The sequence below is a fragment of the Somniosus microcephalus genome, chromosome 21 (genome assembly GCF_052327205.1).
Source record: "Somniosus microcephalus isolate GS21.2 chromosome 21, FLI_Smic_1.0, whole genome shotgun sequence".
In the NCBI taxonomy this organism is placed as follows: domain Eukaryota; kingdom Metazoa; phylum Chordata; class Chondrichthyes; order Squaliformes; family Somniosidae; genus Somniosus; species Somniosus microcephalus.
In genome coordinates this window covers 64,297,638-64,441,816 of record NC_141007.1, presented here as the reverse complement: position 1 = coordinate 64,441,816, position 144,179 = coordinate 64,297,638, and the positions used below count along the sequence as shown (strand labels likewise).

Here is a 144,179-nt window from a genome sequence, read left to right as displayed (position 1 = left end):
TTAACATGAATTAAGCTGCCCACGTTCTTGCTTGGTGGAATCACACCATTACCTGCGTTTGTGGGTAAAAAGTTAGGTCATTGTTAAAAGGTAGAGAGACCTTGAGAGTCTTAACACACTGAAATGTCTTAAAGTAATTCACGCAGTAAATTACTTTTGAATTCCAGTGTTATCTGGGCAAACATGGCAACCAATGAATTGGTGAGATTGATTGCGGGTGGCATGCTCAGTGCCTGAATTGGAGGAGGGTCCTGATTTGAAGCTTGCACAATAAATGTTATCTACTGTCCCTCAAGTCTTTTATGACATATTTGATGTCAGGCTCACATTGATTTTAATGTTATCATTGGATTTACCCTGACAACTTTTTAATCTTTGAGCTCAGGCCCGATTTCATCACTGAAAATAGTCGATGTTACTTTGAATTGCTGAAGTAAAAATTCCACTGGCACGAAGCTGAAATTAAACATTTCTTCTTTATAATTATTTTCAAATCAGCAGGCAGAAACCGGGAAATTTGTAAAGTTGGAAACATTCCTTGGGTTTTTAAAAAATGTTCCCAAGGCAATATTACATCAGTAATCTGCAGAAACCCGGTGAGGGGAATTTCAAACAGTCTCTGTTTCGTAACGTAAATGTAAAAAAAGGAAATTCCCAGGGCTAGACCTCAAGTTCCAAATAGCTTTTCAACAAATGTGAAAAGGGAACAGTTGCAGTGATGTAATTAAGCTGGAAGTGCCGTAGCATCTGAAAACGCGGGGAGGAGATGAGGAGATTTTTTTTAACGCAGCGAGCTGTTATGATCTGGAATGCGCTGCCTGAAAGGGTGATGGAAGCAGATTCAATAATAACTTTCAAAAGGGAATTGGATAAATACTTGAAAATTGCTATGTAGTGCAGACATAGTAACCGATATTTCAACTGATCTGTTCTCACTGTACGTGTTCTGCTAGTTCTGAGCACTGCTCAGTAGAAGAACAGATTGTGGGCTCTTGATGGTTCCAGTGGGGCAAAGCATTTTCACTCTAAGAAGGCTCGTGTAGCTTGATCCTTGCTGTGTTAAGCAGTCTCAGCCAGTCCAGTGGTGGTTTTGTCACTGCTAGGGAGACAGAACAATTCACTGTCCAGTCACTCCTGCTAGATAGTGTGTCTGGCCCTTAAGTGCGGATTTGATTGGGAGCAATGATGTCTCAGCAAGGAAGTTATGCTAAACCTTTATAAATCACTGGTTATGCCTCACTTGGAGTATTGTGTCCAATTCTGGGCACCACACTTTAGGAAGAATGTCAAGGAAGGAGAGGCTACAGAGGAAATTTACCAGAATGGTACCAGGGCTGATAGATTTCAGGTATGTGGAGGGACTAGAGAAGCTGGGATTGTTCTCACTCGAGCAGGGAAAGTTAAGGGGAGATTTAATAGAGGTGTTCAAAATTATGAGGAGTTTTGATAGAATAAGTAAGAAGAAATGGTTTCCACTGGCAGGAGTGTTGGTAACCAGGGGATACAGATTTAAGATAACTGGCAAAGAACCATAGGAAAGATGAGGAGAAAATTCTTTATGCAGCAAGTTGTAATGATCTGGAATGCACTGCCTGAGAAGGTGGTGGAGGCAAATTCAATAGTAATTTTTAAAAGGTAACTGGAGATATACTTGAAAAGAAAAAAATTGCAGGGCTATGGGGAAAAGAGCAGGGGACTAATTGGATCGCTAGTTCAAAGAGCCGGCACAGGCACAATAGGCCAAATGGCCTCCTTCTGTGCTGTATCATTCTATGATAATTGAATACCTTGTCAACAATTGGGTGAAGTACTGGAGGGCTGCTGGAATCTATGGATCACCATATTTAGGAGAGAAGAGGGGAGAATCAAACAGAAAATAGGCCATTGTGGAGACGGGGAACAGAGTTAGCTCTGTCTCGTCCAAGTGCGTTCCTAATAGCCATTCACAGATTAGCATTGAGGGCTATAAACAAACTGATGATCCTTATTGACCCCCACCCCCCACCACACCTCCCCAACAACCCCCTTCGCTTTCTGGCTGATGAAGGAAGTGTGCTAACAATGGTGAAATATATATATGAATGAACAAAATCCATGTTGCACAACAAAGCAGTGATATATGTAATAAAGCACATATGGTTTGTTCATTTGTCATTCGGCTGCCTTTAGTATAGATCAACAAAAGAGATAATTGTTCAATTTTATATGACCATTTACCTCTACTTTACAGTGGGTCTAATTGCTTTGTTTTGTTTTGGTACACAGACTGTCCATTTTATATCATTTAACATTGCTACCCCACGTTTGTTCTCATATAAATAGTAAAATGAATATATGGAGGAATTTGTGCCACATTATTGCACCATTGTGCATAGAAAAGTCCAGAGCTATTCCTTCTGCCCCTGTATTTTATATTTGTACTTTGGAAATCACTATAGTGCACAGTACATTGCAACTCAAAGCGCTGCGCTATGGAGTATTCAGACACAGATTCCTCCCTATAATCCTCCGCACACACAGTTACCAGGTGCTATGGGAAGGTGCTGAATGGAGGCCATACACTGCCCCATAGGGAGACTCTTCAAGGTGGCCTAGTTTGAAATGCCCTTGGTAGATGCCTAACAGCAGGCTACCTACCCATCCTCTGGACTTGACAAGGTGTATTGTGCAGGAGATCTAGAAGAAGGAAACGGGAGAAAGTAACTAAAGCAACCCTGCTCTCAAACATCAGCTACAAGACCAACATGACTTCACCTTTGCATATTGGAGCTCTTTCTGAAGTTCGCATACACACAATGTATAGAAACTGTATAAAAGGTAAAATGTAAAAACTCTGCCTCGAGGTCATGCTAAGATGGTCACTGACAGTGCAGACCAGCCATGTAGGTTGTATTACCTTTAATCCTAATGTGCGCTGTATATTCTAGTAGCAGTGTTATAAACTATAGCAATGTGAGGGTAGTAGACTAACTTTAATAGGCCACAGGTTGGATGTGGAAGCCCAGTGTTCATGGAACAAGTGATTGATTCAATGATGTCAGTTAGGTTCTCCTTTTTATTAAGCATTTGTTCTCAGTTTGAATGATTTCCTGTTTTGGTTAATTTCTCGCAAACTGAAACTGAAATGAGTAACATTCTTTTGAAACTAAAGGTTACCAGGGTAGCCCATGCACTTTGTCTAATCTATTACCACAGGAAGTTACAAGGCGAAGAAGGGAACTAGTTGCTTTTGAAACAATTCCAAGTTTTATGTATTCTCTTATTGCATCAGTGAAGATTAATAATGTGAACTTGTCTACTTAACTTTAGAAAGAATATTGCTAAATTGTTTTAAGATAAACTCTTAACTCAGAATCATAAAATGTAATTTTCTATATAACAGTGTCTTGTGGTGTTAACTACACATTTTTAACACCTATCTCCTCCTTACTGTGAAAGGATCAGCAGCAACAACTCGTATGTTTTAAACTGAGGTTGATTAAGCAATCAGAATGGTTGGACTACCTGAATGCCCTCGGTAGATATTCAAAGACAACAAGGCCCCTTACACTGATGAACATGCTATGCCAGTAGGATCTGTGGCTTCTCCTAGATCAAGAGTGAGGCAATATTGACTCAAGTTGCTGATAAACTAGTTATCTTTATGGACTTGAGGATATGCCATTAACTCCATTTGGTGACATTCAAATCAGAAACTGAAGCACAGGCTGTTCAGTGCAAAAAAATTCCCCTTATTCAGCAAAGATACAAGCTCTAAGTATAAGCAGTGCTATCAGATAAGATCAGACTTTTCCTGTAAACAGTACTTTTTCCCTCTTGATCCCTCTAGCGATTGTCTTGAATTGTTCCGTTTGCATCTGCAAGTGTGATATACACCAAGCAAAGTGTAGAAACAATTAAATTCTGCTGATATTTAATTAAATCATGAATATATACCATTATTTCACTCAGTTGGGACCAGTGAGCCTCATCATAGATGATTACATTTGAATAATGCTGGAACAGACAAGTGATCAAGGTGGCTGGAAAACCTGGCAAAAGAGTGGGAACCTTCAAGAAAGCTCAGCCCCATTCACTAGGGTTAACAAGCTGGTGTTCTACAAAGCCTATACCTGCCTAGTGGTAGGAAAGTGGTAATCCCTGTCTGCCAGTCAGGTGTTAAAGGCACTATATAAATGCAAGTTGTTGTTGTTGTTATTGTAATCCTGCATAAAAGCACCACAAGCAATATTTCAATAATGAGCTCGTTTTTATTGAAAATATCTAGTTTGATGATGCCCAGTTAAGTCCCGGGATAATGTTTCTTGCCTGATCTGTTCCCTGCAACCCCTAATATCTCACGTTTAAAATGAACAGAAATCATTAATAGTCTAATAATGAGACCTACTTGCTCGTTTCACACTTCTGTCACCCGTGTGGAACAGGCCAAAAATCTCTAACTTAAATGTCTAATTAACCTGAAAGAAGACCGGTGCCCTCCTGATTCATGCAAGAGCTTTTCTGAAAGTTGCACATTTATAGAGAAAATCCAGTTTCTCTCAGGGACGGGGAGAATTTGGGCAGCGCCTCATCATCTAAATGAAGAGCAGGGTGACCCAGTAGAGATTGTCTGTCTGTTCTGATCAGATTCTCACTAGTATCCTGTTGCTGCCAACTTCCCACAGTTGACTAAAGTTTTAACCATTGACCATCAGGTACCTACTTTAGCAGGGGAATCATAGAATCTTACAGAAGAGAAAGAGGCCATTCAGCCCATCATGCCTGTGCGTGAACTTTGAAAGAGTGATCCAATTAGTACCACGCCCCTAGTCTTTCCCCATAGCCCTGCAAAGGATACAGGTTTCAAATGAAAAGTAATTTTTCAATCTAATTGTTCCTGTCCTTGCAGATTCCATTGTTTATATTTAGGTATTCCATCTATCCAGATACTAATTTGGGAATTGTTTCCCTAACATAACATATTTTTATTCACATAGCTCATTTATAAAGAATTTTGAACAACTAGAATAATTGAAGATAACTTTTAAACTAACATTTAAGATAATTGGCAAAAGAACCAGAGGGGAGATGAAGAGAATTCTTTTACGCAGTGAGTTATGATCTGGAATGCATTGCCTGAAAGGGTGGTGGAAGCAGATTCAATACTAACTTTCAAAAGGGAATTGGATATATAAGAACATAAGAAATAGGAGCAGGAGTCGGCCATTTGCCCTTCGAGCCTGCTCCGCCATTCAATGAGATCATGGCTGATCTTCTACCTCATCTCCACTTTCCTGAACTATCCCCATATCCCTTGATTCCCTTAATATTCAAAAATCTATCGATTTCTGTCTTGAATATACCCAACGACTGAGCCGCCACAGCCCTCTGGGGTAGAGAATTCCAAAGATTCACCACCCTCTGAGTGAAGAAATTTCTCTTCATCTCAGTCCTAAGTGGCCTACCCCTTATTCTGAGGCTGTGACCCCTGGTTCTAGACTCCCCAGCCAGGGGAAACATCCTCCCTGCACCTACCCTGTCAAACCCTGTAAGAATTTTGTATGTTTCAATGAGATCACCTCTCATTCTTCTGAACTCTAGAGAATATAGGCCTAGTCTACTCAATCTCTCCTCATAGGACAATCCCCCCATCCCAGGAACCAGCCTGGTGAACCTTCGTTGCACTCACTTTATGGCAAATATATCCTTCCTTAGGTAAGGAGACCAAAACTGTACACAATACTCCAGGTGTGGTCTCACCAGGGCCCTTTATAATTGCAATTAGACATCTTTACTGTTACACTCAAATCCTCTTGTAATAAAGGCCAACATACCATTTGCTTTCCTAATTGCTTGCCGTACCTGCATCTTAACTTTCAGTGGTTCATGTACAAGGACACCCAGGTCCCCCTGAACACCAACATTTCCCAATCTCTCACCATTTAAAAAATACTCTGATTTTCTATTTTTCCTACCAAAGTGGATTACTTCACATTTCTCCACATTATATTCCATTTGCCATGTTCTTGCCCACTCGCTTAGCCTGTTTATATCCCCTTGAAGCCTCCTTGCATCCTCCTCACAACTTACATTCCCACCCAGCTTTGTATCATCAGAAAACTTGGATATATTACATTTGGTCCCTTCATCCAAATCATTGATGTAGATTGTGAATAGCTGATTCCGAAGCACTGATCCTTGTAGTATCCCACTAGTTACAGCCTGCCAACCTGAAAATGACCCGTTTATTCCTACTCTATGTTTTCTGTCTGTTAACCAATCCTCAATCCATGCTAGTATATTACCCCCAATCCCATGAGCCCTAATTTTGTTTAATAACCTCTTGTGTGGCACCTTATCGAATGCCTTCTGAAAATCCAAATACACCACATCCACTGGTTCCACCTTATCTATTCTGCTAGTTACAACCTTACAAACATGATTTCCCTTTCATAAATCCATGTTGACTCTGCCCAATCCTATTATTATTTTTTAAATGCCCTGTTACCACGTCCTTAATAATAGATTCTAGTATTTTCCCTACTACTGATGTCAGGCTAACTGGTCTGTAGTTCCCTGTTTTCTCTCGTCCTCCTTTCTTAAATAGTGGGGTTACATTTGCCACCTTCCAATCCGCGGGAACCGTTCTAGAATATATGGAATTTTGGAAAATGCCAACCAATGCATCCACTATCTCTATAGCCACCTCTTTCAAAACCCTAGGATTTAGACCATCAGGTCCAGGGGATTTATTGGCTTTCAGTCCCATTAATTTCTCCAGTACTATTTTTTTACTAATACTAATACTATTTCCAGGAAGTTTTTTGCCCCTTATTCCATGAAGACAGACACAAAGGCCATGATTTTCTGCTTGGAGGCGGGTTGGCGTCGGGAATGATAGTCGGCGGATTCCGGTCCCGCTGCCAGCTCCAGCAATTTTCCATTAATTGAACTAGTTAAGCCCGCCGTGTGGGTTACCCGCCCTGATCACAAGGTGTGGGTCTGGTCAGCTGAGATGCTGACGCGTTTGCAGTCGGTGTATTTAAGGGGCCATTTCTCCATTAGATCTCAGGTGGTTTCTGGTGCTTCTGACTGCTGCTTCTCACCACGATGTCTGCAGAGAAACAAAAGGCAGCTGCCCGCTTCAACCAGACTCCCTCCATGTTCTTGTGGTGGGAGTCAGAGGACGTCGGGAGGTCCTATACCCATCTGATGGAAGAAGGAAACCACCTCAGCAAACAAAGGCAGCCTGGCCGCGAATAGCTGAGGAGGTCAGTGTCAGGTCCATGGTAAAACACACCTGGGTCCAATGCAGGAAAAGGTTCAATGATTTCCTGCGCTCTGGAAAAGTGAGTATAAAAACTCACTTACCTTAATTCTGCTGTGCCTGTCATCACATCCCCATCACCTCTGCATTGCCAACCCGACTCCTGCACATCCTAACTCAACCCAGCATCACTTGCACCATCCCCATCCCTCTCTCCCTATCTACAGAATCACTTCCCCATCTTACTATGCACCCCTCACACCCACCCTCAGGGTTATACAATGACAACAACTAACAACTCCAAAGGAGGGAACTTTGTAATGGGAACCCACTTCTTCACAGTCTCCCTCTATACATCTATCCTCTCCATTCTATACACTCATTCCATTACTCTTACTGAAACTCCACTTTCCCTCATTGCAGGAAAAGAGAGGCCACAATAAGAGGGAGAGGGAGAGAACAGGAGGAGGACCACTATCCTTATCACAGCTAACCAAAGCTGAGGAGGCCGCACTGGACATTGTGGGATCAGTGGAACAGCTCAAAGTGGGGGATGGAGAGATGGGCTCAGTTGAACAACCTGGTGACAGAATGCTTCTCCATCCATCATATTTGGCTTTCATGAGTGACACATATGGCATCTGATGTCATTAGAAATTGAATGCTCATCATGTGCACAATGGGAGGTGTCTGCAATCTACATATCACATGTCTAACTCATGTCTTTACTCTCTCACAGGACCATCAAGAGCCCCCCTCCCTACTGTCCAGGAAGAAGAACAGGAGGAGTCCTCAGAGGGAGCAGCATCAGCAGAAATGATCGTACCCAGCACCAGCGCAGAGACGCACACCTCGGTGGGTCATTCGCGAGATAGAGTAGTGTTGTCACCCAGTGTATCACGATGCACGAGTGAGCATGAGCAGATGGTGCAGACAGGGACAGCAGTGGAGAGTCCTCGTCGGAGGCCACAGGATGCTCCTAGCTGTGCTCAGCTGCGTGTAGATGCTGAGCCTCGGGGGGCCATCCAGAAAGAGAGCGGTGCTGGAGCTTCAGGAACAAGAGCAGGAGGCTCCGACTGGGTTTGCAACCACAGTAACTGCGAGTGTGCAGGAAATGGAGGAGTCCATCTCAACATGAGCAATGCCGTGGTGCACGCATTGGCAAATGTAGGTCCTGCCATGGAAAGGATGGCAACCTCCATGGAGGACATAAATCGCCAGACTCAAATCAACATGCTGACTCTTCTAAATAGATGGTCAGTTATGGAAGGTAGATGGGCATCTATTGTGGAGAGGAACCAGAGATCTATGGATGTCCCCGTTATGAGGACTGTCAGTACAGAGACAGGTCCTCATGGCCCCACTGATGTGCAGCAAGGTGCTCTCCAGCTACTTGCTGGCAGAGAAGTGCGGGTGGCCCATGAGAGGGATGATGGTGGGAGGCGACATGCAAGTGGGGGCTCCTCTCCAAGTGCTTCAACTTCCATCCCCTTGCCAACCCCTCGGTCAGAGCCTCAGATGACTGCCGGAGCAGTGATGGCCGAGTCTGCCCCTGTGCAGCCGCAGGAGGAGCAAACTTTGGCGGGGCCTTCACAGGTGCCAAAACCCAGAGGACGACCACCAAAGGCGTCTAAGCAGGCGCAGCAGGGGAGTGAGCAGGCTGTCTCTGCATCTGCTGAAGCCACAGGGGTAGCACAACGTAGAAGCACACATAAGAGAAAGCTGACACATAAATAATCACAAGGGTACTCACTTGGGTGTTCTGATAGAATTCAATGTTAAGTTTCTGTTCTTTTATTATGTTGGAATAAATTAATGTTGCATGAATGTTTGACATCATTGCCATTTGTGTGCTCACAATTTGAGGTGGCACAGTGATGGGTGAGGGCGCCTTTTATGTCCAGCAATGCAGGTGACAGTGGATATAGAGTTAACACCAGACACTTACAGCCTCAAGACAGAATGGGCTCGATTTTCATTGAGCCATGGAGTCGGGTTTGGAAGCGGCGGGGGGTTAAAATCACAAAAACTGGCGGGCCTGGTTCCCGACTCCGAGCAATTTTAACTCAGGCATGTCTGATGGTCCTGACTCCGTCCCGCATCCAACAGGCAGGACTGGTCTTTAAGGCCCTTAATTACCAATAAATGGCCTCTATAATGCTATTTTAACAGGCTCTTGCAACTTTAACCCTTTTCCCACGTAAAACACGCCTGGTGGGAATCACGAATGTGAAACCTGGCGGGAGCACTATTGGATTTTGGATTGCTGACTATCAACTGCAGGTCAACCATTAAAGAGATTTGATCAGCCATCATTTACAGGTGGCAGGACTTAGTGGTCTCAGGTCTGGGGCAACTTTTACAAGGCTTAACCGCACCTGTGGAAGGTTGAAGCCTCACACCCATCTCCAGTGTGGCCCCCTGGGAAACCCCTCTCGCCACCTTCACTCAGCGCTTCCTCAACGGAGGCATATACCAGAAGCATGGCAGCCATTTATTTCCTTCCCATCTGGGCATTAGAGGAGCTCGAGCACCAGCCGCGGCAGCAGCAGAACCAGGAACAACAGCAGCACCAGCAACAGCAGCAGCAGCAGGAGCGCCAGCCTGCTGCTCATCCACCTGAGGCTGCACAGGCCAGAAGGGGCCAGCGCCTGGAAGCCCGTTGGCACGGGAGATACCCCCCAAACAGGGTCTACAGACGCAGGGTCACCTATCTCAACAGTGCCAAAGGCGGCTCCGACTTTCGCAAGAGGTAATGACTGACATCTGCGCAATGCTACAGCAAGACCTGCTGCCCAGAGGACCAGGTGGACAAGCATTACCAGTGGCCGTCAAAGTCACCACCGCACTCAACATTTTTGCCTCAGGCGCATTCCAGGGATCAGCATCAGACATCAGCGGCATCTCCCAGGCGGCCGCACACACTTGCATCACGCAGGTAACCGATGCCCTCTTTGCCCTCGCGCACAATCACATCCATTTCACCAAGGATCGCGCAAGTGTCACGGCATGAGCGGTTGGATTAGCTCATCTGGCAGGCTTTCCAAGGGTGCAGGGTGTCGTTGACTGCACACATGTGGCCCTTAGGGCACCCCATCGCAATCCAGGTATTTTTGTCAACCTCAAGGGCTTCCACTCCCTCAACGTTCAGCTGGTGTGTGACCACAAGAAGGAGATTTTGCATGTTTGTGCCATATACCCTGGCAGTTGTCATGACTCCTTCATACTGCGCCAGTCTAGTGTGCCTCCGCTATTCAGTCTGCCAGACCAACTTAACGGATGGCTACTTGGAGACAAGGGCTATTCCCTGAGGACGTGGCTGATGACACCGTTAAGGAGGCCAGCCAACGAAGCTGAGGAGCGCTACAACTCCAGCCACATTTCCACCAGATCCATTATCGAACAAACCATCGGTTTGCTGAAGATGCACTTCAGATGCCTGGATAGATCAGGTGGAGCCCTGCAGTACTCAGCAGCCAGGGTCTCCAGAATCGTCGTGGTTTGCTGTGCACTTCACAACATGGCACAGTGTCGTGGCTTGCAGATTCCTGAGGCCCAAGTGGCTCCTCACATATCCTCCTCAGATGAGGAGGAGGAGGAGGAGGAGGAGGAGGGCGAAAACGAACATCCTGCAGAGGCCCATCAATCAGCGGCAGCATTACACGAGAACATTGCTGCCCGGGATGCAAGGAACGCACTCATCTTGGCCAGATTTGCCTAGCCTAGTCAATCAAACACTTTTGCCTCACAGCTTCTTACCTGAGCATCGACAATGGCCAAGACCCTGCGGATTCCTAGCTATTTGACCAGCATACTGACAATTGCAAGTAATCCTAAGCCCTCAATGAGAAAGTCCCATTCGCAAAATGACACATGCCACAACTACAGCAGTAGCCATCAGATTTTTTATTAACATTATTAATCTGATGGCTTTTTCTAACACTACATCAAATTTCACCCAAGTGACTACCCTTGTGACTACTTGTGCTTTATCTTCCTCTTACGCGTGCTCCTACGTAGTGGTTCCCCTGTGGTTTCAGCAGATGTGGAGGCCCCTTGCTCACTTTCCTGCTGCTCCTGTCTCGACACCTTTGGCGGGCGTCCTCTGGGGTTGCGAGCCTGTCAACAGTCTGCTGCTCCTGCAGCTGTGCAGGGGTTGAGATGTCTATCTCACTTGGGTGTGGACTCCGGTGGGGCTCTGACCGAGGGCTCTGCAGTGGCATGGAAGTGTGAGCGCTTGGAGAGGAACCCCCACTTCCTTGAGGTCTGCCACCAACCTCCCTCTCATGGGTCAGCTCCCCCTCCGCACCTGCAAATGGCTGGAGAGCACCTTGCTGCACATCAGGGAGGCCATGAGGACCCGTATCTGCAATGGCAGTCCTACTCAGAAGGACTTCCATGAAGGTCTGGTTTCTCTGTTCAATAGATGCCCATCGTTCCTCAAGAGATATCATTCTATTCTGAACAATGACCATATTTTCCATACCCTGGCGACTAAGCTCCTCCATGGCCGTAGCCCTCCTCTCCTCTACCGTAGCCATCCTCTCCTGTACGGTAGCCAGCCTTACCACGGAGGTAGCAATAGTTTCCATGGAGGTAGCCATCCTTTCCGTGTTGATGCATTCATGCACCAATGACTCCACAAAGGTTCTGCTCATGTTCGCTATGGACTCCTCCATTCGCTCCACACTCGCAGCGACCCTAGAGACAAAACCTGCCAGAGACTCCTGCATCTGTGCCTGGAGTTCCATCACCTCTGATCTTATGGATGGACCCAGAGGCAGAGGGTCGACATGCTGCTGAGCCGAGCTGGCAGAGTCCTGCGCCCTCTGACTAGGACTCTCCACTGCTGTCCCTGTCTCCACAATCTGCTGATGCTCACTTGTGAGCTGTGATACACCAGGTGACAACACTACTCTATGTCCCGAAGGTCCCACCGAGGTGTGAGTGTCTGCGCTGGTGCTGGGTGCGCTGAATTCTGCTGATGCTGCGCCCTCAGAGGTTGCAGCTTCCTCTGAGGAGTCTGGCTGCTCAGCCTCTTCTTCCTGGCTAGGGGGGAACGGATGCTTGTGATGGTCCTGTGGGGCAGTAAAGGAAAGAGTCAGAGATGTGATGCATAGGCTACATGCACATAGCTTTTTGCAGATGCTCATAAGTGCATCTGTTACAGCTTCACAATCATTATCAACGACTCATGCAATGTGAAAGAGAGAGATGGGAAACTTTTCTGTCACCAGCTTGCTGTGTTGCACCCGTCTGTCCGTCCCCCACGTGCGAATCATCCTCAATGCCGATGATTTCCAGGGCGGCCCCCTCCCAGGGGGTCAGGTGGGCTATTGAGGGTGGCCCTGCTCCTGTCCTGGCTCGCTCTCTCTTGTTGTGAGCTCTCTTTTCCTGCAATGAGGGAGACAAGTGGAGGTTGAGTGAGAATGAAGGAGTGAGTGTAGAGATTGCATAGCATAGATACTTAGAAGGAGACAAAGATGGAGTGAGGTTGCAAGACCAAGGGCCCTCCCTGTGTGTTGTCAGTTGTGTTCAAAGCATCAGAGTGATAGGGAGTGTGAGGGCTGCATGGTGGAGTAGTTATGTGAATGTGAGCATAGAGAGAGAGGGGATGGGTGAGGGTGCATGGATGTCAGTGTCAAGTGGGATGTGGAGGAAGAGATTGCTAAAGCTGAGTGCTGGTGAGGAAAAGCAATGGGGATCAGATTGAGGGTGATGGGAAATTCATACTCACTTTTCCAGTGCGCTGAAGGTCATGAAATCTTTTCCTGCACTGTATCCAGGATCTGCGGGTGACTCCCAAGGAGTTGACCTCCTCAGCCACCTGCATCCACACTGCCTTGGTCTGAGTGGGAGGCCTCTTCCTCCCTGATGAAGAGAAGAGCACCTCCCTGTTGGCCCTAGCCCCATCCACCAATGCCTGCAGTGCCACCTCGTCAAAGCAAGGAGCTGCTCTTGCCCTCCCGCTTGTCATCTTTTCTGCAGGTCCCTATGACACCAAATGGAGAAAGCTTGGAAGCCTGCAGAAGAAGCAAGGCTTGTTGTGGACCTTAAATGCAGCAGCAATGATGACATAATCGGAGGGGGCTTTCAGTCATGAAAAACCCATTTACAAAGGCTTCCCACATGTTGGAAATCAATTGGCCACTTAAGTTAAAATTGCATCAATCTCCCACATCTATTTAGATTCGTGTGGGAAACACAAAATTCAGATAACACGACACCATCCCGCACCTGAGTTAAAATCCCCCCCATCGTGTCTCCCAAATAGTGAAATCGGCAACCTTTGACATTTGAAATTGAGCAGATGTGATAGTGCAGCTTTTAAACTGCAGTTGCAGCAGTGAAGTTTCCAGCTCGTTGGTCCTCCCGACACATTAACCTGGTGTGACCTCCGAACGTTGTGAAACCCGATTTAAAATGTTGGAAACTAGGAAACATCTGTCAAAATAGCAGTTAACAAGCACGTAACAAGGAGTTAAGTGCCTTAAATCCCTTACCCACCGCTTGGTGTCGGGTCTGTTGTGAAATTGCAGACCCGACACTCTTGAAACTCACACGGAGGCGGGTTCGCGGCGGGTGTCTGACCAACCGTCAATCATTGCAACTCTAACACCTGACCTGCCTCCGAAACTGCCCTCTGAGCGCTGGCAAAATCACGGCCAAAGTATTTGATTAATTTCTCTGCCATTTCCTTATTCCCCATTATAATTTCTCCTGTCTCAGCCTGTAAGGGACCCACGTTTACTTTCACTAATCTTTTCCTTTTTACATACCTATAGAAGCTTTTACAGTCTGTTTTTATGTCTCTCACTAGTTTACTCTCATATTCTATTTTCCCTTTCTTTATCAATTTCTTGGTCCTCCTTTGCTGACTTCTGAAATCCTCCCAATCCTCAGGCTTACTACTCTTTTTGGCAACATTATAAGCCTCTTCCTTTGATCTAATACTATCTTTAATTTCTCTTGTTAGCCAATGTTTTCTGCCTCTTGCTGTTTCTTAGCTCCACCCAAACTGATTCTACTTCTTGATTTTCAGAGCTAAGATCCTTTCTCTCTACTGTCTTTATCCCATCCTTTATTATCAGGGCTACCCCTACCTACTTTTCCATTTTGCCTATCTCTTCTAAAAGTTAAGTATCCTGGAATATTTAGTCCCCAACCTTGGCCACTTTGCAACCATGTCTCCGTTATGACTATTAGATCAAACCTGTTCATTTCTATCTGGGCTATTAATTCATCTATTTTGTTGTGAATGATTCGTGCATTCAGATACAGTGCCTTTAGCTTTGACTTATTTCTATTTTTCCCTGATGTCACCTTAGCCACTAATGCCCTATTACCTTTGTTACTCTCTCTGTCCCTTCCTGACCCACTCTGCTTATTTTTACCCTAAACTCTGCTCTAGAGCCTTGACATTTCTCTCACTGCTTTTAAATTTACTCTTTCCTGAATCCTCCCACGCCCCCTTCATTAGTTTAAAGCCCTGTCGACTGCACTAGTTATTCGGTTCGCCAGGACACTGGTCTCAGCCCAGTTTAAGTGGAGTCCATCCAAATGGAACAGCTCCCTCTTTTCCCAGTACTGGTGCCAGTGCCCCATGAACTGAAACCCCTTCCTCCCACACCACTCTTTGAGCCACGCATTTAAACCTCTAATCTGTTTGTCCCTATGCCAATTTGCGCATGGCTCAGGTAACAATCCAGAGATTATTATCTTTGAGGTTCTGCTTTTTAATTTGGATCCTAGCTCCTCAAACTCCCTCAGCAGAACCTCATTCCTAGTTCTACCTATGTCGTTGGTTCCTACGTGGACCACGACAACTGGATCCTCCCCCTCCCACTCCAAGTTCTTCTCCAGCCGTGAGGAGATGTCTTTAACCCTGGCACCGGGCAGGCAACACAACCTTCGGAACTCTCGGTCGTGGCTGCAGAGAACAGTATCTATCCCTCTGACTATACTGTCCCCTACCACAACTACATTCCCTTTCACTCTCCCCACTTGAATGGCCTCCTGCACCATGGTGCCATGGTCAGATTGCTCATCCAGGCTTTTCCCTCATCCACACAGGCAGCAAGAATCTCATACCTGTTGGACAAGGGCAAAGGCTGAGGCTCCTCCAGAACTGCACCTGGGGTCCCCCTGCCTGCCTGAGTTGCAGTCACACACTCCTGTCCCTGACTACTAACCAGACTTGTACCACTACCTAAGCTAAAGGGTGTGACGGCCTCCTGGATTAAAGTGTCCAGGTAACTCTTCCCCCTCTCTGATGCCCCGCAATGTCTTCACCTCAGACTCCAGCTCAAAAACTCTGAGCTGAAGTTCCTCAAGATGCAGGCACTTACTGCAAACGTGGTCGTCCGGGATCACAATGTTCTCCATAAACTCCCCAATGCTGCAGTTGAGGCGCATCACCATCCCTATATGACCTTGTTTTATTTAATTAAGTTTGTAATTAGGTAACTTAGTTTACAGTGTAGTTTCTTGACTACTTACTTGATCTAGATTAAGTTAAGGGTACTGAAATTAAATATCTACCTGTAACACAAAGCACTACAAGTAGTGTAGGCAAAGAGCAACATCTCCTTCCCCCTCTTCTCCGAATTCCCACTCTTTCAAGACAAACACTTACAGCTGACTGACAGTTAACTGCCACTGGCAGGCAGCTTCTGTTAACTACAGTTTTTAAAGTTGTAGGTTAATATCAAAATCTTAAACTAAATTTCACTTTTTACAGCTTCTACTTATTCAATACTTACCAGAAATTCCCAATCTTTCCAAATTCCCCCTAAAAACGCTCTGTTCAAATCGTCTCCGTTTAATCTGTGCAGACCACACAATATACTGGAACAGGAAAAATTTGCAGGGCTATAAGGAAAGAGTGGTGCAGCGGGACTAATTGGATAGCACTTTCAGAGAGCTGGCACAGGCACCATGGCCAATTTTATTCGTTTATGGGTTGTGGGCGTCGTTGGCACAGCCAGCATTTATTGCCCATCCCTAATTGCTCTTGAGAAGTTGGTGATGAGCCGCCTTCTTGAACCACTGCAGTCCGTGTGGTGAAGGTACTCTCATAGTGCTGTTAGGAAGGGAGTTCCAGGATTTTGATCCAGTGACGATGAAGGATCGGCAATATGCTTCTAAGTCAGGATGGTTTATGACTTGGAGGGGAACTTGGAGGTGGTGGTGTCCCCATGTGCCTGCTGCCCTTGTCCTTCTACGTGGAAGAGGTCGCGGGTTTGGGAATTGCTGCCGAAGAAGCCTTGGCGAGTTGCTGCAGTGAATCTTGTAGATGGTACACACTGCAGCCACGGTGTGCCGGTGGTGGAGGGAGTGAATGTTTAAGGTGGTGGATGGGGTGCCAATCAATCAGGCTGCTTTGTCCTAGATGGTGTCGAGCTTCTTGAGTGTTGTTGGAGCTGCACTCATCCAGGCAAGTGGAGAGTATTCCATCACACTCCTTACTTGTGCCTTGTAGATGGTGGCAAGGCTTTGGGGAGTCAGGAGATGAGACACTCGCCACAGTATACCTAGCCTCTGACCTGCTCTTGTTGCCACAGTATTTATGTGGCTGGTCCAGTTAAGTTTCTGGTCAATGGTGACCCCCAGGATGTTGATGGTGGGGGATTCGGCGATGGTAATGCCGTTGAATGTCAAGGGGAGGTGGTTAGCCTCTCGCTTGTTGGAGATAGTCATTACCTGGCACTTGTGTGGCATGAATGTTACCTGCCACTTATCAGCCCAAGCCTGAACATCGTTCAGGTCTTGTTGCATGCGAGCATGGACTGCTTCATTATCTGAGGAGTTGTGAATGGCACTGAACACTGTGTAGTCATCAGCGAACATCCCCATTTCTGAGCTTATGTTGGAGGAAAGGTCACAAATGAAGCAGCTGAAGATGGTTGGGCCTAGGACACTGCCCTGAGGAACTCCTGCAATGATGTCCTGGGCTGTGATGATTGGCCTTAAACCTGGGCTCCTTTTGTACTGTATGATTCTATGACTATATGATTTTACAAATAATATCCTGCGCCTTGATTGATTGATTGAAATTCAGTCAATCTTTGGCCAAAGCCAAACACTCTGTTCGGTGTGCCAGAACCCCTATCGACAAGAGCTAATAGAGCCACGGAGCAGCTGAAAGATTTCCATGAAGAAGGATTTCATGCTAAGTACAAGCAAAAATAAAAGATGGTGGAAAAGGCCATTTAAAAAATGAACTGAAACCTTGACCTTCATCAATGACATCAACCCAGCTGTAATTATACACAAAATGCCTGAGAATTACAAAAAGAAAACTTTCCCTGTCTCTGCTGAGGTAACAGCTTTCGCCAGCTGTTTTAATGAAACTTTAAGCAGTTAAGCGAAATCAAAACTAGGTTTTGGCCATAGTGCAAGTTTATCCTGTGATGAGCTGAGCCACAAGGAGTAGGAAAGCCCCTGGCTTGATCCCTGGCCTGTGTGAGTTAGCTGATCTCAGGGTGGGCAGCAGGGACTGTACAATTGACCTCATCAGCCCTCGGTGAAGGAGGGGAAAATCGGCCCGGTTTCCCATTTGATTAATATGAATGTTGCTGAGGGCTGCTTGTGCGGACATTGGATGTGGACAAGACTGCTCTGGTGCCCTTCATCCTCTCTGATTGATTAGCCTGTTATCAGTTACTGTCACGATTACACATGAATAATGACCTTGTGAGGTACCAGAGGGAGCCAGGCACGTGCATTGTTTCTTACTAAGAAAAGAGGAGAGAATTCTTACCAAAGCTGAATAATTCTGCTCGCTATCTAGTCTGTGGTGAGTTATTGTCCCAGCTTTAATAATCTGAAAGTTTGGCCAAGCTGCAGGTAATAATATATTTATCGCTTAGAAAACATAGAAAACATAGAAAGATAGGAGCAGGAGTCGGCCATTCGGCCCTTCGAGCCTGCCCCGCCATTCAATATGATCATAGCTGATCCTCTATCTCAATACCATATTCCTGCTCTCTCCCCATACCCCTTGATGCTTGTTTATTTTTTTTCTCTGTTCTCCCTTCTCCTCGAGCTATTGACATAGAATTACATTAACATTGACCTCTTCCTGGAAGATGGTTCCAGGGATGCCAGGCACCTTTTGCAACCTCATCCAAGAGCCATTCTTCCTCCCTGTGATTTAGGCAAGGTGTTTGACTGCGCTGTCATCATGGCTTCTGCCCTCACTTAACATCTACACACCTTCAGCCATTGTTGCTGCACAGTGATCAAGTGTAAGAGCCATGGCTGTTTTTTTCTTTCCTAACCCAAGGGCAATGCTTTGTTTCATACACACAACATGCAATTGCAATGATGCATGTTGCAAAACACTTTGACTCAGGCTTTCCTTTAGAATTGACACTCATTTTGTGTCAGTATCGGAGCAAATGGGAACAGGAATTGTGGTGGGGGTGCTGTTCATCAGGCTCTTCAATGCCTGCCGCCACTTTGGGGATTTTCCTGCAGAAGTGATACTATACGTTGAAGGCGCCCGCCTTAGGATGATGATGATGGGAAAGCATCATTCAATATATTTCCCATCATTAATGCCTGGGGATCAGGAATGATGCTGTGTTCCTGGCATCCAGCATTGTTAAGGAGTTGGGGGATGGGTGTTACAAAATGAAAAAGGCTGTCGAGCAATCAATAGGCAAAGCAAGAGATTTTAAAATCAGGCTTAAAAAAAAGTTCTACCAGCTGTCACTGCCAGTCACGCTATGCTGTGGTGTCACACCAGCGACTGGGGGTCCCGACCTGACACACCTACAGTGGAAATCCCACTCGAGGGAAAGCTGGGCCTTTACCTCACAAGCCAAACTTTCTAAACAAAAATCAGGTCAGATCTTATTTCATTTGACCTGAGATTGCAGGGGTTATGAATAGAGCATAGTAATAATAAACCTGCACGTGTCTTAGTAAACACAGAGAGGTTACAGAGATATTCATGAAAGCTCAGCATTAAATTGTCGGGTGCTATTTTGAGATTGACTCCTAGTTCTGTTGTCCTTCTCAGTGTATACATCTTGTTCAATTTAACCGTTACTGTCATCTCATAATGTTGCAGCATTTCCCAACTGTGCACAATGAGCCATTCTCGGTAAAATTTCTCAAGATTACTGGGAGTATTGTGTAACTTTCATGCCAGCATTGTGTTGTTTTTTTTTACCAAGACACTGAAACTTCATGAATATTGATTAAATATCATGTAATTAACATTTCAGTGAGAGGGATCAATAACAGAATTAAAGTCGAATTGTCCCCTGTGAATTCACGCCACTATTTAAACCCAATAATCTTTCATTTAAAATGCATTTGATCTTCATTGAGATTGTTTGATTCCCGCTGATGTTATTGTGCAGAAATCATCAGTTCCTGATTTTGAGAAACCCACAGATAGTTCAAAAATAAATGATGCATAAAAGAATATTTATACTTTTCAACAGTATTTTCTGTTTTGCACATTTGAGAATGAGATCTGAAAATTTCCAAAATCAAGATGTTGCAGATTATGTGACCATGGGTTTCCATGAAGTGTGAGTGGTCCAGAAACAGGTACAATGAAAAATGATTGATAGTAATTTGATCGAAGGTGAACTTTCAATTCCTGGCAGTCAGTTAGCTTTCCTCTAGTAAGTTGAAACTGCCGTAAGAACATTTAACCTACGCAGGTATAAAGGCATTAAAGATCCAGTTTGCTTTTTTGGAATTTCCATTTCTCTATGCACGTTAAGCTTCAGAGACAATCGAACACAATTGTTTTAGGTATTTTCATTCACAAAAGAATCACACCTGTTGTGCAATTAAAGCATTTGATGTGAGGACAGACCATTGGTATATAATGGGGATATCTTTAATTTTTAGGGCAGGCCTTACAAAGTGCAGTCTCAGAGAACTCCAGAGGACAGAGGCACAGTACGTGAATGACCAGCCACTTGTGGTGGAGCGCAGGAAGCAGAGATGAGAAGTCCAGTGATAGAGGGGCGGAGAGTCCGTGCGAAGAAATAAGGCAGGGGGACATCATTAAGGTACAGCAGGGCAAAGCCAACAAGAGATTTGGAAGTGAGGACAATAATTTTGAAGCCAGCTTGCTGGGACACAAAAGGTCAGTGAAGTTTGGAGAGGACATGAGTGTGGAACTTGGTGCAAATGAGGTTGCGGGCTGCATCCTTATGGAAATACAAATGCTACATATAGCTTTAATGTTTCACACTTTCAGGCCTGTTTTGTCAGCATGTGCTTGGTACATGTGGTTCACTGATGCAGAGCACAGTCTATAATATTTATTTTTCAAAAGTATATGAAATCCTTTTATTTTCCTTCTTTTTCTCTCTGTGGATCTGGCACAGCTTTGTGGTCAAGGAGGGAGCTGGGTAACCTGGTGCTGCCCTTCAGCTACCACTAGGAAGCACACAACAGCTGCCCAGGAATCAGGATTGACCTTTCAACTGTTTCCTCTCCATTCCCGCCCCTCATCATCTGACCTCTTGTCAAAGTATTTGCACAACAAGATGACTGAGATTGGAAATTCAGTGGTGTGGGGATCCTAACACTAGTTATCAGTGTAAGGCTTTCCTTAAAACCCAACTGTTTGAAGTGCCTTGGGACATATTTCTATGTTAATGGTGGTATATAAACCCAAGCTGTTGTATAATTGGAGGTGTTTTTAGGTATGGCCAGGAGTGCTTGGTGCCAATAGTAATCAGTTCACTCACTTCCCCTACTGGCTATTGCTGAAGGGAAAGCTTCTCCACCTTGCCCATAAACCACTTGCTAGCAGGTACTCGCAAGCACAATATTGAGAATTCGAGAACAGCCCAGTCTATGTAAAGCATTGTACTGAAGCTTGGGAAGCCGTTAGATGCTGCAATTGATGGCAATGCACCCAGGAAAGGAAGCAAAAAACGGACTGGATTCACTCTATCCAGTGACCCGTGCTGGATAAGACATGCTGTGGTTAAAATGTAGTAGTTAAAATGCTTGGCATTCCCGAGTTGAATGACTCGCTGGCTCGTAGATGAAGAGTGGTTATATCAAAAGAAAAGAAAACACACAAATGTTAAAAATATTAACTAAAAGCAGAACATCCAGGAAATCTACAGCAAGACTGATAGTATCTCTAAAGGGAAAGTTCAAGTTAAAGTTTTGGCCAGAGCCCCTCTTCTTTGTTCAGATGCTAACAAGCTTGCTGTGTATAGCCAGCATTTCTATTTTTAATCATTAAGAATGGCAACTTGAGCAATGTACTGGAGGGTGCTCAGCACTCATGGAAATAGGATTACATAGGATATACAGCACAGAAACAGGCCATTCAGCCCAACAAGTCCATGCTTGTGTTTATGCTCCACTCGAGCCTCCTCCCACCTTTCCTCATCTAACTCTATCAGCATAACCCTCTATTCCCTTTTCCTTCATATGCTTGTCTAACCGCCCCTTAAATGCATCTATACTATTCGCTTCAACCACTCCCTGTGGTAGCGAGTTCCACATTCTCACCACTCTCTCGGTAAAGAAGATTCTTCTGAATTCCCTATTTGATTTCTTGGTGACTATCTTATATTGATGGCCTCTAGTTTTGCTCTTCCCCACAAGTGGAAACATTCTCTCTGTATCTACTCTATCAAAACCTTTCATAATTTTAAAGACCTTTATTAGGTCACCCCTCAGCCTTCTGTTTTCAAGAGAAGAGAGACCCAGCTTGTTCATCCTCGCATTTCTGGTATCATCCTTGTAAATCTTCTCTGCACCCTCTCCAGTGCCTCTATATCCTTTTTATAATATGGTGACCAGAATTGTACGCAGTACTCCAAGTGCAGTCTAACCAAGGCTCGATACAGGTTTAGCATAACTTCCCTACTTTTCAATTCTATCCCTCTAGAAATAAACCCTAGTGCTTGTTTTGCTTTTTTATGGCCTTGTTAACCTGTGTTGATACTTTTAGTGATTTGTGTATTTTTACTCCCTTTGCTCTTCTACCCCATTTAGATTCTTATTTTCCAAGTAATATGTGACCTCCCTATTTTTCTTACCAAAATGTAATACCTCACATTTATCTGTATTGAATTTCATTTGCCAATTATATGCCCATTCTGCAAGTTTATTAATGTCCTCCTGTAATTTGTTACAGTCCTCCTCAGTATTGACTATCCCCCCCAATTTGGTGTTGTCCCCAAATTTAGAAATTGTGTTTTTGATTCCAGAGTCTAAATCGTTAATATAAATTGTGAACAACAGAAGTCCCAGCACTGATCCTTATGGAACACCACTACCCACCTTCTGCCACTCTGAATAGCTACCCTTTACCCCTACTTTCTGTTTTCTGTCTTGAAGCCAGCCAGCAATCCATTCTGCTACTTGTCCCCTGACTCCGCATCCCCTGACCTTATTCATTAGTCTATTATGTGGTACCTTATCAAAGGCCTTTTGAAAATCTAGATAAATTATATCTACTGCATTACCCTTGTCTACTCTCTCTGTTACCTCTTCAAAAAATTCAATTAGGTTGGTTAAGCAGGACTTTCCCTTTTGAAATCCATGCTGACTATTTATTATTACATTTTTGATTTCTAGGTGTACTTCCATTTTCTCCTTTAGTAGGGATTCCATTATTTTTCCTACCACCGATGTTAAGCTGACTGATCTATAGTTCCCTTGACATGTTCTATCTCCCTTCTTAAATATAGATGTTACGTTAGCTATCCGCCAGTTCTCTAGCACTACACCGTTTTCTAATGAATTACTAAATATGTGTAGTAATGCCTCTGCTATCTCTTCCCTAGATTCTTTTAGTTTCATTAGTTTAGCTAATATATCTCCTTGTTTTATTTTAAATGCACTTATCTCATTACTAATCCCATCATCCAATGTCATGTCCATTTGTTCTATTTCCCTGGTAAACACTGAAGCAAAGTAATTATTTAATATCTCTGCCATCTCTCTATCGTTGCCTGTGGTATTATCCTGTTTATCCCTTAGTGGCCATATTCACATCCCAACCATCCATTTTTTATTTACGTACCTGAAAAATATTTTACTATTTTGTTTTATGTTCCTTTGATCATTTAATTTCACAGTTCCTCTTTGCCTTCCTAATTGTTTTTTTGACTTGTCTCCTAATCTCTTTGTATTCTCTCTTGTCATGCTCTCCTTTGGTGTCCATGTACTTAATGCATGCCTCTTTCCTTTCCCCCAATTTTTCCCTTATGGCTTTATTCATCCACCGTGTCTCATTAGTGTTTCGCTTGTTTTTGCTTTTTAGCGGAATATATTTTTCCTGGACTCTGTTGAACACCGTTTTAAATGTTTCCCATTGCTGTTCTACACCATTGTTTGCCAATATTGTTGCCCAGTTTATTTTCCCAAGTTCTATTCTCAGCTCCTCAATCAGCTTTTCTCCAATCTATTACCCTGGTCTTTGTCATACTTATGTCTTTCTCAGTTATTATCTTAAAGCGTATTATATTATGGTCAACATTGCCTAGATGTTCCCTACTTTTACTTCTCTTATCTGCTCTGGTTCATTCCCCATTACTAGGTCCAATAGCGAATCCTTCCTTGTTGGGTTTTTTACACATTGGATTAGAAAGAAGTCCTGTACACATTGTAGGAACTGCTTTCCCTTATCCCCTTTACCTACCTCTTCTGTCCAATTAATATTGGGGTAGTTGAAATCCCCCATGATTATTATTCTATGTCTTTTACTCATTTCCCTAATTTGTTTGCATATTTCTTCCTCCACCTCCCTTCCACTATTAGGTGGTCTGTAGACATAAGAACATAAGAAATAGGAGCAGGAGTAGGCCATACGGCCCCTCGGGCCTGCTCCGCCATTCAATAGGATCATGGCTGATCTGAACCTAGACTCACGTCCACTTCCCTGCCCTCTCCCCGTAACCCCTAATTCCCTTATCTGCTAGGAAAATGTCTATCTCCATTTTAAATTTATTTAATGTTGCAGCTTCCACAGCTCTCTGGGGTAGCAAATTCCATAGATTTACTACCCTCTGAGTGAAGAAGTTTCTCCTATTAGTGTGATTGATCCTTTATTATCTTTTATCTCTATCCAGATGGATTCTATTTCTGTTTTGCTGATAGCTGATAACTTTTACTCTACTTTTACTCTACTGCCATTGTTATCCCTAATAAGTACAGCTACTCCACCTCCCTGTTTCCCTCTCTATCTTTTCTAAATACTTTATACCTTGCAATGTTTAATTCCCAGTCCTGATTTTTCTGTAGTTCCAAATTACCTCCAAAATGAGGCTACCTTCCTGGGCGATAGGAGAGAGGGGCAAAAACAAGGGGAAAATTGTCTTTTATGTATTTGAAAATTTTGAGGGAATTTTTTGAAATCTGGGGGATTTCGTTCTGTAAATTTGCCGTTATGGTAAACCTCAAATAGTTGAGTTATCATTGCGGGAAAGTACACAAAGGCAGATGGAATGCTGCAAGGAAACCGCTCCTGAGCAAACATCAGCTCAAATGGAGCAATCACTATAACTCCGACAATAACAGTAAAATGAAAAACACTCAAACATTCTTCGCATTTATCATGCGGACAGGAATACACAACTTTAAACCTTGCTGCTCGCTCTCAAACATAATGCTGCGTCACCTAAGAAACTGAGAGATGAGGACCTCGGTTTCCTGAGTACTGTTTATTATTTTTATACAATTGGATCATGTTTTGAAAATTATTGTTGCCTTTGCTGAGATCCATGTTGGAAAGGACAAAGGTTCAGGGAGACGCATGTCAGTGTTTTGTGGGATTTTTTTTCAGGGCCATTCTATACTGTGACTGCTGATTCATTTGTGTTACTGTAGCTGATCTTGCTTAAGAATTTTCTCAAAAGACATAAAATACTTTTCTCAAAACTGATTAGTCATGCATCTCATTTCATTTCTACCCACTGATTTCGCTTTTTTAGATTTTCCTGAATTTTTGGTGGTTTCTTCTAACAGAAGGAAGGTAATTTTATAAATGTAATGGGTGGTTAATCCCATTACTGAGATACTGGTTTCACTCGGAAATTTATCTGAGCAGGTCGTCTTCAGCAACAATGAAGGAAAGTGTATGAACATCAGGTTAGAATTAGTCATAAAATAAACAGTTTAACTCGTGAATCCAGTAATAGACTCAGTCCTGAGTAAGCTTTGCAATGACTTGTTTCCTTAAGAATAGGAAACTAACCAAACAGCAGTTACTTTCTTGGCTGTTCTATGCTTACAAAAAGAAGGCAACAACAGCAACCTGTGTTCATGTAATGCTGTTAATGTAGAAAAACATTCCTGGGTGTTTCACAGAGGCATAAGGGAAAAAGGGAGGCAGAGCCAAAGAAGGAAAGATTAGGAGGGGGGGCGATCCAAAGCTTGGTCAAAGAGGTGGGTTTTAAGGAGGGTCTTAAAGGAGGAGGGGGAGGTGGAGAAGCGATGGGGTATGGGAGAGACAGAGTGGGGCCTAGGCGGCTAGAGATATGGCCACCAAGACATGGGCGGCCCTAAGCTTTAGTTAATCCATACCTAAGTTGACCGGACTTCCGTAAATGATTTGTAAATGAGGATGATGATTTTAAAATCAATCTAGGGGACAAGGAGGGTCAAACCAGACACCAAAGATGTGCATTATCAGCTTTAACATGAGTGAACAGCAGAGAAAGGGGATAGGATCAGGGGCTAATGTTTAAAATTCCTTGAGATGAACAAATGGCTTTGATCTAGCTGATGCTGATCTGTAGCAAATTTCTACAACCCCTTTGTTGCTGGGCTGCTGGGCATTGCACTGTACAGGACAGAGACAAGTACCTGTAGTTTAACAACGCTTAACTGTCTGTAGACTCAAAGTGTGATAAAATTATTACTGTTTAATGCTGCAGTGAACCTTGCACATGGGATATGTTTGGGAAAGTTAATGGAGATAATAGCAAATTTCCATGATTGTTCCAGTTTGATTTGGAGTGCAGCCAGCTGGCCTCATGACACATATTAAAGTCAAAAGTCATCACAGGGACAGAAAAGGAAGTCTTAAGTCACATCCTAAAATATTTCTTCACGTTTTGGCCATCATATTACCAGGTTCTGGAGCACTCTATTTGTGTTGCTGAATTCGTTAAACGGGGAGGCGGGGGTTAATGATATCCTAGCTGTAATGAAGCTGCTTATCTTACTACCAAACTACAGCTGTGTTGTACACTCCTTACTGCGTGCTTATTGGAATTACTCAAATTGGATATGATCTCATATGCTGAAAAATAGCTGGCACCATTTATTTTAGTTTCCTGGTATGCAACGACAGCAGTGAAGAATTCACAGGCCATTGGGCAGCACACATTCTCACAAAGCTGCACTACATTAACCCTTTAAGTACTGAATGCTCTCTGTTGTTCTCAACAGTTTTCTGTTATGTAAGCGAACAAAAACTTGGGGTAAGTGCTATGGGTTTACCACTGAGTTAAACAGCGACAGGAAGAGAAGAGCTGAACAGCAGCTTTTGTAACAAGTACTCCCCATCTGCATTATTATTAAAATAATGGGCTGTATATTCTGATCCCTACGGGTGTGTACGGGCTGTGTACACACCCGTAGGGACATCGGAAATGCCGGTTTCAGGCATGCGAAGCGCCTGCGCTGAAAACTGGTATTTCCGATCTGTCATCCGCCTGCCCTGGAGAAGGGCCTCTGCGGGGGGGAGAGTTCCGCTTTCTGGAGAACCTCCGCCCGCTGAAAACCCTTAGAAATCTTATGCCTGGTAAAAGCAGGTGTAAGGCCTGTTTTTACCAGGATAAGAGTTGAAAAAAGTTTTTTAAAAAATTTCACTCATTTATCATTTAAAAATACTTTTAAAAAAGGTAAGTTTATTTTAGCCCCATAAAAACATTAATTATTTTTTTCAAAAAGTTAAATTTTTGTTTAAAATATTTAATTTATTGTAATTTCAACTAATTTTAAAAAGGTGATGGTTTTAAAAAAAAATTATTTAAAGTTTTACTATATTTTTGGGGTGATCTCCATTTATATATTTGACAGGTCTATCTGTCAAGTGTATGAAGGGAGATTCCCTTCTTCTATTGGCTGGCCTGGCCCACGTGATCCCAGGGACGTTTGCGAACCGCGTGCGCCTCTGGGATACGTGGGCCCTGCGCACTTGGAGTTTGGAGAGGCCCAGGATCGGAGGTATAGGCGCCTCGGGAGCCCTCAGGTAAGTTCGTAGATTTTTCCAGATCCGTACGCAGGAGGCCTCTGATTGGAAAATACGGCCCAATATATCTCTTACTTGTTATATGTCTGTCATGCTAATTTGCGCTTTTGGTCACTTCTGAAGGACTTCAGTAATGCACATTGTGGGCAGTCCAGCTGCATTCTGGAGTGGCTCCATTCATTTGTACAAGGCATTAAATGTACCCAAGACAGGAAAACTAGTACTGCTTGGGGACTGTTGCACACGATGAAGGATGACAGCAAAACATTTAATTCCCAGGTATCTGTAGAGAGTGACACCAGACTCCACCCATTTCCCAGGTACCTGTAGAGAGTGACACCAGACTCCACCCATTTCCCAGGTATCTGTAGAGAGTGACACCAGACTCCACCCATTTCCCAGGTACCTGTAGAGAGTGACACCAGACTCTCCCCATTTCCCAGGTATCTGTAGAGAGTGACACCAGACTCTCCCCATTTCCCAGGAACCTGTAGAGAGTGACACCAGACTCCACCCATTTCCCAGGTACCTGTAGAGAGTGACACCAGACTCTCCCCATTTCCCAGGTATCTGTAGAGAGTGACACCAGACTCTCCCCATTTCCCAGGTACCTGTAGAGAGTGACACCAGACTCTCCCCATTTCCCAGGTATCTGTAGAGAGTGACACCAGACTCCACCCATTTCCCAGGTACCTGTAGAGAGTGACACCAGACTCCACCCATTTCCCAGGTACCTGTAGAGAGTGATACCAGACTCTCCCCATTTCCCAGGTACCTGTAGAGAGTGACACCAGACTCTCCCCATTTCCCAGGTACCTGTAGAGAGTGACACCAGACTCTCCCCATTTCCCAGGTACCTGTAGAGAGTGACACCAGACTCCACCCATTTCCCAGGAACCTGTAGAGAGTGACACCAGACTCCACCCATTTCCCAGGTACCTGTAGAGAGTGACACCAGACTCCACCCATTTCCCAGGTACCTGTAGAGAGTGACACCAGACTCCACCCATTTCCCAGGTACCTGTAGAGAGTGACACCAGACTCCACCCATTTCCCAGGTACCTGTAGAGAGTGATACCAGACTCTCTCCATTTCCCAAGTACCTGTAGAGAGTGACACCAGACTCTCCCCATTTCCCAGGTACCTGTAGAGAGTGACACCAGACTCTCCCCATTTCCCAGGTACCTGTAGAGAGTGACACCAGACTCCACCCATTTCCCAGGAACCTGTAGAGAGTGACACCAGACTCCACCCATTTCCCAGGTACCTGTAGAGAGTGACACCAGACTCCACCCATTTCCCAGGTACCTGTAGAGAGTGACACCAGACTCCACCCATTTCCCAGGTACCTGTAGAGAGTGACACCAGACTCCACCCATTTCCCAGGTACCTGTAGAGAGTGACACCAGACTCTCCCCATTTTCCTGTCTATCCAGAGAAGACAATTTGAGTGATTTGTGTCCTACAGCCTAGGAATATCTTTTATGCCACACAATGGACAGCAATACGGTGAAAGTAAAATGTGGAACCCACTTTCCCTTTCAAAGACTGGGGTTGAATTTTATTGTGACAAAAGCAGCAAGTAAACAAATTACAGTGGCTATGGAAAGCTCAGCTAGTAGCTACACATCATGTTGATTCAGGGCTGAAATCGAGGAAATGCAGATCTTTGGCCACACAGCAATAACAATACAGTGGGAATTGTATGGATGAAAGTGTTATTTGTTAAAACCTTCACTCGATTTAGATCTCCACAATGTTAGACGCATGTTTTTTTTTCTCTCACTAATACTCTTCGATATATGATTTCAAGTACAGCAGTCTAGACCCTCACTCAAGTGGTCATTATCCTGTAATCCTTGATGGTGAGTGTTGGCAAGCTATTCAATCCTGAGGGCAGCACAGTGGGACAAGACCCTGTCCTGGCACAATATCCACACTTGTGCTTACAGCTGGGCTTCTCTAACAGTGAAGACAGCTGATTTTTCTATCTTTAATCCAGGGCGCTGAGGATAACTGTTGCACCTCTAGCACATAATATTAGTTCCACTCTATTAGGTATGTATTTGCACAAGGATAAAGTTTCCCCCCCATTCTGATGCACAAATGCATGCTCTATCCTTTTTCTCCTCTGTGATTTGCTCCTAAGCATGTCCAATCTTCTTGGTGCTCTTCATGTTATACAAAATGAGAGGGAATGATGGTATTTGTCCTGAGATCTTTCTTGTTTCTTAGCTGCAGGCAAACTCTGTGCAGATAAGGTCTGGGCTCACCCAGATCTTAAAAATGCGTGGTGGAAATTACCTGCAATAAACCCTTGCATTATTAGTCACACCCTTGTCCTCAGTGGGGTAGAGTTCAATTTGTGTAATGTACATATTTATTTTCCAGGCTAATTGAAATGGAAATTTTGCAAAAAAGCGCCACACAACTCCTCCCAATTGTACATTGAGTAAGTGTGATTCAGCACATGCTTATGGCAGTTGGGCTGTTCGTGTATATTAATCCGCAGTTCCCCAGCATCTCACAGGAAAAGCATTGTTTTATACACAGATAATATTAGCCCCATTTTCCATGGACCTGTGGTCACAATGACACAGACAGGTGGCACACTGAAGAATGTGTAATGTGACCAAAGTTTTGAATGACTTAATGTGTAACATTACTGCTAATATCAATCACAATATCAAACATCTAATTTAATATAACTTTCATAATTGCCACCTGCTCATGTATTTATTTCAATGACCTAAGAACTCAGACGACATCATATTAAGACATCAGAAAGTTTATATCTTATCGTAAGAGATATTGTAATGTTTAACTTTGATAAACATGAGATCGGACAGAAAGTTTCACTAAAAGCAACTTACTGTATTTCTTCCATTTGATAAAACTTTCCCAACATCTGTAAAATCATCATGCCCCCAGGCTGGAGTGTCGCACTCTTTTTCACAGCTGGATAGTCATATAATGAGGAACTGAAAGAAATTAGTATTAGTAAAAAAGTAGTACTGGAGAAATTAATGGGACTGAAAGCCGATAAATCCCCTGGAGCTGGTGGCCTACATCCTAGGGTTTTGAAAGAGTTGGCTATAGAGATAGTGGATGCATTGGTTGTCATTTTCCAAAATTCCATATATTCTAGAATGGTTCTCGCGGATTGGAAGGTAGCAAATGTAACCCCACCATTTAAGAAAGGATGGAGAGAGAAAACAGGGAACTACAGACCAGTTAGCCTGACATCAGTAGTAGGGAAAATGCTAGAATCTATTATTAAGGACATGGTAACAGGGCACTTAGAAAATAATAATAGGATTGGGCAGAGTCAGCACGGATTTATGAAAGGGAAATCGTGTTTGATGAATCTGTTAGAGTTTTTTGAGGTTGTAAGTAGCAGAATAGATAAGGGGGGACCAGTGGATGTGTTGTATTTGGATTTTTGGAAGGCATTCGATAAGGTGCCACACAAGAGGTTATTAAATAAAATTAGGGCTCATGGGATTGGGGGTAATATACTAGCATAGATTGAGGATTGGTTAACGGACAGAAAACAGAGAGTAGGAATAAACGGGTCATTTTCGGGTTGGCAGGCTGTAACTAGTGGGGTACCACAAGGATCAGTGCTTGGGCCTCAGCTATTCACAATCTAAACCAAAGATTAGGATGAGGGGACCAAATGTAATATATCCTAGTTTTCTGATGATACAAAGCTGGGTGGGAATGTAAGTTGTGAGGAGGATGCAAGGAGGCTTCAAGGGGATATAGACAGGCTAAGTCTTCTTCTTATCGTGTCCAGCCAGAACTGGACACATTTTTGCGCCTTGTTGTTGGATTCGGCAAGATCTGCAACAGTGCAGGGTTCCTCTAACGATGGGCATTGCAGGAGATGTTGCATAGGCTGTGCCTCAGTTCCACATTCACAAGTTGTCGGGCTGGTTGAATATCCCCATTTGCTTTGGGCTAAGTGAATGGGCAAGAACATGGCAAATGGAATATAATGTGGAGAAATGTGAAGTTATCCACTTTGGTAGGAAAAATAGAAAAACAGAGTATTTTTAAATGCAAAAAAAATAGCATCCAGAGTTATTTTCTGTCCCTTGAGCTAATTTGCACTTACAACAGCTACAAGCCAGTTAGAGAAAACACTTCCAGTCAGCTATTTTTTTTGAGGACTTAAGTTCACACCCACAGGAATTTCATCCAAATGCAACAACCAATTTGTTGATAACACTGAGTAATTCTCATCCCCTGGACAGCTTGTACCACATCTCCCCAGGACATCTCAAGATTGGAGAACTGATATTCACTAACATGTGAATTCCACAAAATCACCTTGGGCCATGTGGGATGAGAATTTCTGTGCAAGGAAAGAACTTCTTCTACATTGTCCTCCTCCAGCTGTGAGCAACAAGAAAGGGAACAGACCACAGATGTAATAAACAAGTCAGCAACAACAATCAGGAACATCAGAAAATATACAAAAAGTCTAACTTTAGCACTGAGCACTAAACAATGCTGCTCTTGAGGTTCCATAGACTGATAAATTGGTTTATTCAGTGCAAGAGTTAAGGCAATGGTGTTATCAAAATGTTTAATTCATTCATTTTAATGCTTCATCCAATTAAAGATTTTTGTCTAAGTATTTTCTTCCAAAGTATTTTGATCTTTATGCATTATGAGATCATGGATTTGCTGTTTATTATGATTTTACCTTTTGCTTATAATTTTTCTCTGCCTTCCTGCTACCAGAAGGGCAGCGTGTCTGCATCGCTGGAATGTCTACATTGCTGTATTGTGAATTGGGGAATTTGGTAAATCCTAAAGAAATAAACTGCTGTGTGTAAGGGTTTTTTTGCACAGTAATTTACCGAGTGGTTCGACCCACTCACCCCTTAGGTTCTGTACACTGGACTTTGAGGCAGAAACTACAATGCAGAGAATACTCTGTAGACCAAGTTTAATGAAACAAAGTGAAATTTTATTGCATAAAGGAAAAATTGAATGTAAGCCAAAATAAGGTACATGGGAGGGAAAAACAAATCATAATACAGTACTAACCAATATATCCACCATATTATACTTTACAAGGTTCACCATGAAATAGGGAAACACACGGAACATCGAGGGACAACAACTCATTGTTAATTATCCCCTAAAATGCCCACCCCCTAAACCTAGCTAGATTAGATTATGAGGGGCCAGAAACATGCTCACCAGTCCCAGTTAGAAAATAGAGGTTTTGAAGTCTGCGTTTTGGTCCTCTCAGGTGTCCTGTCTCCACGTGGTCAGCGGAACACAGCGGGCTACGACACACTCTTTTCTCCTTCGAGGTGATGGACACGGACAGGCTGGATGTTAGCAGGCCTGGACGTCGGCGTGGAGAGAGACCAACTGTTTGACCATTTTCATATAGGTTTCCTCTTGGAGGGTCGCCGTCTTTTCGTCTCATCAAATGGCCCGGGGTTTGTCGATGATCTCCCGATAGCTACCCCGGGTCTGGGCGCTGTCTCGATCTTCCCTCTCGAACCTCTCTCTCTCCAACTTCTCTCTCGAACATCCAACTCGATCATCTTCCGATTCTTCTGATAGCTACCCCAGGTCTCCAATTATACTTCTCATCGAGGCCCTTATCTCCCGCCATATCAAGGTTAGTCTTTGTTTAACTTTTGGCGGGCTTGTAGCGCAGAGGGGTAGTCATTGTGTTTAAAGTACTTTCAGGATGGCCGGTAACTGCCATCTCTGGCCTGGAATGACCTTGTATTGTCTTTAATGGGTCTTGATGTCCCCCTTTGAACTTGAGGCTGTTTCCCTTTGTCTGGGTAAACATTTTGATGGCCTTTATCTACAGGCCGATCTGATTGGATCTGCATCCAATCCATATGTATGGGGTTCTGTCTGGTTTCGCATTCTCCGAAATTGCATTCCAGAACTTACTGTGGGCTGAATCCACAAAAGCTGTCTGTGGACTGCAGGAACCATTTTAAAATGTCCCAAAAAGCTGGTCACGGGGTCTGGTGGCCATTTTGTGTGCCCCTTTTTCTGGGCTTCTTTTAAAACAGTCTTTAAAATTAAGGCCTTTTCTGCCAATAGACCCTTATAGGACAATGTTCAATTTTGCAAATCCTACATGTGAACAATTAAAGAATCAAAAGAAAGGGCAAGAAGAGAATAAACACCTGGGCTGAGTTTTGCACTAAGTGATCAGTGTCCCACTGGGCTTTCCTGTATTTTTATCTGGTAATTTGATTGTGTGAAAACCTTTTCCTGCTCAAATCTATGCTGATGCTACACCATGAAATCAGGATAACCAATGGCAGATTGGCAGATTTACCAGCTTTCTCTAAATTCCCACTATGTGGAGAGCAGCAATGTTAAATGCAAGCAGAGGTCATTCTTAACACCACATGGCTGATCTGCAATGGGACAAGTGCAGGTGTTTCCAACAGTATTTTGAAGAAAGTTTTTTTCCTCTCAGTGGCTTACATTTTGTGCTAGTGAGACTGTTTCCCTCCTGCAGCTTCCTGGCAGCAACATCTGTGTTTGTGCCACTAGAATATCACCAGCTGGAGATTTGAAATAACCTGATATCAACAGAGTACAATGCCCAAGCTGGCAAAATATTACTGAACCACGGAAGGTCAGTCTTTAATACCAGGTCGTGAAATTTGCAAGCCGAGAGAGTCTAAAACACCCAGCACAAAGGACAACTCACTATTTCCACCATTTTCAGAAATGCTAATTATTATTTTTTTTAATCTGCAAAATAGTCCAATGAATTGGTTGATAAATTTAACATTGGCATCTGATTCCTTTTGGAAGCCAGGCTGGCAGCTTCAGATTGATGGAGCTCGACCAGTGGAGGGCTCTGTTGGGTCATTTTAAGAAGGCTCACAAAAGCAGAATATAGTGTGGGCTGTGCTGAAGGATTAATTATTTTCAGTCAAGTCTTACACAGGAATGTCACTTGCCCACACACAACGTGATCCTTTTTATACCAGGAATCATTACGTGTTGGAAGAAACAAGTCTCTTTATATTGCTCCATCTCACGTCGGTTTGGGGCTGTTGTGGTCAAGAATATTTCAGGTGTACTTCAGCAACTCGACGCAAGAGCGGATTAACTGAATTATTTAAATGTTCCGGTTCATGTGTGAAATAATGGGTGTAATTAGTGTCAGTTCATTCATTAATTGGAGATGCTCTGCCCTTGTGAATGCCGCGTTTCAACATAACTCATTTCCCTTTGAAGTCCAGAGGGCTGACAGGAACCCACAGTTCCTTTCCAGGGAAAGAGTAAAGCAATTAAATCCATGTGACGGGGCGGTGAATAACCAGAACATCTCATCGTAAGAGAAGGATCTCATTTTACTGCCAGGCTGGAATGTACCTTAAAGGTGTATATTTCAATTCCTGCCTTAGAATCTTTTGTTCTTTTGCCATGGACTCTTAAAATAGATAAAAGTACAGGGAACTGCATTGTTGCTTGTGTCTCATAACTGCAAAGTCACAAGTGAGTGCCTCATAACTAATAAACTGGACATTCTACAGTTTGCTCTTGTGCATTCTCTTTGTGCAATAATTTAAGATATATTTGTCTGTTTTCCCTGTTTAATTTTTGTTAATTTTTTGTGCCTATCGGGTGAGGGTGGTACAGGCAGTGGGCGAGAGGGGGGAGGAGCGCACATTTCCCTATTTGACCCTCGGGGAAGATTTCCTCCGCAGTTGGTAAAGATATTGTGAATGCATTCTTCATGACGTGTTTATGATTTTGCCACAAAATAATGAACACACCTTCCCCCTCGGTATCTGCATTCAGACTCATAGATCAGGTAAAACACAGCTAGAATAAAGTTCTCTCTACTCTGTAGCAATGAAGTCCTCAGAGATCATTTGCACCAACATGACATTTCTTTCTGTCCACATAAGGCATCCTTGTGGCCTCTCAGACAGGGACTGTTAGTTTATTTTTGGCTTGTTATTGGAGAATAGTTTCATATTTCCAGTCATATCATGTGATGTGCCCTATTTAGAAAATTCTTTGAACAGCGACGAGGTTTTGAGGTATTCCGGCCTGAGGTGCTATTACTTTGACAACACGCAAAGCGACTTTCAATAGTTCGCGTCACGATTAGGCAAAGCCAAAAACCTTAGACTTTGACACTCTATGGAAACAAAGAGCCCCCTTTTTTCAAATTCACGTATCAAGCCATTTGAGGCACTGCTGATATAACGCATTGAATGCATCAGATTTACAGCATTGTCCTGGATCGACTTCTTATGCAAACAATGTCCCAGAACATGTTACACTTCTTGGGGCAGCGAGGAAAGGCCATGATCGGCAGAAGGGAGGCCGAAGGCTTTCTTGTGGAGCCGGTGGGGGGAGCACTCCTGCTCCTCCTGGCCCACAAGGAATGCTATGAAAAAGCATTAAACTGCTGGAGCCGGCAGCTCTCGCTTCCATTTTGCTGTCGGGTTTTCTGAACCCTGGGAAACCCAGCCGGCACCTGTTAAATTTAAATCAGGCTCCCGCTGCACTGTGATTTAAATATGATAATAAAGTGTCCCGCCTCTCCAAGATGGGACACACGCGCCTTGTAACCCTCCGCCACAAAAATGGCAGGTTGGGGTTGCGTTCCCCAATTTTAAATTTTTAACCCCCCTCCAACCCCCTCCCACTCATTGTGGGGTTTTAACCCCCTTCCACTCATTGTGGGGGGGGGGGTTAATATTGAGGCTACTAGCTCATTGGGGCTTTGTTGCTGACTGATGTACAAGTCTATCCCTTGGCTTTACGAATTACTTATAAAATACTTTTTGTATTGGCGATCCTGCAACTCTGCTGTGATCCTTTAATACGAGGAATTCTCCTTTGGCTTAGTCCCAGTTCTGTGTATAAACATAGCAGTGGGTTTATAGAGAAACTAGAGCATTACATCATGAATGGAATCGCTTGCTCATAAACAGCAGTCATCTGAAATGGAAAATTCCATGACGATAAATTTGGACTGATTATTAATTCCCACCTGGTGGGTTCAGAGGGCTAATGAATTCCTTGTAATATTGGTCAAAATATTTTGTAGATCGCTGGATTCTTTCCAGATTCAGGTTGCCAGCCCACCATTGTCTTCACATCAGTTTAAACGCATGGACAGTAAAGCACACAGTTCAACATTCCTGGATTTAGATTTCTGTCAGTACAGGGCTCAGGATCTTTGTGCTTAGATTTTAAAGGTACTCAGTTCAGGATTCCTTGCTTTGAAAAAGAAAGGCTTGCATTTCTATAGAGTCCCAAAGCACTTCACAGCCAATGAAGTACTTTTGAAGTGTGGTCACTGTTGTAAAGTAAGAAACATTTGCGCACAGCAAGCTCCCACAAACAGCAATGTGATAATGACCAGATAATGTGTTTTTTTTTAGTGATGTTGATTGAGGGATAAATATTGCCCAGGATACCAGGGATACCTCTCTTCGAAATAGTGCCGTGAGATCTTTTACATCGAACCTGAGAGGACAGACGGGGCCTCGGTTTAACATCTCATCCAAAAGACAGCACTTCTGACAGTGCAGCACTCCCTCAGTACTGCACTGGAGTGTCAGCCTAGACTTTTGTGCTCAAGTCTCTGGAGTGGGACTCGAACCCACAACTTTCTGACTGAGGTTGAATGCAACTAACGGAGCCATGACTGACACGGCGTTACAAAGGCCTTTGGATTTACATAGGTCTACATTTCAGGATTCCTGGGTTTGGATTTACATGGGCCCAATGTTCAGGGTTCCTGGGTTTGGATTTACATGGGCCCAATGTTCAGGATTCCTGGGTTTGGATTTACATGGGCCCAATGTTCAGGATTCCTGGGTTTGGATTTACATGGGCCCAATGTTCAGGATTCCTGGGTTTGGATTTACATGGGCCCAATGTTCAGGATTCCTGGGTTTGGATTTACATGGGCCCAATGTTCAGGGTTTCTGGGTTTGGATTTACATGGGCCCAATGTTCAGGGTTCCTGGGTTTGGATTTACATGGGCCCAATGTTCAGGATTCCTGGGTTTGGATTTGCATGGGCCCAATATTCAGGACTCCTGGGACCTGATTTTGTTCTTCCACTGGACTCCTGAGCCACTGGAACCAACGCCACTTTGCCAGTTTTGCATGTTTTCTATTCTACTTACATAGCCCCCCTTCAGCTATTCACACACTCTCTGGGTTGAATTTTTCCAACCTTGGCGGATCTGTGGCGTGTGGGGACCCCGCATCTGTGTCGATCACGGCCTCCAACAAGATATTCTGTTGATGGGGCTTGTTAAGCCCGCCCTGTGAGGCTCCCGGCCAATTAATAGGAAGCGGTCTGATGATGTCATTTGATGATGCATCATCAGCTGGTTTCCTTAAAGGGACCATGGCCACATTCATTTTGACAGTTATGCTGTCAGTGTTCTACAGCATTGAGGTGCTGCAAACACTGACAAGCACTGCACAGAGGTGCACGGCTGCATCCAGGCTCTCCCATTACTCCCTCCATATGCTTATGGGAGTCACAGCACGCAGGGAGGTTCTCTTCCCTTCAAATGGGCAGGTGACACCTCCCCAGGAGACCAACGCAGCCTGGTTGCACAGGAGGACACAAGCAGGGATGTCATCAGGAGTACCAGGCTGCAGTGGTGCAAACCTTTCAATGATCTCAGTAGATAACGTAACATTACTGCAGAGCCACACTCAACCTCATCCTGCTGTGTCACTCATCACATCCACATCACTCTGCCTTCCCTACCCTACTCCTGCACATCCTTACTCACACCAACTTACCTTGCACCTCCATCCATCCCTCTCTATCTATGTTATCACTTTCCCCTCTCACTAGCCACCCCTCACACTCACCCTCATCCTTGTCCAATCATTCAAACTAACAACACACAAGGGTAGGCACTTGTGTGCTTTAGCCAATGTTCGTGTAAAGTGCCTGTTAATGTGTTGTCAAGCATTGAAATCTTTATTTTCAACACTTTGCCTCCTTGGACAGATTTGTGTGTGCCTTTGAAAGTGTCTTAGTGAGTTCCAGTGAATGGTGAGACATAACTTCCCCCCACCCCCCCCCCCCCCCCCCAATGGTGATGAGTGTGAAAGGAATGGCTTGGACATTGTAGGGATGCTTTATGGTGCTGGTGTGGGGTGGTGCCAACCTGGTGCATCATGTGGCAGCCAGGGTGTACAGCGTCAAATTAAATACATCTGGCCATGGTGAGACCATCGCTGGCATCCTGGGCAGCAATGCACACAGGTGATGATTCCCTGTGCCCAGTGCAGCATCAGTTGATTGCGGAGAAGGTTGGTGTGGATGTTGGTGCTGTTGATGTGCCTGGTGATGCTGGCGTTGGGGCTGATCGTTTAGAGATTCTGAGGACCAAGGTGAGATTTTTCCAAGGGCACTGATGCTGATGGAATAGATGACAGGTGAGGTTGAAATGACAGAAGTAATCTGTCAATGTTGAGATAGGTTGTTCCAAGGAGGTGACAGTGGATAGAGAGTTTACTCCAAACACTTCAAAAGTGCATAAAGCTCAAAAGTGGATTCCAAATCATTAATGCTCCAGCTTCTAAGATTGGGAAGTGACCAGCTGTGAAATGGTGGGTTTTATACCAGTTTTGCAGCTTTCACCTATTCACAGCAATCCACAGTCATTGAGAACCCAACACTCACTTCACGTGATAGCCGCTCTCCGGGAGCCTCGTTGAAAACCTGGTAAAATGGTAAGTACATGGGAAAATGGTTCTTAACTACCTTTTAATAAGCTTTTAACTATCTGAATTGGCTGACCTGCCGCTTGGTGTCGGGTCTGTTCAGGGTTGACAGACCCGACTGTTACATAGTTATGTTGGGACTACATTGTACAAGTGTACTAACACTCAAATCAAGTGTAGCAGCACTACGATGCTGGGAAAGTAGTGCGCAGGCACCGCACAGCACTTGGAAATATCACCCCGCACCATGCGGCAGGCAGCCATTACAACACAAATAAAACAGTAGTTATAATTACAAACTACCGAGCCCAGAGTCGTCTTTACAAAGCACTACGAGCGCTAGAAGACATAACACCGACATTTGGGAAACTTACAGCGGGATACCGATCCACTGTCAATCTTTGTGATTTTGACAGCGGACTCGCCTCCAAACCCGCACTCTGAGCACCGGCAAAATTCAGCCCTGAGTGTCTCGTAAATGTCTCTTATTTCTTTTGTTTTTGTCTCCTGCACACATCTCTTCAGCCATTTAAACATCTCTGTTTCTCCACCTGAGCACTTTACAGGTCATTCTATGGCTTTTCTTGTGTGTAAGACAGAAGAGGAGCAGCAACCACAAGCCCCCTTGACAGCTGCTGAAGATATCTGCCTGGCCCTCCCCAGAGCTCCCATCAATTGCTTCATAGTCAAAGAGCAGAAATCCTCCTTTCACCTTTCCATACAATAGCTCCATCCCACAATCAATACAAAGAGAATCCTCCCAGTCTAACCTGCATTCTCCTCCTATTACCAAATCTTCAGTGTCCACACCCACACTTGTTTTCCATGCTCATCTACAGGAAAAAGGCACAAATAGAACCGTGATCAAATCCCAGCAGTGATTTATTAAAATATGGTGCTTCTGCGACTGTCTAATCTTCATCGCCATGGTAGTTCCCTTTACCCATATTTTCCACAGTGGTGTTGTGGATGCACAGAAACCTATCATAGTGCTTCTTCTAAGCAAACTGGCACTGAGTGGAGACTGGGGAAGGGACCTAAGCTGTGCCTCTGGAACATGATGCTGGGAATGAGATGGCCCTTGATTTCCTCGAGCAAAGACTCCGGATGGTCCCACTGCAGGCTGTGAACTCTCCGCAGCTGTGAAGGACAGCCTGACCACAGCCTACCTTCATGGGTGGTAGGTGGATCAGTAGTGTGGAAAGAAAGAAAGACTTGCATTTATATAGCACCTTTCAGCATCTCAGGACATCCCAAAGCGCTTTACAGCCAATGAAGTACTTTTGCAGTGTAGTTGCTGTTGTAATGTAGGAAATGCCAATTTGCGCATAGCAAGCTCCCACAAACAGCGATATGACAATGACCAGATGATCTGTTTTAGTGCTACTATCCAGAGATGGAGTCTCAGCTTCGGTGGCCACACAGAGTTGCCAACCTTCCCGGATTGTCCGAGAGTCGCCAGGAATGGAAGATTAAGCTGGCAAGCCAGGAGAGAAGCAACGTTTGCCGTTTGCACTTGGCCTTTCTTTGGCTGCTTGCGGGCGGCTTCTCAGAGCTTCTCACGCCACAGCTGCTGGCATGAAACCCTTCCTGCCCCCGCCATCTTTATGATTTACCTACTGAGCTTTGAGTTGTAATACAACCGTCTCTCGAAACTGTGGGTGAGAATGAATCGTGGTTAAATCTTCTTCTGATCCTCTTCATATTTTTACTTTAGATGTGCCTGATTTTTTTTTCCAGGTTTCCTTTTTGTGTGGACACATTGTTCAGAAGGAAAAAACTCAAGTGCTGGAAACACTCAGCAAGTCTGGCAGAATCTCTAAAGAAAAACGTTCATGTTTCAGGCAATCACGTCATTAGATGTCATGTGATCCGATCTCCTGGGATAAGTCTAACCAAAATTTGCAATCCTATGGCTACATCTGTCCTGACCCTAATTGGAGCTTCCATGTCACTGTGCCCTCTGATCAGCTGCACAGACCTGACGGCTTCAATGACATTGCAAAAGTCAATCCCTTCTCATGCCTCAGTTGGGCAGGCTCCATCAGTAACCATGCCCAGTGATGTGGTGATATTGTAGCCCGAGTTTAGACGAGCTGAACTCCATGCCCAACTTCCTGATAGGCGCACTCTCTTTGGGCAGAGCTCTGTGCCCAGGGCACCAAAACATAAAGCTCATCCCAGTAGGCTTGGCTGGTTGGCAACTTAGCACAAGAATCAAGAAAACTGGAGAACCCCCTTCAACATATCTCCAACTGCCAGTAAAAGGCCAAGGATGGCCAACCCACCATAAATCAATATGGATTTAAATAATAATAATGGGGAAAGAGGCAGAAAGTACTCAGGCTCAGGGCTTAAAAATAGTATTGCGTCTCTGGCATATTTTTATTTGTTATTTACATTCTGTGAAGTTATCAGCACTGTTCTAACAAGTCACAAAATATTCAAAGGGAGGAAAAGATATAGTGGACAGCAATGTCGTTCATTAGGTTGCACTTGAATCTCAGAAAAATTACAACTGGTATTAAAGGGGCATGACTTTGTGAAAAAATGTTTGGCAAATCTTTTTGTTTGGGAAGAGTGAAGAATAAGGAGGAGTGGGACTAGCTGAAGTGCTCTTGCAGCGAGCCGGCATGGGCTCGACGGGCTGAATGGCCTCCTTCTGTGCTCTAACCATTCTATGATTCTATGAGAAGAGCCGTGAAGACAATGACCTTTAATTTCACATGCTACTCTCTGGTATTTTTTATTAAAGAATGCAGTGTGCCAGGAGATAACGATATTAGCATCAGATTTAAGACAAATGCAAAACCAGTTTTACTGGAGCAGGATAATAAGGGTGGGAGAACATAAGAAAATAAGAACATAAGAAATAGGAGCAGGAGTCAGCCATTCGGCCCCTCGAGCCTGCTCCACCATTTAATGAGATCGTGGCTGATCTGATCTCAGTTCCATTTCCCTGCCTGCTCCCCATAACCCATCACTCCTTTATTGTTCAAAAATCTGTCTAAATAGTAACCATACACTCCTTACAAGGAGATATCATACTTAAATTAGTTAGAGAGCCTAACCACCTCCCCTTGACATTCAACGGCATTACCATCGCCGAATCCCCCACTATCAACATCCTGGGGGTCACCATTAACCAGAAACTTAACTGGACCAGCCATATAAATACTGTGGCAACAAGAGCAGGTCAGAGGCTGGGAATTCTGCGGCAAGTGTCTCACCTCCTGACTCCCCAAAGCCTTTCCACCATCTACAAGGCACAAGTAAGGAGTGTGATGGAATACTCTCCACTTGCCTGGATGAGTGCAGCTCCAACAACACTCAAGAAGCTCGACACCATCCAGGACAAAGCTCGCTTGATTGGCACCCCATCCACCACCTTAAACATTCACTCCCTCCACCACCGGCGTATCGTGGCTGCAGTGTGTACCATCTACAAGATGCACTGCAGCAACTCACCAAGGCTTCTTCGGCAGCACCTCCCAAACTCGAGACCTCTTCCACCTAGAAGGACAAGTGCAGCAGGCGCATGGGAACACCACCACCTCCAAGTTCCCCTCCAAGTCATATACCATCCTGACTTAGAAGTGTATCGCCGATCCTTCGTCGTCGCCGTGCCAAAATCCTGGAACTCCCTCCCTAACAGCACTGCAGGAGTACCTTCACCACACGGACTGCAGCAGTTCAAGAAGGCGGCTCACCACCACCTTCTCAAGGGCAACTAGGGATGGGCAATAAATGCTGGCATTGCCAGCGTCGCCCAGATCCCACAAACGAATTTAAAAAAAAATCATCCTTCATAGTTTGTATGAAATATTGCCTAAGACCCTGGACGTTTTACTATAGCTGTTTGAGCTTGTACAGGACTCGCTTCAAGAGCCAATCATAAGAATGTTAAAAGGATCCTATTTTTGTCACGTTCTCGGAAGCAAACCAATACCTGTCTGTCATGATTCTTTGGCAATCGTGGTAGATTTCAACATCAACATGTAAAAACTGGTGTTTATAGTCAAATTCAGGGTCTGGTCACTAATACTCATCATTACCTCACCAAATTGTGAACAGATTAGTAAAAAGTACGGACTTAAACCATAACACTGGCTCCTGCAATAATTCCCTTATCTAATTTCCTGCACTAAATCAGATTTGTCTCTGTTTGCATGATTAAGAATATTTTGCAATCTCCTACTTCAGAAAGTTTGCCAAAAATCAAATGGGAGCATCAATTACAGTTTATGAATGTCTACATTGAGAACTTCTCCCCCAGTGTTCTCCCCTTCTCTCCTCAAGGTGGGATAGGCTCCACAGATGCTATCAGCTCGCCAGTAGTGAACACAATTGACCGTCCTTCTTTGCTAAGTGAGGCCTTGGCTTTTCACCACCCTTCCTCCCCCCCTTCCCCCCTCCCCTCAACTGGGGCGCACCTAAGGCTGGGCAAAAGTTGTGCCTGTCCTGGATCATTATACCTTGGAAAAGTCTAAATGGGGTAGAGGCACAAAGGGATCTGGGGTACAGATTCACAAATCATTAAAAGTAGCAACGCAGGCTAACAAAGCCATAATAAAATGCAAATGAAGCACTGGGGTAGAGGAATAGAATTTAAAAGCAGAGAAGTTATGTTAAACTTATACAGGCCCTTGGTTCGACCACACTTAAGAGTACTGTGTACAGTTCTGGTCTCCATGTTATAAAAATAACATAGAAGCACTGGAGGAAGCGCAAAAAAGATTTACAAGGTTGGTACCAGAACTGAGAGGGTACAACCAACGGGAAAGACTGAACAGGCTGGGGCTCTGTTCTCTAGAAAAGAGAAGACTGAGAGGTGACCCGATGTGGAACTCGGCACCACATGAAGTGGCTGAGGCAAATAGCGTAGATTCATTTACGGAGGAGCTAGATAAGTACATGACAGAGAAAGGAATAGAAGGTTATGTTGATACGGTGAGATGAAGTAGGGTGGGAGGAAGCTTGTGTGGAGCATAAACACCAGCATCGACCCGTTGAGCCAAATGTGCTGTAAATTCTATGTAATATTGTTTGCAACCTTGGTGTCGTATTTGACCCCGAGATGACCTTCCAACCACATATCCGCGCCATCACTAAGACCGTCTACTTCCACCTCCGTAACATCGCCCGACTCCACCCCTGCCTCAGCTCATCTGCTGCTGAAACCCTCATCCATGCCTTTGTTACCTGTAGACTTGACTATTCCAACGCACTCCTGGTCGGACTCTTATCTTCAACCCTCTATAAATTTAAGCTCATCCAAAACTCTGCTGCCCGTATCCTAACTCGCAACAGATCTCGTTTAACCATCAACCCAGTGCTCACTGACCTACATTGGCTCCTGGTTGAGCAACACCTCAATTTTAAAATTCTCATCCTTGTTTTCAAATCTCTTCATGGCCTCAACCATTCCTATCTCTGTAACCTTCTCCAGCCCTACAACCCTCCAAGATGTCTGCACACCTCCAATTCTGACCTTCTGCGCATCCCCGATTTTAATTACTCCACTATTGTTGGCCGTGCCTTCAGCTTGTTGAGGCCCTAAGCTCTGGAATTCCCTCCCTAAACCTCTCCACCTCTCTCTCCTCTTTTAAGATGCTCCTTAAAACCTACCTCTTTGGCCAAGCTTTTGGTCATCTTCGCTAATATCTCCTTACGTGGCTTGGTGTTAAATTTTGTTTGATAATGCTCTTGTGAAGTGCCTTGGGACGTTTTACTACGTAAAGGGCACTATATAAATGTAAGTTGTTGTTGTTGTTGTTGCAATATGTAATTCAGCCTCCACCAGCGAGCGGCACCAGTCTGGGGGGAGAGACTTGCTGTAGCAGACCTCAGGGGTCCTCCCACAGCAGGACCAAGAGGCAGTTGGCGAGCTGTCTGTTGGTTTTTCTTCTGGCCCTGAGAATTTGTAGCGGAGGTGATGGCGCCTTTGGTGATGGGGGCTGCCTACAGCCCCGCCCTGAGGGAATGTTGCATCCCCCGAACATTGCAGAGGCATCACAGGCAAGCCCATTCCTGTCGTCACCTGGCGTCTACACACAGCAGGGTCACTGGACAGTAGGAACTCAATGTTCCCCTTCCTAACTTCCAAGTTAAATAGAAGATGCGCAGCATAAGAGTTATGAGCACAAAATCTACATCTGCAATAAAACCTCAAATTTGGGGAGACCCATGAGAAGGTCTTCTGCCTTCCCCGGACTGGCTGACAAAAGATCAGAAGTGTTGGGCTAATGTACAGTGCAGATTTGCCAGATCCATTCATTTTTGTTATAGGTCCGAGAGGGTGACTAACTTCCCTTTCAGTTATTTCAGAATTTTTACAATTTAGGAAAATATTTCCAAGAAGAGAATCGCCATCAAAATTCCCTCGCATTAAAAATATAGCAGTAGTTTTTTTTTTAATCAATCACTCCTTTTTTATTTAAGGAAGTAGAACAGTTTGGCGTCTGTCCACGAGTGAAGGGAAACATTGGCTCCTTCCCATTCTCAAAAGCAGGAAACCCTCTGTTACTCGAAGTCATTTGCATGCGGATTCTCCGCCCATTCTCGCAGCATCTGGTTTGACGCAAGCAAACAGTAAGGTCATGCTGTCACTTTCTGGCAAGGCAGTCGGGATTTTAAAGCAGAACTGATAGCCAGATATGTAAATACTCGAAACTGAGAGCTCAGTGTAGTAAAACTGTAAATTACAACAATAAAAAAAAACCCAGCACTGCTATTTAAAGTAAATAATTCTCATGACTATTATGGTAATTTGGATGGATGCGGTACTGTCTGTAGTGTGAACTGAAGTTGGTTTACTGTAGATGAATATCAGAGTGTTTCAGGTTTATCGAGTAAGCAAAGGTTACCAGCAAAACATATGAAACAATATGATACAGCACTGTAAAAGAAGGTCCTCTTCACGAAAATATGTTTGGCAAGCTCTGTTCACTGGCTTCCAAATGCAGGTCACGCTGATGTGAAAAGCCATTGTCTCACGACTTGCACGTGATGCAATTGTGACAACACTGGTGGTGAGAAGGGCCCTCCCCGTCAGATCTTTCATGCACACCCGGCGTCTCAGCACCACCGCACGCTGCCCTCGAGGCGGCTGCGGCGGGGACGAGACCATCATCCATCTCCTTCTGGAATGTGCCTTTGCAAAGAAGGTCTGGAAAGAGATGCAGTGGTCTTTGTAGAGGTTCATCCCGAGCAGCTCGGTAACACAGGACTCTGCGCCCTGCGGACTGTTCCCAGGGTCGCACACCGAGACAAACATCAACTGCTGCTGGAAGGCCATCAACTTGGTGAAAGACGCCCTTTGCCCGAAACTTGCTGATCTTCCAGAGTAAGGAGTTGTCCACGACCGAGTGTTGCAGACTGGCACATTCCAAGGTCCAGGAGGACATGCTGAGGGACGCACTAAAGGTTGGTGCCACTGCCGCAGAGGCACAATGGGGAAGGGCCACAGTTTAAGGCCCTCCCGCCAGTGTACACCGAGGGGCTGAAACCAGCATAAAAAAAACCCTCGGGCCGTGATACGCTTATCAATTACTTCATAAAAGGTGATGAGTCGAAGAAGAGATGATGAGTCGAAAGAAGAGATGAATAAGGCTTTTATTAGCTAAGAAGAGACCATGCTTCTTCGTGAGTGACTGAACAAGTCTGAACGAAACCCACACAGTGGTGGGTGGAGTCAGCTGAGGCATGCCTCCATACACAGCGCCACCCAGAGGTGGCAATATACAATACAGTGGTTTACCACATTCACCCCTTGTTTAATGTGAAGTCCGGCGGGGTGAAGGGTACTACAAGTTAAGTCTATCAGGAGGCCTTGTCTGACGTCCTGATCGTCGTGGTGGCGGCGGTGGTGTTACAGCATCCGACGTCGGGTCTGGTGTCTGGGTGGTTGGCGAAGATTCCTGGGGCTTTGGCATGCCGTCTGCAAGGGTTGGGTTGGGAGGGGTGGTGGGGGATAACAGTGGTAAGGGGGATAACGGTGGTAAGGGGGATAACGGTGGTAATTCAGGGGTACCCGAGGGTGCGAGATCTCGTATGGAGACCGTGTCCTCCCGCCCGTCTGGGTATGTCACCCAGGCATACTGGGGGTTGGCGTGTAGGAGGTGCACCCGCTCGACCAGGGGGTCCGTTTTATGCGTCCTCACGTGCCTCCGCAGTAGGACGGGCCCAGGAGAAGTCAACCATGCCGGTAGCGAGGTTCCCGATGTAGACTTCCGGGGGAAAACGAACATTTTCTCATGAGGGGTCGCATTAGTGGCAGTACAAAGCAGTGACCGAATGGAGTGGAGCGCTGCAGGGAGGACCTCCTGCCAGCGGGAGGTCGGAAGGCCCTTAGATTTTAGTGCTAAGAGGACTGCCTTCCAAACCGTCGCGTTCTCCCTTTCCACCTGGCCGTTCCCCCGGGGGTTGTAACTGGTGGTCCTGCTCGTGGCGATACCTCTTGTTAGCAGGTACTGCCGAAGTTCGTCGCTCATGAACGATGAGCCCCTGTCGCTATGTATATAGCTGGGGAACCCGAACAGAGCGAAGATGTCATTCAGACACTTGATGACCGTGGTACTGGTCATGTCTGGGCAAGGGATGGCAAAGGGGAAACGGGAGTACTCATCAACTATGTTGAGGAAGTACACATTGCGGTCAGCGGAGGGGAGGGGCCCTTTAAAATCGACGCTCAGGCGTTCGAAGGGGCGGGTGGCCTTGATCAGGCTTGCTCTGTCCGGCCTATAGAAGTGCGGTTTGCACTCGGCGCAGATTTGGCAGCTCTTGGTCATGGTCCTGACCTCCTCGATGGAGTAGGGCAGGTTACGGGATTTGATAAAATGGAAAAACCTGGTGACCCCCGGGTGGCAGAGGTCATTGTGGAGGGACTGCAGCCTATCACTCTGCGCGTTGGCGCATGTACCACGTGATAGGGCATCTGGGGGCTCATTGAGTTTCCCTGGCCGATACAAGATATCATAATTGTAGGTGGAGAGTTCGATTCTCCACCTCAAGATCTTGTCGTTCTTGATTTTACCCCTCTGCTTATTATTAAACATAAAAGCTACTGAACGCTGGTCAGTGAGCAGGGTAAATCGTTTCCCGGCCAGGTAATGCCTCCAGTGACGCACCGCTTCTACAATAGCCTGGGCCTCCTTTTCGACGGAGGAGTGTCTCGTCTCGGGGCCCTGGAGGGTCCTTGAGAAAAAGGCCACGGGTCTGCCCGCCTGGTTAAGGGTCGCGGCTAGGGCGAAGTCGGAGGCATCGCTCTCCACTTGGAAGGGGATGGACTCATCCACCGCGTGCATTGCGGCCTTCGCGATATCGTTCTTGATAAGAGTGAAGGCTGCACACGCCTCTGGTGTCAGGGGGAAGGAGGTGGCTTTGATGAGGGGCCTGGCTTTGTCTGCATAGAGGGGCACCCACTGGGCGTAGTAGGAGAAAAACCCCAGGCATCTCTTCAGTGCTTTTTGGCAGTGGGGAAGGGGTAGCTCCATTAGGGGGCGCATTCTGTCGGGGTCGGGCCCGATGACTCCGTTCTCCACCACGCAGCCGAGGATGGCCAGGCGCTTGGTGTGAAACATACATTTTTCCTTATTGTACGTTAGGTTCAGCCGTTGGGCCGTACGGAGGAAATTTGCTAGATTAACGTCGTGGTCCTGCTGGTCGTGGCCGCAGATGGTGACGTTATCCAAATAGGGGAAGGTTGCCCGCAGCGCGTTCTGGTCAACCATTCGGTCCATCTCCCTTTGGAAGACCGAAACCCCGTTGGTGACGCCGAAGGGGACCCTAAGGAAGTGGTAGAGGCGGCCGTTTGCCTCGAAGGCAGTATACTGGCGGTCCTCATGGCGGATGGGCAGCTGGTGGTACGCTGACTTAAGGTCGATGGTGGAGAATACTTTGTATTGCGCAATCTGATTGACCATATCAGATATGCGAGGGAGGGGGTACGCGTCCAGCTGGGTGTACTGGTTTATGGTTTGGCTGTAGTCGATTACCATGCGGCGTTTTGCAGTGGTTTTAACGACTACAACCTGGGCTCGCCAGGGGCTAGTGCTACCTTCGATAATGCCCTCCTTCAAGAGCCGCTCCACCTCAGAGCTGATAAAAGCTCTGTCCCCGGCACTGTACCGCCTGCTTTTGGTAGCGATGGGTTTACAGTCGCGGGTGAGGTTAGCGAACAGGGGAGGGGGGGGGACTTTTAATGTGGAAAGGCTGCAGGTGGTTTGCAGCGGGCGATTTAAAAGTTGTTGGTTGCAGACTGTGAGTGGGGGGAGGGGTCCACCGTATGCTAGTGTGACACTCTTAAGGTGGCACTGAAAATCCAACCCTAGCAGGACGGCAGCGCAAAGACGGGGCAGGACTAGCAGTTTAAATTTTTTATATTCAGTGCCCCCTACTGACAGGGTCACCACACAGTAGCCGCTGATGTCTATTGACTGGGACTTGGACGCCATAGAAATGCGATGGTGCGTTGGCAGAATCGTGAGGGAGTGGCTACGTACCGTGTCGGGGTGGACGAAACTCTCTGTGCTCCCGCTGTCGATCAGGCAACTGGTGGCGCGGCCGTTTACCGCGATATCCATCATGGAGCTGGATAGATGGTGAGGGAGGGCTTGATCCAGCGTCACGGAGGCCAGTATGTGGCTTAGTGAGTCACTATAGTCATCCGCCGAGACGGTGGTCGGTTCCGGTGACGAAATGGCGGTTGAGTGCGTTGGATACGATGGCGGCGGATGCCATGCGGCCGGGGGTACACAAAATGGCGGATAAGATGGCTGCTCCCACGGCCCGCACGCTGCGCTGCTGGCTGGCTTCCCCTTGCAGGCGTTAGCGTAATGGCCTTTCTTCCCGCAGCCCGAGCAGGTAGCTGTCTTAGCTGGGCAGTGCGCTCTGGGATGTTTTAACTGGCCACAGAAATAGCATTTTTGGGCCTGGTTACTGGGCATCGAAGCAGTTCTTACCGGAGGCTGCTGTCTCGGTTGGGTCGCTGCAGCGGTTGGTGCCGGGGGCGGCGGTCCCGTGTCCCACGGTTTCGATTGCCATGTCTCGGCGCCGTTACGGGGGTATGCCTCGAGGTTTCGGTGGGCCTCCTCTAACGAGAGCGCAAGGGCAATGGCCGTCTTCAGGTCGGGTTCCTTGCTTTCTAGCAGTCTCTGCCGGGTGTGGTCTGACTGGAGGCCCCTGACGAAGGCATCACAGGCGAGTCCCTGCGCGTGCTCCACAGCCGTTACCGCTTTACAATCGCAGTCTCTGCAGAGTGCCAGTAGCGCCCGTGCAAATGCCCCTACCGATTCTCCCGGTTGCTGCCTGCGGGATCCCAAGAGGTGTCGGGCGTAAATTGTGTTCACTGGGCGCGTATATTGCCCTTTTAGTAGCTCGAGGGCCGCCACGTACGCATTAGAGTCCCGGATTAGCATATATACTTGATGGCTCACCTGGGCGGTCAAAATTTTCAGTTTGTGATCCTCCTCTGTAACCTGTGAGATTGCGAGGAAGGATTCAAAGCAGCTCAGCCAGTGTTCAAACTTGGCTGATGCACCCACATCTTGAGGGTCGAGGTCCAGGCGTGGTGGTCTGAGGGCTCTCAGCAATGTCTGCTGTATCCGTTGCTGTTGTTGCTCCTCAGGTGTCGCCATTTAACTTTTAGCTAATAAAATTGATACGCTTATCAATTACTTCATAAAAGGTGATGAGTCGAAGAAGAGATGATGAGTCGAAAGAAGAGATGAATAAGGCTTTTATTAGCTAAGAAGAGACCATGCTTCTTCGTGAGTGACTGAACAAGTCTGAACGAAACCCACACAGTGGTGGGTGGAGTCAGCTGAGGCATGCCTCCATACACAGCGCCACCCAGAGGTGGCAATATACAATACAGTGGTTTACCACAGGCCGTATGTATCAAATTGTCTGAATGTAAATTTACATAACATTTGAAATGTAACTGGCATGAAACAAACGAAACTGCCATGTAATGTATTGAACCTGGACTGTACGATATAAAATATGATCTGTATGTAATTGATGTGGATTGTACTGTAATGTATTTGAACATATTCTTTATGAATAAAGTATATTTTTGAAACAAAAAAAAATTGTGACAACACCGCAGTGCCAATTCTCTGGCTCTTCTCCCTCTCTGAGCAGCAAAACTTTGAGCGACCTTCTGACAAAGATACTGCAGCTGCAGTCTGTCCCCTGTGCTGCCACTGTTAAAATAACCAGCACAGCCTCCTACCCTGCAACACACAGACCAGAAGGTCCCAGGTTTGACCCCTGGGGGTAGATCTTGACTTTGTGCGAGAGTGTAAAATGGGTGACAGTGACCCGGCAGCCCGTCTTACATCTCTCCCGCTAATGACTTCATGTAAAGCGGGCTGCCGACACCCTATCACCTGTTTCACACTATCGCAGAAAGTCAAGATCTAACCCTGGTTCTGTGCCAAGTTAGCTCAGTTGGGGGGTGGGTAATGTTAACCTAACCCACCCGACGAACATTGTAGTTGATGGCAAGGCACTGACCAGGACAAGAGGTGAGCCGCTTGCCACAGAGTACCAAGGCTCTGCCCTATATGAGCAACGGTGTTGATATGGTTGATCTAAGTACGTTTCTGGTCAATGGTGATGCCCTGGATGTTGATGGTGGAGGGCCTGGCAATGGTGGTGCCTTTGAAGGTCAGGGGGGGGGGGTGGGGTTGGGCCTTTTCTTGTTGGAGATGGTCATTGCCTGGCACTGATGTGATGCAACTATTAGCTGGAATAACTAGTTTGATTCAGATTTCAGATCTTGTTCCTACTAGACTGAAGATAATTAGGTAAATTCCCATGTGGATCCCCTGTGTTCTATTCTGAGACTCTGAAACCAATGGTGGATTTTCAGGTAAAGGAAGCACCTTCGGATGAGGTGACAATAACTGGCTGCTGCTTACCTCAAAGTTGAAACGGCGATTTAAAGATTCCAATGCAGGAAATCGACAGCACCAACAATACTTGAGTATCAGTGCTTTCATTATAGCTGCTGTGGCTCAGTTCATAGCACTCTCACCTCTGCATCAGAAGGTCATGGGTTCAAGTCCCACGTCCAGGCTGGCACTCCAGTGCAGTACTGAGGGAGTGCTGCACTGACGGAGGTGCCGTCTTTTGGATGAGACGTTAAACTGGAGCCCCGTCTGCCCTCCCAGGTGGGCGTAAAATATCCCACGGCCACCACTTCAAAGAGCTGAGGAGTTCTCCCCCGGTGTCCTGACCAAAATTTATCTCTCAGCAGACATCATTAAAACAGTTTATCTGATCATTTATCTCATTGCTGTTTGTGGGAGCTTGCTGTGCGCAAATTGGCTGCCGCGTTTCCTACATTACAACAGTGACTGCACTTCAAAAGTATTTCATTGGCTGTGAAGCGCTTTGGGAGGTTTTGAGGTTGTGTAAGGCACTATAGAAATGCAAGGTGATTTTTCCTTAACAGAATTACTGTAACATGTTTAATACTTAATAACTCACAGCTAATAGTACAACGGCATTGTTTCCTCTTCCACTTTTGTTCCCTTGTCAAGGTACAGTAAACTCTTTTGTATCCGGCACCTACGGGACCGGGATGGTGCCGGTTGATGAAAAATTCCAGATAACAGAGAGGTAGGCAATTTTTAACACAAAAACAATAAAAACGACTAACTCGGCCACCGCGGGAAACAGACTCGGAAAAACGAAAAATGGATGGATTCGGCAAGAATCTATTTTGCTGGTTATTAAAGAATTCCGGATGATTAAGAGCCGTATAAACAAGAGTTTACTGTACTGACTCATAGTTCCGCAGTTGCGAACAGCCATCTGGTACTTTGCCATGTGTCCATTCTTCCAGTGTGAACTGAGTGAGTAAACAGGCTATTCAACCGCAGCTGACGTTACAAGCATGTCAACCCTCTCCTCACCCGATAGCCACACACTGTAACTTTCCAACATGAATCATTGGATAGCAATCAGGGGCATGAGCCATGGTTGAATTTTTTCCTCTGCACAGCCCAGGGTTCTTTGTTCAATTATAGTGCCCTACACCTATCGGGCAAACTCCGCACAGCCCAAGGATTGATCCATATGGTGGAGCAGGCAGTGCCTTTACCAGCTGAGCCGTCAGTGAAGGTGGGAGTGGAGTCAAGGCAAGAGGACTAGCAAGAAATGTTCATTGGAACGGTTTTTGTACTCTGAACAATTTCAGCAGATCCCTGTGATGCAAGCATAAAAACGTCACAGAGGTCCGACTATTGTATTACATTCTGCCTGGGACAGATGAGCTGTGAGAACTGTTTTGAATTATGAAATACAACATTCCAACACGGAAAAAAGTTTAAAATACTCTATACATTTTACTTATTTAAGTGTAGCAGAAGAAAAACACATATATACACACACAGACACTCTCTCTCTCTCTCTCACACACACTCTCACACAGACACGCTCTTCCTCACACACACTCTCTCACACACGCTCTCTCACATGCACTCTCTCTCTCACACACTCACAAACTCACTCTCTCTCACACACTCTCACACTCTCACTCTCACACACAATCTCTCACACACACACTCTCTCTCACACACACATGTACTCTCTCGCACACACACTCACAATCTCTCACACACACACTCTCTCCCACACACTCCCTCACACACACACACTCTCTCACAGACACACTCTCTCACACTCTCTCTCACACACACACACACACACTCACACACACACAATCTCTCTCACATACACACACATTCTCTCACACACACAATCTCTCTCACATACACACACATTCTCTCACACACACTCTCTCTCACATACATACTCTCTCACACACACACTCTCTCACACACACTCTCTCACACACACACTCTCACATACATACTCTCTCTCACACACACACTCTCTCACATACATACTCTCTCTCACACACACACACTCTCACGCACACACGCTCTCTCACACACACTCTCACACACACACGCTCTCACACACACACTCTCTCTCACACACACACACTCTCTCACACACTCTCTCACACACACACTCTCTCTCACACACACACTCTCACACACTCTCTCACACACACACTCTCTCACACACACACTCTCACACACACTCTCTCACACACACACTCTCTCACACACACACTCTCTCACACACACTGTCTCACACACACACACTCTCACACACACTCTCACACACTGTTTCATGCACACACACTCTCTCTCACACACACTCACACACACACACTCTCTCACACACACTCACACACACACACACACACACACTGTCTCACACACACACACACTCTCACACACACTCTCACACACTGTTTCACGCACACACACTCTCTCTCACACACACACTCTCTCACACACACACACTCTCTCACACACACTCACACACTCTCTCTCACATACATACTCTCTCTCACACACACACACTCTCACACACACACTCTCTCACACACACGCACTCTCTCACACACACACTCTCTCACACACACACTCTCTCACACACACTGTCTCACACACACACTCTCTCTCACACACTGTTTCACGCACACACTCTCTCTCACTCTCACACACACACTCTCTCACACACACACACTCTCTCACACACTCTCTCTCACACACACACTCTCTCACACACACACTCTCACACACACACACTCTCACACACACACACACTCTCTCACACACACACTCACACACACACACTCTCTCACACACACACTCTCTCACACACACACTCTCACACACACACACTCTCACACACACACACACTCTCTCTCACACACACACTCTCTCACACACACACTCTCTCTCAAGAAATTAAGGGCAATGGTGACCTTGACTGCCACTGAGAGAGCCACGGTCGACCTGATCTGAGGCTGGAGGTTTGGTTGCAGGAGGTGGCAGAGTTCAGTGACCACATCCTTGCTGAAGCGGAGCTTTCTAATGCACTGCTCCTGGCTTAATTGGAGGTAGGAGAAGTGCTCTCGGAATACCCTCGGAGGGTAAGGCCTCCTGTTGAAAATCCTGCTGGCCCTCCTCCTCCCTCTGGCCACATCTTGCAATCTTTCTCGCTGCCTCCACTCCCTCCGCAGTAGATCCTGGAGGGCGAGGTCGACTGCCAGTACAGCCCCCATTAATGTAACGATGTGTAGCACTTTGAAATTTTGTCAGAATAAATGTAACACATTTTTAGTAGCCACAACACTCCTGATACTAAAGAACCTTTAAATGACTGAATTAAACTCTTATACAATTGCAAACTGACAAGGAAGCAGTGAAACAGCACTAACCTGAAAGCTGTGACTGATCCCTTTAAATAGCCCCTGGAGCCACCATCCGCCTGCTTCATGACTCCTCTTCCTGTCATTGTCAGGATGAGGTGCTAAGGCAGGGGGCGATAATCAATTTGGCAGATCGGGCGCTGAGAGGGCGTTGCACGCTCACTGACATCATGATCTGCCTGGCACTAAAGCCCCAGGCGCTAACTGGATTTGGCGTGTGGCGCTGGATTCTCCTCACCGCAGCGCTACTTCATTAGCGCCCCTAGTGCCCCTGCCAGGCGCTAACGGGAGGCGCTAACCAACCAAATTTCTCCCCCTGAAACTCCCCCTCCCAACCTCCTCTACACTCCCCCGTAGTGGTCTGGTGCCACAGACCTACCCGCCCGACACATACACAGACACTCTTTCTCTCTCATACACACACAGACACTCTCTCACACAAGAGAGGGTGCGAGGTGGGGGGCAGTTATGAAACTGGGAAACCCAGAATAACTGGTTTCCTTCAGGTCCTACTGAATTTAATGACAGAAACTGATTACTATTTTTGGACTCCATTTCCCAGCCACAGCCAGCCAGATTAAGAGGCTGGCTGGCTGTCGAGCGGGTAGGCCTGCAGCACCAGACCACTACGGGGGAGTGTAGAGGAAGTTGGGAGGGGGAGTTTCAATGGGGGAGCCCGGAGAGATCAGGCATCAGGGGGTCATTGATGGGGGGGGTCCAGAGAGATCGGGGGTCAGGGGGCATTGATATGAGGGGCCGGGAGAAATCAAGGGTCAGGGGGTCATCGATGGGGGGTCCGGAGAGATTGGGGGTCAGGGGGCATTGATATGCGGGGCCGGGAGAAATCAAGGGTCAGGGGGGTTATCGATGGGGGGGGTGGGTGTGGGCTGGGAGGAGATCGCGGGCAATATAGGACATCAGGAGAGCATCGGATTGCAGGGGGGTGGGTGGGAGTCCGATCGTTGGGGAGGTTAACAGGTTTGCTTGGTGGGTCGGGGGGGGAAGCACTCCGGCTCCTCTTGGCCCACAAGCAGTGCTGGAAAAGCACTTACCTCTTCCTACAGCAGTTCGAGCCTCCCTTTAGCTGTCGGGTTTCTCAAGGCCCGGGAAACCAGACCAGCCAGCGTTAAAGCTGGAACAGAGAAAAATCTGAGACCCGCAGCCTCAGTAAATATTTAAATGAGCGACCTGCCTCCTGGGAGTGGGTTGGTCACCTGCCACCCACCCCCCCCGCCACCCCATCCCACCTCCGTTAAAAGCAGAAGTGGGCAGGTTCGAGGAAGGTTGGTTTTGGGTTTGAGATTTTTTACATTTTTAGTTCCCACCCGACCCAAACCCATCCATTTTTGGGGGTTAAAATTACCCACAGACACCCTCTCTTTCACACATACATACACTCACACTCTCATACTGATGTAAGCCCCCAAAGTGTGGACTGAGTGATATACACAGTCGACAACACTGGCTTGTTGTAAGAAAGACAGACCCAATAATTGAAGTAAAAACGGTTTATTCAGGCCTGGGGAGCTATGGCTCTTGCGTCCCAACACAAGGCTCCAACTCCACCGAATCTCTTGAGGTTCTCACAGTTATACAAAACTTAAGGCCCTGCCCTAAAGGCGGGGATAAGCTTATTAACATATACAGAATTATAGTTAAATTGTAATTATAAAACCATGACATTCCATTCTTCCAGTCGCTTACAAATCTCACATTTCGTTATCAGTTGGTCTTGTTACTTTCTCATGACCCGGGCCTCAATTTTATTACTTTACGATCGTCCATTTGCTGTTGTCAGATGGCTTGGTCTTTCTAAGTATTTCTCTAAGATAGTAGATCTTTCCAAAGCGGGCAATCCGCAGACTTTCTGTCTCTCTCTCTTGAATTATTTCTACAGAGCAAAAACACTTTAGTTAGTTAAAAGAATAGAACCCTATTGAGCTTCACACTTAACAAACCCTTAAGTGCAAGGGTGTCGACTCGCGTGGCCGAACCCATATATCTCTCCCTCTTTCTAAGGGGTTGTTTTGACAGTTTTAATCTCTCCGCAGTTAACCCATAGTCCTGTTTAAACCTTATCTGGGTTTATACAATTTTTACAGACTTCTATTGTTCAACTCAGAGCACAAATTAACCTATTCCCTCCATTTTATATATTGGTGTTATAGATGAATCCTGGTTTGTTTTACCTTATTAAATCCAATTTTTAATATCTTACTTCAGTCCTCCCTTTTGACCTTTGGACAATTGCTCCAAAACAGGTCAACGTGTATTTCCACTTCCTGGTGTCTGCCAGAGCGTGCACTCCCTGGCCTTCTACCAGTTTAGGTTATACATGTATATATATATATCTTATCAATTTGGAGGCCGACTTCCCCCTCTGTGGTATGGTGGTCTTTCCTTTACGGTGGTCTTTCCTTTAGGGTGGGCTTTCCTTTATGCACTCCGTCCGGTGTAACCATTCCCGGGGCCCCTTAGACCCTACACTAATGGTTGAGGCTTTCCTGCTCAAGCCTGTCCCTCATTCCCACGTGGGGTGTGTGACGTGCCAATTCGAGACTGTCATCACACACCAGTCCTCATTCACCACCCTCCTTCTGCCACCCTCCTTCTGCCACCTCCATCTTACGGTTGGCCGGCCCGGTCTTTAATTACCATGCCCAATTAATCCCATATAATTTCAGGGCTTCCCATCGCGTCTTACACCATTTGCCTTGGAGAGGCAGGGGAGTTGTCCATTCTTAACATCGCTACCTGCCCCTCCTCAGGCTCTACTTCTTTCACCGCACCAATTTCGGCCTTACTCATTCTGGCACAAAGGCACTGGAGAAATAAAAATACACAATATATCAGAATAACAATCAAGAGGAATATCATTATGCCTTGTACCACCGAGGCGCCCAAAGTCCCCGACCATCCTGATCCCCAATTGTCAAAATATGAGGAAGTGGGTGAGTTTCCTCTAATGTTGCACTAATGTCTTTCTGTTGTTTCTTTAAGCCTTCTTCTATTTTATGATAGTACTTAAAATTTCCTCCGTTTCCTGCCGTAACTTCTGCCAAGCTTCCTCTAACTTAGGAATTGCCTTTGGCTCTGGTATGACATAAGTTTCAACCCTTTTTAGTAAGTCTCATATTATCAAATGACCAGGTTTTCCTATCTGTGTAGGTATCTTTAGACCAAAACAACGGTTTGGTTGGGGAATGGTATAAGCCATATCTTGATATTCATATTTCTGTTCAATTGTGGTGACACAACAGGTCCCATTGTTCCTTGATGCTACCCAGGTCCGGTGTATCCCCTTGGGTGAACCTCGAGGGTGCAATTGGTAATTTTCGTAAATCCGTACTCGGATGTGTCTCCCTCGGTGGGGGGGTGTGTGCACACCCATGTCCTTCCCTTGTGGTGGCACCCGTCCACTACCACCCCCCTTTAGGTTTCATTCTTCTGTTTATTATCTTCATCCCTTTCCCAAAGCACCTTGGTAGGGACATCATGATATTTAACCCACTTTCCCTTTGTACTTCTCCTATATTAATCACGTCGTATCGGAGTTGTCCCCCTTCTGGGAATTGTGGGATGGCCAGTACAAAGCCAATCATCTTAGTCCATGGGGTCAGACAATCACCTGCCCGGTGTACTTGTCCCATTTTACATTCCTTACATAGGCTTTTATTTGTGTCAATCCAAGGTTCCAGATCCTTATTAGTAATCCAATCAGGGATCTGTCCATTATTTATTTGCCTCATGTTATGCTGAGCATTCAACAATAGCCATGAGCCCTACGTGGCACATATTAGTTCCTTATCGGTTTAGTGAGAAGCATTATTAAGTCTATCAATAATTGTATTGATTGTTTCTGCATGGGGGGCTACTATCTCTTCCACCCCCGACAATTGCATTATTGTTTGGTTTCCCTGCCAGTGTCAATTGCTGGCTATTTCCAGTAGCTTGTTTTAGTAACTTCTCTATTTTTGCTTGTAATTCTTCTACTCCTTCGTTTACTCCTTCTATGTCCAAGCTATTAACTGTTGCTAACCCGGCCGCATACCCTGCTCCGGTCGTTTCCAATACTCCCCGTTTCTTACATCTTTGTAAGATAGATTTTTTCCTCCTGTGGATCCTCTAATTGTTTTACCCACAGGGAGTTCCAGGTTTGTTTTGTATCTCAAAAGTACTCATATTAATGGCAAGCTTAGTAATTCTATGTGCTACACTAGAATACACCTCATCCTGTGTTCTCCTTATTACTAATCCCCCTCGATAATGGCAATACTTATATTTATCCCTAGAATCAAGGCGAGGACGCTCCATCTCATTCCGGACGTCCAATGTTCCTGTAATTACAAAAAGGGGGGCTGGTCGTCACCAGCCAGTTAGAATTATTCTGCTCTTATCCATTTTATCAGTTCAAAATGCTGTACATCTGGTTCATTTCTTGTTCTGTGGCTCTGTCCCCAGACATACCTGAAGATGCAAACTATGGCATATAATATTATCATCATACACAGCCTATTATCATCATAAAAGGATTTTAAAAGGAAATCTAAAAAGGTGACTCAACCGTGGATAACAGGGGAAATTAGAGACAGCATAAAATCCAAAGATAGGGCGTATAAAATAGCCAAAAAAAGCGCCAGAGCGGAAGATTGGGAACAGTTTAAGATAGAGCAAAGGAGGGCAAAGGGCATAATCAAGAGGGGCAAAATAGCTTACGAAAACAAGCTGGCGGAAAATATAAAAACTAACTCCAAAAGCTTTTATAAGTATATCAAAAGGAAAAGACTGGTGAAAACCAAAGTTGGTCCATTGCAGTCAGATACGGGGGAATATATAATGGGAAATAAGGAAATGGCAGATCAACTAAATGCATACTTTGGGTCAGTCTTTACGAAGGAAGACACAAAAAACCTCCCTGGGATATCGGGAAAAATAGGGACATTGGCAAAGGAGGAACTGACGCAAATCAATATCTCTAAGGATATGGTGTTAAGGAAGCTAAAGGGATTGAAGGTGGACAAATCCCCAGGGCCTGATAACATGCATCCTAGGGTACTGAAGGAGGTGGCCCTAGAGATAGCGGATGCACTAAGGATGATTTTTCAGAATTCATTAGACTCGGGAACAGTGCCGATGGATTGGAGGGTAGCTAACGTTACCCCACTATTCAAAAAGGGGGGTAGGGAAAAAGCAGGTAATTACAGACCTGTAAGCCTTACATCAGTTGTGGGCAAAATGCTGGAGTCCATCATTAAGGATGAAATAGCGGAGCACTTAGCATATGGGGACAGGATAGGACAGAGTCAACATGGATTTACAAAGGGTAAATCGTGCTTGACTAATCTATTGGAATTTTTTGAGGGAGTAACTGGTAGAATAGATGGGGGAGAGCCAGTAGATGTGGTGTACCTGGACTTCCAAAAGGCCTTCGATAAGGTCCCACATAAAAGATTAGCATGGAAAATTGAGGCTCATGGGATAAAGGGGAAAGTTTTGGCGTGGATAGGGAACTGGCTGTCAGATAGAAAACAGAGAGTTGGAATAAACGGCTCATTTTCTGAATGGCAGGCAGTAACAAGTGGGGTACCACAGGGATCTGTCCTGGGCCCCCAGCTGTTCACAATTTACATTAATGACCTGGATCAGGGAGTCGGATGCAGCATTTCCAAATTTGCAGACGACACTAAACTAGGAGGGGGGGTGGGCTCAGAGGAAGAGACCAGGAAGCTCCAGAGCGATTTGGACAGACTGGGCGATTGGGCGGATAAATGGCAGATGCACTATAATGTGGACAAGTGCGAAGTTATCCACCTTGGGTGCAGGAACGGGAGGGCAAATTATTATTTAAATGGCAATAGATTGGGAGAGGGGGAAGTACAGAGAGACCTGGGTGTTCTTGTACACCAGTCACTGAAGGCGAGCATGCAGGTGCAACAGGCGGTCAAGAAGGCAAACGGTATGCTGGCCTTCATAGCAAAAGGGTTAGAATACAGGAACAGGGATACCTTGCTGCAGCTGTACAGGGCACTGGTGAGACCACACCTCGAGTACTGTGTACAGTTTTGGTCGCCTCATCTGAGGAAGGATGTTCTTGCCATGGAGGGGGTGCAGCGGCGATTCACCAGGCTGATACCAGGAATGGCGGGAATGACCTATGAGGAGAGACTATGTAGTTTAGGGATGTACACACTGGAGTTTAGAAGATTGAGAGGGGACCTCATAGAAGTGTATAAAATTCTGACAGGTCTAGACAGACTGGATGCAGAAGGAATGTTTCCCTTGGCGGGTGAGAACAGAACTAGAGGACATAATTTAAGGATAAGGGCTAAACCATTTAGGACAGAGATGAGGGGGAATTTCTTCACTCAGAGAGTGGTGAACCTGTGGAACTCATTGCCACAGAGGGCAGTGTACGCCAGCTCATTAAATATATTTAAGAGGGAATTAGATATATTTCTACGGGCAAAAGGGGTTAAGGGTTACGGAGAGAAGGCGGGGACGGGATACTGAATTAAAAGATCAGCCATGATCTCATCGAATGGCGGAGCAGGCACGAAGGGCCGAATGGCCTACTCCTGCTCCTATCTTCTATGTATCTATGTACACAGCCCTATCATTGATATATGTAGTAACTCCCCTTCCCATTCTTTATATCTTCTAGTATACTCCTCACTCTGTCAAAAAGGGCATCATCTCTGGTTTACTCATTGTCTTTCTTATATATTTTTAACTGAGTCCAGTGTTTCCACCTTCCTTTACCCGTTCCAGACCCATCTACATGAGCACATGTGTCATTATTCATTAATACTTCATAAGGTCCTGACCATCTGGGTGCTAGCCCTGGTTTGGCTGGTATTATTTCTGCTATCACTTTGCTATCTATTGCTAAGACCTCCTTCTGGTCGTCCCGTGTATCCTGTTCTCGATCCCGTATAATCTGTTGGTCTTTGGCCTCATGTCTCTAACTATCTGTCCAGATTTATCTTTGGGTAACCGGACAGCCTCCCCAGCAGTCTCCTGGCCGTTTGAGACGGTGCTGCAATTAGTTTATAAGATAACTTCCATTCATCAAATCCTAATTTTCCTTCTATCACTGTGGGGAAATATCAGCTTAACATTAAGAAACTTAAATTTAATAATGTCCAATATCTTTAAATTCTATTCAGTAATACTGAAGTTGTTACTTGGTGAACTCAAACAGCTGTCAGTGGAAAGGGTTAACTCCTTCGCAGGCTTTTGAAGGTGGAGCTAAACATTATTGCGTCACTTCACGCAACCCAAAAAACATCCCTGACTGAAAGACAGTTGTGGTTTCACACTTTGATTCAACATGAACATTTGGGCTTCATTGGTCAGATTCCCTCTCTCAGTTGATCGTTTAGCTGCCCATCCTCTTGTGTGCTTTAATTTATTATTACGGACTCTTTGGGTAGGAGAGAGGTTCCTACTAATTCTTTGATTATATTCTTGTCTCTTACGGGTCTTCTCCTGGTGTCATATATCCCTGCCTACTCCCGCTATCATGTAATCAGACACCACCCCAAAGGCATTCCGACTATCTATATAGGTTTACACATTTTCCTTTGGCTACCCCCCTTTGATCAAATCCTGTATAGGCTGGGCCATTTCTACTTTGTTTCCCGGGCCTGCCTGTTTGTTTGACTTATAATCTGGGGGCCAGTACACTTCATTCGCTTTAGGGTTGACTAAAGCTCCTACTTCTCGCAGTATATCTATCCCTAGGATTGTTCCTTCGGTGTTCTCGCATACCCACAACTGGGTAGGTATTATTATACATCCAATTTCTAGTAAGACTGTTTCGCCCTTATAAGCCCTGATTCTTCGTCCACCGATTCCTGCTATACTAACTGAAAGTTTCGTTCGGGGCAAGGGTAAGTCTGTCAATGAGATTGTGGCTCCTGTGTCTATTAACATTTTGCACTGTCGGCCCCCTACCAATGCATCAACAAACATCCTCGGATCCCCCTCCCCTCTCTGGCGCGGTCCCTTCCTGCTGCCATCCCTAGAAGCTTGCGAGCAATCAAAGCACGCAGCCAGTCCTAATGCCCCTCCCATCTGTTTTTGGGCATTTGTCTCTTCCCTTGTGTCACTATGTATCCTAGGTAGACTACTTCATCCTTCCCTACCTATACCTTTCTAAGGTTTAACTCTAGTCCCGCCTTCTATAAGGCTTCCAGTACCATAGTCAATTAAATATTGTAGAGGGACCTGCCACTATCGGATATTCTTGCGGAGTTGAGTTATCTTATTCAATTTGGACTACACCAATTTACATCAACCAGAATTTCACTGTGGCCACAATGAAAGTCTGGTTTTAATAGGTTAATTTACCTCATAACTCCAAGGTTAGATCTTAGACTGAAACTTAATCTTTCATTAAACAAACTTTTTGTTGCTCTTCTCAGTTTTTACACTCCAGCTTAACTTAAATTGTAATAGGTTTTTTTCATTCTGAGGGCACAATCTTATTTGCACATTCTTAAACTTCCAAAATCCCCGACAAGACAAAGGGGTTAAATGCTTTTACTTTAACACAGAGAAGTGGGTGGAGCTACAACACACAGCAGACATTTCTTTTTCTTAACGGACAGATTTTCAGACAAAGGAATATTGAATCCTCTTAAACATTCCTAATCAGGAAAACATCCACACTCTCACATTTTTATACAAACTGTAATTTCAGCATATGTCTAAGGTTCCTTTCACTCAGCAAATCTCGTGTTTTACTTGTCTTGGTACAGATGCTAATAACTTCCATGTTGGTAAAGCTTTAAGTTTATCTTTTCCTTCCTTTTTAAATCTGTGACTCAACAGCTTTCCCTAGTTTCCAAATCCCTGTTTGTTTGTTTTTTTTTTTGCTGGGGTTTCAAATTGGTTCGCCTGCAAATTAGATCTTTTTCCTTCTTTATCTCTCCCTTCTGTTTCAATTCCTTACATTATCTGTTGCCTCTTTATCTTTAGCTCCTCCCCACCAAGCCTTTGGCTCTCTGCACTGTTTCTTTTTATTTTCCAGGAGTCGGGTTATAGAATCCAGGTCCTTTGAGGATTCTTCTTCCACCCTCTTAGTCATAACTAACTGCTATGTTTCACGCATAATTCACGATGTTGAGGAATTAGGTTTGTACGCTACGTTGTTCGCCCCATAGCGTCACCTTCATTAGTTTCTTGCTTTCTATTAGTCACTTCGTTTCGTTAGACACACACCAACCCTTTAGTCCTGAGGTTTCGGTACTGTGGGGTCTGTAGCTCCCGGCGTCCTACTTGATCCTGGCCGTCACGTGGGACTACTGTCCTCTTAATTCAGGCTCAGGCTAGGTGCTGGGGACAGACCTCACCCTTGTCCGTTCTAACCTCCTTATGACCGCAGGGTTTTATCTCATTCACTCACCACGGTGCACCCATTCATTCAATTGTTGAGATTTCGCCGTCTCACGGATAAAGAGGATTTCCCGCCTCCCCGGGGTAGGGGTCTTTCCGCCCCTGTCGGTTCACCTACCTACGGCTAAATGAGGACTTCTCTGCCTCCCGGGGTTTTCCGCCCCGTCGGTTCGCCTACCTACGGCTAAATGAGGACTTCTCTGCCTCCCGGGGTTTTCCGCCCCGTCGGTTCACCTACCTACGGCTAAATGAGGACTTCTCTGCCTCCCGGGGTTTTCCGCCCCGTCGGTTCGCCTACCTACGGCTAAATGAGGACTTCTCTGCCTCCCGGGGTTTTTCCGCCCCTGTCGGTTTGCCGCTATACGGCTTAGGGAATACCTTATCCCTATCTTTTTAACCGCCTTCAATTAAGGGTGTCTTTCTTCTTATAGTTCTTTTATACGTCGATTCTGACTCACCGTCTCGCCAGCGATTAACCCCTAATTTTACAGGTGGTAATTAAAACATACTCACCCGTCTTAGGTTAACGCTGTCCGAGAGTCTGGTTCAGAACGCGAATCCCATCCTCGTCGCCAATTGATGTAAGCCCCCAAAGTGTGGACTGAGTGATATACACAGTCGACAACACTGGCTTGTTGTAAGAAAGACAGACCCAATAATTGAAGTAAAAACGGTTTATTCAGGCCTGGGGAGCTATGGCTCTTGCGTCCCAACACAAGGCTCCAACTCCACCGAATCTCTTGAGGTTCTCACAGTTATACAAAACTTAAGGCCCTGCCCTAAAGGCGGGGATAAGCTTATTAACATATACAGAATTATAGTTAAATTGTAATTATAAAACCATGACATTCCATTCTTCCAGTCGCTTACAAATCTCACATTTCGTTATCAGTTGGTCTTGTTACTTTCTCATGACCCGGGCCTCAATTTTATTACTTTACGATCGTCCATTTGCTGTTGTCAGATGGCTTGGTCTTTCTAAGTATTTCTCTAAGATAGTAGATCTTTCCAAAGCGGGCAATCCGCAGACTTTCTGTCTCTCTCTCTTGAATTATTTCTACAGAGCAAAAACACTTTAGTTAGTTAAAAGAATAGAACCCTATTGAGCTTCACACTTAACAAACCCTTAAGTGCAAGGGTGTCGACTCGCGTGGCCGAACCCATATATCTCTCCCTCTTTCTAAGGGGTTGTTTTGACAGTTTTAATCTCTCCGCAGTTAACCCATAGTCCTGTTTAAACCTTATCTGGGTTTATACAATTTTTACAGACTTCTATTGTTCAACTCAGAGCACAAATTAACCTATTCCCTCCATTTTATATATTGGTGTTATAGATGAATCCTGGTTTGTTTTACCTTATTAAATCCAATTTTTAATATCTTACTTCAATACACACACAGAGATTCTCTCTCTCTCTCACACATACATACACTCACACACTCACACTCTCATACACACACAAAGATTCTCTCTCTCTCTCACACATACATACACTCACACACTCACACTCTCATACACACAGAGATTCTCTCTCAATTCAATTCAATTCAATTCAAATCGCTTTATTGGCATGACAAGGTACATCTTATGTTGCCAAAGCATCGAAAAACATTCATGGTTGTACACAAAAATACAGATCTATCCATACAGTGTATAAACAGATATATCCCTGAGTGTATAAATATACATTCATATAATTTGTATATACTCTTTTCTTATATTTAGTGGTTGTCCCTCTGTTTATGGCAAGCTGTAACATAGTGTGCCGCTAATGTTACACAATTTCTCTCTTCCCCTAGTAGGTATGGGAGTTTTTGGTCGTCATTCAAATTTCTGAATTCCGGGCATATTTTTGTGAATTTTGGGTAGAAATTCTCCCTTATGCCCTGATATTTTCTACAAGCTGTGAGGAAGTGCATCTCTGTCTCCATCACTCCCTGACTGCAGTGAGAGCATATCCTGTCCTCTCTTGGTAGCCGGGTCTGCCTGTGTCTACCTTTTTCGATCGCCAGGCTATGTTCACTAAGTCTGTACATTGTCAAGGTTTTTCTCAGTTTGCTATCCTTTACCATGGTCAGGTAATCAGCCATGTTGTATTGTCTGTTTAGGGCCAAGTAGCAATTGAGTTTGCTTTGGGTTTTTGTTGTTTCTGCCCAATATGACAGATATTTTTCCTTTTGCTTAGCGACGATTGTGTTGGGTCGAATTCTTTCTGCTCTCTCTCTCACACATACATACACTCACACACTCACACTCTCATACACACACACAGATTCTCTCTCTCTCACACACATACATACACACACATTTTAATCTTAAATGCACATTTGTGAGAAATTGAAGATCATTTTATGGCAAATCACTTACATCTGTACAAAGGACAAATGTAACAAGTGTCATGGTTGGTTCTTGATTATGATAATTATATAAATCATTGGATCCTGATATTAATACATTAAACCACAACACACATTGACTGGAATTCATGTCAATCATTTACGGGTAAGAACACCCTGAGGCACCTTTCAGTTGAAATATTTCCCCTGTATGTTCTCTGCCAGTATTGTGTTCTACTTTGAGGTGTTATATGAGATTAATGTTTACAGCTTCTATTATAACAGGCAATGAGGACCAGCTCACTGTTGGAGAAAGCTGAGAAAATGCACATGAATCAGCACCAACAGGAAAAAATATACATGTGTTTGTCACTTACAAACAAGTTAAATAACATACATTTTTAAAAATTACTTGAGCGTATTTCACGCATGAACGCTTTAAGGATAAGAATGTTTCGGAGTGCAAATTCTTCTGGGCCTGTTCTCGGCTGGTCTGAAATTGGGCCTCTGGCTTCATTCACATTCTTTTGCTCGAGCTGCCGGCGCCTGTCACACCTCCACGGGCAGCTCCTGCATTTCAAGATAATCAATGTTGTTCTGCTTGTTTCACCGGCAGCCACTCGAAGGGGATTCCAGCAGGCAACTGGCGGGAGTGGGGGGGAGGGGGGAGGGGGAGGGGGCGTTGGTCGTTGTGACAACCGTGGAGTCGGGGGCAGCCATCCCGATCCTCTTGGCACCACAAGAAGGTGTTTCTTTAAAGCTTGTTTGGAAAAAGCTGCCTGTAATGTGTGGCCACTGCTTAGGCGGCAGTGGCTGCTGAAGAATCCCAAGTGGGACAGGCCCAACGCCTGCCCTGCTCATTGCTACCCGATTTCTGTGAGGGAACTTAAAACAGGCACTAGGCCTTTCATTTACATATGTTATCGACCTAACACCTGTTTTAGGTGCCCCCCTGCAACCTCCCAGGGGCGCCTGAAAATTGTGACCTAAATTTGGGTTGCACATTTTTCAGGCATCTTTGGGGCAGAGGACATTGGTCCCCAAAATTGGGCCTAGTTGTGCCCGTTTTACACCTGTAATTTGGAAGCAACGAGGTCTAATTTGTACACCTTAAGTCCTTTTGCCAAAGTATTAATATAGATATTAAAAATCTTGCATATGCATGCACTCCTGTCCAACTTCTTGTTGTCGAGATTTTTGGTCAATTTTCATATTAACATTGACATTACCTATGTAAACATTTGGACTGGATATCCTGCGTGTGAACAATTGCCTATAACTAACCACTAGGTTTCAGTGGGAGCAAGTTTCGCAAACCTCCCAACTCCTATGTATTAAATAAACTGAACATTTCTCAACTGACCATGGGCAAAACTGTGAGCAGTTTGCTAATTCCTTTAACCATTCATCACAAGGTCATGGTTGTAAAGTTGTCAGTTTGCCGAAATAGTCCATAAATCTCTCAGGCCCGATTACCACACAGTACTGAATGCCCAAGCCAGAGAAAATCAATATTGTAGATATTACAATCATTGGAATTCTAACAGATCATAAATCAAAGTACACGTACTGTGGAACCATATCACACCATTCCCATCCTGTTAATGTGGATTAAGTGTGCTTGCAAATTCATTGTAATAAAAGCAATGATTACTACTTGTTAGTTGTCTAAAACAAAGGCACTCATTGACCGTGCCTAGGTGACTTTATACTCGAAGCTTAACACTTCCTATCTGAAAACAGTTTGTTTTTGAAACATTTATATGTAAACCCTTTTGTGTGAAGAAATACTGGGGAGGGCAGCAGCTTTGCAGCAGAAAGGATGGCTGACTGAAACCGAGAGGATCAAAATAGAATGTCCACAAATGCGAAATGTTACTTTTAACCAATCTTACTCAAACCACAAATATGCAGCTGTGTCAGATGCCTGTGGGGCTTAGTGCCAATATTCATCGTACCTCTTGTTTCTGCGTTTTCACTCAGAATTTGGACAAAAACAATTACCACAATGATAAATAGTCGGTTTACAAACTTCCCTGATCTTAATTTGCCTTTATTGACTTTCTGCTGTCTTGGAGCCCTGACTTTAGCCCACTCGATGAGCGAAAAGTAACAGATGAAGCATGGTTTGCAGAGAGGCAGACGGTAATTTGTGGAGAATAGACACTATGGCCACGATTTTCCCAGTGGAGGCAGGTTGGAGTCGGGTCGGAGTCGGATCGGAGTTGGGTCGGAGGTGGGTCGGAGTCTGGTCGGAGTCGGGTCGGAGGCGGGTCGGAGTCGGGCCTGAGGTGGGCCAGAGTCCGGTTGAATGGTCGGCGGCTTCCGGTCCCACTGCTGGCTTCAGCCACTCCGAAATCACGATTTTTATTTAACTGGGCTTATTAAGCCCGCCGTGCGTGCTACCGGGCTCAATCAGTGGGTTCGGGTCTGCTGCTCCCCTCTGCTGATGTCTTCCATTCTGGAGCTTTTAAAGGGCCCATGTAGCCTTTGCATTTCATTTGGTTTATGCTGCTCCTGAAAACGGGTCCTCTGGGAATGACTGCTGCAAGATCGAAGGCTGCTCCTCGATTTGATGATGACTCCTTCCATTCTCCTGTGTGTAGTGATCAATAACATGTCATTCTATAGTGGACACTAGGTGGAGCTGTAGAGCTGTATATAGCTGTATGTATAAGACTACACTACCCAGCTGTATATATATTAAGACTACATTACCCATGAGGCACTAGGCTACCCACAAGGCAACAGTCAAGATGGCAGCCTGCACACAGGAGCACACATGCTGCATCTCTACAGATACTGTACCTAGAGAACGTGTACTGAATAAATGACTAGCTAGAAGCTAACTGTGTTCATAATAAGAATGTCTATTTATTAATGAACATAACACTATGGAGGGAGTAAGAGGGCGCAGGGATGTTCTGTTCCCTCTCGATGGCCGGAGGAAGCTTCCTCAGCAGACAAAGGCAGCCTGGCTACAAACTGCTGAGGAGGTAAGCGTTAGGTCCTTGTGCTCACATACCTGGGTGCTATGCCGAAAAGGGTTCAATGATCTGCTACACTCAGCAAAAGTGCGTATCACATCACACTTACCTTCAATCTGCTTCCCATCTGTTCTCATCACCAACACTCTGCATTATCAGCCTACTCCTCCACATCCCACCTTACCCTTACTTCCCTTGCACCCTTACCTATCCATCTCTCCCTATGTACAGAATCACTTCACCATCCTACTATGCACCCCTCACACTCGCTCTCACTGTAATGCAATGACAACAACTAACAAGGCACAGGGAGACACCTTGATTTTGGCACCTCACTCCATCTTGGTCTCCCTCTAAGCTTCTATGATATGTAATCTTTATACTCACTCCATCAATCTCGCTGAAACGCCACTTGTGTCCCTCATTGCAGGAAAAGAGAGCCCACAATAAGAGGGAGAGAGCGAGGACAGGAGGAGGCCCACCATCACTCACAACTTTAACAAACGCTGAGGAGGCTGCTCTCGACATAGTCGGAGGTGCAGAGGAGCTGGAAGTGGGGGACGGAGAGACGGGTGCAGTAGAGCGAGCTGGTGACAGAATAGATTTGCAACCCTCTCATTTCGATTTCATGAGTGACTGAAATGGCATCTGATGTTCATACAGATTGACCTCTGATCATCTGCACAATAGGATGTTTTTGGTACCTAAATATCAAATGTCTTACTCATGCCTTTGCTCCCACACCTGACCTTCAAGAGCCCCTCCCCACTGTCCAGGAGGAAGAGCCGGACGACTCCTCAGAGGAACTTGGAACCTCTGAGGGAGCAACGTCACCCGACGTCAGCGCACCCAGCTCCAGCGCAGATACGCACACCTCGGTGGGTCCTTTGCAACATAGAGTAGTGTTGTAACATGGTGTATCACAGCTCACAAGTGAGCATCAGCAGATGGTGGAGCCAGCGACAGCAGTGGAGAGTCCTTGTCGGAGGTCGCAGGACTCTCCTAGCTCTGCTCTGCTGCATGTGGACACTGTGCCTCTGGGGCCATCCAGAAAGAGAGCGGTGTTGGAACTCCAGGAACAAGCGCAAGAGTCTCTGACTGGGTTTGCATCCACATTAACTGCGAGTGTGCAGGGAATGGAGGAGTTCATCTCAAACATGAGCGATGCGGTGGTGCACGCAATGGCGAATGTAGGTGCCGCCATGGAGGACATAAATCGCCAGACTCAAATGAGTACGGTGACTCTTCTAAACAGATGGTCTGATATGGAGGATAGATGGGCATCTATTGAGGAGAGGAACCAGAGTTACATGGATGTCCCCGTTATGAGGACTGTCAGTACAGAGACGGGTCCTTATGGCCCCACTGATGTACAGCAAGGTGCTCTCTAGCTACTTGCTAGCAGTGAAATGCGGTGGTCCATGAGAGGGGTGTTGGTGGGTATAACCAGGAAGTGTGGGCTCCTTTCCAAGTGCTCACACTCCCATGCCACAGCGGAGCCCTCGGTCAGAGCCCCAGATTCCTCACCCAACTGAGATGGCCGTCTCAGCCCCTGCACAGCTGCAGGAGGAGCAGACTGTTGCGCGGCCCTCCCAGGCTCCCATACCGAGAGGACGCCCGCCTAAGATGTCGAAGCAGGCGCATCATCAAAGTGAGCAAGGTGCCTCTACATCTGCTGAAGCCACAGGGGAAGAACCACATAGAAGCACGCGTAAGAGAAAGTTAACACACAAATAGTCACAAGGGTAGTCACTTGGGTGTTTTCATCTGATACAAGCATTTGTCATCGTTATTATTAATGTATTAAAGAAAAGTGATGGCAAACATTCAAAGAGTTGGCCTATTTGTACTCAGAAATGGAAATTGCACAGTGAGGGGTCAGGGCGCCTTTCATCTGTAATGATGGTAGTGAGAGGGATAGAAAACCACAGTTTATTGCACAGATGCTGTATGGTGTGTTGATAAGGTGGGCCATACATTCATTTCCATGTGCCAGCCATATGTGGTTGATGCATCACATTGCACAAATCTGGCATGGATAAATGCATCCCTTGCCTCAACGTGCTCACGTGCTGGTGGAATTGGCACATCCGCCCACGCAAGGCATCCTTCATCTGTCGCCTCCTCCTCCTCCTCCTTCCAAGGAGGCTGTGCGCTGAGCCACTTGTTCCTCAGGCACCGCTACGCCACACTGCTGTGCGATGTTGTGCAGGGCACAGCAGACCACAATGATTCTTGAGACCCTGGCTGGTGTGTACCGCAGGGTTCTACCAGATCTGTCGAGGCATTGGAATCGCATTTTGAGCAAGCCGATGGTTTGCACTATGATGCTTCTGGTGGAAATGTGGCTCACATTGTAGCGCTCCTCAGCTTCGTTTGATGGCCTCCTCATTAGCCACGTCTTCAGGGGATAGCCCTTGTCTCCAAGTAGCCATCCGGAAAGTTGTCTGGTGGATTGAACAGCTGAGGCACAGTAGACTGCTGCAGGATGAACGAGTCATGGTAACTCCAGGGAACTTGGCACAAACATGCATAATGTTCTTCTTGTGGTTACACACCAGCTGGACGTTAAGGGAGTGGAAGCCCTTGCGGTTGACAAACACAGCTGGGTTGTGATGGGGTGCCCTAATGGCCACATGTGTGCAGTCTACAACGCCCTGCACCCTTGGGTAGCCTGCCATATTTGTAAACCCAACCGCACGCGCAGTTGCACTTGCTTCATCCGTGGAGAAGTGGATGTAATTGTGCGCCTTTGCAAAGAGGGCATCGGTAACCTGCGTGATGCAAGCGTGTGCAGCCGACTGGGAGATGCCGCTGATGTCTGCTGATGATCTCTGGAAGGACCCTGAAGCAAAGAAGCTGAGTGTGGTGGTGACTTTAACAGCCACTGGTAAGGAGTGGCCACCCGCTCTGTGAAGGAATAAGCCATATAACCTATTCAGAAAAATACACTATCTTTTGAAAGAATTCTGGTCTTATTAAAACATGACAAACTGGATTTGGAAATCTAGAAAACTAACTATGAAAAAGCTGTGAAAGCATTCTGGCTATTGAGATAAGAGAGTTATTGAAACAGAAGGTTCCAGCACCGCTCTCTTTCTGGATGGCCCCAGAGGCACTGTGTCCACATGCAGCAGAGCAGAGCTAGGAGAGTCCTGGTTCAATAGGTGTAACGCAGCTCACAAGTGAGCATCAGCAGATGGTGGAGCCAGCGACAGCAGTGGAGAGTCCTGGTTCAATAGGTGTAATGCAGCTCACAAGTGAGCATCAGCAGATGGTGGAGCCAGCGACAGCAGTGGAGAGTCCTGGTTCAATAGGTGTAACGCAGCTCACAAGTGAGCATCAGCAGATGGTGGAGCCAGCGACAGCAGTGGAGAGTCCTGGTTCAATAGGTGTAACGCAGCTCACAAGTGAGCATCAGCAGATGGTGGAGCCAGCGACAGCAGTGGAGAGTCCTGGTTCAATAAGGAGTGTAGAAGAGCATGCCAGGAACAGCACCAGGCGTACCTAAAAATGAGATGCCAACCTGGGGAAGTTCCAACACAGGACTACATGCATGCTAAAAAGCAGAAGCAGCATGCTATAGACAGGGCTAAGTGATCCCACAATCAACGGATCAGATCAAAGCTCTGTAGTCCTGCCACATCCAGTCGTGAATGGTAGTGGACCATTGAACAACTAACGGGAGGAGGAGGTTCCATGAATATCCATATCCTCGATGATGGTGGAACCCAGCACATGAGTACAAAAGACAAGGCTGAAGCGTTTGCAACCATTTTCAGCCAGAAGTGCTGAGTGGATGGTCCATGTCGGCCTACTCCTGCGGTCCCCACCCTTACAGATGCCAGTCTTCAGCCAATTCGATTCACTCCACGTGATATCAAGAAATGGCTGAGCACACAGGATACATCAAAGGCTATAGGCCTCGACAACATCCCGGCTATCATGGTGAAGACTAGCTGTGCCTCTAGCCAAGCTGTTCCGGTACAGCTACAACACTGGCATCTATCCAACAATGTGGAAAACTGCCCAGGTATGTCCTGTCCACAAAAAGCAGGACAAATCCAACCAGGCCAATTACCGCCCCATCAGTCTATTCTCAATCATCAGTAAAGTGATGGAAGGTGTCATCGACAATGCTATCAAGCGGCACTTACTCACCAATAGCCTGCTCACGGATGCCCAGTTTGGGTTCTGCCAAGACCACTCGGCTCCCAACCTCATTACAGCCTTGGTCCAAACATGGACAAAGGAGCTGAATTCCAGAGGTGAGGTGAGAGTGACTGCCCTTGACATCAAGGCAGCATTTGACCGAGTGTGGCATCAAGGAGCCCTAGTAAAACTGAAATCAATGGGAATCGGGGGGGAAAAATCTCCACTGGCTGGAGTCATACCTAGCACAAAGGAAGATGGTTGTAGTAGTTGAAGGTCAATCATCATAGCCCCAGGACATCGCTGCAGGAGTTCCTCAGAGCAGTGTCCTAGGCCCATCTTCAGCTGCTTCATCAAAGACCTTCCCTCCAACATAAGGTCAGAAATGGGGATGTTCGCTGATGACTGCATAGTGTTCAGTGCCATTCACAACTCCTCAGATAATGAAGCAGTCCATGCCCGCATGCAACAAGACCTGGACGACGTTCAGGCTTGGGCTGATAAGTGGCAGGTAACATTCGCGCCACAGAAGTGCCAGACAATGACTATCTCCAACAGGCGAGAGTTTAACCACCGCCCCTTCACATTCAACAGCATTACCATTGCCGAATCCCCCACCATCAACATCCTGGGGCTCACCATTGACCAGAAACTTAACTGGACCAGCCACATAAATACTGTGGCAACAAGAGCAGGTCAGAAGCTAGGTATTCTGCGGCAAGTGTCTCACCTCCTGACTCCCCAAAGCCTTTCCACCATCTACAAGGCACAAGTAAAGAGTGTGATGGAATACTCTCCACTTGCCTGGATGAGTGCAGCTCCAACAACACTCAAGAAGCTCGACACCATCCAGGACAAAGCAACCCACTTGATTGGTACCCCATCCACCACCTTAAACATTCACTCCCTCCACCACCGGCGTACCGTGGCTGCAGTGTGTACCATCTACAAGATGCACTGCAGCAACTCACCAAGGCTTCTTCGGCAGCACCTCCCAAACCCGTAACCTCTTCCACCTAGAAGGACAAGGGCAGCAGGCACATGGGAACACCACCACCTCCAAGTTCCTCTCCAAGTCACACGCCATCCTGACTTGGAAATATATCGCTGTTCCTTCATCATCGCTGAGTCAAAATCCTGGAACTCCCTCCCTCACAGCAGTGTGGGAGTACCTTCATTACATGGACTGCAGCGGTTCAAGAAGGCGGCACACCACCCCCTTCTCAAGGTCAATGAGGGTTGGGCAATAAATGCTGGCCTTGCCAGTGACGCCCGCATCCCATAAACAAATAATAGAAAAAGAAGCTGCAGCTCTGTGGTTTTCTACCTTTGTAGAGACCTCGTACCCTTCAGGACTCGCACGATCCTCGATCATTGTTCTTGCAGCACTTTAGTTCCACTCCAAGCCACTCCAGAAGATAGCATGACCAACACAGCACACTTGAATTAACTATTTGGCCCTGAAAATTCATGTGCCATTGAAGCTGGCATGAGCACTAGGATCCAATCGCTGGCGACCTCTGCAGTGGACCCTGCCAACATTTACAGAGTCAGAGAGAGGTTGTAATGATATCAGCAAATAGTGATGGTATTTGCCTGTTTGATTATGATGCCTTACCAGCATGTTTGCCTGATTGATTACTTATGCCTGACCAGCAGAGGGCATGTGACAGAGACAAGCAGTTTCGTTTTAGTTTCGTTTTAGATGGATTTCCAGCATGGTGTCTCCTGTAATGCTGTTTAACTGAGTTGAACATACTTTAGATAAAAAGACATCTCTTTCATAAATGTGTCGTCATTGAACCCACAAAGAAATCAATACATGGTGTCAGAAGTGAATGAAAGAGATGAAGAGAAAAAATCTGAAGTTAAATCAGCTCTCCACATATTAGCAAGCCAAAAGAGAACATCGTTACTTACCATTGGAGAATAGCTAACGAAGTGAAAAATGGAATGTTTACACCCACCCGCGAAGCTTCAGTTGACAGGTAATGTGGCTGAAAATTGGAGGAGATTCAAACAACGTTTGGAGTTGTATTTATCAGCAATCGGAGCTGACGAGAAAAGTGATAAAATGAAAGCGTCACTGTTCTTACATGTCGTGGGTGATGAAGCGCTGGAGGTGTATAATAACTTCACATTCGCTGCTGATGGAGACAAAATGAAGCTAGATAAAATAATGGAACAGTTTGAGGCCTACTGCATACCTAAATGTAACGTGACGTTTGAAAGGCACAGATTTTTCACATGTGTACAGAAAACGGGAGAGACTATTGATCAGTATGTGACTGAACTGAGAAACCGAAGCACAACATGCTGATAAAAGACAGACTGGTGTGTGGTATTCCAGATAATGGTCTAAGGGAAAGACTGCTAAGAGAGCAAAATCTAGACCTGGGAAAAGCCATAGCACTGTGTAGGGCTACAGAGACTGTGAAGTCGCAGGCAAAGGAGCTGTTCAGTGACAGTAGCTGCAAAGTGGATGCAGTGAGAAAGAACGGACACAAACCGTTTAACAAAATGAGCGCCAATGTGAAAAAAGAGGCGTGGCCAGCGAACAAAAATGAAAGGGGCAATCGAAAGTCATGTAGTCGATGCGGTACACAGCATCCACCAAAAAAGTGTCCAGCATATGGTAAAAAATGCAATAGTTGCAACAAAAACAACCATTATGCCCGTTGCTGTAAGAACCAAGCACAACAAAGCAAGGTCCATGCAGTAGATGAAAGCGGGATAGAGGAGTTCTATGTAGATGTTGTGTCTGAAAACAAAAAAGAAAAAAGAGACTGGATGTTGACACTAAAAGTGAATGACATACACATTCCATTTAAATTGGATACTGGAGCACAAGTTAATGTGATATCAGAGACTGATTTTAAGAAAATTAGACCCAGACCAAAGATACATGGAATAAAAGTGAAAGTGACAGGATACTCAGGTACTGATATACCAGTGAAAGGAAGATGCATTGTCAAAGTGACACACAAGGACAGAGAGCACACGCTAGCATTAATCGTGGTGCCAAAGGATGTGCAAGCCATACTAGGTTTAATAGCCTGTGAGAGACTGAACCTGGTAAAGAGAGTCCTCGTTGTGGAAAGCGAAGGAGAGACAGTCTATGATGAACTCATGAAAGAGTACAAAGACCTATTTCAGGGTTTAGGCTGCATTCCAGGAGAACACACGATCAGAGTAGATAAAAGCATGCCAACGGTCATACATCCATGCAGAAAAGTTCCGTTTGCTCTTCAAAAACAACTGAAGGCAGAGTTGGACAGGATGGAAAGCCTGAACGTGATTCAGAAGATAGATGAGCCAACTGAGTGGGTGAGTTCCCTCGTCGTAGTGGACAAAAAGAATGGAAAGCTCAGAATTTGCCTGGATCCAAGAGATCTAAACAGAGCAATAAAGAGAGAGCACTTCAAGCTTCCTACACGTGAGGAAATCATGTCACAGTTTGCAAATGCAAAGTTTTTCAGCAAGTTAGATGCATCATCAGGATTTTGGCAGATGAAATTGGACGAGGCAAGTTCAAGACTGTGCACGTTCAACAGTCCATTTGGCAGATACAGATTCCTAAGGTTACCATTTGGCATTGCCTCAGCTCCTGAAGTGTATCACAAAACTATCCATATGATCTATGAGCACCTGGAGGGAGTTGATACATCAATGGATGACATCATATTATGGGGAACCACGAGAACTGAGCATGACGAGAGACTGAAAAAAGTGCTGGAAGCAACAAGGAAAACAAACCTGAAGCTGAATAGAGAGAAATGCCAGCTCGGGGTGACAGAACTGACATTCGTGGGAGATATCCTTAGCAGTGAGGGCATCAGACCAGATCCCAGAAAGGTGTCCGCCATTGAGAATATGCCAAAGCCACAATGCAAAAAGGACGTGCAGAGGTTTAATGGAATGATCAATTACATGGGTAAATTCATATCCAACCTCTCAGAAAAGATGGCGCCACTGAGAAGACGAACTGAAAAGAACATAGAATGGGAATGGAATCATGAGCATGAGAAGTCATGGAGCGATCTAAAGAAACTGCTCACAGAGGAACCAGTTCTAAGGTTTTATGACCCAGCGAGACCCATCAAGATATCATCAGATGCATCACAGAGTGGGCTCAGTGCCGTTCTTCTGCAAAAATATGACTACTGGCAACCTATTGCATATGCATCGTGCTCAATGACAGACGCGGAGACGCGATATGCTCAAATAGAAAAGGAGCTGCTCAGCATCACATACGCCTGTGAAAGATTTCACCAGTTTGTGGCAGGACAAGCAATCAGGGTAGAGACTGACCATAAGCCCTTGATTGCATTGTTCCAAAAGCCACTAAATAGCTGTCCGCTTAGAATACAAAGAATGATGATCAGGCTGCAACGCTATACACTGAATGTTGCATACACACCGGGTAAGCTGATGTATACAGCAGACACGTTGTCCAGAGCTGTTGACCCAAGTGAGCCCGCAAACACCAAAATGGATGAAAAAGTGAACGCCTACGTGGACATGATCACAAGTGCACTGCCCATAGCAGATGCAAAAATGGAGCTCATAAAGACTGAGACAAACAAAGATGAAACAATGAGACGACTGAGGAAAAGCATCTTGGATGGATGGCCCAACATGAAGCAAGACTGCTCACCTGACATGGCAGAGTACTGGAACTGCAGGGCGGAACTATCAGTGGTCAAAGACATCATCTACAAAGGAAGTAAAATAGTTATCCCAAAGAGTCTGAGAAAAGAGATGTTAAAAAGGATCCATGAAGGACATCTGGGAATCGAAAAGTGTAAGAAAAGAGCACGAGAGGTGATGTACTGGCCACGAATCAACCAAGATGTGACAAATGAAGTGTCAAACTGCACAATATGCCTGAAATATCGAGCAAGCAATCCGGTAGAACCACTAAAGCCACACCCAGCGCCAGCCAGACCTTACCAGAAGGTAGGCGCTGACCTATTCGGATGTCAAGGGAAGGACTATCTTGTAGTCACAGACTATTACTCCCTGTATCCAGAGGTTTGTAGACTGTACACCACCACTGCAGATGCTGTGATAACATGTATGAAAGCCATATTCTCCAGACATGGCATGGCAAGCGAGGTCTTCACAGACAACGGACCCCAGCTTTACAATGCAAGTTTCCGACACTTTGCCAAAGAGTGGGACTTTGTCCACACAACGTCAAGTCCTCACTTTCCACAGTCCAATGGACTAGTGGAAAAATCGGTCCAGACAGTGAAAAGACTGATGTACAAGGCAAAAGACAGTGGAACTGACTTCTACCAGAGCATGCTTGTATACCGCACAACGCCGCTCGAGTGTGGTATGTCACCAGCCCAACTCCTTATGGGACGTCGGCTAAGGTCAAACCTACCCATCCCGGAGAACCTCCTGAAAACAAAAGAGGGGGAGAAAGTGAGGAAGTTCAAAGAACAACAGAAAGAAAAGCAAAAGTACTACTATGACCGAGGAACACAAAACCTACCTGAACTCCACACTGGTGACCAAGTAAGGTTCAAAGACAAAACAAACACATGGACTCAGAAGGGAACTGTCCTGAGTGAAGTTCAACCAAGATCATACACCATTCAGACAGATGAGGGTGCTGTTCTGAGAAGAAATCGTCGGGATCTTCTCATGGGACCAGCCACAGCAAGTCAAAAGACTGATACTGTTGAACAACCGGATCACACAGCAGGTCAAAAGACTGATACTGTTGAACAACCTGATCACACAGCTGAGAAACCATCATCTGAGGCAACAACTCAGATTCAAGGACAATCAATCAGAAAATCCTCAAGACACGTGAAGCCTCCTGAGAGACTCATTGAGCAAATTTAAGGACTATTGTTATAGAAGGAAGTAATGTTATCTTATTCTTTCTTCAAGTTCTAGGTATTTACATATTTCATGTGAACACACAAAACAAGGTTAAAAAACCTTGATCCTGATAATGATAATGTAAGTTCATTAAGTGTTACAGTTAAAATGAAGAGTAATACAAAGAAAACATGTTGTTAGATAAAAGTAAAATACTTTTGTTTTAAGAAAGGGAGATGTAATGATATCAGCAAATAGTGATGGTATTTGCCTGTTTGATTATGATGCCTTACCAGCATGTTTGCCTGATTGATTACTTATGCCTGACCAGCAGAGGGCATGTGACAGAGACAAGCAGTTTAGTTTTAGTTTCGTTTTAGATGGATTTCCAGCATGGTGTCTCCTGTAATGCTGTTTAACTGAGTTGAACATACTTTAGATAAAAAGACATCTCTTTCATAAATGTGTCGTCATTGAACCCACAAAGAAATCAATACAGAGGTCACCTAATTTAATTAATCCGGGCGGGTGCCTGTGCCATTGGGGATGCATCTTAGGCACCCACCAGTTGGGGAAGGCTGCAAAATGTGGGGTGTTGCTGGCCCCCTCTCCCAGAAAGCAGTGATACAAAACCCAGTGTATCCGGGTCCCCGCCTAATTCAGATCTTCTGCAGGAGGATAGGAACAGGAGGAGGCCATTCAGCTGCTCGAGCCTGTTCCACCATTCAATTAGATCAGGGCTGATCTGTATTTTAATTCCATTTACCTGGCTTGGTTCCATATCCCTTAATACCCTTGCCTAATGAAAGACTATCAACCTGAATTTTGACATTTTTAATTGACCTAGCCTTAACAGCTTTTTGAGGGAGAGAGTTCCAGATTTCCTCTACCCTTTTTGTGAAGTGCTTCCTGACATCACCCCTGATGGCTTAGCTCTAATTTTGCAACTTCCAAGAATGAGTACAGAGACATGCAAATTCATACACTGTCTCATACAGTGTAGCGCAAGTCAGGAACATTATTCTATTCAAATGTTTCCAAGAGATTGAACTGGGAAATTCCACAGAAGTGAGACACTGCCTATTCAGTACTTTTATTATGCCTGTGAAAGCTGTTGTAACTTAACTAACCCTTTAAGAGGAGCATTCTCTAAATCCCCTGAAACTCCAAACCACACAGACTTGAAACAAAAAACTGGGGCTTCCATTTGCCAACATACACTGGCAGAGAAAGCAACAGATCAAATGGTGCACGGCTGTGCAATCTATTTACTAACATTCATCATCTTCCTGATTAACTCTGTGGGGGGAAAAATTGAACCTGCTTTCTGGATGGAAAACAGGGGCAGAAAGGATCAATTCCGCAGGCTATGTCCAAGGACGCCTGTAAAACGTCCGACAAGTATTGGGTTGGGCGATGTTGTGTATGTACCTTTAAGGGAATAACTGGTCTTAGACTGCAGTACCGGCAGTGACCACCCCTGTAAAAAAGGCCCTAGCAGGCTTCTGTAGTTTCAGTTTCAAGCTGCCTCTTGTTCAGTAAAATACCTGTTAAACTGTTCTCCCGAAGTCCGTGTATTATTGAGGCGCGAACTTTACAGTGGCGACGAGTAAGTTCGAACTCACCTGCAGTGTGGCATCATCTCACGGGGATCTCGCCTGAAAGGAAGGTCCTGGAAGGTCGTAGTCTGAGCAACAGGCGTCGACCGAGGGCAACCGCCCAAAGAATCCATCGGTGTTTGGAGAATTGCAGGAGAGACTGTGGTTCCAGCGAATCGTGCTGGTAGCAGGTAGCGCGCTGACCCTTCCGGACGGCGGCGGGCTCAAGCTCGATCGAGCGGCTCTACAAATCGGGCCGCGCAGCGTCACCGGGAAAAGAAAACAAGAGAGAGAGGGTGGAGCGCACAGGGCGCGGTCGGTGCTCGAGAACAGGACAGCGGAGAGAAACTAAACGGGGGGGAAGGAAAGCGAGACGCGCCACCATTACCCCGTAGAACGCTAGGAGCAGCGTGGCAGTAAGGGGAAGAAGCAAAAGCGTGGGAGGCGCCATTTTATTCCATTGGGGAAGAAGCAAAAGCGCAGGAGGCGCCATTTTAAATCGCACAAGATGCCGAAAAGTGGCATTATCACTGCTTTCGACAACGAGGTAGAAGACTGGACCACATATGTGGAAAGAATTGAAGTGTACTGCAAGGCAAATGAGGTGGCTGATGGAAAGAGGGCGTCGGTATTATTAAATCTGATGGGTGCGAGTACGTATGGCCTATTGCGGAATTTAATTACCCCAGCTAAACCAATGGAGAAAAGTTTTGAGGAGATTGTTCATAACTTACAGGAACACCTAAGCCCTACACCACTGCTGATAGCAGAAACATTCAAGTTCCATAAAAGAAACCAGCACAAAGATGAGAGCAATGCTGACGATCTTACGGAACTACGCAAGTTATCGAAGCACTGCCAGTTCGGAGCAGGACTGGCAGACACCTTACGGGAAAAGTTTGTCTGCGGGCTCCAGAGTGAAGGAACCCAGAAACGACTACTTTCAAAAAAGGACCTGACGCTAGAACAGGCTTTCAGCGTGGCAGTATCCTATGAAGCAGCAGCACGGGGAGCTGCGGAAATACAACAGAAACCACAAGAATACAGCGCTAACGAAATGGCGTATGGAGCCGAAAAGTGCTATCGCTGCGGCAGAACAACCCATGAGCAGAAGGACTGCTGGTTTAAAGACAAAATATGCAGGCAATGCGGGAAAATGGGACATATAGCAAGAGTCTGCAGGTCGGGAAAGAAGACCAACACGACAAGAACTACTAAGGAACAGTACAGGAAAGTAAAGAAACTGACAGATAGTAGTTCAGAAGATCAGGAGAGTGATAAGGACTCTGGGAGCAGGCGACTAAGTTGTTTAAAGTTACACAACGTGATCACAAAAGAAGATAACCGAACCATTTGGGTCACCCTCATGATAGCAGGGTCCCCAGTGAAGATGGAATTGGACACAGGATCAGCCCTAACTGTCATGCATCGATGAGACTATGAGCGGCTATTCTCACACATACCCTTAAAGGACACGTCCATTGTATTGAAGACATACACGGGGCAAAAGGTCTACCCCAGAGGAAAAATAAGGGTGCCAGTTAAATATAACGGAAAGGAAACACAGAAACTATACATGTATATACTACGAGATGGAGGACCACCATTATTGGGACGTGAATGGATCCGAAGAATACAATTGGATTGGCATTCCATTCTGGCACTAACTGTGACTGACAAAAAAGATGATGACGTCGCACCTGGACGTCTGTCACAAATTCTATCTGACGCGGAAGAGGTGTTCCAACAAGGACTTGGGACTCTAAAAGGAGTAAAGGCAACCATAAAGATTGAGGATAACGCAACCCCAAAAATTTTTCAAGGCCAGGCTGGTGCCATACGCGATACGCCCAGCTGTGGAAGCTGAACTGGAGAGTCTGGAGCGTTCGGGGGTGCTGTCTAAGGTGGACTGGAGCGAGTGGGCCACACCCATCGTTCCTGTAATGAAGAAAGCATTGAGCAGCACACCTGGGGAGCCAAGGAAGGTTCGCATCTGTGGGGACTTCAAGGTGACTGTGAACCCAGTCCTGCACACAGTACAGTATCCGCTTCCGCAGATAGAAGATATTTTCGCCTCACTATCTGGAGGGAAGCGTTTTACAAAGATTGACCTGGCTCAAGCGTATCTACAAATGGAGGTGGAAGAAGCATCTAGGAAATACCTCACGATAAACACTCACAAAGGCCTTTACCAGTACAATCGACTGGTATTTGGGGTAGCATCGGCCCCGGCTATGTTGCAGAGGGCAATGGAACAAGTCCTGCAAGGGATCCCGGGGACCCAGTGTTATTTGGACGACATCCTGGTTACGGGCGTAAATGACAATGAACACCTTGCCAACCTGGAACAGGTGCTCACGAGATTGCAGGAATATGGGCTACGAGCCAACCGTCCCAAATGCGAGTTCTTCAGGAGACAAATCTCGTATTGTGGCCACATGATTGATGAGGAAGGGTTGCATAAGTTGCCGGACAAGATTGAGGCTGTAGTCAAGGCTCCAGCACCAGAAAATGTGTCGCAACTGAGGTCGTTCCTCGGGTTGGTGAACTACTACCATAAGTTCTTGCTGAATTTATCTACAATTCTGCACCCACTGAACGCCCTCCTTCAAACTGGTGTAACATGGAAATGGAGTGATGAGTGTAAGCGTGCCTTTCAGGAATGTAAATGCCAAATCACTTCAAAAGAAGTATTGGCCCACTACAACCCAACACTACCGATTCGGTTGGCATGTGATGCGTCACCTTACGGCATTGGAGCAGTGCTGTCACAAAAATTCCGTGACGGTTCAGAAAGGCCAATAGCCTTTGCATCACGCTCGCTAACCTCAGCCGAGCGTAACTACGCCCAGATTGACAGGGAGGCCCTCAGCCTGGTGTGGGGGGGTGAAGAAGTTCAATCACTACCTGCACGGGCAGAAATTCACCCTACTGACTGATCATCAACCCCTGGTCTCAATTTTTAACCCAAAGAAGGGCGTTCCGGTGATGACGGCGCAACGGCTGCAAAGATGGTCACTGTTTCTAGGGGCACATCAGTATGACATAGAGTACAAAGGTATGAAACAACATGGAAACGCTGATGGGATGTCGCGCCTACCGTTGCCTACGGCAGAAGAAGCACCTGCAGTGGACCCTGTGGAGATATTCTATGTGACCATAGTCGAATGTTTGCCTGTTACAAACGCAAATATTGAGAAGGAAACCCGAAATGACCCGACACTCGCTCGGGTCTATGATTTGACGGTGAAGGGATGGCCAGCATATGGCGACTCACTGTTGCCAGCATTCTCGCCAAGGAGGGAACAGCTGTCAGTGTGCCGGGGAACCTTGATGTGTGGATCCCGAGTGGTAATTCCACCCAAGTTGAGAGATAGAGTACTCAATGAGCTTCACGAGGGTCATCTGGGAGGGGTAAAAATGAAGAGCCTAGCCAGGGCGTTTGTGTGGTGGCCGGGAATCGATAAAGAAATCGAGGATATGACCAAGAGATGCACAGGATGCCAGAAGGTCCAAAACGCTCCACCACAGGCCCCGCTACATCCATGGGAGTGGCCCTCATCTCCATGGCAACGGGTACACATTAATTTCGCTGGTCCATTTATGGACTCAATGTTTCTAATCGCTGTGGACGCCCATTCGAAATGGCCAGAGGTCATTAAAATGTCCTCCACCACCACGGAGAAAACTATTGCAGTCCTAAGGACCATCTTCGCCAGGAATGGGTTGCCAGAAGAGATCTGTTCCGACAATGGCCCACAGTTTGTGTCTGAGGATTTCCGGAGGTTCCTGAAGAATAATGGGGTGAAACATTACACATCTGCCCCATATCATCCAGCCACAAATGGGTTGGCTGAGAGGTTTGTTCAGACCTTTAAAAAGGCCATAAAGGCAATGTATAATGACGACATACCACTGCAACACAAGGTGGATAACTTCCTGTTTGCTTACCAGAATGCGACACATGCAGTAACCAACCAAACTCCAGCCGTACTGTTTTTCAACCGGAGACTAAGATGTCGCTTGGATTTGCTCAAACCAAACATAAGACGAGGTGTTGAGGATAAGCAGTTCCAGCACATAAATGAGAAGCCAACCAGGAGCTTCAAGATAGGGCAACCAGTCTTGGCCCGCGACTACCGAACAGAAAAATGGTAGCCAGGCACGATATGCACACAGCAGGGACCACTAATGTACACAGTAGACGTTGGAGAGAGCATTGTGAGACGCCATGCTGACCAGATTCTAGAGTCACAGGAACAAGCCAAACCTATACCACAAGCATGTGCACCTGGTAATGAGCCCGAAGTACAGATTGCGTCTACCTCAGAAGCAGGGGTATTGGAAGCTGACGAACCAACCAATGACAATGAGCCAGAATTGACTCCACCGCCAGAACAGGATACTCGAGAAAGGCGCTATCCAGTCCGGATCAGGAAGCCTCCTCAAAGACTGAACTTATAAATGACTATTTCAGTTGATGTATATATTACTGAGAAAATTGTAATTGTAATTAGTTATTATTTAGTTGTTAAATGAATGTTATGTACTGTTTATCTAAAAGGGGAGGAATTGTTGTGTATGTACCTTTAAGGGAATAACTGGTCTTAGACTGCAGTACCGGCAGTGACCACCCCTGTATAAAAGGCCCTAGCAGGCTTCTGTAGTTTCAGTTTCAAGCTGCCTCTTGTTCAGTAAAATACCTGTTAAACTGTTCTCCCGAAGTCCGTGTATTATTGAGGTGCGGACTTTACAGGCGATTTTTTTTTGTCCCTGGGGACCACCTGAGACAGGCGAGGGGCCTAGTGCCTGCTTTAGGACCCATTCTGGAAATGTGTCTGCTCAGGATTACCTGGCCTACAGGCGGCCTCGCCTTGAAGGGACCGCTGTCGGCCCTGACCAAAAAGGTAAATTTTTTTTTAAAATATACTTACGTTACTATGGAGCCAGGGGGGAGGAGGCGTGCTCCTCTCAGCTCCTTAGCATAACTGTGGGTCCACGCTCGCCCTCCCCCATCTCATTCTCCTCCGTCCCTTCCCAGGACTTACCTTGGCAGCCGGCCCAAATTGGAGGTCATCAAAGTGGCGAGCTACCTCTGGAGGAGCGACAGGTGCTGGTAGCTCACCCGAATTATTACGATGAGGCCCGAGGACCAATTTTGGACGGTCCTCGGGACGGCCTCTTCTGGCGCATGCAGTTCAGGCGCCAGACAGTTCTCGCCCGAGAATGGTCGCCAGGCTGCGCCCAATTAGCACCTTCGCCACTGATCCCGCTAAGGTTCGCGGGATCGAGAGAGCTTCCATAACACTTACGCACATCTAGGGTGTCCGCCACTGTGAGCCTGCCATGATAGTTCAGCAGCAATGGGTGGGTTGGGGTGTTGCCAGGTGCCTCCCTGGAAACAAGTTGATGAAACATCCCCCTGCTCCACTGAAAAAATTATTTTGCTTTTCCTTTTCGGGGGTCCAGGCCTTAATCCCAGCCCAGACCCCCAGGTGGGCCCCACAAACACCAGTACTTAGCAAAGTTTCCCTGGTCTGTATGTATATTATGGAGGAAACAAGTACACTACATGCTGTTCTTAGCCAAACACACCATATAATATTGTAAAATACCCAAGAATAGCGAATTAGAATTTTCTGCGAATGATGCAGAGATATCTTCACTTGTTCAAATTCACTAGATCCATTTGAATTCTTTTACTTTCCAGGGGAAAGAAAGAACTCTGACTTGAACATGGGAAAAAAATGATTGCAGACCAGCGGTTTCTGAACTTTGCTACATGGGGAACCCTTCCTGAATATATTACCACAACCACCCCAAGGAGTCACTGTAAATATTGACATATTCCAGTTTTACTTCCTGTAAGGCAGAGCCAGCTACTCAAAGGAAAACAGGGCTATTATTGCAGAAAGATGTTTTGATTTGTGCGCAACAGAAGAAATAATGCGCTGGTAATTTAATAACAGCAGAAAAATATGAGCCCCCAGATTTAAAGGAGCAGGGATTGGGTGGGTGGGGGGGCCGAGGGAGTGCCAACCATCACCTTGACCATCAGCAGCATGAGGCCTGGGAGATTTTAACAAACGGGCCTCATCTGCTTCACTGCCCCCCGCACCCCCCAGCCCCCTCCATCAGTTGGCCGTCTGAAAACTGCGGGAAGCGGAAACTGACTGGCAGCGGTGACTTCCCCACTCCGACCACTCCGAGCCTGATCTACATATTTGAAGAGCGACCCCCCCGCCCCCCCGCCCCCCCCCCATGTTCCCTCAAATTGTTTTCCCTGCGCGGGCCCTTTAGCACGTGCGCGGTTTCTCTTCCAGTGGCAGCAGCTGGCGAGCAGTCTGTGCGGGACCTCCCGACTGCAGCGGTTCAACAAGGCGGCTCACCACCACTTTCTCAAGGGCAGTTAGGGATGGGCAATAAATGCCGGCCTTGCCAGTGGCGCCCACATCCCGTGAATGAATAAAAAATAAATAAAAAACTGTAATGGCCCATCTGAGATCAGCTAGTTCAGCACAGGCTGGGGTTAAACCAGGGACCTTCTGGTTTTGTGCAGTTTTGGTACTGATAGGGTGAGCTCAGCTATACATTGGAGGTGTGTCTGGTAAACTAATCCACCCACTGGGGGAGTGTATGGCAAACTAGTCTAACCATTGGGAGAGTATGGTAAACTGGTCTACCCACTGGGGGAGTGTATGGCAAACTAATCTAACCATTGAGGGCCTGTATGGCAAACCAGTCTAGCCATTGAGGGCCTGTATGGCAAACTAGTCTAGCCATTGAGGGCCTCTATGGCAAATGAGTCTAGCCATTGAGGGCCTGTATGGCAAACTAGTCTAGCCATTGGGAGAGTATGGTAAACTAGTCTAACCATTGGGGAAGTGTCTGGTAAACTGATCTAACCATTGAGGGCATGTATGGTAAACCAGTCTAGTCATTGGGAGAGTATGGTAAACTAGTCTAGTCATTGGGAGAGTATAGTAAACAAGTCTAGCAATTCGGAGAGTATGGTAAACTAGTCTAGCCATTGAGGGAATGTCTGGTAAACTAGTCTAGCCATTGGGAGTGTCTGGTAAACTAGTCTAGCCATTGAGGGAGTGTCTGGTAAACTAGTCTAGCCATTGAGGGAGTGTCTGGTAAACTAGTCTAGCCATCGAGGGAGTGTCTGGTAAAATAGTCCAGCCATTGGGAGAGTATGGTAAACTAGTCTAGCCATTGAGGGAGTGTCTGGTAAACTAGTCTAGCCATTGGGAGTGTCTGGTAAACTAGTCTAGCCATTGGGAGTGTATGGTAAACTAGTCTAGCCATTGGGAGTGTCTGGTAAACTAGTCTAGCCATTGAGGGAGTGTATAGTAAACTAGTCTAGCCATTGAGGGAGTTTTTGGTAAACTAGTCTAGCCATTGGGAAAGTATGGTAAACTAGTCTAGCCATTGAGGAAGTGTCTGGTAAACTAGTCTAGCCATTGAGGGAGTGTCTGGTAAACTAGTCTAGCCATTGGGGTGTATGGTAAACTAGTTTAGCCATTGAGGAAGTGTCTGATAAACTAGTCTAGCCATTGGGGTGTATGACAAACTAGTCTTGCCATGGAGGGAGTGTCTGGTAAACTAGTCTAGCCATTGAGGGAGTGTCTGGTAAACTAGTCTAGCCATTAGGAGAGTATGGTAAACTAGTCTAGCCATTGAGGGAGTGTCTGGTAAACTAGCCTAGCCATTGGGAGTGTATGGTAAACTAGTCTAGCCATTGGGAGTGTATGGTAAACTAGTCTAGCCATTGGGAGTGTATGGTAAACTAGTCTAGCCATTGAGGGAGTGTATCGTAAACTGGTCTAGCCATTGGGAGTGGATGGTAAATTAGTCTAGCCATTCAGGGAGTGTCTGGTAAGCTAGTCTAGCCATTGGGAATGAATGGTAAACTAGTCTAGCCATTGGGAGTGTATGGTAAACTAGTCTAGCCATTGGGAGCGTATGGTAAACTAGTCTAGCCATTGGGAGTGTCTGGTAAACTAGTCTAGCCATTGGGAGTGTATGGTAAACTGGTCTAGCCATTGAGGAAGTGTCTGATAAACTAGTCTAGCCATTGGGGTGTATGGCAAACTAGTCTCGCCATGGAGTGAGTGTCTGGTAAACTAGTCTAGCCATTGAGGGAGTATCTGGTAAACTAGTCTAGCCATTAGGAGAGTATGGTAAACTAGTCTAGCCATTGAGGGAGTGTCTGGTAAACTAGTCTAGCCATTGGGAGTGTATAGTAAACTAGTCTAGCCATTGGGAGTGTATGGTAAACTGGTCTAGTCATTGGGAGTGTATGGTAACCTAGTCTAGCCATTGGGAGTGTATGGTAAACTGGTCTAGCCATTGGGAGTGTATGGTAACCTAGTCTAGCCATTGGGAATGTATGGTAAACTAGTCTAGCCATTGGGAGTGTATGGTAAACTGGTCTAGCCATTGGGAGTGTATGGTAAACTAGTCTAGCCATTGGGAGTGTATGGTAAACTGGTCTAGCCATTGGGAGTATATGGTAAACTAGTCCAGCCACTGGGAGTGTATGGTAACCTAGTCTAGCCATTGGGAGTGTATGGTAACCTGGTCTAGCCATTGGGAGTGTATGGTAAACTGGTCTAGCCATTGGGAGTGTATGGTAAACTAGTCCAGCCATTGGGAGTGTATGGTAATCTAGTCTAGCCATTGGGAGTGTATGGTAAACTGGTCTAGCCATTGGGAGTGTATGGTAACCTAGTCTAGCCATTGGGAGTGTATGGTAAACTAGTCTAGCCATTGGGAGTGTATGGTAAACTAGTCTAACCATTGGGAGTGTATGGTAAACTAGTCTAGCCATTGGGAGTGTATGGTAAACTGGTCTAGTCATTGGGCGTTTATATTAAATTCACCTGATCTTTGGGGACGTTTTATTAACCTCTGAGGAAAATTGTGCAAAGGAAAGCAATGGTTTCTTACAGAAGACCATAAAAAAGGCCTTTTGATGCTCAGAGAGTTAATGGCCTAGAAATTGGGTTGGTAGCGCCGGCGCTGAGCGCCTAAAGAGACCTAGAATTGGGGCAAAGCCCTATGTTGGGGCGAACGCTATGAGGATAGCGCCGACTCAGAAATTGACTATACATTTAGTGCCTGCGCTAAGTGTTTGCGCGCGCCCGCGAGCGCAAGCAGCTCATGACGTCATTTCAGTGTGCAACGCCTTTTAGGAGCGCCTGAGCGCATATTGGGTGGCGCCCGGAGCCTTAGCGCCCAGCGCTATTAGTGACAGTTCGAGGGAGGGCTAACAGGCCCTTCTCGGAGTAGGGCGGCGCTATTTAAAGGGGACAGCTCTAGTGCAGAATCTTCTGCCACTTGGCCTGCTCATTGCGATCGCTGCTAGAGAGAGTTGGCGAGCTAATGTGGAGCGGAGTTCTGGGATTTGAGCTTTACAGTACTTGGGACCTTCAACCCTGTCCGAAGCACTTGCAGCACTACACCTAAAAGCCTTTTGACCAACTGGCATCGGAATGGGAGATTGTTTGGAGGGCGACGGCCTCATCGCCCAACACTGTGAAGGGGCAGAGAGACGGCGGGAGAGAGGGCCGGGATTGGCCAGAAGGAGGAGGGGCAATGGAGGTCGGCCAATCCGACGGGATGCTGCGAGGGTCTTTAGGCAGCAGGTGACAAGCCTTGACATGTCGGAGGAGCAGTGTTTGCGAAGGCTCCGAATCTGGAGGGACATTGTTACTGATCTGTGCCACCTGCTTGGTCAGGATCTGCAGCCATGTGAACGCTGCAGAACCTCTCTGTCCGTGATGGCTACACTGACTGAAGGCCTCCATTTTTATGCCAACGGATCCTTTCAGTCAGCCATTGGGGACAATGCGACTGTCGCTCAGGCTGCAGTCCGCTGTTGCATCCGGCAAGTGACAGATGCCCTTTATAGGCGAGCGCGTCCATTCATTACCTTCCCTCGGACCCTGCACAAGCAGGCGGAGGAGGAGGAGGAGGAGGAGGAGGAAGAGCAGGCGGAGGAGGAGGAGGAGGAGGAAGATGGAAGGGCTGCTGAAAGTGGAAGGTCCAGACGTCAGAGGCTCCTCTGGACTCATCTCGACACCCCTGTGGCGGAATGATGAGAGTCTTACCTCATGCGCACTTTGGACGTTTGAGGACCTCTGCATGCCAGCATCACTGAAAGTAGTCACATGCACCAAGCAACATTGAAACTTCTGTTTATTGACACAAAAGTCTTTCATTACAGCTAAACAACGTAAAGTGAGCAGAAACCATAACTTCCAAAATAAAGGTGACCTGATCGGCAAAGCAGCAAAACTCAACAAAAATCTGCAACTATAACAGCAGGTGAGGGTATCCTTGAATTTGGACAAACAAACGTCTCAGCACCTCCCTCTACAACTGGCCCCTTGAGGGAGAACGACTTCTCTTTCGCGCCCGGCCCCTTCCCTCCCTGCTGCTCCTACGTAATTGCACCCCAGTGGCGGGCTCAAGGCTGGGGGACGCTTGCCGACTGTCTGGAAGCGCAGAAGCCCCTGAGGTACGGCCTGGCCGACCTCTGGGCTTGGAGGGTGCGGACGCAGGATGCTTGCTTTGAGCATGGCTGGAAGCAGTGTGGGCTGCAGGTGGTGGCAGCTGTAATGCAGGCGTCCCAGCGCTGGCATGTGCAATGGTCTCCTGACGAGAGAGGACACCTGCACCATGGTCGGACGACACACTGGCTATCTGAGGGGAGCGGCTCGGCTCATCCGCCACAATCGCAGGCTCCACGGATTCCTGGCATTGTACGGGAGTGGAAGGGCCCGGGGTGATCCTATCTGATGCAGAGAGGGTGGCTGCAGTGAGACATCGCGTTGCGTCAATCTGGCTGTGGAGGAGCCCAGCAAGTGACTGCGTGGCAACAGTGAGGACCTGTGTGCCAGGTGCCAGTGCTTCGGAGAAGGCCTGGACAGTTCTTCCCATGGCTTCGGACAAGGCAGGAGCCGACCGCTCCACTGCCTCGGACAAGCCCTGCACAGACCTTTCCAGGGATTGTCCGAAGCCCTGAACAGTCCTTTCCATTGCCGACTCAAAGCCGTGGACAGTCCTCTCCATTGTTGGGCCGAAGCCCTGGATTGTCCTGTCCGTTGTGGCCCCGAAGCCCTGCATAGACCTGTCCATTGTTTCCACGAACACCTGGAGAGTCCTCTCCATTGTTGCGCCAAAGCCCTGCAGAGTCCTCTCCATTGTTGCCCCGAAGTCCAACATACTCCTAGCCAATGAATCTATTGACTCAGGTATCTTCTCCACTGCAGCCATCAGCTCCATGTGTCTGACTGGGGCCTGTTTGCTCATCTCTGCCAGGCGACGGACCTCATCTGCACTCTGTGCAGCAGTCATGACGACCTGCCTTGCCCTGCGGGAAGATGGTGGCCGACCTTGCCTATCCCCCCTGCGTTGCTCCATGCCGCTTGGTCCGGCAACTGGTTCATCCTCAGAGCCACCCCCCCTCCCCTCCAGGGGACTACTATCCCCAGTCTGCAGATGTCTCAGCTCCCTGGATTCTGCAACGGCTGGTCCGGATTCCTCCTGGTCCTCGCCTCCGGTGGCACTGGCACTGGCAGCTTCAGCGCGTTGAGCCCGAGTTGGTGCTGCTTCATCTGAAAGTGGGAGGTGGAAGAGTGGCTTTAGCAAAAGGACAGGTTTGCTGAAAGGCATGCCAGATTGCGGCAAGGCTCTCACATGGCTGCACACTGAGGATGCATGCTGGTGGGGGGACCAAGTGGAAGGCAACAGGTGGAAAAGGTGAGAGTCTTACCCTCGCTGTCGGTAATGGGGTCGGCAGATGCAGTGGTCACAGGACCAGACAGACGTCCTCCAAGTATCTGGTGCACTCTCTCCTCCAGATCCGTGAGAGTGACCACTTGTGCAGGTCCGCCACCGGTTCGACGCTGTTCTTTTCTAATCTGCGCCATCTTGGACTGCAGGGGAAAGAAGGGGAGGTTCTGTTACATGAGGCCTTGAGACATCATCACATGCCCCCTATTGTGCAAGAGCCCTTACATGAGGCCTTGAGACATCATCGCATGCCCCCCATGGTGCAAGAGCCCTTACATGAGGCCTTGAGACATCATCGCATGCCCCCTATTGTGCAAGAGCCCTTACATGAGGCCTTGAGACATCATCACATGCCCCCTATTGTGCAAGAGCCCTTACATGAGGCCTTGAGACATCATCGCATGCCCCCTATTGTGCAAGAGCCCTTACATGAGGCCTTGAGACATCATCGCATGCCCCCCATGGTGCAACAGCCCTTACATGAGGCCTTGAGACATCTGTCCATGTGTCTGCCCAGAAAGGGCCATGGGTGCATACTGACAGATGGCCAGTGGCGCATCATTGCAGCAGGGTGCCCGAAGTCAGCTGCAGATGGAGGGAAGCACAAGTTTGGTAAACCATCACTCACCCTAACGATCCGTGTGAGGTCGTTGAATTTCTTCCTGCACGGAACAGGGGTCCTGGTCGCCATGCTGCTGGAGTTGACCCTCACAGCAACCTCCCTCCAAGATCGTCGATAAGCCTTCTGATTTGGCCTCTTGCCATTATCCGGGTACAGGACCTGTCGACGGTGTTCAACTGCAGCCACCAAGTGGTCCAGAGCCTCAGCGCTGAAGCGCTCTGCTCTCTGCCTAACCTTCTCCATAATGAACAAGTTTGTACTGCCAGACAAGGGCGAGCGCCGAATCTGAGGCCTACAGGGCATTGGGTGTTGAAGCTCAGTCTGACTGACCCACCCCTTTAAGAGCCGGCCGGCGCCTGCAGGTCTCGTGCTTTGCCGTAATTGAGTTCACCTGCGCTGCGCCCGTCCGCGTCGAAATTGAGTAGCGCCTGACCTTTTGCGCCTTAAGAGCACCGTGCAACGGCTGATTTAGCGCCTCAATCCCCTTTGGGGGCGATGCAACCCAATATCGCCCCAGGCGCGGATAACTCTTGTCTGGCTATAAACTTACCGCATCGCCAGTTCTACCGCCTCAAGCGGGGCTATACCCAATTTCTAGGCCAATGTCTTTCACGTGATGTAAATTGTACCACAAACAAGAATCCTAGGGCTAGAAATTCAGTTGCGTGTGCAACCAGTTACCGCCCAAAGAGGGCTTCTGCGCCAGTAGAGGAGTTTGCGCTGATATTCAGCGCTGCGGTAATGGCGGCGGTAGCCGGTAGCGCTGCGCCGGCACCGATGACGTCATCGGTGTGCGCAGTGCCCCGGTTCCGCCCCGCTACCGGCCCGACCCCCATATTTAGTTGCGGCCACCTCTTCCGCAGCGGCCGCAAACAACGTTGTGAAGACCGGGCCGTGCTGCAGCCTTAGTGGCGCTAGTTAAGGCGGAGGTGCGGCCGGCCGCTTTTTCGGCGGCTGCCTGGCCGCACCTCCTTCCCCGGCCTCCTCCACCCCCCCCCCCCGCGGCATTGCCGGCTGCTTTCCGCGAGCCCGGCACTTCTCCGTGGTGCCGGGCTCATTTGCCGGCACTATCAAGCGGCGAGCTCCCCGTTGCAGGCACCTCCCCCTTAAGAGAAGGAGGAGGCCTGCAGTACCGCAGCCTGCCGCTCCGCAGGGGGTGGCGCAGCGGCACCTACAGCGCTGAAATTCAGTTTCAGCACTCCAAGCGGGGGCGGGCACACCCTGGAATAGCGCCTGGTTCCGACTTGGGGCGCAAAAACTGAATATCTGACGGGCGCAACTGGCTCCGCGCGCAGCGCTAACTTTTGGGCGCTAGCCAGCTGGCGGGGCCTTACTGAATTTCTAGGCCCTAGTGTCTAATGACATTACCACAAGTGAAATTCTCCAATATCCCAGCTCAGAAATGTTTACAGCTGTTTTCCAATTGTGATGCTCTTTGGCATTGTTTTTTACTTTTGACTTTTGAAATACTGTCACTTCCTGTTAAGCCAATAAACCATTTGGAATTCAATGTTGTTGTTGCTAAGTGAGCAATGTCAGCGCAGCGTGTGTCATTATAAATATGTGGTTTAGTTTCAAACGTAATGAAAACACTCATGGAATGAAAATGGAGATAAAAAGATCGAAGAATTGAAACATTAGCATTAAATGATAAAATAAGGAGATCTAAAAGAGCTATTCAAAATTATGAGGGATTTTGATAGAGTAAGTAGCTAGAAACTGTTTCCTCTGGCAAGTGGGTCAATAACCAGAGGTCAAAGATTTAAAATAATTGGCAAAAGATCTAGAGGGGAATTGAGGAGAAATGTTTTCACACAGAGGGTTGTTGTGACCTGGAACGCACTACCTGAAAGGGTGGTGGAATCAGAGTCCATGAGAACTTTGAAAAGGCAATTGGACATGTATTTGAAAAGGACTAAATTGCAGGTTTATGGGGAAAAAGTTGGGTGTGGGACTAAATTGGAGAGCTCCTTCAAAGAGCCGGCACAGGGAGGACTGTCCGAATGGCCTCCTTCTGTACTGTAAGGTTCTAGGATTCTATGAAATCCAGCTGCTGAAAATTCATAGGAGCAATAATAAAATCACAGTCTTCATATTTTAACATGAAAATGTTAGCGACCTGGCAATGTATCTGAATGGCAAAATAACATGCACGAGTCTCGCATCAGAAGCAGGAGATGTGGAGGCTCAAAGTTAATTCTGTAGTAGTTACAATTGAGTAGGGCCTTGGTGGCACAGTACGCAAACACAAGAGCACGGGTTCATATCCCTAACTCCACACACAAAATGCCTTCTCAATCTCTTCAATGCAACAAGAGTGAGGCGCTGAGCACAAGCACAAGAGCTGGGAAGTACAGTAAAGAAGGTGACTCCCTCTCCAACTCTACCTTCCTCCTCGAACATTTTGGAGTAGATTTTGACTGTGCGATAGTGCAAAACGGATGATAGCGAATCAGCAGCCCATTTATATCTCTCCCCATTTTTATTTCCATTGAAGTCAATGTGCACAATGTGAAGTTTTATGACTGAAGTGTCCCAATGTATGCTATTTAAATTACTCTCCTGATTATATGACTATAAAATCAGAAGAACTAGTGCAAATATCTGCAAAATCCAATTGTAAAACAAACTTCTGGATATCTAAAAACAAATCTATATGGTAAAGGCCTTCATGCCTGGCAGTTAGTGCTAAAATGATCAGAGGCCGCAAAACAAGCACAGCCCGTAGTCTTCCGAGTTTAAGATGTGTTAAAGTCAGTCTTCACTCTCGCACCACCAAAACTGTGACTTCTTGTTGCCCATGTTACACATGACTAATTCAGAAACTGTAGACCACTTCCCATTCTACAGTTGAAAATGGCAAAAAATCTCTCCTCCGACTGGGTGTGATTGTCATTGAAGTACCGTTGTTTACACAGCTAATCAAATCCTGCTTCTTTAGTGCATTTTCCAAATCAGAACAAGTTATTTTAACCCTTTTATAATTGATAAGTCCCAATCTAGAATATTCTGTGCAGATCTGGGTATTGTATCCCCATAAGAATATTGCAGCATTGGAAAGGTTTCGGAGAGCATTTGAGCATTCCATGAAGGCATTCAAAATAATTCCCCGTGGTTCTCATTCAGGAATACATTAATGTGGTGGGAGGCACCCCATCAAAAGGGGTGAGGAAGCCCAATGAATGCAATGCACCTGAGATGCCCAATGTGCCCCAATTTTTGGAAGATGTGATATCCGTGTATAATTCCCATCCTCCAACTTTTGGCTGTTGAAAACAAAGTTGTTTGTTCATGTAATCTGGCAAAAACCACAGTGCACGAGAGATAAGCTTAAGATTGCTCAATATGTCAATGTCCCTGATAAGGCGCCAGACCTGAGTTCCAAGTGAATGAAATGACCTTTAAGATGGTCGCAAAAGATAAAGCGGAGAACACCTCCTGAAAACCATGGCTCAGTATGAATCGTCAGCAGCTCCTCCTGCTTTTGAGGAAGGTTTGGTGGCTCGAGTCTGAGAGACACCAAGTCAAAGTTGGAACCACCATGACCGAGGTCAGCCTTCTAGTTATATTGCCAACTCAAATAAAACCCACCAGCAATGATTTCTGGGGCAATGACCCATGTTTTGCAGCTATTGTATACACCAGTGAATCCGAGTAAAGCCGCCGATGGCAGTGAAGCGGATTTTCTGCGGTAGGGAGACGGACTTCAGCCTGAATGGACAAAGATGGCAGTTACAGTGTGCAGCGCTTCACTAATAACAACAGAAACTGCTGGAAAAACTCAGCAGGCCAGGCAACATCCGTGGAGTGAAAATAGAGTCAACGTTTCGGGTCAAACCCTTTGTCAAGACCTGCTGAGTTTTTCCAGCAGTTTTTCCTGCTGAGTTGGCCTGCTGAGTTTTTCCAGCATTTTCTGTTGTTATTTCGCATTTCCAGCATCTGCAGTATTTTGCTATCGTACTAGCGCTTCACTAATGTCAGCTTGCGTGTGCTGATGAGTCTCCATTCGAGCCTTTCTAAATGTTTTCTCAGTGGTTACCAATGCTCTTTTGCCACTTACCGTTTTACCAGTTTCATTCATGTGTTGCACTTTAAACAGTTCAATAAACTCCAGTCTTTACTGAGTCTCTTGCAAATGATTTTCATTTCGGTATTCGTGTGTAATAAACAACCCCTGTCCCTTTCCCTCACACACACACACTTTTGCCATATTTTCAGTAAAGGTTTATGGTAGTTTTGAAGCAAATTGATTCAATTTGCAATTTAATTTGTATCAACCAATATCTAATGTAAACCACAACCAAACTCTGTAACTGTCCCACGGAAACCATATTTTGAACAAACCTTTCACATAATGTTCGCAGGGCCAATAAAATAAATTTTGCAGAATCATGGGTTGGGTGAAGCCATAGCTAATGTAGGAGCAATAACTCTGGATTTCAGGGACGCTGTTTCTTTTTTTTACACAACTGGTGAAAAGCTGTAGGACACACAGATAGCTTGCACTGTGGCAGGCCTGCTCTGAGGCTGCACAGTCCCCAACTGCAGTGTACCAGGGGAACTCCCGGGCACAGAGGGGACCAAACACTGACACAGTATCTTGCATAAATACTGTGACGCTGGCAATCAAAACCTTGGACTGCAACATACAGGAAGGAGTGTGTCGCAGTTGGACATGATTTGGTTCAAGATGACCACGAAGGTGGGGTTCTCACACCCCACTGATATCTACTGCTCTGTTCACATGCAGATGGCGATTCATCCTGCAGAGGTGCCCATTACCTTGGGTACGGCAGAAGAAGGGGTAGATTCAGTGCTTCCTCTCAGGTCATCCATCCCATCTAGCCAGCCCCTCGAAGGATTGACAAAGGCCCAGCCAGTGTGAAGGTGTCAGCAGCCGTTAGCTTCCTAGACCAGGGCCATCTAATGACCCCTCACCCAGATTGTCACTTTCATCCCTTGGTGTCAACACTGACCAACAGCAGCCTGCAACCACACTTGCCCCTCCCAGTCAGGGAGTGCTGCGGTGTAGCAGTAGATTAGGGACTAAACTGTAGGGTCACCAAGGGAAGCATGTTGTGGGGAGTAGATTCATGGCAAAATACAAATATGTAATACATATGGAGCACTTTATTTCTACTGAGTATGGAGTGATTCTGTTGGGAAGGGCCATGGTAATAGTACAACTGATAGTCGGATGGTTTAAAATATCAGTAATGTACAAGATGATATTTCTGTGTACGATATGTGGCATTTTGTTCAGCTGTAAATGTTGTGTAGGGGCCCAAGCTAAGACTTAACTGATAGCAATTATCAATGAATGACTGCTGCACCAATCTTCCTGGTTGTAGTTCAACTTCCAACTTCTTACTTTTTCGCCTCTTTCTCCTTTCCCAGCTCCTCTGCTACTGCTGGACCATGGCCTCCTCTTTGCCCTGCTGCATGATCACTCTTCCTTACATGCTAAATATATGCAACATGCTGCAGATATTGATTATTTGAAATACTTTTGAAGGACTACAGAGAAGTACCCTGCCTGAGAAAGAAAGAACTTGCAATTATGTAGCGCCTTTCATGACCTCAGGACGTCCCAAAGCCCTTCACAGCCAATGAAGTGCTTTTTGAAGTGAACTGTTGTAATGTCGGGGAAATGCTGCAGCTAATTTGTGCACAGCAAGCTCCCACAAACAGCAATGAGATAAATGATCAGTTACTCTGTTTTTGGTGATGTTGGTTGAGGGATAAATATTGGCCAGGCTTAACATGTCATCTTAAAGATGGTGGCCTAGAAATTCGGTGGGCTGCGCCACCAGTTAGCGCCTAAAGAGGGCACTCAGTGGCTTTAGCGCCACTGGCCACGCCTCCCGCGATATTTAGCTGGGGCGCTAATGGCGGCGTTAGCCTGTTGCGCTGCGCCGCCACTGATGACGTCATCGGTGTGCGCAGCGCCCCGCTCGCGATATTTGTTTGCGACCGCCTCCGCTACTCTGGCCGCAAATCGCGCCCGGTTCACGGGGCCTACCTGTGGCGGGAGTGGCGCAAATTAAGGTAGAGGTGCGGGGCGGCCGCCTGCCAGCACCTCCGTCCCCGGCCTCCTGATCTCCCCCCGCGGCAGTGCCGGCTGTTTTCAGAGAGCCCGGCACTTCTCCTCGGTGCTGGGCTCTTTTGCCGGCACTCGCGATCGCTCATCGCGCTGGTGCAGGCCCCTCCCCCTTAAGAATGGGAGGAAGGCCTGCAGTACCGCAGCGTACCGTGCCGCAGCGTGTGGCGCTGTGGCACGTTGTGCTGCGATATTCAGTTTCAGCGCCCTAAGAGGGACGCGGAGCGCCTCGAGCAGCGCCCCATGTCCCTCTTGGGGCGCTCAAGCTGAATTTCCGGCGGTCGCAACTGCTCCGATCGCAGCGCTAATTCCGGCGCCCAGGCGAGCTTGGCACCCCGTTTGGGCCTCCACCAAATTTCTCCCCCGGTGCCTCCAACTGTGCTAAAGTCAAAGCAAAGCAAAGATCATGATTTTGTAGAGGACTAGCGGGCTAGCCATATCTTTCTGAAATATAGATGTAATTCTGGCATGGAGTACTCCATCCACTCCCAGTCCATTGGTTTCCATAGCTGTGTATTGATATTAGGAGTGACAGCAGTTTACTTTTTTTTTTAAAAAGGGCTACAACCTTCTTTCAGTGGGTAGATAGATTTTTTTATTTGTTCTTGGGGTGTAGGCAATGCATGAAAGGATGCATTTATTGGCATCCCTAGTTACCCCGAGAAGGTGCTGGTGGGCCTTCTCCTTGAATTGCTGCAGCCCATGTAGTGATGTGCTTTCACAATGGTGTTAGGGCTCCTGAGCCGAGCTTCCGACTCCATATTCCCTTCATCACAAAGACCATCTACTTCCACCACCATTTCATCGCCCAACTCCGCCCCTGCCTCAGCTCATCTGCAACTAAAACCCTCGTCCATGCGTTTGCTACCTTCAGACTCGATTATTCCAATGTGCTCCTGGCCAGCTTTAGATCCTCCAGCCTCCATAATTTTCACCTCATCCAAAACTCTGCTGTCCGTATCCTATCCCACACCAAGTCCTGTTCATCCATCACTTGCTGACCTACATTGGCTCCTGGTCCCCAAACTTTCAAATTTAAAATTCTCATCCTTATGTTTATATCCCTTTATGCCTGCACCCCTCCCTATCTCTGTAATCTTCTCCAGCCCTCTGAGAATTCAGTGTTCCTCCAACCCTGGCCGCATGCATCCCCCACTCCCCTTGTCCGACCGGTGCCTTCAGCCGTCTAGGCCCTAAGCTCTCCCTAAACACCTCTGCCTCTTTCAAGCCGGCCTCTTTGATCAAGCTTTTAGTCACCCTTCCTGATAGCTCCTTCTTTGGCTCGTTGTCAATCTTTGTCTGAATACACTTCTATGAAGCACCTTGGGACGTTTTTCTGTGTTAAAGGCGCTATATAAATGAAAGTGGCTATATATCTGTAAAGTACCTCCTGTTGTTACTGAAGGCAGAATTTGCAGTGAGGAGGTAAGTTCCGATGTTAGCAGCTTACATGCCAGGAAGCTAGTTAATTTTCTCTCTATGATGTAAGTGAGTGATTGCCATCTATGGCTGGAGCCACAGTGGAAAACTAAACAAAATTCTTGTATAATTTTAAATTGAACGGGAAAGCAATCTGCCAGGTGGTAATTTAGTTGGTGCGGGGGTGGGGGGTGGGGGGCTAGGTGGGGAGGTGTCCAATTTTTAATAGTTTGATGTAAGGCCCATCGAATCCCTCTCAGTCTAGGAGGGGCTATTACATTTCCTGCATAATAAGTATAATATTTTTACAGCCGTAATAAATCCCTTGGAATTTAATAGCAAGAGAATAGACAGCCTTTTTACATCTCTTCGGTCCCTGATAGCTTAGAAAGGATGGCATTATGTTGCCTTTGCCGTGGCAAAGATTGTGTCTGTCATGAGATTGATTACACATCCCTTTCCCACTAAATTACCAGGTGCTTTATCACCTGAGGTCACAAAGAACTCTTTACTACAGAACCTCCTTCCTTTTTAGACTATTGGATATAAAAGTTTAAAATGCTAAAAGTCGTCCTTATTCCCACTATTTGATACAATGTTTGAAAATTGATTTTTCAAGGTGTTATTTTATTTATCTAAAAGTATTACATAACTAGTGTACCGACTTACACTACTTAGTGTGGAAACTTCAACCAACCACATGATTGCAAGGTAAATAAAGCAGAACTATGTTGTAATGTGCACAATTTCTGGGAAAATTGATTTAAATGCTGATTCCAGTGAATACACTGTATAAACTCTATGCAAAGCCTGACCGTTGCCCCGTGTCGGAAAAAAATGAGCAAATAGCAGCAGTCAACTTTTTCTAATCTTTCTCTGTGTACTGAACCTACTTTTGGTAGGCAAAACAGTAATTGAACAATGGGAGGCCTCCAAAGAGGAGATGGTTCGGGTACAGAGTAGACACGTTCCCACTGAGGGGGAAAGGAAGGGCATCCAAAGCCAGAGCTCCCTGGCTGACTAAAGCTAATGGTCCAGAATTTGTTTTAGTAATAATGGCTAGGCTGTCAGCTATGTTCACTTTAAGCTGCATGGCTGCGTGGCCGGGCGCTGCACAGCGCTTTGCAGATCCCGCGCAGCCAGCACACCGGCTTTTAAATAGGAAAAACCGCGCCTGCGCATTATTTTGAATGGCCGGTGAAGCCCCTTAAAGGGGCTGCACACCCCCAAAAAAAATTACAGAGAACATTGGCCATCAGTGCTCTCTGTTATTACTGGGTAAAACTGACAGCAACTTCTGGCGTCCGCACATGTGCAGTTAAATGCGGAAATCTGAATGTTGCTGTCAGTGATACTTTGCTCCTCCGCATGGTGTGCTGTTGCAGTCTTCACAGATGTACCCAACACATTTGGCATGAACTTAAAGTAATTACCCATTATTCTCGCTGTAAAGACCGATGAATAACTTAAGCCTTGGTAAATCAGGAATAACTGAGTTTTTAATGGTGTACTAAGTCATAATTACTGCTGAACAACTTCTCAAGCGTGGAGTCACATTCCCTCAGAAGAAAATTTAAATGTTGCAGATTTTTTTTTAAAAAGCTTAATTTTTTTTTGAAGTTTGTGTTTTGATATTTAAGTTTCTCCCTAATCCCATGTGTATGTCCCAATCTTAATCTCGCTTTCTGTACAATGATTTAAATGTGATTTATACTTCCTGCTTTTTACTTCCTGCTATGCCGTCTGTGAGGATTCTTCAATCTGATTGGTTGATCAGTCTCCATGCTACTGCCCTGTTCACAGACACAACAGATATCCTGTAGAAGGTACCAAATTCAAACTGACGTTGGAAAAGAGGAAGTCTGCACTGTAGATCCTGCTAAATCTTTGTGGGCAGCTTTTTTCGGGTGAACAGCGGGCCATAGTGACAGAAAAAGGATAATGATGAGGGTGGTGCGGTTGATCTTCTGTATATGGACTTTCAAAAGGCGTTTGACAAAGTACCACATAATAGACTTGTTAGCAAATTTTAAAGCCCATGAGATTAAAGGGACAGTGGTAACGTGAATACAAAATTGGCTAAGGGACAGAAAGCAGAGAGTAGTGGTGAATGGTTGTTTTTCAGACTGGAGGGAAGTATACAGTGGTGTTCCCCAGGGGTCAGTATTAGGGCCATTGCTCTTTTTGATATACATTAATGACCTGGACTTGGGTATACACGGCATAATTTCAAAGTTTACAGCTGATACAAAACTCGGAAATGTAATAAACAATGAAGATAGTAACGGACTTCAGGAGGACATAGACAAACAGGTGAAATGGCAGATGAAATTTAACGCAGAGAAGTGTGAAGTGATACATTTTGGAAGGAAGAAAGAGGGGCAACATGAACTAAATGGTACAATTTTAAAGGGGCTGCAGGAATAGAGAGACCGAGGGGTGTATGTACTCACATTTCTAAAGGTGGCAGGACAAGTTGAGAAGGCTGTTAAAAAAGCATACGGGATCCTTGGCTTTATTAATAGAGGAATAGAGTACAAAAGCAAGGAAGTTATGTTAAACCTTTATAAGATAATGGTTAGGCCTCAGCTGGAGTATTGTGTTCAATTTAGGAAGGATGTCAAGGCCTTGGAGAGGGTGCAGAAGAGATTTACTAGAATGGTACCAAGGATAAGGGATTTCAGTTATGTAGAGAGATTGAAGAAGCTGGGGTTGTTCTCCTTCGAGCAGAGAGGATTAAGAGGAGGTTTGATAGAGGTGTTCAAACTCATGAATGGTTTTGATAAGAGTAAATAAGGAGAAACTGTTTCCAGTGGCAGAAGGGTTGGTAACCAGAGGGCACAGATTTCAGGTGATTGGCAAAAGAACCAGAGATGACATGAGTTTATTTTGACACAGCAAGTTGTTGTGATCTGGAATGCACTGCCTGAAAGGGCGGTGGAAGCAGATTCAATAGTAACATTCAAAAGAGAATTGGATAAATACTTGAAGGGGAAAAAATTACAGGGCTATGGGGAAAGAGCAGGGAGTGGGATTAATTGGATATCTCTACCACAGAGCTGGCACAGGCACGATGGGCCGAATGGCCTCCTTCTGTGCTGTATGGTTGCATGATTCCATGATAAAAGTGTCCTTTTAAATCCTGCAAGTTACAGTTACATTTTTAGGCATTTTTCAAGTGAACCTGATTTTTAAACATGTTAATAGGAAACAGTATATTTACACTGCACTTACACAGTAACTCATTTCAACATGACCCCTGCTTGGCAAAAATCAACATGGTAGCATATAAACAAGTGGTGGTGGTGGGGGGGAGGAACACCACTGATACAGAGCGCCCGAGCACTGAAGGCAAGGAGAGCCATTTGGCTTGTTCTCTTATAATTATTTTGCCCAGCTCCCCAAAAATATATAAAGGTTTGTGAATTAAGATCAGCTGGTTTTTGCATCTGGAACCATTCAGCTAGTAGATAGCATGGAGATCTTTCGAGACTGGTGTAAAGTCCGCGCCTCAATAATACACGGACTTCGGGAGAACAGTTTAACAGGTACTTTACTGAACAAGAGGCAGCTTGAAACTGAAACTACAGAAGCCTGATAGGGCCTTTTATACAGGGGTGGTCACTGCCGGTACTGCAGTCTAAGACCAGTTATTGCCTTAAAGGTACATACACAACAATTCCTCCCCTTTTAGATAAACAGTACATAACATTCATTTAACAACTAAATAATAACTAATTACAATTACAATTTTCTCAATAATATATACATCAACTGAAATAGTCATTTATAAGTTCAGTCTTTGAGGAGGCTTCCTGATCCGGACTGGATAGCGCCTTTCTCGAGTATCCTGTTCTGGCAGTGGAGTCAATTCTGGCTCATTGTCATTGGTTGGTTCGTCAGCTTCCAATACCCCTGCTTCTGAGGTAGACGCAATCTGTATTTCGGGCTCATTACCAGGTGCACATGCTTGTGGTACAGGTTTGGCTTGTTCCTGTGACTCTAGAATCTGGTCAGCATGGTGTCTCACGATGCTCTCTCCAACGTCCACTGTGTACATTAGTGGTCCTTGCTGTGTGCATATCGTGCCTGGCTGCCATTTTTCTGTGCGGTAATCGCGGGCCAAGACTGGTTGCCCTATCTTGAAGCTCCTGGTTGGCTTCTCATTTATGTGCTGGAACTGCTTATCCTCAACATCTCGTCTTATGTTTGGTTTGAGCAAATCCAAGCGACATCTTAGTCTCCGGTTGAAAAATAGTATGGCTGGAGTTTGGTTGGTTACTGCATGTGTCGCATTCCGGTAAGCAAACAGGAAGTTATCCACCTTGTGTTGCAGTGGTATGTCGTCATTATACATTGCCTTTATGGCCTTTTTAAAGGTCTGAACAAACCTCTCAGCCAATCCATTTGTGGCTGGATGATATGGGGCAGATGTGTAATTTTTCACCCCATTATTCTTCAGGAACCTCCGGAAATCCTCAGACACAAACTGTGGGCCATTGTCGGAACAGATCTGTTCTGGCAACCCATTCCTGGCGAAGATGGTCCTGAGGACTGCAATAGTTTTCTCCGTGGTGGTGGAGGACATTTTAATGACCTCTGGCCATTTCGAATGGGCGTCCACAGCGATTAGAAACATTGAGTCCATAAATGGACCAGCGAAATCAATGTGTACCTGTTGCCATGGAGATGAGGGCCACTCCCATGGATGTAGCGGGGCCTGTGGTGGAGCGTTTTGGACCTTCTGGCATCCTGTGCATCTCTTGGTCATATCCTCAATTTCTTTATCGATTCCCGGCCACCACACAAACGCCCTGGCTGGGCTTTTCATTTTTACCCCTCCCAGATGACCCTCGTGAAGCTCATTGAGTACTCTATCTCTCAACTTGGGTGGAATTACCACCCGGGATCCACACATCAAGGTTCCCCGGCACACTGACAGCTGTTCCCTCCTTGGCGAGAATGCTGGCAACAGTGAGTCGCCATATGCTGGCCATCCCTTCACCGTCAAATCATAGACCCGAGAGAGTGTCAGGTCATTTCGGGTTTCCTTCTCAATACTTGTGTTTGTAACAGGCAAACATTCGACTATGGTCGCATGGAATATCTCCACCGGGTCCACTGCAGGTGCTTCTTCCGCCGTAGGCAACGGTAGGCGCGACAGCCCATCAGCGTTTCCATGTTGTTTTGTACCTTTGTACTCTATGTCATACTGATGTGCCCCTAGAAAAAGAGACCATCTTTGCAGCCGTTGCGCCGTCATCACCGGAACGCCCTTCTTTGGGTTAAAAGTTGAGACCAGGGGTTGATGATCAGTCAGTAGGGTGAATTTCTGCCCGTGCAGATAGTGATTGAACTTCTTCACCCCCCCACACCAGGCTGAGGGCCTCCCTGTCAATCTGGGCGTAGTTACGCTCGGCTGAGGTTAGCGAGCGCGATGCAAAGGCTATTGGCCTCTCTGAACCGTCACGGAATTTGTGTGACAGCACCGCTCCAATGCTGTAAGGTGACGCATCACATGCCAACCGAATCGGTAGTGTTGGGTTGTAGTGGGCCAATACTTCTTTTGAAGTGATTTGGCATTTACATTCCTGAAAGGCACGCTTACACTCATCACTCCATTTCCATGTTACACCAGTTTGAAGGAGGGCGTTCAGTGGGTGCAGAATTGTAGATAAATTCGGCAAGAACTTATGGTAGTAGTTCACCAACCCGAGGAACGACCTCAGTTGCGACACATTTTCTGGTGCTGGAGCCTTGACTACAGCCTCAATCTTGTCCGGCGACTTATGCAACCCTTCCTCATCAATCATGTGGCCACAATACGAGATTTGTCTCCTGAAGAACTCACATTCGGGACGGTTGGCTCGTAGCCCATATTCCTTCAATCTCGTGAGCACCTGTTCCAGGTTGGCAAGGTGTTCATTGTCATTTTCGCCCGTAACCAGGATGTCATCCAAATAACACTGGGTCCCCGGGATCCCTTGCAGGACTTGTTCCATTGCCCTCTGCCACATAGCCGGGGCCGATGCTACCCCAAATACCAGTCGATTGTACTGGTAAAGGCCTTTGTGAGTGTTTATCGTGAGGTATTTCCTAGATGCTTCTTCCACCTCCATTTGTAGATACGCTTGAGCCAGGTCAATCTTTGTAAAACGTCTCCCTCCAGATAGTGAGGCGAAAATATCCAGCGGATACTGTACTGTGTGCAGGACTGGGTTCACAGTCACCTTGAAGTCCCCACAGATGCAAACCTTCCTTGGCTCCCCAGGCATGCTGCTCAATGCTTTCTTCATTACAGGAACGATGGGTGTGGCCCACTCGCTCCAGTCCACCTTAGACAGCACACCCGAACACTCCAGACTCTCCAGTTCAGCTTCCACAGCTGGGCGTATCACGTATGGCACCGGTCTGGCCTTGAAAAATTTTGGGGTTGCGTTATCCTCAATCTTTATGGTTGCCTTTACTCCTTTTAGAGTCCCAAGTCCTTGTTGGAACACCTCTTCCGCGTCAGATAGAATTTGTGACAGACGTCCAGGTGCGACGTCATCATCTTTTTTGTCAGTCACAGTTAGTGCCAGAATGGAATGCCAATCCAATTGTAGTCTTCGGATCCATTCACGTCCCAATAATGGTGGTCCTCCATCTCGTAGTATATACATGTATAGTTTCTGTGTTTCCTTTCCGTTATATTCAACTGGCACCCTTATTTTTCCTCTGGGGTAGACCTTTTGCCCCGTGTATGTCTTCAATACAATGGATGTGTCCTTTAAGGGTATGTGTGAGAATAGCCGCTCATAGTCTCGTCGATTCATGACAGTTAGGGCTGATCCTGTGTCCAATTCCATCTTTACTGGGGACCCTGCTATCATGAGGGTGACCCAAATGGTTCGGTGATCTTTTGCGATCACGTTGTGTAACTTTAAACAACTTAGTCGCCTGCTCCCGGAGTCCTTATCACTCTCCTGATCTTCTGAACTACTATCTGTCAGTTTCTTTACTTTCCTGTACTGTTCCTTAGTAGTTCTTGTCGTGTTGGTCTTCTTTCCCGACCTGCAGACTCTTGCTATATGTCCCATTTTCCCACATTGCCTGCATATTTTGTCTTTAAACCAGCAGTCCTTCTGCTCATGGGTTGTTCTGCCGCAGCGGTAGCACTTTTCGGCTCCATACACCATTTCGTTAGCGCTGTATTCTTGTGGTTTCTGTTGTATTTCCGCAGCTCCCCGTGCTGCTGCTTCATAGGATACTGCCACGCTGAAAGCCTGTTCTAGCGTCAGGTCCTTTTTTGAAAGTAGTCGTTTCTGGGTTCCTTCACTCTGGAGCCCGCAGACAAACTTATCCTGTAAGGTGTCTGCCAGTCCTGCTCCAAACTGGCAGTGCTTCGATAACTTGCGCAGTTCCGTAAGATAGTCAGCATTGCTCTCATCTTGTGCTGGTTTCAATTATGGAACTTGAATCTTTCTGCTATCAGCAGAGGTGTAGGGCTTAGATGTTCCTGTAAGATATGAACAATCTCCTCAAAACTTTTAGCTGGGGTAATTAAATTCCACAATAGGCCGTACGTACTCGCACCCATCAGATTTAATAATACCGACGCCCTCTTTCCATCAGCCACCTCATTTGCCTTGCAGTACACTTCAATTCTTTCCACATACGTGGTCCAGTCTTCTACCTCGTTGTCAAAAGCAGTGATACTGCCACTTTTCGGCATCTTGGGCGATTTAAAATGGCGCCTCCCGCGCTTTTGCTTCTTCCCCAATGGAATAAAATGGCGCCTCCCGTGCTTTTGCTTCTTCCCCTTACTGCCACGCTGCTCCTAGCGTTCTGCGGGGTAATGGCGGCGACCCGCAGCTTCGGCGCGTCTCGCTTTCCTTCCCCCCCGTTTAGTTTCTCTCCGCTGTCCTTTTCTCGAGCACCGACCGCGCCCTGTGCGCTCCACCCTCTCGCTCTTGTTTTCTTTTCCCGGCGACGCTGCGCGGCCCGATTTGTAGAGCCACTCGATCGAGCTTGAGCCCGCCACAGTCCGGATGGGTCAGCGCGCTACCTGCTACCAGCACGATTCGCTGGAACCACAGTCTCTCCCGCAATTCTCCAAACACCGATGGATTGTTTGGGCGGTTGCCCTCGGTCGACGCCTGTTGCTCAGACTACGACCTTCCAGGACCTTCCTTTCAGGCGAGATCCCCGTGAGATGATGCCACACTGCAGGTGAGTTCGAACTTACTCGTCGCCACTGTAAAGTCCGCGCCTCAATAATACACGGACTTCGGGAGAACAGTTTAACAGGTACTTTACTGAACAAGAGGCAGCTTGAAACTGAAACTACAGAAGCCTGCTAGGGCCTTTTATACAGGGGTGGTCACTGCCAGTACTGCAGTCTAAGACCAGTTATTCCCTTAAAGGTACATACACAACAACTGGTTCTTTTTTGACACCATTTGGGAGAATCACAGTGGCTTTACTGACTTTTTAAAGAAAAACGCTTTCTGATAGGATCATTGAATCCATAAAACTCCATGGTATTTTGCTAGGAATTTGTGCAGCCATTGTTATTGCCAGGCTACCACAGCTTTTAGTTTTTTGCCATTGAGTTAATTAAAAAAAAAGTTCAAGTCCTTAGAAGAGGAGCCCATTAGCCAAGAGTGTGTGAAACCTTTTGTTAGGTACAGAAATACCAGAAAGTATAAACATTTAGTTTGTCAAACTAAGCAGTTTCTGGACGTCAGCAGATGTTCGTTGGACTGTAGGAGTCGGAAGCACAGTCAGATACATAGAAACATAGATACGGTTCTGGTTGAATTCCCAACCTTGTTTATACTCACACATTGTTATTGCGCAATTGAGTATGGGCTGCATATTTTTTCTTTGTTGTTGATTACGCTGTAAAGGAGTGGGGCACAGGCTTAACCCCATCACTATGGATAGGACCGATATCGCACCCACCAAATCAGGCATCATATCATAACATCATTTCCTATTTTAATAGGTAAAATAGATCTTCTTACGGTAGCCTTTCTCTGCCTAGGCTGCTTTGTATGTGACACTTTTAGTGCCTAAGGAAGGTTATTTTAACCTAGCTTCCAAAGTGATCTTCTGAAGAGCCTGGAGCTGTCACGATTGGGAGAATGGTAGAATGTCATTTATGCCCAAAAGTGAAACAGTGACAGACCCCTTTAAAAACATACCTCTATGTTCGTTTTTCACAGTGATATACATCAAAAGTAGGTTATGTTACTAAATCTATGCAACTGACTTGTGGTCCAAGTGAACAAGATGTGACAGTTGTGCCAACAGCAAGCCAGCCCCGCGTGACTCAAGCACAAGTAACCACGTGATGCTTTTCGCCTTTTGTCAGAATGAGCAAATTCACTGGATAATAAATGTTGTCATTTTGAAATGAAGAAATTTGCATGGCCCAATAGGAGATCAATACTTCCATTGATATAAGTTTGCACATTTGTCCCGCATCTGTTCTGTGGCGAGGTGAGGGCACACTGGGGATTTACCGAGTGCTTCTGAAAGTGCTCGGAACAAAAAAAAAGAGAAAATTGCCCGGCATTTCCTAACGGTTCAGTTGTTTTATTATCGAAATGCTTTCCCAGATCAATAGTTGCCTATAAATATTGCCAATGTCATGAGACCATCTGAGGTATAATGGATAAAAGTGACTTTGAGTTGACAGTGAGTGATGTTGTGATTAAGTGATGTTGTGGAACATTGGCTCCTTGTAGATTAGAAACCATTTATCCTGCATCTATGTATAACACAACCTGTTTTTGTTTCATATAAGAAATCACTCAGGGGGATGGTACCCTAAAATGTGACCATAAGGAGTAAACATCCACTTTCATGGTGAAGTCTATTTTTCTGCCTTGACAGGGCTAGCACTCTTCATTACCAGCAGAAAAATCAGACTCTATTGTTACTATAGGAGAAATTCAAAGAGATCCGAGCTTACAGGATGGTTTGGATCGTTCAGACTGAAACAACTGCACTTTATCCCATTTGATTCATGTTGTGATATATTTGGGCACTGAATTTCTTTTTGCCGAAACATTTGTTTCTAATATTCACTGTAACAACAAGTGTTACATTCAGCTGTAAAGCTGGCTATAATTAAAGCAAATTGGCGCTGGCACGATGAGCTGGCGCAGAGGGTTTATATATTCATTCTCGAGATGTGGGCATCGCATCAAGGCCGGCAGTTATTGCCCATGGCTAGAGTGCTGGGTACTGGACCTCAGACCACTATCCTCCGCATGTTGGATCACCAACCTCAGGCAGCCACTCAGCTGTGGAGAACACAGCACAGCCTGGTGGATTTGTGCTTCTTACTGAAGCTCTTGTTAGTGTAATAGTGCCTCAGGGAGGTATATTTCTCCCTGTGAAATTTATGAGAAATATACATCATGTGCTTCATAAATGTTCTGCCTCGTTACACACTCTGCGTAGTTCCATGGGCACAGGGTAAAAAAACTACAGCTACCATGATGCATCGCCCAATCACACACACAGAATTTGTCCACAGGGGCTATAAATACCTGGGGGGAGAAATTCGGTATCGCCCCATTATCGCAAAGTTTAGCGCTTGGCGCTAATTATTGCCTCCGACTGTAAACTTGGCTTCTATCGCCCCGGAGGTGATTTGAGCGCTAAATCAAGCGCTACACATCTCTCTTAAGGTGCTAACGCTGAGGACCAAGGCGCTAACTCAGAACGCTGACGAAGCTCATGGATGTCAGTCAGCAATGGAACACAGACACACTGGCGCCGGCCAGTTCTTAAAGGGGAGGGTCGATCTTGCTCTCCATCCACACCCTGCTCATTACAGCCTTGAATCTTGGCCTGGACAGACCGGTACATCAATTCTGCTGGAAAGAACAATGGAGAGGCCCAGGGAAAGAGCTCAGGGTGCAGCCCCCATAGTCTCTTCTAAATCGATGCAAGGAAGGTCAAATCAAAATGAACCTGCAAAGTGCTGCTCAGTACCCAAAACTCCTTCACACAGTGTTGAATCTCTCCAGAAGTCTCCCTCTCTCTCTCTCAGAATGCGTGGTGCAAAAATGTCGCCAACAAAAAAAGGCAGGAAGCGGTCGCCTTTAAATAGCATTCCCCCAGTCCCTTCCTGACTGCAAAACGCACCCCTCAACCTGTCATTGCTAGCGGCAGGCGGTAAGGCAGGGGGCGCCACTCAATATCTGGTCCGGGGCGCTACCAGGGCGTTGCACGCTTGACTGACATCATGATCTGCGGGCGCAGGAGATCGTGGCGGTGGTGTTTAGCGCTGCCGCAAATTGTCTGGTGAATTTCGCGAGTGGCGCAAACATCGCTGCGCCTGGGCACCAGTTGCTTTGCGCCCCACTAACAGTAGGCGCAAAGCAACCGAATTTTTCCCCGATCCCTTTTCTACCTGGTTATCATGTGATTCTGGGTGTTGTCATTCGCAGATGCAGGATGATGATAAAAACTGATGATGCATCGCTTCTGAGACCAGACCCCCCCCCTCACCACCCCCCTATACACACACAATATTTGTCCACAGCAGCTGAAAATGCAACTTGAGCCTCAGGCTCCAGATAGAAGGGCAGGCCTACGTGGGAGAAACTTCTTGCAGGCATTACTAAGGGTAATTGTTTTGTCCTAAAATGGTGAAGGGGACAACAGTAGTAGGTGTAATCAGACAGCTTCCAGAGATACAAACATCTCTGCATCCTCCAGTGAGCCAGTACACTGGCTATAGCTATTGATCGTTCCAGGTCTAGAAGACTTCCGGCTTCTTGGGTCAGAACATCTTTCTTCTTTTTCTCATTATTTACATAATTATAAAATTCCTTTCCTGGGGGGTGCGGGGTGGTTGTGGGGATGGGCGTGGGGGCAAGTTCACCCCAAGAGTTAGCTGGAGCTGCTCATGTACAGATTCTTGTGGGCTTTTTCAGAGCAGCTTTGGCGGAGGTCTGGTATGTTGGGTAAAATAAAGTCCAAGTCCGGCCAGAACTTCAATAGTGTTCCCATATCTGGAGAGGCCCTTCTAAATGTCTCTCATATTCCTGGACATGCTACATGAAAAACCTTATTGTCTCCAACCTTTCTAGGTCACAACCTTTCTGTATTTTATCAGTATTACTTTGGTCGCTTGTTCCTTTGGTAAGAAAAATCATTTTTGGCAGTTAACAAACGTGTAAGTTCCAAAAGACATTCAGTACTCAAAAGTTAATCTACGTCATTTCATTTCAGTGATATGTGCCAGTGGCAAAACGCTTGCTTTATGTGGGGTTTTTTTTAGTTGCCGTTCACTGCTATTGCAGTGTGTGGATTTATGGATTCCTGCTCAGTTTCCAAGTTTTCCATCCTACATGCTGTTCCTCTTCCCTATATCCCCATTATGTTGAAGTCAAAGGGTGGATTCCTTGATCAGGTGCTCATGGCGAGGAAAAGAGCTCCTAGGGAGCACTGGTCAGGAGATCATGCGCCCACTGAGCTAGATTTTGCATTCAGCCTACAGTTTGCATTCAGCAAACACCCAGTCAGGGAAATCAGCCCTCCGGTTTCATCACACTATGCCCCACTCTAATTAGTTCCTAGGTCCGCAAACCTCCTTACCTCCCTCAGTCTCTCTCCAGCCCCGCCCCCCACAATCTTTAGGCTTTAAAACCCGAGCTTAATTAATATTTATTTCTTGATTTACCTAATTTTTTAAAAATCCTTTTCAAACATGGTAGTGTCTTGCACGTCAGCCTCACCCTTCCCCTCATTTTGCAATTAAAAAATAATCAGCTAGCACACCCAGTCTGTTGGCACACAGAAACCACAGATAGGTGAATAACTAAATAAGTGAGGAAATCTCACAATGATTTACGTTGCAACCTTAGCAGTGGTTTCCTTGTGGTGGTGATCCTGGGCCTTGCAATGAGTGACTGAAGCATCAAAAAAAAACCTGCATTTTCTATGTATTAGGTCAATTCAGTATATTACATTATGATGAGCTTGTACTCGTTCTGAAATGATTTATCAAGTGTCTGGTGGCTATGCTTAACAACATAGAGTTCTCACAATATTTTCTTCTGCAATAAGTTTTCTATTTCAACAACAGCAATAACTTCCATTTATATAACTCCTTTAATGTAGTAAAATGTCCCAAGGCGCTTCACAGGAGCGTTATCAAACAAAATTTGACATTGAGCCACATAAGGAGATATTAGGACAGATGACCGAAAGCTTGGTCAAAGAGGCAGGTTTTAAGGACAGTCTTAAAGGAGGTGAGAGGTAGAGAGGCGGAGAAGTTTAGGTAGAGAATTCCAGGGCCTAGGGCCCAGGCAGCTGAAGGCAAGACCACCAATGGTGGAGCACTGATAATCCGAGGTGCACAGGAGGCTAGAATTGGAGGAGCACAGAGATCTCGGGGGGTTTGCAGGGCTAGAGGATATTACAAAGATACCTAGGGGCGAGGCCATGGAGTGATTGCAAAACAAAAATGAGAATTTTAAAATCGAGGCTTTGCTGGACCGGGAGCCAATGTAGGCCAACGAGCACAGGGGTGATGGATGAACGGGACTTGATGCCAGTTAGGATACCGGCAGCAGAGTTTTGCATGATTTCGCAGGAAATATGTTACAGAAGAAAACATTCCAGAATTTATAAGGGATCCTCCTGTCCATGTCGAGCTCTTGTACAACAACAATGGCAGAAAATGCATTTAGCGGGGGGGGGGGGGGGGGGGGGGGTAAAGAAAACACAATTATCAAATTCTGATGTGCTACTCCTTGTCACAAGGTGCTCCATTCTGCAACAATGCACACGCCCAGCTCGCAATTGTCCATCCACAGAGTGCAACAGCAGAAGTTTGACCTCATAGTGATTCCAAGAAATAGAGTTTAAGAACAGTTATTAACTTGAATTTAAAACCACAACTCTGTAACAAGACCTGTTCTTCAGCCTGTCAGTCATGATACGGCTGACCTCACCTGAGATTAGAATCATAAGAACATAAGAATTAGGAGCGGGAGTTATCCATCATCAACTTCCAGTTATTTCAAAGTCACGCGCTCTGAATTTCCTTTTGCCTATTCTGTTATTGGGACTAAGTAGCTGCCAATCAATGTCATTTTCAGAAAAAATAATTCTGTATTCACCAACCAAGCTTTCGTAAAGGATATTCAGTCACATTGGGGAGTATTTAAAGGAGCATTTCCATTCACGTTAATGATGGATTCAGCAAAATCTAACTGTGGCGTAGATAGCTTTAATATTCTTTGACTGATATTTGTTTGGTTTTAAATCGAAGCTAAACCGGAGTGCAGGCGTCACTCCTTTCTTTTGACCACTCTCTCATTTTTGTGAGGATTTCTCAGTTACCTATTGCTGTGCTCTACACTCTTCCTGCGTTTAAACCCTCTGGATTATCACGGAACTTCTCCCTGCTACATGTTGCTGACGAGTAGATGTTTAACTTTACCTTTTTATGAAAAGAGTTGCCTATAACCAGAATTGACCACACTGTTATTTAAGGAGCAGTGTTGGACTTCATTTTAGTCTCACTGGGTGGTAGAAGTTATTGCCAACAGGAATTCCACATACTGTACTTGCTGCTTCCAGTAAGTTGCACTTCTGACAGTAACAGCCAGTCTCAAATCATTGCCCAGCAATGCTCCAGCAGCGTCTGTGGCAGAAACTTGACACCCTCAGCGAGAAAACTGGGTGCACAAGAAATGCCTGGGTTTCCACAATTGACCTCAATTAACGAGGTAGGATGAAACTGGCCAGAGCTCCGGGACTACCACTCACTGGGTGCTATCCACGGCTTTAGTTGGGAGCACATGTTTGTGACTGTCAAATGAAGACAGAATCAGACTCAACTAATTTTCTACCCCCTCACCCCAGTCAGATAGCCCGAAACCAACCCCAGCATGAATCAGCACTTGTAAAATCAATTGGGAAGTTGGAATGAAAAACATTTTTAAATGAAAAAGTTTGTTTGAACAATCAATGTTATGAAATTTGAACTGAATAATCATGTGATTTTCTACTTCTTCGCTGGCAGTAATTTTAATCATCGAATGGGATTCAAACAAAGCATCTCAGTAACCAATCAGAAATGACCCACTCGATCTTTTTATAGAGCCTGATTATTTTCCACTGGCGGTAAATAAATGGTAATCTTAGAGGTATATGAGATTGTTAAAGGTATAGAAAAAAAAACCACACCATATTACTTTAAATTAAACTGCATTAGTAGAACTAGGGTATGTTTAGACTTCAACTGTGGCTCAGTGGTAACAATCTCTGAGTCAGAAGGTCATGGGCTCAATCCCCACTCCAGAGACTTGAGCACATAATCTAGGCTGCCACTTAAATGGAGGACTGAGGGAGTGATGTTAGAGGTGCCATCTTTCGAATGAGACGTTAAACCGAAGCCCTTCTCAGGTGGACGTAATAGAACCCACGGCACGATTCAAAGAAGAGCAGGGGAATTCTCCCAGGGTCCTAGCCAACATTTATCCTACAACCAACACCTAAAAAAAAGATGATTTGGTCATTGCTGTTAGTGGGAGCTTGCTGTGCACAAATCAGCCACTGTGTTTCCTACCTAACAACAGTGACTACACTTCAAAAGTACTTCGTTGGCTGTAAAGGACATCCTAAAGGACATCCTGAAGTCATGAAAGGTGCTATATAAATGCAAGTTCTATCTTTTGAGCTGTGCTGTGCACCATTTTGCTTGGGAGGAATTCCTGTTGACTGCGATCAACTCGTACTTGTCCGTCATCTAATGACCAATTGATGGCTGTGCTCCTTGGAGGGAGGAAAGCAGGGTTTCTTTGGACCCATGATAATAGGGCTGGCAATGGGGGAACCAAGTTTGATCATCAGTAATCTGTTACCTGAGTCAGGCAGGTCTGCAGTGCTCTAGGGTGTTGTTTATTGACCAGCCGGGACCTGGAGGGGTAGAGCTGTTACTGGGAGTTTGACTTGACTCCAGATAGCCCAGCAAGCCAATGCTCCGCCAACGGTTAGCATAGGCCTAGCTGAAGAAGCAGTGGGAAGCTTACGGGATCACAGTGCTGGTGAATGGTATTGTTTTAGTGGGTTAACCATCAACACAGATACACACTTGATCACCAAGCCCAGGCTGCTGCCAAATTGTGCCTAAGTTCTCTGGATTTAGGTAAATTGTTAATTTCCTTCTGAGGTTGCGAGTGTGCAATCTGGATATGGTGCTGTTGATTGACCAGCCAATCAGCCAGCTGATTCATCAGGCAAAGGGAAACTCAAGGTACAACTGCAAGTGCTGGAAATGTAAAATAAAAACAGAAAATGCTGGAAGTACACAGAAGAGGAAATGCAGGTTAACAAAAGAAGCAACAGGTAAAAGTCAAGTATCAGGAATGCTGTCTGCTCTCAGGGAGAGGGGTTAATGAGCAAAATGGCCAGCAGGCAATTTTTTGAAAAGTTGGAAAGAGATGAAAATTGGTGGATCCCTTCACAACGCAGACCGGCTGACTGACATTTAAGATAATGGGTTATCGAGGGAAAAACAGCTTTCTTATGATTTTTTTTTGAGCTGCTTTTACCTTTTTTATTTCCCCCTCCCTTCCCCACCCCATACCGCACACCATTCTTCAGTCAGAAGGATGAAAATTGACTGCCCGGGGGCTATATTGACAGTGCTCTGCAGTGACCCTGTAGCAGGTGCACAAGTGTCACTTAGGGCGTCTCACGCGATTTTCCTTCTCCTCTTGTCCACTCCCTGTCCACGAGTGCCTGACCTCCGTCCGGAATCTCACCCTGTCAGTTCGGGTGATAACAGGAGGTCACTGTGGAAATGCTACAGGTGCAAACCGACATCCTACAACGCTGCAGCCAACCGCTGTAAAAACACTAAAGGATTCACAGTCTTCTTAACCCGAAATATTACCCTGGTCTGTATTAAAAAATTCCACTGATTTAACCATCAACACAGGCTGGTGCCAAATTGTGCCTAAACTCTCTGGATTTAGGTAAATTGTTAATTTCCATCCAAGTTAATGTAGATTAGAATTTGAGTAATAGTTTCACCTATTTCCTTTGACGTCCTCCTTTTTAATATTTCTTTCTTCATTTCCCTGGAAAGGTCATTCCTTTACTTTACTTCCTGAAACATTTGATTATTCAAGTTCCAACGATCCACCTGTTTGACGAAAAGAGGAACTGCCCTGTGTTTTATTTTATTTTACTTTTCACTGGAACAAAGTGTGGGCGGTATGTAAATGAATACTAGTCAAACATTTATCAGGAAACAATATCACTATGCATTTTCAGATAAATGTACTGGCAATAAATACCTTACTGGCTTGTAGTTATTATCGGTACGCTCAAAAAAATTAACCCTTTGAAATCTGAAATCTGTCACAGCCTGAAGTATCAGAATGTCATATCTCTAGAAACTCTTTATATTTATTGATAAAAATGATTATTCTTTGATTTACAGATCATAGACCCATACAGCACAGGAGGCCGTTCAGCCCATCGTGTCTGCTCTTTGAAATAGCCGTCCAGTTAGTCCCACTCCCCTGCTCTTTCCCCATCAGTCCCCTCATCTTTGACCTTACTGAGCTCCAAGGGGTCTATAATTGCTATTTGCAAGTGTTGGATACACTCTCTCTGGCTCCGTTGTTACTATTGTTCTCAGCAGTACTGTGCAGAATGAGGCATTGGGGGGGATTTTAACACGGGTGGGTGCGGGGGTTAAATGGGCAGAAATTCCAAGTGTGTCGAGAAGCCGGCTCCAACATATCGACTTCCGGGTTTTACTCCGACGGGACAAGGGATGGGCAGCCAACCCACTCCCAGGAGGTGGGTTGGCATGTTTAATATGTTAGTGAGGCTGGAAGCCTCGTATTTAACCTGCTTTGCAGGTTTAACTGTGGCCGGCCGGGTTTCCTGGGCTCGGCAGCTGCAGCGAGGCGAGGCGAGGCGAGGCCAGCCTCAGGGACCACTCCTTGTGGGACAGGAGGAGCAGGAGTGTTTCCTCCCGACCCCCCACGCTCCCCCACCATCGGACCCCCGCGCCCCGGGGTCGGGGATCCCACTTACCTGGTCCATTGGCTTCCTCCGGAGTGCTTCCCGCCCGACTGGAAGCCAAGCCTGTCAATCAGGCTGACTTCCGGGCGGGGAACCTGTCACTGACAGAGGACACATGCTATGGAGTTAACTCCATAGTGTGTGGGGAAACCCAGACTTCCGGCTTTCCCCGCACTACCGGACCCCCCACTGCTCCCAGCAGGTTGGGAAGTAAAAAAACTCCCCCCATTGTGTGCTGCCCCGCAGTATCTCATTGCGATACACACTGCGGCAGTGTCAGACCAGGAGAGTAAAGTCTCTGAGCTAGAGATCCATGAGGCATGAAGAGAGGACCAGATCAGATAGGGGAAATAGCAAGATGCAACTCAGAAATACTGCACTATGGACCAGCAAACAAACGACTTTAACAAAAGGCTTCATAGAAACTGCTACACCGAAATCATTTGGCCCAATCAGTCCATTTTGGTGTTTAATCTCCACACCAGCAGTATCCTAATCCCATGTGTCTGCCTTGCTCCTGTATCTGTTTATTCTCCTTTCCTTCAATCGCCTATATAACATATTCTCAAATGTTGATGTGCCCTCTGTTTGAATCTCTAACTCTGGCAGTGCATTCCACAGCCTCACACTCTTGGTGTAAAAAAGTTTCTCCTTCTCTCCGCCTAAAATCTCTTCAATTTAATCTTATATCTCTCTTCCTTCTTTCTGGACTCCGCAACCACTGGATACAGTCTGTTACCTGGGGCGGGGTGGGGGGCGACGTTAGGGCCATGCTACCTGAGCCAGTCAGAGCCCTCGGGCCAGTAACAGACCCCAAGCCATTCGTGGGTCCCCTGAGCCAGACATGGGGGCCCCGAACAAATCCAGGGATATGTTTAACAATCTGAACTTTATCGATGTAGGGGCCCTTTGCACGGGGTCCTGCAAGGCAAACGCAGCGCCCCTGCCTGTCACAGATAATATTCATCGATGAGGGTGGGGGAGGGTAGGTGGAGTAAAGACACCCAGCGCCTCTTCCCCATACAGAAGGTCAGACAAAACACAGTAAGCCAGTGATTCTGATAGCAATTACAGAGGCCCACGTTGAGTCTATAGTTCTAGCAAATCATTTGTAAAATGAAAAGTAACAGGAAAGTTAAGATTTTTAAAAAAAACTTGCATTTTACAACCTCAAGATGTCCCAAAGCACTTCACAGCCAATTACTTTTGAAGTGTAGTCGCTGTTCTAATGTAGGAAACACAGTAGATAATTTGTGCACAGCAAAGTCCCACAAACAGTAATGAGATAAATGGCCAGATCATCTGTTTTAGTGATGGTGATTGGAGGATAAATATTGGCCGGACACCAGGAAGAACTCCGCTGCTCTTCTTCAAAATAGTGCCATGGGATTTTTTATGTCCATCTGAGAGGGCAGCCTGTTTAACGTCTCCTCCGAAAGACGGCACCTCCGACAGTGCAGCACTCCCTCAGTACTGCACTGGGAGTGTCAGCCTAGATCATCTACTCACATTCCTGGAATGCGACTTGAACTCACAACCTTCTGACTCAGAGACGAGAGGATTTTTTTTATATGATTACCAGCAGAGATGATTTTCTGGGTTTAACGGAGTGTCAGGGACAAAGCTGATCTGGCTATATCTTTTTTCCAGGCACTACATTCATTCCCTCACAGCCCCTCAGAGAGAATATGTTCTGAGCACATTTTGCTGGTACTAAATTTATCATTTTTAATGATGATATAATCATGTCATATTCATCACTAGTTATCCCTTTGGAACATCAGATACTTAACCCTATTTCCCTTTGACACTATAAAGTGACAGGTTAAAGGAAATAAACCTTGAAATATCCTGTAACATCTCAGTTTCCAATAACAGGAACTAGGAATGAAGAAACACTAGAATTTGGGTTACAAGGTTAACCAACAGTTTTGTAAATTCAAAATGAAAATAATGTTACAACACATAATTACATCAAAGCAATTACTATCAAATTGCAAAATAGCACCTAAGTTAGTTAGCACTCTGAAAATTTTGAAGTAAATCAATTTCTTTATTCCTGTTTCAAGAAAACAGTTTGTATCTTTGAATCAATGTTTAATAAAATTAGTTATTTTTCTCTCAGGTAATTCATTAGAATTTACATTGCAATGTGTTCTGTTGAGAAAGCCTGACATGCTTCTGACGACAATGGGAAACTGAACTTTTGAACATTCCCACCCTATTTCGCAATAGATTTGCCTGGCCTATGGCAAGTAAAGTCACTTTGCACAGTTGAGTCAGCCAGCGGCAATGTCAGAGGGAGGTGACAGGGAAGGAGGAGGTGACACGAACTGCAGGAGACAGCAAGGCTGCCTTCTGAGGGCAGTGCAGGTGCTGAAGGCCGTGCTTTCAGATATCTACAATTAACTCAGGCAGGCTCTATGGACATGCCTCCTTTGGTTACAGAGAGTTGATTGGCAGGATTCAACGATGACAACGTATTTATATAGCACCTTAATGCAGTAAAACATCCCAAGGTGCTCTACAGGAGTGTTGACACTGAGCCACATAAGGAGATATTAGGGCAGAGACGTAGGTTTTAAGGAGTGTCTTAAAGGAGGAAAGTGAGGTAGAGAGGCGGAGAGGTTTAGGGAGGGAATTCCAGAGCTTAGGGCCTAGGCAACTGAAGGCACGGCCGCCAATGGTTGGGTGATTGAAATTGGGGATGCTCGAGGCCAGAATTAGAGGAGCGCAGATATCTCAAAGAGTTTTGGGGCTGGAGGAGATTACAGAGATAGGGAAGGGCGAGGCCATGGAGGGATTTTTAAATCAAGGCTGAGAATTTTAAAATCAAGGCGTTGCTTAACTGGGAGCCAAGGTAGATCAGTGAGCACAGGGTTGATGGGTGAATGGAAGTTGTTGCGAGTTAGGACACGGGCAACAGAGTTTTGGATGACCTCAAGTTTACGGAGGGTGAAACGTGGGAGGCCGGCCAGGAGTGCGTTGGAACAGTCAAGTCTAGAGGTAACAAAGGCATGGATGACGGTTTCAGCGGCAGAAGAGCTGAGGCAGGGATGGAGTCGGGCGATAATCCGGAGGTAGAAACAGGCGGTCTTAGTGATGGCACAGATATGTGGTCGGAAGCTCATCTCAGGGTCAAATACGACATCAAGGTTGCAAAGAGTTTGATTCAGCCTCAGACAGTTGTCAGGGAGAAGGATGGAGTCCGTGGCTAGGGAAAGAAGTTTGTGATGGGGACCGAAGATAATGGATTCAGTCTTCCAAATATTTAGTTGGAGGAAGTTTCTGCTCATCTAGAACGCAATGTCAGACAAGCAGTCTGACAATTTAGATATAGTGAAGGGTTGAAAGAGGTGGTGGTGAGGTAGAGCTGGGTGTTGTTAGCATACATGTGGAAACTGATGTGGTTTCGGATGATGTCGCCGAGGGGCAACATGTAGATGAGAAATAGGAGGGGGCCAAGGATAGATCCTTGGGGGACACCAGAGGTAACGATGCGGGAGTGGGAAGAGAAACCATTGCAGATGATTCTCTGGTTACAATTAAATAGATAAGAATGGAAACAGGCGAGTACAGTCCCACCCAGCTGGTTGATGGTGGAGAGGCGTTGGAGGAGGATGGTGTGGTCAACCATGTCAAAGGCTGAAGACAGGTCGAGAAGGACAAGGAAGGATAGTTTACCTTTGTCACAGTCACATAGGATGTCATTTGTGACTTCGAAAAAAGCCGTTTCGGTACTGTGGCAGGGGCGGAAACTTGATTGGAGGGATTCAAACATGGAATTCTGGGAAAGATGGGCACAGATTTGGGAGGTGACAACACGTTCAAGGACTTTGGATAGGAAAAAGAGGTTGGAGATAGGGCAGTAGTTTGCAAGGATGGAGGGGTCAAGGGTGGTTTTTTTGAGGAGAAGGATGCTGATGGCAGATTTGAAGGAGAGGGAGATAATACCTCAGGAGAGAGAACTGTTAACAATATTAGCTAACATGGGAGCCAGGAAAGGAAGTTGTGTGGTTTTCCCCCTGATTCCCATTGATTTCAGTTTTACTAGGGCTCCTTGATGCTACACTCGGTCAAATGCTGCCTTGATGTCAAGGGCAGTCACTCTCACCTCACCTCTGGAATTCAAGTTCCTTTGTCCATGTTTGGACCAAGGCTGTAATCAGGTCAGGAGCCGAGTGGTCTTGGCGGAACCCAAACTGGGCATCCGTGAGCAGGCTATTGGTGAGTAAGTGCAGCTTGATGACACCTTCCATCACTTTGCTGATGATTGAGAGTAGACTGATGGGGCAGTGATTGGCCGGATTAGATTTGTCCTGCTTTTTGTGGACAGGACATACCTGGGCAGTTTTCCACATTGTTGGATAGATGCCAGTATTGTAGCTGTACTGGAACAGCTTGGCTAGAAGTGTGGCTAGTTCTGGCACGACAGCCGGATGTTGTCAGGGCCCATAGCCTTTGCTGTATCCAGTGCAGGCAGCCATTTCTTGATATCACGTGGAGTGAATCGAAGTGGCTGAAGACTGGCTTCTGTGATGGTGGGGACCTCAGGATGGGTTTTTACTGATACTAGCTTGTTATTCCAGATTTATTTAACTGAATTTAAATTCCCCAGCTGCCGTGGTGGGATTTGAATTCACGTCTCTGGATCATTAGTCCAGGCCTCTGGATTACTATGCTACCGTTCCCGTTTATATCAGTTATTGTGTAACTCCAGCCAAATACAAACTATCTCTTACTTTTGAAGCAATTGTGTGTTGGAAGAGAATGGATACTCCAGTCTGCCCTAACATTCAGCAGCTTTCCTGGGTAATTTTTAATAGTCTTTGGCACTTCTCTTACTGAATATATAGGGAGTGAGTTCTGAAAAGACTGTCGTGTGTTCTATGACTAACAGGAAATGTGTGCACTCTTGAGCTCTCCCCACCCACTGGCTGAGTGGACTGATCAGCGATAGTGGCTTGTGTTTTGCAAGCAAGAAGTATCGTTTCCAAGGAGACCTCTAATGACTTGGACGTCTTTTTGGAACTTTTTGTATCACTGCTCGGCAATGTTCTATGATTCAGTGTGACAATTCCAGCTACAGACACAAAGAAAAAATGTTTCAGTATACAGCAATAGATTTTTTTTCTGAAACACAAGTATTGAGAAGATCAGTAAAGTTCTGAGCTAAGTAAGTTTTAAAGTTATATTCATGCTGGGTATACACACACAATCCCGGTACTTTGTTGAAAAATTCATTATTATTCAATTTAAACTGAGACTTGGAGGAACTCAATACCTGACAGCTGTTCTATGGAAATTATTAAAGTGCTTGATTACCATTAAACATATTCATCAGGATATACAGCCTTCTGAAGTCTGAGACAGCCCTCTATTGAACTGTAAAAGTCTGCAGTTGTATGACCTAGCTGAGACTATAGAGTTTCACAGTGTTTTACTGCGGTTTCCTGGCATTTACCATGAATAAACAGCTGTGCTTCCATTTGCTTTGCAGCTATGGTAACAGAACATTGGGGGGCGTGCAGAGTAGTAAACTACGTCAAAGGATCCTCCTTTACAGTGGTTAAGTAGTGAATGAGAACTGGGAACTGGCTCTTGTGTAATTTCAAATACTTTGCATAGCTTGGAGACACGGAATTGCTTAATATATGATGAAAAAGCCTTAAGAGGAGGAGCTACTATCATTGTAATTATTAGACAACGGTCATTTGGATTTATTTCTGCTATTCTTTGTTAATAGCTGCATATTATACTACACATGTGGATCCAAAAACAATGGTTTATTTTTCAGTTAGCACAACTTTCAGTTATTTGCAGGAGTTGAAAGAAAGAAAAGACTTGCATTTATATAGCATCGTCCCAAAGTGCTTTACACTCAATGAAGTACTGTTTGAAGCGTAGTCACTGTTGTAATGTAGGAAACCCGGCAGCCAATTTGCACACAGCAAGCTCCCACAAACAGCAATGTGGTAATGACCAGATAATCTGTTTAAGTGATGTTGGTTGAGGGATAAATATTGGCCAGGACACCGGGGAGAACTCCCCTGCTCTTCTTCGAAATAGTGCCATGTGCAATAGTCAGGGCCCTAATTGTTCGATAACCATTAAAAGCATTCACGCTACAAGAAGATTCCAGAAATATGGAGTCAATTTTCTTGCATCTAAAATAAAACCATATTGTTGGATTTATTGACTCTTAAAGTAATTAAGACATTTGAACTGAACGTTTTAAAACTATGACAAAGACCCAACAAGTTCTCCTGCTGTACCTCACTTTCTCACCAGTTGATATTAATCTTTTCCAAAACTCCCTGGATTCAGGAAATGTCCCAGCAGATTGCAAAACTGCTAATGTAACGCCCTTATTTAAAAAGGGAGGTAGACAAAGGGCTGGAGACTATAGACCAGTTAGCCTAACATCTGTGGTTGGTAAAATGTTGGAGTCCATTATTAAGGAAGCAGTAACAGGACATTTGGATAAGCATAATTTAATCGGACAGAGTCAGCATGGTTTTATAAAGGGGAAGTCATGTTTGACAAATTTGCTCGAATTCTTTGAGGATGTAACAAACAGGGTGGATAAAGGGGAACCAGTGGATGTGGTGTATTTGGACTTCCAAAAGGCATTTGACAAGGTGCCACACAAAAGATTACTGCACAAGATAAAAAATCACGGGATTGGGGGCAATATACTGGCATGGGTGGAAGATTGGCTATCTAACAGAAAACAGAGAGTTGGGATAAATGGTTCATTCTCGGGTTGGCAATCAGTAACTAGTGGTGTTCCGCAGGGATCAGTGCTGGGACCCCAACTCTTTACAATCTATATTAACGATTTGGAGGAGGGGACCAAGTGCAACATATCCAAGTTTGCCAACGATACAAAGATGGGAGGGAAAGCAGTGAGTGCGGAGGACATAAAAAACCTGCAAAAGGACATAGACAGGCTAAGTGAGTGGGCAGAAATTTGGCAGATGGAATATAATGTTGGAAAGTGTGAGGTTATGCACTTTGGCAGAAAAAATCAAAGAGCAAGTTATTATCGAAATGGAGAGAAACTGCAAAGTGCTACAGTACAAAGGGATCTGGGGGTCCTGGTGCATGAAACACAGAAGGTTAGTATGCAGGTACAGCAGGTGATCAGGAAGGCCAATGGAATCTTGGCTTTTATTGCAAGGGGGATGGAGTATAAAAGCAGGGAAGTCTTGCTTCAGTTATACAGGGTACTGGTGAGGCCACACCTGGAATATTGCGTACAGTTTTGGTTTCCATATTTAAGAAGATATACTTGCTCTCGAGGCGGTTCAGAGAAGGTTCACTCGGTTGATTCCGGAGATGAGGGGGTTGACGTATGAGGAAAGGTTGAGCAGGTTGGGCCTCTACTCATTGGAATTCAGAAGAATGAGAGGCGATCTTATCGAAACATATAAGATTGTGAGGGGGCTTGATCGGGTGGATGTGGGGAGGATGTTTCCACTGATGGGTGAGACTAGAACTAGGGGGCATAATCTTAGAATAAGGGGCTGCCGTTTCAAAACTGAGATGAGGAGAAACTTCTTCACTCAGAGGGTAGTAAATCTATGGAATTTGCTACCTCAGAGAGCTGTAGAAGCTGCAACATTAAATAAATTTAAAACGGAGATAGACAGTTTCCTAGCGATAAGGGAATTAGGGGTTACGGGGACCGGGCAGGGAAGTGGACGTGAGTCTAGGTTCGGATCAGCCATGATCCTATTGAATGGCGGAGCAGGCCCGAGGGGCCGTATGGCCTACTCCTGCTCCTACTTCTTATGTTATGTTTTCTGCCTGTCTATCAGGTTGCCTTACTCTCTTTGGTTAAGTCTTGATTTCTCCCACAGCTTCAGGACACTTTCACCTCTATTTTTCCTTACCAATTTTCTCCATCCCCCATCTCTACTGAAGGCATTAATTATTGCTGGGGTATTGATCCACTTTTGCTATTCACACACTCTTACTCCACCAAGGTGTTTGTGTCATTCATTCACAGATGAATAACACAATGAATGTTTGCAGGCTATTTGACTGAAGTGGGCATCATAGGTGAGCCACATCTTGTCCTCATATGACATTCCAGATATATATACACATGTGTATACACATTCACACACTTACACCAGGAGCACAGCACGTAGGTCAGGATTCCTTAACTCGAGGGTGCAAGTATCAATTGCAGGACCCCGATATTACTCTGGCTGAGATCCACTAACCATACAGACTTAGGGGACAAACCTGGGAAATTTCCTGGTCCGTATAGCTCAGGTGCTCATTGGATAATCCCGCTGAGCCAATGGAGTCGTCGTCTCTTGTATCTTTTTATGTGGAGCATTCACATTGAGTAAGTGTAAGTAAACTAATTTAAAGCAGTGAAGGGAACTAGAATTCCATATAGCCTAACTTTTTCTATGCAGAAAAGAATGGTTACTGAGTGAAGCTATTATGTTACTTACCTCACTGTGCTGTGATGAAACTGAGCAACACAGAACATTCTTTTCTACTTTATTTCCCCCTCAATATTAATCTCAAAAGTTGGTCTAAAATATCTTATATTCTTATCTAGTGGAAAACATTTTATGTCAATAAATACCTTACTGGGTTACTCAGAGCCTTTAACTGGAAAATTGCTGCTGAATTCACAACATCATAAGTAACTGAATGCAGCAGTTAATGTAATTTAACATGATGGGAAGCAATAATTTTGTAATAGAATTCGCTGTCAGTTAAGGTCAGTTTGGAATGGAGCCAGGTACAAGGCAGACCTTGGGTGTGGGTAGTTCACATCCGCCAGCACTACGTATGTGTTCAATACATTGATCACTAGTGAAATATAGAAAGCAAACAAGACTAATAATTTGTCCTTGAATTTATACAGGAAAAGCAGCACGTCTGTCAACCATTACAATGTTGTATACATAGTCATGCTTTCCATTTGAACAAAATCTTTATATCTTCATTCAGATGGAGTTAAATGAGTATGCTATTTCTATAGGTTTTCTAAATCTAGACTCGACTATAATTTTCTCTAGGAAAATTAATAATTTGAGATAGATTAGAGATTCAATAATGACTTTACATTTCCAGTGCTTGCTAAATTGGATGATATATTCTTACAGCACAGTGGAAACGGTTATGCAGTGTACACAATCAAACCACACAACCACAGCTATTCAAATTTATCAGCATTCCCAGTCATTCATATTTGTGCAGATAGCAGCAAGTGATTACTGGCACAAGCATAAATTGATTTCAAAAGAACACATTTCCATCAAGCTAGTACTGACTGATGTTGCTGGCCTAGATGAAGAGGATTACATTGCTGAGGGCTTGAGTGAGCAGGTATTGATTTGAGTATAATCACCAACACAGTACCAATGATGGGAGTTTTCAGCTGCTTATGGGTAACTACCAGCTGTTAGAAGCTCTTTCTCTATAGCCAAACTAGCTGAGTTCATCGTAAGTTATAGCTTACAAGCTCAACCTTTAAACACTTAGTAAGACCATAAAAAAGAGTCTGCCTAGAAGATTCTGCTTAAATCCCTATAGGCTGGTACAGGCTTTTGAAGCTATACTGAATAAAGATTTGCAAATTTTACAGCATTTTAATGGGATCACATGCACAGCTCCGAATGCCACAGGACTTGTGATAATGTGTACTAGGGACTCTATTGGAATCCACTAAATGTCATGTGCTCAATCCAGGTCAGTTAGTTTACTTTTCTGAGAATCATCAATTTAAGTGTAGTTTAAAACTTAGAACCTTACTGAATAACTTATTTAGATTCTGTCTTAGAACTGATGATTAAAGTTATTACGTACACTGAATATAAATCACTTAATATTTCTGCCCTTTTCTAACTACCGAATAGACTCCTCTTATTCATAGAAAGCACAATGAATTGTTTACGCAGAAACCCTGACCACTAGTTAAGCATTACAGGAAATAAATGTGTGAAAACAGACGGGTGGTTCTTTGAATGCGAGTCAATAGTCTGTCTGTTTCAGCGAAGCCTGTGTGTAGAATAGCAGCACTTGAAACAGTTCACACAATAGGCAAGACTAAATTTCTTTAAACATGCCAATAAAGGTTCTTGAGTATTTGCATCTGTCAGCATAGCAGTATGGTATAAATATTACAGTAAATTAAAAATTGCAGTACAAAGACCACTTATTTTACTGTACTTTCAAAAGCAGCTGGAGGTATGCAGTACCTTATATATCCTAATGAAATGGAAGCATGCTACATTAGTGTGTTTAAAATAGTCAGATAGTGGGGACTAGGGTAGGTAGCACTATCATAATGGATCCAGTTAATGTTTCTACCTGACATTGTGCGAGAAGTCATATAGACAGCATCTTTCCTTGTTGTAGTTCACTAAACAGTAACATCAACTGGCAGCTCTTAATTTAGTGGAGCTAAAACGACACTGGAGGCTGACTGAAAACAGATTTGTGCTTTTTTTTTTACATGGTAGATTCCTCCAAACACTGACAAAGTAAAGACAGGGAGAGATACCTACACTTGGAGCTCCATTTTGTCTTACATATGTTTGGAACTATATGTTTTAACACTATCTGGTTGAAAGGCATCACAAACAGCAGAGCACATATTTCAGAAACGAAGCATGCAATTGTGTTGTCATTAAAAATAGTGCATTTTATTATAAATTATTGAAATTTGTTATAAATAAAAAAAAGTGAGTGCAAATATTTCTGTTTCTTCAAGCTTAGATATCCAACCAAGAAGGCCAGGTGGTTTTTTGAGAGTTCATATGGCAATTTAAGGATTATATCTGGGCATCGTAATCCTGTAGGAACTGTTTGACAGGCAAAGGCAATTCTTGGACTTTGCCGGACACCTCCACATGTCCATTTACAGTTTTCCTGCAGAGGTGTTGCAGAGTTGAAACACTTGATGAAAGAGGTCTGGAGAGCACCAATGGGATCTTGTCACCCCCAGAGTAAATGAAATAGACCCTTTTCACATTCCCTGAGTCTGTAGACTTTGAAGGCATATAATGGTGGATCAGCTTTAACACACAGTCAAACTTAGGAACTGCCTGGGTGCTTTTAGGGTCCGTTTGCAGGAAAAACGAACAGTTTTCACACTGTATCCGCAGGTTCTTGGTACCCGATTCTGTTTTAACACTAAGCGTAAAGAAATGCCTATTGTCCGAGCTGTCCCTGATTAGAAAAGTTCCAACTGGTTCCGAGCTAAGGAGGACGTTGGCCTCTCCCCCGTTCATTGTACTCCAGTAGAAGCCACTCTCCTTGAGTTTCCGCACAGTGTTCACGATAAGGTTGTACTCGTTTTTGGACGAAAAGGTCTTCAGTCGGTAAGATAGTCTCTGGGCCGGTACATCGACAGGACGGCTCATCCCGTCAAACTTACTGTGTGTTACCATTGCAGATAAGTCCTGAAATTGGAAGTTCAGGGAGAATTCGAAAACTTCTGCTAAAACATAAGGGGCTGGTTGATCGGTTTCAATCACCTGTTTAAAAAAATATAAACATTCAATTAATAATCGATATACTGGATCGTGTTTGAATGCAATGTACAACTGGACCGTGCTACAGAAGGTGGGCCCACCCCCAACAGGACTACAGAGAGGATTTGTCTGTGGTTTAAACTAAAAGCATAAATGCTGGACACACTCAGTGGGATCTGTGGAGAAGAAATAAGTTAACGTTTCAGACTTGCACCCCTCATCAGAACCAAGGGTGAAAGTTGAAACGTCCCCTTGTCTTGTTCTTCCCAGATCCTGCCTTAACTCGCTGAGTGTTTCCAGCACTGCCTTCATTATTTAAGTCTCCAGTGCCTTATGTACTCGAATCATTTTTTTCCTTTGCATGAAACCTATATAACTGCACAAACACAATCTGGATCCATAAACCTTTACCCTAACTCCCCAGGTTTAGTAAACACTCCCAGTGAAATCTCCGGGTTCAAGGTCTCCAAACTTCTCCACAAGTGCCCCACTAGCCGGCCTTACTGCACTGGGGCATGGGGGGGAACAGTCCCACATCAAGCAAGACAGAAAATCCAGCCAGCTTACCTTCAACTGTAGCCTGTCTTTTATTGTTGGATGAGCGCACTATCCTGTTGTGAAATAAGCTGAGGACTGAAGTTCGGCAGTGGAGGGCAATTCTTTACAGTCTCCGGGCCAGTGTATGAATCACACAACCGCTTACGTACAGAGGCACTCGGTCTGCTTGGCTCCTTTCAAATCAATGCCCTGTTAAATGTATTTCAAGAAGTCGATAAAGTTTGTGTGTGTGGGTCGATCAGACGGCTGCCAGACTTCTCTATAACGGTGCTGATCAGAATCTCTCTGATACGTTCTAGCAGAGTTGGTCTGAGAGCTTGGCTTTATATCGTGCGCTGGGGCTCCTCCCCTCGCGTTCCTGGAAATGCATTAGTTCTGGTAACAACGTGATTCAAAAGAAAAAAATGGGCGAATTGCCAGAAAGGGGAAGTGTCTAAAGAGCACGCCCCTTTACGGGTATCGATTTCAAACCAGCTCGGGGGGCGAGTCAGATGCAGTGTTCTCATTCTTAGAAGGTGGAAGGAACTTTTGCTTTGCATTGCCCCCGCCATCAGCAGCTAACCTGGGCCAATTTCCACTGGCGCCTGCTGAGAAGCAATGATTCAGAAACGTGGCACATTGTCCTCGATTCATAATATACCAGGCAGCCCAGACCTGCCTTCCCTTCCTGTAAGGTCTTTGCCTCTTGCCAGTCAGTCCTCGCTGTGTTATCTCATTCTCCCTTTTCATTCATAGCGTGCGGTGCTTTTACCCATCTGACTGCTGCACTCTGTCTCTGCCTCAATCAATAGCTTCGCTCTTGCTTCTCATTCTTAAAGTCTGCACATTCTCTGCCTTCCCTTCCCTTCCCTCCCGGCCTGTTTGATTCATGCAATGGATCGGGCCGCTGCACCTCAACGCTCTGTCCCGGAATCGAAGAGCTTTCTGCTTGTGATTAAAAAAAAGTGGAATTTGCTCCGATTTGGGGAGCTGCAGCCTCAGCACTGAGCTGCAGGGGAGAAAGCCTCGGCATCTGCCCGGAATACATAAGAATCCAGAATTAGTGCCGCTGGAAAGAGTGCCTCTCAATTGGCTCAGCTCCCATTTCTATTTGGTGGGGGTTGGGATGAATATAACTCTATGTAAATTGCCAAAGGAGGCCGCTCCTCCCCCTCATTGCATTGCTGGAAACTGTCACAAAGATCTGGTGGCGCCATCGTTTGGAGCGGGGCCGAACTGCACCACTCCTCTGTTCAAAGTCCATCAAATTATCGCTACTTCTCGACTTTTTCAGATTCCCGTATCGTGCGCACCTTCGAGACCATTTCTGTTCGTTCAATTACAGATTTAAAAGAATGCTAACGAAACTACATTATCCCTCCTGCGTCTTCCGCCAAGTTAAACTCGTTACCAGGAAGACGACGTTTCATTGGGTTGCGGCAAGAAAATAAGTCAATAGTGTTTAAGGAGTCCTTGAAAATTTGAGACGGAACCAAAAAGTTCTCGGCTGCTTTCTTCCCGTATCCACTTCACTTAGGTGTGTGGTGAAAGTCTGCGTTTGGCTTCCAAGAAGGAACCAGGGGAGAGCTGTTGCAAAGCGGATTGCCTCCATCTGTAACTGGGAACAAGAGGAGTTTCCAAACTCCACTTTCGAAATCTGAACCTCGCTTCTGGGAATAGCAGACACCAAGCAATAATTGGAGATATGATTCATCCCCTAATCTCAGCACGCTGTGTGCGGAAGAAATACTACTTGTCAAAAGACAGCCAACTGGACCTCAAGTCACGGTTTCAGGTTATTCTGTTAGGGAAGCGATGTTTCCATTTTTACTCACTAAGCAAATTTTATTTAGCTCCCGTTTTTTACTTAAACAGAAACATACCAAGTTTCTGGCAGATCGCTTTTTATGAAGTCAAATGTGTGGTTCTTTATAGACTGAGTAAATGTCAAAGTTTCCACATTTGAAGTAAAATACTCAGGCTAATTAATGAATGTGCTTTTAAGTATTTTTACCATACCCTGGGACCCCAGTGCTGGAGGAGCCTCAGCCTTTGCCCTTGTCCAACAGGTATGAGGTTCTTGCTGCCTGTGTGGATGAGGGAAAAGACTGCAGGATGGATGAGCAAGCTGACCATGGCACCATGATACAGGGGGCCATTCAAGTGGGGGGAGTGAAAGGGAATGTAGTTGTGGTGGGGGACAGTATAGTCAGAGGGATAGATACTGGTCTCTGCAGCCACGACCGAGAGTTCCGAAGGTTGTGTTGCCTGCCCGGTGCCAGGGTTAAAGACATCTCCTCGCGGCTGGAGAAGAACTTGGAGTGGGAGGGGGAGGATCCAGTTGTCGTGGTCCATGTAGGAACCAACGACATAGGTAGAACTAGGAATGAGGTTCTGCTGAGGGAGCTTGAGGAGCTAGGATCCAAATTAAAAAGCAGAACCTCAAAGGTAATAATCTCTGGATTGTTACCTGAGCCACGTGCAAATTGGGATAGGAATAAATAGATTAGAGGTTTAAATGCGTTCCTCAAACAATGGTGTGGGAGGAAGGGGTTTCAGTTCATGGGACACTGGCACCAGTACTGGGGAAAGAGGGAGCGGTTCCATTAGGACAGGCTCCACTTAAACCGGCTGGGACCAGTGTCCTGGTGCACCAAATAACTAGGGCAGTAGACAGGGCATTCAACTAATGAAGGGGGGCGTGGGAGGATTCTGGAAAGAGTAAATTTTAAAAGCAGCAAGAGAAATGTCAAGGCTCTAGAGCAGAGTAGAGTTTTGGGTAAAAATAAGCAGAGTGGGTCAGGAAGGGGCAGAGAGATTAACAAAGGTAATAGGGCATCAGTGACTAAGGTGACATCAGGGAAAAATAGAAATAAGTCAAAGCTAAAGTCACTATATCTGAATGCACGAAGCATTCGCAACAAAATAGATGAATTAATCGCGCAGATGGAAATAGGTTTGATCTAATAGCCATAACGGAGACATGGTTGTAATGTGGCGAAGGTTGGGAATTAAATATTCCAGGATACTTAACTTTTAGAAGAGATAGGCAAAATGGAAAAGGAGGAGGGGTAGCCCTGATAATAAAGGATGGGATAAAGACAGTAGAGAGAAAGGATCTTAGCTCCGAAAATCCAGAAGTAGAATCAGTTTGGGTGGAGCTAAGAAACAGCAAGGGGCAGAAAACATTGGTGGGAGTTGTTTATAGGCCCCCAAACAGTAGTTGTAATGTAGGGCAGAGTATAAATCAGGAAATTAGAAGCGCATGTAACAAGGGTAATACAGTAATCATGGAGGACTTTAATCTACATACCAATCTGCAAACCAAATTTGCAGTAACAGTGTGGAGGATGAATTCATGGAATGTATGCAAGATAATTTTCTAGATCAGTATGTTGAGGAACCAAGTAGGGAACAGGCTATTTTAGATCTAGTATTGTGCAATGAGAAAGGGTTAATTAATAACCTAGTAGTAAAGGGGCCTTAGGTAAGAGTGACCATAATATAATAGAATTTTATATTGAGTTTGAAAGTGATTTAGTTAAATCTGAAACATAGAAACATAGAAGATAGGAGCAGGAGTAGGCCATTCGGCCCCTCGAGCCTGTTCCGCCATTTAATGAGATCATGGCTGATCATCTAAATTCAGTACCCTGTCCCTGCTTTCTCCCCATATCACTTGATCCCTTTAGCCTTAAGAAATATATCTAACTCCTTCTTGAATATATTTAACGAATTGGCCTCAACTGCCTTCTGTGGTAGAGAATTCCACAGGTTCACCACTCTCTGGGTGAAGAAATTCCTCCTCATCTCAGTCCTAAATGGCTTACACCTTATCCTTAGACTGTGACCCCTGGTTCTGGACTCCCCCGCCATCGGGAACATCCTTCCTGCATCTAGTCTGTCTAGTCCTGTTAGAATTTTATAAGTTTCAATGAGATCCCCTCTCATTCTTCTAAACTCCAGCGAGTACAAGCCCAATCAACCCAATCTCTCTTCATACATCATTCCTGCCATCCCAGGTATCAGTCTAGTGAAACCAGGGTCTTAAAACTAAACAAAGCAAACTACGTAGGTATGAGGGGCAAGTGGGCTAAGGTAGATTGGGAAACTACATTAAAAGGTATGATGGTAGACAAGCAATGGCTAGCATTTAAAGAATTGATACATCATTTACAACAAATATACATTCCTTTAAGGCACAAAAACCCCACAAGAAAAGTGGACCAACTGTGGCTATCAAGAGAAGTTAAAGTTAGTATTAGATGAAAGGAAGAGGCTTATAATGTTGCTAAAAAGAGTAGTAAGCCTGAGGATTGGGAGGATTTTAGAATTCAGCAAAGGAGGACCAAGAAATTGATAAAGGGAAAATAGAATGAGAGTAAACTAGCGAGAGACATAAAAACAGACTGTAAAAACTTCTATAGGTATGTAAAAAGGAAAAGATTAGCAAAACTAAATATGGGTCCCTTACAGGCTAAGACAGGAGAAATTATAATAGGGAATAAGGAAATGGCAGAGAAATTAAACAAATACTTTGTGTCTGTCTTCACGGAAGAAGACGCAAAAACTTCCTGGAAATAGTGGAGAACTAAGGGTCTAGTGAGAATGAGGAACTGAAAGAAATTAGTATTAGTAAAAAAAAATACTGGAGAAATTCATGGGACTGAAAGCCGATAAATCCCTTGGAGCTGATGGCCCACATCCTAGGGTTTTGAAAGAGGTGGCTGTAGAGATAGTGGATGCATTGGTTGTCATTTTCCAAAATTCCATAGATTCTAGAATGGTTCCCACGGATTGGAAGGTAGCAAATGTAACCCCACTATTTAAGAAAGGAGGGAGAGAGAAAACAGGGATTTACAGACCAGTTAGCCTGACATCTGTAGTAGGGAAAATGCTAAAATCTATTATTAAGGACGTGGTAACAGGGCACTTAGAAAATAATAATAAGATTGGACAGAGTCAACACGGATTTATGAAAGGGAAATCGTGTTTGACAATCTGTTGTAGAGTTTTTTGAGGTTGTAACTAGCAGAATAGATAAGGAGGAACCAGTGGATATGGTGTATTTGGATTTTCAGAAGGTATTCAATAAGGTGCCACACAAGAGGTTATTAAACAAAATTAGGGCTCATGGGCTTGGGGTAACATACTAGCATGGATTGAGGATTGGTTAACGGACAGAAAACAGAGAGTAGGAATAAACGGGTCATTTTTGGGTTGGCAGGCTGTAACTAGTTGGGTACCGCAAGGATCAGTGCTTGGGCCTCAGCTATTCACAATCTACATCAATGATTTGGATGAGGGGACCAAATATAATATATCCAAGTTTGCTGATGATACAAAGCTGGCTGGGAATGTAAGTTGTGAGGAGGATGCAAGGAGGCTTCAAGGGGATATAGACAAGCTAAGTGAGTGGGCAAGAACATGGCAAATGGAATATAATGTGGAGAAATGTGAAGTAATCCACTTTGGTAGGAAAAATAGAAAAACAGAGTATTTTTTAAATGGTGAGAGATTGGGAAATGTTGGTGTTCAGAGGGACCTGGGTGTCCTTGCACACGAATCACTGAAAGTTAACATGCAGGTACAGCAAGCAATTAGGAAAGCAAATGGTATCTTGGCCTTTATTACAAGAGGATTTGAGTATAAGAGTAAAGATGTCTAACTGCAATTATATAGGGACCTGGTGAGACCACATCTGGAATATTGTGTACAGTTTTGGTCTCCTTACCTAAGGAAGGATATACTTGCCATAGAGGGAGTGCAACGAAGGTTCACCAGACTGATTCCTGGGATGGGGGGATTGTCCTATGAGGACAGATTGAATAGACTAGGCCTATATTCTCTAGAGTTTAGAAGAATGAGAGGTGATCTCATTGAAACGTACAAAATTCTTACAGGGTTTGACAGGGTAGGTGCAGGGAGGATGTTTCTCCTGGCTGGGGAGTCTAGAACCAGGGGTCACAGTCTCAGAATAAGGGGTCGGCCATTTAGGACTGAGATGAGGAGAAATTTCTTCACTCAGAGGGTGGTGAATCTTTGGAATTCTCTACCCCAGAGGGCTGTGGAGGCTCAGTCGTTGAGTATATTCAAGACAGAGATCAATAGATTTTTGAATATTAAGGGAATCAAGGGATATGGGGATAGTGCAGGAAAGTGGAGATGAGGTAGAAGATCAACCATGATCTTATTGAATGGTGGAGCAGGCTCGAGGGGCCGAATGGACTACTCCTGCTCCTATTTCTTCTGTTGTTATGTACCATTTGACGTAATAAAACTCACTACACACTTGGTTTGAGTATAAAGCAAGGCTTTAATCAACTTGTTTCAGAACATGGAGGTCTAGTTGTATCCACTAGCTCCTTGTCTTTACAAAATGTCCCTGGAAAGCTGGGGCCAACGCCCGAGTATTTATACTCCTTGGACGTCGCCACCAGCTGGCCGTCCAGTGTTATTTCATAGGTAGTTTCTCGATGATGAGATTTATGACACCATTGTTTTGGGTATTGAAAAGTTTCACCGGTGATGCGCTATCAATTACTCATAAAAGACTGAGAGTTAAGAGAGTAACTAAAGGCTTTTATTAACAAAAGAATGAAGGTCTGCCTCGAGTGGTCGACCGGTCCAGAAATACAAAGGGCTGGGGAGCAGTCACCTTTATACTAGGACTTGTGGGAGGAGTCAGCCGAGGCATGTCCAGGCATGTACACAGTGGAATACAAACAGTGGTTTACCACAACCGGTGAATGATTAAAATGATTTATCTTTCCTAATTATGGCTCCAATGTCTTTTTAAATGACGCTTTCTAACTTTTGGGCGTAAGAATGTTGTATAATTAAAAAATCAGAACAACTTAAGCAAGGATGTGGCGTTTTGTTCATTTTCACACCACTTTCAAAGTCCGCTTCAACAGAGGAATAACATATACATGGTTGATCTCCTCTGCAATATTTGTACAATACCTAAACTCTTGATTAATGAGCAATGGATTGGGACCATCCAGTTTATTTCCATAAACATAGCTACTGTACATAAATACAACTAGTCAATTATTAAGCTTAGCACAATCATTTAATTGTGGAAGAGAGCGTATAGAATTCAGACCATATGTCATTTTGCTGCATTTAAAAAATGTTGAAAGTTTCAGAATGGAAGCCAATTAATCTGTGGCTTCTGACAGTTGTGATGACATCAAATTAATATCAATGTAGCAACGCCTGTGCAAGGATGGTGTAACTTCAGCCCAAAATTTGTCTAAATGCTTTATTATACCTACCGTTAGTATCTCAAATACTGAAACTCTATGGTGATTTTATTGTTAAATTAAAGTAAGTTGAAGCTTTATGGAATTAAAATGTTACCTAAGTAAAATTTCAAGATTGGTTGTCATTCCTAAAAGGATTTAACAAATTAATATCAACTTTATCTTTTAGGCCCTATTAACACATACCTGATTCAGATTATATACACAGTAAGAACATTCTTGTGTAGAAATCCTAACTGCAGTATGCTTATGGTTCAAACAAGTGCTCCATAGGTAAAGGATGATGATTTAAAATTAACTTTTCCGCACACATATATAATTTTTCATATATTCAACAGTGTCTTTGCAAATATAACTTCCAGGATATAATTTTAGTCACAGTGGATGTGGGATGAAAATGACAAAGATTCCAAACACGGACCCTTGCCTGCCCCCTCATCTACATGCTGGCCTTCAGTGATATCACGACCATCACGGGATCACTTTCTGTATGCTGATGACATCCGAATCTGCTTCTCTACCAGTCTCCTCGCCACCTCGACAGCCTCTGGGCTGACATACAACCTATCTGACATTAAATCATGGAGGCACCAGAATTGTTTCCAGCTGAACATTGGGAAGAGCGAACCCATCATTTTTGGTCCCTGTCAAAAACTCTGGACTCTGGACTCTTGCCACCGGCTGATTGTTCAGGCTGTATGTAGCCTCAATGTTCATTTCTACCCAGAGCTGAGATTCAAACCCCTTATCCTATCCATCACAAAGACCACTTTCATCTTCACAATATTGTCTGCCTCCAACCTTTACGTTAAACCCAAATGCCACTGAAACCATATCCATGCCCTTGTCACCTGTAGATAAAATGAGTTAGAAATGGGTCCTTATTGTGCTCATTTTCCAGGACGCCCGAAATATGTCCACCTCCGTATGAGATGATAGACATTCCTGTCAGGGATGCGGCCTAGCAAGTGTTCAACACCAAAAAGGTAAGTTTTTGTTTTTTACAGCTTGAGTTGAAACCAGCTGAAGCAGGAGGAGTGCTTACAGCTCACCATACTCCTGAGGGCCATTGCCAGCTCACTGTAATCCTGAGGGCCATTGCCAGCTCACAGTACTCCTGAGGGCCATTGCCAGCTCACAGTACTCCTGAGGGCCATTGCCAGCTCACCGTACTCCTCAGGGCCATTGCCAGCTCACCGTACTCCTGAGGGCCATTGCCAGCTCACCGTACTCCTGAGGGCCATTGCCAGCTCACTGTACTCCAGAGGGCCATTGCCAGCTCACCGTACTCCTGAGGGCCATTGCCAGCTCACCGTACTCCTGAGGGCCATTGCCACATTGCCAGCCCACAGTACTCCTGAGGGCCATTGCCAGCTCACCATACTCCTGAGGGCCATTGCCAGCTCACTGTACTCCTGAGGGCCATTGACAGCTCACCGTACTCCTGAGGGTCGTTGCCAGCTCACCATACTCCTGAGGGCCATTGCCAGCTCACAGTACTCCTGAGGGCCATTGCCAGCCCACAGTACTCCTGAGGGCCATTGCCAGCTCACCATACTCCTGAGGGCCATTGCCAGCTCACTGTACTCCTGAGGGCCATTGACAGCTTGCCATACTCCTGAGGGCCATTGCCAGCCCACAGTACTCCTGAGGGCCATTGCCAGCTCACTGTACTCCTGAGGGCCATTGCCAGCTCACCGTACTCCTGAGGGCCATTGCCAGCCCACAGTACTCCTGAGGGCCATTGCCAGCCCACAGTACTCCTGAGGGCCATTGCCAACTCACCGTACTCCTGAGGGCCATTGCCAGCCCACAGTACTCCTGAGGGCCATTGCCAGCTCACTGTAATCCTGAGGGCCATTGCCAGCTCACAGTACTCCTGAGGGCCATTGCCAGCTCACCGTACTCCTGAGGGCCATTGCCAGCTCACCGTACTCCTGAGGGCCATTGCCAGCTCACCGTACTCCTGAGGGCCATTGCCAGCTCACCGTACTCCTGAGGGCCATTGCCAGCTCACTGTACTCCAGAGGGCCATTGCCAGCTCACCGTACTCCTGAGGGCCATTGCCAGCTCACCGTACTCCTGAGGGCCATTGCCAGCCCACAGTACTCCTGAGGGCCATTGCCAGCCCACAGTACTCCTGAGGGCCATTGCCAGCTCACCATACTCCTGAGGGCCATTGCCAGCTCACCATACTCCTGAGGGCCATTGACAGCTCACCGTACTCCTGAGGGCCATTGCCAGCCCACAGTACTCCCGAGGGCCATTGCCAGCTCACCGTACTCCTGAGGGCCATTGCCAGCTCACTGTACTCCTGAGGGCCATTGCCAGCCCACAGTACTCCTGAGGGCCATTGCCAGCTCACCGTACTCCTGAGGGCCATTGCCAGCCCACAGTACTCCTGAGGGCCATTGCCAGCCCACAGTACTCCTGAGGGCCATTGCCAGCTCACCGTACTCCTGAGGGCCATTGCCAGCTCACAGTACTCCTGAGGGCCATTGCCAGCCCACAGTACTCCTGAGGGCCATTGCCAGCCCACAGTACTCCTGAGGGCCATTGCCAGCTCACCGTACTCCTGAGGGCCATTGCCAGCTCACTGTACTCCTGAGGGCCATTGACAGCTCGCCGTACTCCTGAGGGCCATTGCCAGCCCACAGTACTCCTGAGGGCCATTGCCAGCTCACTGTACTCCTGAGGGCCATTGCCAGCCCACAGTACTCCTGAGGGCCATTGCCAGCTCACTGTACTCCTGAGGGCCATTGCCAGCTCACCGTACACTTGAGGGCCATTGCCAGCCCACAGTACTCCTGAGGGCCATTGCCAGCCCACAGTACTGCTGAGGGCCATTGCCAGCTCACCGTACTCCTGAGGGCCATTGCCAGCTCACTGTACTCCTGAGGGCCATTGCCAGCCCGCAGTACTCCTGAGGGCCATTGCCAGCCCACAGTACTCCTGAGGGCCATTGCCAGCTCACCGTACTCCTGAGGGCCATTGCCAGCCCACAGTGCTCCTGAGGGCCATTGCCAGCCCACAGTACTCCTGAGGGCCATTGCCAGCTCACCGTACTCCTGAGGGCCATTGCCAGCTCACAGTACTCCTGAGGGCCATTGCCAGCCCACAGTACTCCTGAGGGCCATTGCCAGCCCACAGTACTCCTGAGGGCCATTGCCAGCTCACCGTACTCCTGAGGGCCATTGCCAGCTCACTGTACTCCTGAGGGCCATTGCCAGCTCACCGTACTCCTGAGGGCCATTGCCAGCTCACCGTACTCCTGAGGGCCATTGCCAGCTCACCGTACTCCTGAGGGCCATTGCCAGCTCACCGTACTCCTGAGGGCCATTGCCAGCTCACCGTACTCCTGAGGGCCATTGACAGCTCACAGTACTCCCGAGGGCCATTGCCAGCTCACCGTACTCCTGAGGGCCATTGCCAGCTCACCATACTCCTGAGGGCCATTGCCAGCTCACCGTACTCCTGAGGGCCATTGCCAGCTCACCGTACTCCTGAGGGCCATTGCCAGCTCACCGTACTCCTGAGGGCCATTGCCAGCTCACCGTACTCCTGAGGGCCATTGCCAGCCCACAGTACTCCTGAGGGCCATTGCCAGCTCACCGTACTCCTGAGGGCCATTGCCAGCCCACCTTACTCCTGAGGGCCATTGCCAGCTCACCGTACTCCTGAGGGCCATTGCCAGCTCACCGTACTCCTGAGGGCCATTGCCAGCTCACCGTACTCCTGAGGGCCATTGCCAGCCCACAGTACTCCTGAGGGCCATTGCCAGCCCACAGTACTCCTGAGGGCCATTGCCAGCTCACCATACTCCTGAGGGCCATTGCCAGCTCACCGTACTCCTGAGGGCCATTGACAGCTCACCGTACTCCTGAGGGCCATTGCCAGCCCACAGTACTCCTGAGGGCCATTGCCAGCTCACCGTACTCCTGAGGGCCATTGCCAGCTCACTGTACTCCTGAGGGCCATTGCCAGCCCACAGTACTCCTGAGGGCCATTGCCAGCCCACAGTACTCCTGAGGGCCATTGCCAGCTCACCGTACTCCTGAGGGCCATTGCCAGCCCACAGTACTCCTGAGGGCCATTGCCAGCCCACAGTACTCCTGAGGGCCATTGCCAGCTCACCGTACTCCTGAGGGCCATTGCCAGCTCACAGTACTCTTGAGGGCCATTGCCAGCCCACAGTACTCCTGAGGGCCATTGCCAGCCCACAGTACTCCTGAGGGCCATTGCCAGCTCACCGTACTCCTGAGGGCCATTGCCAGCTCACTGTACTCCTGAGGGCCATTGCCAGCTCACCGTACTCCTGAGGGCCATTGCCAGCTCACCGTACTCCTGAGGGCCATTGCCAGCTAACCGTACTCCTGAGGGCCATTGCCAGCTCACTGTACTCCTGAGGGCCATTTCCAGCTCACCGTACTCCTGAGGGCCATTGACAGCTCACAGTACTCCTGAGGGCCATTGCCAGCTCACCGTACTCCTGAGGGCCATTGCCAGCTCACCGTACTCCTGAGGGCCATTGCCAGCTCACCGTACTCCTGAGGGCCATTGCCAGCTCACCGTACTCCTGAGGGCCATTGCCAGCTCACCGTACTCCTGAGGGCCATTGCCAGCTCACCGTACTCCTGAGGGCCATTGCCAGCTCACCGTACTCCTGAGGGCCATTGCCAGCCTACAGTACTCCTAAGGGCCATTGCGAGCCCACAGTACTCCTGAGGGCCATTGCCATCTCACCGTACTCCTGGGGGCCATTGGCAGCTCACCGTACTCCTGAGGGCCATTGCCAGCTCACAGTACTCCTGAGGGCCATTGCCAGCTCACCGTACTCCTGAGGGCCATTGTCAGCTCACCATACTCCTGAGGGCCATTGCCAGCTCACCGTACTCCTGAGGGCCATTGCCAGCTCACCGTACTCCTGAGGGCCATTGCCAGCTCACCGTACTCCTGAGGGCCATTGCCAGCTCACCGTGCTCCTGAGGGCCATTGCCAGCTCACCGTACTCCTGAGGGCCATTGCCAGCCCACCGTACTCCTGAGGGCCATTGC

General features: G+C 46.0%; 1 protein-coding gene and 2 long non-coding RNA genes across 4 annotated transcripts in view; all 3 read right to left on the bottom strand.

Annotated features, from left to right (window-relative positions):
* Window positions 1-56,987: 56,987 nt before the first annotated feature.
* Window positions 56,988-60,009, bottom strand: LOC147102880 (uncharacterized). The gene is made up of 2 exons (XR_015073150.1): window positions 58,199-60,009; window positions 56,988-57,385 (listed from the first exon to the last, which is right to left on the bottom strand). It is a non-coding gene; the product is annotated as an uncharacterized LOC147102880 (long non-coding RNA).
* Window positions 60,010-65,552: 5,543 nt separating this feature from the next.
* LOC147102879 (uncharacterized) lies at window positions 65,553-119,084 on the bottom strand. Its single transcript, XR_015073149.1, has 2 exons — window positions 118,806-119,084; window positions 65,553-65,950 (listed from the first exon to the last, which is right to left on the bottom strand). It is a non-coding gene; the product is annotated as an uncharacterized LOC147102879 (long non-coding RNA).
* An 11,384-nt stretch (window positions 119,085-130,468) lies between these two features.
* socs3b (suppressor of cytokine signaling 3b) overlaps window positions 130,469-144,179 on the bottom strand; it is a 19,630-nt gene continuing 5,919 nt past the window's right edge. The window contains exons 1-2 of one of the 2 annotated variants that reach the window (XM_085963771.1): window positions 131,888-133,465; window positions 130,469-131,323 (exon numbers count right to left, since the gene is read on the bottom strand). In XM_085963771.1, coding sequence (XP_085819897.1) covers window positions 130,619-131,236 — 618 coding nt within the window. In that variant the 5' untranslated portion in view covers window positions 131,237-131,323; window positions 131,888-133,465 and the 3' untranslated portion in view covers window positions 130,469-130,618. Of the gene's footprint in view, window positions 131,324-131,887; window positions 133,466-144,179 lie in introns of those variants that run through there. The other variant, XM_085963772.1, reaches the window with a different exon arrangement.